The 144,179-nt window shown below is 41.5% G+C and overlaps 4 protein-coding genes and 2 pseudogenes across 9 annotated transcripts; 3 read left to right on the top strand and 3 right to left on the bottom strand.

Moving 5' to 3' along the window:
* Positions 1-5,296: 5,296 nt before the first annotated feature.
* On the top strand, positions 5,297-11,335 carry LOC148107872 (glycine N-acyltransferase-like; annotated as a pseudogene).
* Positions 11,336-27,637: 16,302 nt separating this feature from the next.
* CNTF (ciliary neurotrophic factor) lies at positions 27,638-33,308 on the bottom strand. The gene is made up of 2 exons (XM_045786737.2): positions 33,180-33,308; positions 27,638-31,923 (listed from the first exon to the last, which is right to left on the bottom strand). Exons 1-2 carry the CDS (start codon positions 33,291-33,293, stop codon positions 31,435-31,437), a joined length of 603 nt encoding a protein of 200 aa, XP_045642693.2. The 5' UTR covers positions 33,294-33,308; the 3' UTR covers positions 27,638-31,434.
* ZFP91 (ZFP91 zinc finger protein, atypical E3 ubiquitin ligase) lies at positions 33,282-81,377 on the bottom strand. 3 transcript variants are annotated; one of them, XM_087854890.1, is made up of 12 exons: positions 80,871-81,377; positions 75,798-75,826; positions 46,492-46,704; positions 46,308-46,344; positions 45,350-45,454; positions 44,710-44,844; positions 43,891-43,941; positions 43,389-43,467; positions 42,228-42,342; positions 39,299-39,398; positions 38,488-38,860; positions 33,282-33,347 (listed from the first exon to the last, which is right to left on the bottom strand). In XM_087854890.1, the coding sequence occupies exons 1-12, from the start codon at positions 81,221-81,223 to the stop codon at positions 33,297-33,299; spliced, it is 1,641 nt and encodes a 546-aa protein (XP_087711016.1). In that variant the 5' UTR covers positions 81,224-81,377; the 3' UTR covers positions 33,282-33,296. The 3 variants fall into 3 exon arrangements, with proteins under 3 accessions (XP_087711016.1, XP_045642689.2, XP_045642687.2); XM_045786733.2 differs by lacking the exon at positions 33,282-33,347 and having other exon boundaries at positions 35,030-38,860; positions 45,350-45,451; XM_045786731.2 differs by lacking the exon at positions 33,282-33,347 and having other exon boundaries at positions 35,030-38,860; positions 80,871-81,376.
* Positions 80,558-117,882, top strand: LPXN (leupaxin). Of its 4 annotated transcripts, XM_045786734.2 has the most exons (10): positions 84,560-84,763; positions 89,434-89,591; positions 91,477-91,578; positions 94,287-94,333; positions 102,657-102,756; positions 105,624-105,791; positions 106,653-106,826; positions 106,918-106,999; positions 116,175-116,323; positions 116,622-117,882. In XM_045786734.2, exons 1-10 carry the CDS (start codon positions 84,751-84,753, stop codon positions 116,889-116,891), a joined length of 1,263 nt encoding a protein of 420 aa, XP_045642690.2. In that variant the 5' UTR covers positions 84,560-84,750; the 3' UTR covers positions 116,892-117,882. The 4 variants fall into 4 exon arrangements, with proteins under 4 accessions (XP_087711017.1, XP_045642690.2, XP_045642691.2 ...); XM_087854891.1 differs by lacking the exons at positions 84,560-84,763; positions 91,477-91,578 and adding an exon at positions 80,558-80,621; XM_045786735.2 differs by lacking the exon at positions 91,477-91,578 and having other exon boundaries at positions 84,570-84,763.
* Positions 117,883-124,791: 6,909 nt separating this feature from the next.
* On the bottom strand, positions 124,792-125,462 carry LOC123784982 (mitochondrial calcium uniporter regulator 1 pseudogene; annotated as a pseudogene).
* Positions 125,463-137,030: 11,568 nt separating this feature from the next.
* On the top strand, positions 137,031-137,984 carry OR5B21 (olfactory receptor family 5 subfamily B member 21). The gene has a single exon (XM_045786516.2). The coding sequence runs from the start codon at positions 137,034-137,036 to the stop codon at positions 137,982-137,984; it is 951 nt and encodes a 316-aa protein (XP_045642472.2). The 5' UTR covers positions 137,031-137,033.
* The last annotated feature ends 6,195 nt before the right edge of the window (positions 137,985-144,179 follow it).

The raw sequence follows: 144,179 nt of genomic DNA, 5'->3' as shown, positions 1-144,179 counted from the left end.
GCCTTTTCTGGTTCCACACAAATTTAAGGGCTGTTTGTTCCAGTTCTATGAAAAATGTCATTGGTATTTTGATTGGGATGGCATTGAAAGTGTAGATTGCTCTGGGTAGCATAGACATTTTAACTATGTTTATTCTTCCAATCCATGAGCATGGAATATTTTTCCATCTTTTTGTGTCTTCTTCAATGTCTTTCAAGAGTGATTTGTAGTTTCTAGAATATAGATCCTTTACGTCTCTAAGTTTATTCCGAGATAACGTATGATTTTTGGTGCTATTGTAAATGGAATGGATTCCCTAATTTCTCTTTCTTCAGTCTCATTGTTCGTGTATAGAAATACGACTGATTTCTGAGCACTGACTTTGTATCCCGCCACATTACTGAATTGCTCTATGACTTCTAGTAGTTTGGGGGTGGAGTCTTTTGGGTTTTCCATATAGAGTATCATGTCATCTGCGAAGAGAGACAGTTTGACTTCTTCTTTGCCGATTTGGATACCTTTTATCCCTTTTTGTTGTCTGATTGCTATTGCAAGGACTTCTAGTACTATGTTGAATAATAATGGTGATAGTGGACATCCTTGTCATGTTCCTGGTCTTAAGGGAAAGGCTTCCAGCTTTTCCCCATTAAGAATGATATTTGATGTAGGCTTTTCATAGATGGTTTTTATGAAATTGAGGAATGTACCCTCTATCCCTACACTCTGAAGGGTTTTAATCAGGAAAGGACGCTGTATTTTGTCAAATGCTTTTTCTGCATTAATTGAAGGGATCACATGGTTCTTGACTCTTTTCTTGTTGATATGATGTACCGAATTGCAAATGTTGAACCACCCTTGCATCCCAGGGATGAATCCCACTTAGTTGTGATGGATAATCCTTTTAATGTACTGTTGAATCCTATTAGCTAGGATCTTTTTGGGAATTTTGTTGTCCATATTCATCAGGGATATTGGTCTGTAATTCTCCTTTTTGATGGGGTCTTCGCCTGGTTTGGGGATCAAGGTAATACTGGCCTCATAGAATGAGTTTGGTAGTTTTCCTTCTGTTCTATTTTTTTTATTATATTATGTTAGTCACCATACAGTTTCTAATTTTGAAAGAGCTTCAGGAGAATAGGTATTATTTCTTCTTTGAATGTTTGGTAGAATTCCCTGGGGAATCCGTCAGGCCCTGGACTCTTGTTTTTGGGGAGGTTTCTGATCACTGCTTCAATCTCTTCATAATTAATCGGTCTGTTTAAATAATCAATTTCTTCCTGTTTCAGTCTTAGTAGTTATAGGTTTCCAGGAAGGCATCCATTTCTTCCAGGTTGTTTAATTTATTGGCATACAGCTGTTGATGAAAGTTTCTAATGATCCTTCCTATCCAACAAGTGGATATGACAATTATAAATATCTATGCCCCCAACAAGGGAGCAGCTAGGTACACAAGCCAACTCTTAACCAGAATAAAGAGACATTTAGATAATAATACGTTAATAGTAGGGGATCTCAACACTCCACTCTCAGCATTAGACAGATTACCTAAGCAGAAAATCAACAAAAAAACAAGAGCTTTGAATGACATACTGGACCAGATGGACCTCATAGATATAAACAGAACACTACACCCCAGAACAACAGAATACTCATTCTTTTTGAATGCACTTGGAACTTTCTCCAGAATAGACCATATACTGGGTCACAAAACAGGTCTCAACCTATACCAAAAGACTGAGATTATTCCCTGCATATTCTCAGACCACAGTGCTTTGAAACTGGAACTCAATCACAAGGAAAAATTTGGAAGAAACTCAAACACTTGGAAACTAAGAACCATCCTGCTCAGGAATGATTGGGTAAACCAGGTAATTAAGAAGGAGATCAAACAATTTTTGGAGACCAACGAAAATGAAAACACATCGGTCCAAATCTATGGGACACTGCAAAGGCAGTCCTAAGGGGAAAATACATAGCCATCCAAGCCTCAATCAAAAGAATAGAAAAATCTAAAATGCAGTTTTTATATTCTCCCTTCAAGAAGCTGAAGCTGGAACAGAAGAACAGGCCTAACCCACGCACGAGAAGGCAGGTGATCAAGATTAGAGCAGAGATCAATGAATTAGAAGCCAGGAGCACAGTAGAGCAGATCAACAGAACCAGAAGCTGGTTCTTTGAAAGAATAAATCAGATTGATAAACCACGGGCCAGACTTATTCAAAAGAACAGAGAAAGGACCCAAATTAATAAAATTATGAATGAAAGGGGAGAGCTCACAACCAACACCAATGAAAGGGAAACTCTCTTATATTGTTGGTGGGAATGCAAACTAGTGCAGCCACTCTGGAAAACAGTACGGAGGTTCCTCAGGAAGTTAAAAATAGAACTACCCTACAATTCAGCAATTGCACTATTAGGTGTTTACCCAAAGAATACAAAAATAGTAATTCAAAGGGATACATGCAGCCCAATGTTTATAACAGTAATATCTACAATAGCCAAATTATGGAAACTGCCCAAGTGTCTACCAACTGATGAATGGATAAAGAAGTGGTATATGGGGGCGCCTGGGTGGCGCAGTGGTTAGGCGTCTGCCTTCGGCTCAGGGCGTGATCCCAGTGTTATGGGATCGAGCCCCACATCAGGCTCCTCCACTATGAGCCTGCTTCTTCCTCTCCCACTCCCCCTGCTTGTGTTCCCTCTCTCGCTGGCTGTCTCTCTCTCTGTCGAATAAATAAATAAAATCTTAAAAAAAAAAAAAAAAAGAAGTGGTATATGTATACTATGGAATATTACTCAGGTATAAAAAAAATGAAATCTTGCCATTTGCAATGATGTGTATGGAGCTAGACAGCATGATGCTAAGTGAAATAATTCAGTCAGAGAAAGACAAATACCATATAATTTCACTCATATGTGGAATTTAAGAAACAAAGCAAATGAGTGTTCTATCTTCTTGATGAATTGACCCTTTTATCATTATATAATGCCCTCTTTGTCTCTTGTAATCATTTTGGGCTAAAGTCTATTTTGTCTAAATATAACTACCCTTGCTCTCTTCCGATTTCCATTTGCATTTCCCTTTGCACATCTTTTTCATCCCTTCACTTTGAGTATATGTGTTTCCTTAAGCCTGAGGTGAGTCTCTTGTAGGCAATATATAATTGGTCTTGGTTTTTTATCCATCCAGCCACTCTATGTCTTTTAATTGGAGAATCAATCCATTTACATTTGGAATAATTATCAGCAGATAGGAATTTACTAATGCCATCTCACTCTGTTCTGCTCTTTGTAATTCCCTTGTTCCTTTCATCCTCTCTTGCTGCCTTCCTCTGTAAATTGATGATTTTCTGTAGTGGCAAGCTTTGATTCCCTTCTCTTACTTTTGTAAATCTACTGTAGGTTTCTGCTTTTTGTTGCCATGGGGCTTACGTAAAACATAGATATAATGGTCTGTTTTACTCTGATAACAATTTAACTTTGATCACCTACAAAAACTCCTTTTAGCTCCTTTTCTGTTTTTGTTGTCACAATTTACATTTTTATATCAGGTATCCATTAACAAATTATTGTACTTATACATATTTGTAATATTTCTGTCCTTTAACCTTTATATTTAGAGTCAAGTGCTTAATCACTACCATATTATAGTATTAGAATGTTCTGAATCTGACTACATATACGATTACCTTTACCAATGTGTTGTATTTTTTCATGTTTTCATGTTACTAATTAGCATCTTTTCATCTCAGTTTAAAGATCTTTCGGTGTTTTTTTTTAATATTTTATTTTTAAGTAATCTCTACACCCAACGTGGGGCTTAAACTCACAACCCCGAGATCAAGAGTCCCATGCTCTACTGACTGACCAGGTGCCCTGCCTTTCAGCATTTCTTTTTAAGGCAGGTCTAGGGGTGATGAACTCCCTCAGCTTTTGTTTGTTGGGAAAGTCTTTATTTTGCCATCATTTTTAAAAAACAACTTTCTGGGTGTAAAGTATTTTTGGTTGGCAGTTTCTTTCAGCATTTTGAATATATCATTCCATTCTCTCTGGTCTGCAAGTTCTCTGTTGAGAAATCTGCTGGTAGCCTTACAGAGGCTCCCTTATAGGTTACAAACTGGTTTTCTCTTGTTTCTTTTAAAATTCTCTCTTTGCCTTTTGACAGTTTTATTATAATGTTCCTTAGAGCAGTTCTCTTTAAGTTCATTTTGTTAGGCGACCTATGAACTTCATAAACTTGGGTATCCAAATTTCTCCTCAGATTTGGGGAATTCTTGCCATTATTTCTTTAAATTGCTTTTTGCACTTTTCCCTCTCTTCTACTCTAGAACTCCAAAAATTCACAAATTCGTTCTTTTAGTAGTATCCCATAGATGGTGCAGGCTTCCTTCACTCTTTTTTCATTCTTTTGAATTTGTGTTCTTTTGATTAGTTTCAACTGACCTGACTTTGAGCTCACTTACTCTTCTACCTGATTTAGTCCGCCACAGAAGGTCCCTATCAAATCCTTCAAGGCAGCCATTGTATTCTTCAGATCCGATTTCTGTTTAGTTCTTTTATATGTTTTCTGTCTTTGTTGAACTTCTTATTTTGTTCTTGTACTGTCCTGATATTGTTAAATTGTTTATCTGTGTTCTCTTTTGGTTCTCTGAGCATCTTTTGATAAATTATTTTGAATTGTCAGGAAGTCCCTGGATCTCCATTTCTTTGGAGCCAGTTACTAGAGGTTTACTGTGTTCTTTCAGTGGTACCATGTTTCCCTGATTTTTTATGATCCCTGTAGCCTTGTGTGTCTTCACATATGAAGAAGCAGTCACCTCTTCCATGATTTTGGTAAGAAAGACTTTCACCTGTGAGTGGGGCATGCTGAGTATGCCAGGACCCCAGGTCTAGTGGTGCAGGGCACCAAGTACAGGAGCATGTGGTGGTATCAGGTCCATGGAGGGGGATGTCTCTTTGACTCAGGCCACTGGGGTCCAAAACATCCTTGGTGAAAACGGGGGTGGGGGGCAGGAATGGGCCACAGTGGCTGCAAGGCTGCTGAGGTCCTCTGTGGTATCTTCAGGCCCAGGTTCAGGCCCATAGTTGCTGGACCCAGTGCTGTGTACACACACAGCTGTGGGGGCTAACTGCAGGTGCCTATGTTGTGGCTGGGAACAGTTACAAATACATACGTAGTGGTGGGGGTCAGGGCAGGTCAAATGCAGGTGCGCTGGCAGCAGTGGCGGCCCTGGCTGTTGGCATGCACTACCATGGCTGCTGAGTCTTGCCACAGGTGCACAGCAGTGGAGGTTGGTGAGGGGGTCAGACTGGGGGCATGCAGGTGCACAGCTGGAGGAGCCAGCTGCAGGTGAGTGCAGTAGTGCAGGCCAGTGACAGAAAACAACCTGATCTAGGCACACAAGCACCGATAGGGAACCTGATTATTGGTGTGCTCTCTCAAGGCTTCAGTCTCTGTCTCAGCATTCAAATGGCAGTGGAAGCCAGCGACAATTGTGCAAGTGCTGGGTGATGGGTGTCAGCTGCAGTGGTCTAGGCTGATGTGTTACACTCATGCAGCCACAGAGCCCTGGGATGACTAATGGTAAAGTTCCCTGGCTCCAGCAGTGGCCAGTGGAGGAGGGAGTGAGGAGGAGTTCAGGTGGCTGGCATCAGAGAATATGAATACCTACGGAGCGAAAGATGGTGAAATCTGCAGAAGGTCCACAGTGGCTGTGGTGGTCACTGGTTTCTTTAGTGGAAAAGCTGCTGGTCTGTCTGCAGAGCAGATCATGTTGAACCATGGATCACTCCCACTACGTGGCTGCTACTAGTAGCCCCTGCATTTCTTTCCTGTTCCTAGCCATCTCTAAATATCTTGGTTTTGCCAGTATGGGTGGGATGAAACAGAAGCGGGATTTTCATATAGTGCTCCAAAAGTCTGGGGAAGCTGGTCACTCATCCTGTTGTTTCTTTTCTGATCAGGGGGAGAGAAAGCTAGGGAGTTCCTTCTTGGCATTGAGCGATGCCAGCCTGGGGGATGGGATAATGCAGCCAAAATGAAGCTATCTTCCTCCTCTTTTTGTGCAATTAGTCTTGAGGTTTTTTTCCACTGTGTTGCTGAAGTTCCCCAAGTGGACTCCAGAGCTCTCCCAGAGCTATTTTTGTTCATGGGTAGATGTCTAATTGTTGATCCTTGTGGTGGGACAGAGGCTGGGGTCTCCTACACTGCCACTTTGGTGACATCACTTTTAAAAATAAAGTTTCAGTATCCTTGCTGAATAGGAAATGTATTTTTGTTTTATTCTTTCCAGATATCATAGGGGAAAATAGCTTTCTGATTTTGTACTGCTTGAAGTAATTTTTTCCTCTATTCCTCAAATAATACCTTATCAGTTTTGATATATTTGAATGAGTATGTAAGTTTCATGAAATTATAGTATGTTTAACAATGGTATGATTTTTTTAAAGAAGAAAGCATATCTAGTTCATCGTCTTTTTCTGGTTAGATCATTTAGAGATGGACATTGTAATCCTATTATCTGTGTCAGTTTTAATAAAGACATGTTTTTAAGGCTACATGTTTTTAAAATCTTTGCACTAAAGCAAGATTTGTTCTTTCGGCCAAAGATTGTGCTTGTCAATTATCATTTTCCATGAGCTGGCTGGATTGGGTTGGTGACAACCCCAAGTCTGGCTGCTGATGCTAGCTTTGTTTGGGCTGGCTCTTTGTTAACTGCTGATGGAAGTAGATTGAGCAATGTAGAAGTCACAGGGTTCTCAAGAGTAGAAAGAAAAGGCAATGCATGGTCACTTCTCAAGCTTCTCACTAAGGTTTAGGGAGACATAGAAATATAATTCCAAATGGGTCATTTCTGTTTAGTTTGAAATTTTAAAACAATAGCTGAGTTAGGAATAGTTTTGTTCAAACATTTTTCATTATTAATTAAATAAGGGAGTCCTTGACCCTACGATGTAAATAATTCCTAAATAAATTCAATATACCAACAGAAAATACTAGTAGTTTAATATTTAAAAATATCATAGTATAATGAAATCCTGAAAAGTAGTATGGCAATCACTAAGTACAAAATTTTGGTTGATTTTACTTTTCCCAACCCAAACAGGAGATGACAGATAACCTTGATCCCTACACCAAAACTTATCCAAGCCACTCCAAGAAATGCCAGGAATTCCTAGGCTCACAGAAGTCATCAACTGGAAACATTTGTAGATTTGAAGTACAGGGACTGGATGTGTGCTGGCTGTTGGGATCTCCTGTGTCTACAACCACAGGGTCACTTTTCATTTTCAACAGCACCCCTATATCCCATATATCTTTACTCCAAGACTGTTTGTCCAATCTTTATCTCAGCTGCCACTACTTCCACTGAACCAAAACTTGAAAACTGCCATGTTGGGGTTTTCACAGGAAATCATGAGCAATATAATTTCTTAATAGCTAAGACTCGTGATTTATTCTCCAGGATCTAACAGAGAGCTAAGTAGGAGAGTAGAGCTTCCCCTCTGTCTCATTTCTGTTTTATCATTCTGTCACATTTATAAAGGAGGAATTGAATGGTTTAGAATATGCTCTCTGGAGTCAAACTACCTAAGATTGTGACTCTGCTGGGACTGTTACTAGCTGTGTGATCTAGGGCAAGAAATAATCTCTCTACAGATCAGGCTTTTTTAAAAGATGTATAAAAATGAGGATGATAGTAGTACCCCAAATATAGAACTACTTAAAGATTAAATGAGATCTTGAATGAGAAGTGCTTAGCACTATGCCTGGTTTTATCAGTTAGGTTTTCAAACCATGCCCCCATAGTACCTTAAAACAACATTAATTTTTAGCTCTCAATTTTGTGGGTCAGCAGTTTGTACTGGGCTCGGCTGGGTAATTCTTCCGCTGGTCTCTTCTAGATTCACCCACGTGGCTGCAGCCAACTTGGGGTATCTCTGAGCTGGGAGGACCGGGTTAGTCCTAATCGCACGTCTGGCCGGTGATGCTAGCTTGATTTGGGCTGGCTGGTGACTGTGCTGAAGAAAGTAGATGGGCAGCATATCGAAGTCACAGAGCTCTCAAGAGCAGAAAGAGAAAGCAAGACTTCGTGCAGTCATTTTTAAAGCTTCTCACTGAGAAATGTTCAGTATTGTTTCACTGGCCAAAGCAAGTTTTGTGGTCAAGCTCAGACTCAGTTCAAGAGGGAAAATCAGGATAGTAAGGAACAAAGAGTCCACTGTAGAATTGTTCGATAAAGTTTGATTATTATGTTTATATCTTGTGCCCTTTGATAGTCACAACTATACTGTGATATGTTCATGAATTGTAATGTCATCCCAACTTTAAATTTTAAAAATGTGGGAGTGATTAAGCCATTTACCCTATAGAGGCCACGTCATGACCAAACACATGGTTTGATGTTAAACCCACAAGCTTTCCAGCTCCTGGGCAGCTTTTCTCTGACACTGAAATAAACAGTTTCATCTCCTATGGTTTCTCATTTTCCCTAAGTAGGTTCACAGTCCCACCTGGATGAGGTGATAGAAGTTGCAGCTGTTAAATGAGGCAAGGGCAAGCAACCACAATGCATTCTCTGTATGATCTCTGAGATAGGAAAGAAGCTGGTTCCTTCCCTGCTGGCTGCAAAGAACTTAGCGCCAGTGGTGGCAAACCCAAGTGCATGTAAGTTGGACAGCAGCTGCTCTGCACTACCCTATCTCTCACTACGATGTAGCCTGCATATTAGTTCTCTAGGACTGCCACCAAAAAATCGATACAAACTAGAGTGACTTAAAACAACAGAGATTTATTCTTTCACAATTCTGGAGGCCAGAAGTCTGAAGTCAAAGGATCAGCAATGCCATGTTCCCTTCAAAGCCTCTAGGAGACAATCTGTCATTGCTTCTTCCAGCTTCTGGTGGCTCTAGGCATAACCTCAGCTTGTGGCTTCATTGCTCTGGTCTCTGACTCTGCCCTTCTCCTTGTGTGTCTTCTGTCTGTCATTGGACACTTGTCACTGGATTTAAGACCCACTAGAAAATCCAGGATGATTTCATGCATTTTCAGGTTCCAGGTGGGCATATCTTTTGAGTGGACACACCTTTCCGTCCACTAGACCTCCCAAATCCTCTTCCAGCTTTCACCCTGGCCTCCCTCCAACCCATTTTCTGCAAAGCAGCCAGAGAAATCGTCTTTTTAAAAATGAAAATTAAGCCATGTCCCTCCCCTGCTTAAAAGACTCTGGTACTTCCCCCTCACCTTACAATAATGCTAAACTCCTTAACAGCCCCGTAAGAGCCAGCATCCACCTACCTTTTCAGACCTCACCTCATCTCTCGCTTGCTGCCCCCAACAGCACCAGCCCTCCTCCTGCTACCTGACCATCACAAGCTCAGGCCCTTGGGATCAGCTCTCGCCTCTGCCTGGAGTACCTTTACCCCCGACCCCACCTAATCTCTGCACGCGTGACTTCCTTTGTCGATCAGGACTGCTCACATCCCACCTCATCAGAGAGTCCTGGCTAAACCACCCCACCTAAAGTCACCTCCCAGTTATTGTCCACATAGGGCCGTTTAATTTTCTTCATATGACTTATAATTATTTGAAATTAGCTACTGTACTTACTTATTTGATGTTTGAATCCACCCCCCCCGGCCCCAAGAGTATTACAAACCCCACAAGAGCAGATACGTTCTCTGTCTTACTCACTGATAAATCCTCAGCAGCTGGAATGGCGCCTGGTACACAGAAAGTGGTAATAAACGTGTGTTTAATGAATTCACTTCACAGAACAAAAGATTTCCAATAAAGAGAATCTAAACAAATTATATGTTTCCCCCATTGATGTCCAGTCCACCGCTGAACAGAATTAAGAACTGATGTCAAGATTTGATCTGGAGACGCCCAGTCCCCTGGCCCTCTGTGTGTTAATACGCATGGAAGAGCTTGATCCACATTGTAGCCCACTACCACCTAGAAAGCACCTCTACTCCTAGAATCCCACTGGATCCATTTGTCTATACTGAGAGACAGACAGGATAGGAGACATTATCCCCATTTTCCTGATGGAAGACAGGTCCAGCTGATGAAACAGCTTGTTCGGGTCACCTGATGGTTGTGGATGGTTAAGGGCACAACTGGGGCTCATGTCTACATCTCCTGCTTCCCCATTGTGGGCTCTTCCCAGGACACCTCCTGAAGCCCTTGTACACCCCTGCAGCAGCCTTCAGACTTCAGCGTTCTGTAAGACGGGGGCTGCCCGCACTCCACACCACGGTCTCTCCCTGGACTTCAGCTCTCCCACAGTGGCCAAGGAGCCTCTGACACCAACATACAGAGCTCTGGCTTGATGGCTTGCAGGCATGTGCTTGACGGCTTGCTGGCACGTGCTTGACAGCTTTGCAGGCACGTGCTTGATGGCTTTTGCTGGCACGTGCTTGACGGCTTGCAGGCATGTGCTTGACGGCTTGCTGGCATGTGCTTGATGGCTTGATGGCACATGCTTGACGGCTTGCTGGCACATGCTTGATGGCTTGATGGCACATGCTTGACGGCTTTGCAGGCACGTGCTTCACGGCTTGCTGGCATGTGCTTTGGGGCACTTATTTAATTGTTTCTGGAATTTTTTCCTTCTGTGTGAAATGAGGGCAAGAACCCCTGTCCTATCTAGCTTGGAGGCTTGCTGCAGCTCATTTCTGTGGGATGCTTACTAACTTCTAAGCACCTATATCCATCGGCTCATTTCCGCTTCCCAATGGTTCCATAAAAGAGGTATGACTGTCTCTAAGATGAGGAAGCAGAGGAGAAGAGAGATGGAGTCATCTGCTCAACACGGCACAAGTAGTCAGATTATGAGCCCAGGCAGTCTGGCTGCAGAGCGTAGACCCTGAATACATGTCCCTAGTTGCCTCTGAGGACAATCTGGGGGGAAGCAAATATAATACTTCACAGGACGGGTGATATTATGGGCTGTTTTTTCCTCTTGTTCCCAATACAAACCAAGAGATGTTTCAACTCCCCTCCCTGGATGTGACCCGCACTGCCTTGGTGAATAAATTCTGGCATTTTGGTGGCAATGAGAGGAGCCAGAGACTCATCGAGTATTGATTATGGACCCTCTCCACCTTCTGCCTGCTGGGGCCCAAGGGGACCCCTGTGTTCTGGAGCCTGGTGGACCAGACAGGTGAACTGTGGATGGTGGGTACTAGGCCTGAGTACCGGGCCCAGAGTCTTGCCTCCTAATGTCACCTTTGCCCACTTCCAGACTCTAGAACTGGATGGGGCCAACCACATCACACGAAGGCTGAGCTGCACCCTGCAGAATGTCCCCATGCCTGTGACAGGGAACAGTGGTACTGTGAGCCTCTCTGAAGCAGCCCTAAGCACAAGACGGTATAGGGTGGACTGAAAATGTGGCTGGAGGACAGATGGCTGGATAGAGAAAAAGAATAAATTGTAGTCAGCGGTAACAGAGGAGACTCTCAGCGGAGGCTGAGGAGGGGGTCATGGGATCCTCTGACTTAGAGCCAATCTGTCAGAAGTACAGGTGCCCCCGACTTATGACCGACATCTGACTGTCCTGTGGAACTGAGCCCCTAACCTGTGGGTCTGTGCTCACCACCAGTAGCGCCAGAATTGAACTGAATTGTTGGGCATCCAGCTGGCATTGGAGGGTTAGAGAAGTGATGATGGAAAAGATACCACGTAGCTGGTATCGGGAGGAAAAGGAAAACACTCTCAGTTGATGTCAAAAGTAATGTGAGGGGTGCCTGGGTGGCTCAGCCATTGGGCGTCTGCCTTCGGTTCAGGTCATGATCCCAGCATTCTGGGATCGAGCTCCGCATAGGGCTCCCTGCTCAGGGGGAAGCCTGCTTCTCCCTCTCCCACTCCCCCTGCTTGTGTTCCCTCTCTCGCAGCCACTCTCTGTTAAATAAATAAATAAAATCTTTTTAAAAAAAAGTAATGTGAATAAAAACAGCTGAAGCTTTTTATCCAATTTTGAGTGTAGGTTTTAGAATCAGACGCCCTGGGTTGGAAACCCGTCTTCGCCACTCACTAGCTTAGCTGAACCCGAAACAGACCTGATCCATCCGGCCTCCAGGTCATTATCCTTCCAGTAGGAATAACTGCTTGTCGTCTCTCAGAGTTCTTGTGAGGGGTGTGTGAGGCCCCGTGAAGAGCTCAGACAGTACCTCACGTATAACTACTGAGACATTTGGGGCTACTTATTGCCATGAATCAACAGTATTTTCTTGATTTCCCTTTTTTCAATCTTATTATTGATGAATTTGATTTAAATTTTGCCCTCATGGGGCACCTGGCTGGTACAGTCGGTTAATCAGCTGACTCTTGGGTTCTGCTCAGGTCGTGATCTCAGGGCCATGAGATCCAGCCCTGCACTGGGCTCCACACTCAGCACAGAATCTGCTTGGGACTCTCTCTCTCGCCCTCTGCCCCTCCTGCTGGGCTTTCACTCTCTCACTCGTTCTCTCTCTCTCTCTGAAACAAATAAGTAAATGTCTTTAAAAAAATTTTGCTCTCATGAAAAATTTTCTCTCTTCCTATTTTTGGATGCTTACAACTTTTGTTTTAATATCATCGATTTAATTTATTTTTCTCTACTTTACAATTACTAGTTTTATGCCTGCCCTAACTTGGCATACTCTCTTGTGTTCTCTTGGTTGTTCCTTTTTAGCTCTGTTTGCGGTTGTTCTCTAGAATGGTTGGCAGAATATGAGTATAAGGAAGTGTAAACAGAGAGCCATTCACATTATAAAAAATGGTTTCAAACAAGGGAGAAAGGTGGGGGGGGAGGGAGAGGCTCCTCCTTGCACCCCTGCTGTGTCTGAAAACAGGCATCTTACACCAAAGTTCCCAGCCTACTTCAAGATGTGTTATCAAAGAACCCCCCTTCCGGAAGCTCACACTCCCCTACCCCCTGCCCGTAGCACATACGATCAGTTGGGAAGGAGATGCTTGCAACTCTTTCGCTAACAACTCAGGCTGCCCAGCGCTTGTCCAGTGGCCGGATTTCAGGCCCAGGCTGACAGACTACAACGCCACTGACTAGGAGGGGGACTCAGGGGGGAGTGACATGCTCCCAGCCTGCCTGCGATAGGGAACCTCATGGAATCGGCTTTCTATCTCAGCCCCAAAGCACGTCTGTCTCTGAGCATGTACTGGGGCCAACATACCAGAAGCCGCACTCCCAAGGCAGTTTGATAGCCTCGCCCACCTGGAAAGGGTCTCCAGTGGTGAACATGCTGGGCACAGACTCCAACCCTGGCAGGCTGTGTATGAATTTATTTCAAGATTTATTCACAGGCATGGGATGCTCCCCATGTCTGACTCCCTATTATTTGGGCTGCTGCAAGTTTATGGTACAAGCTTCCGTGTAAACCAGAGGGACTCGTGTGAGCTTCAGGTGCTGGTGGACAGGTGGCCTAGGTAAAACAGTCATCCTCTGCCCACCAGAGCAGGTAGGAGTGACTGTTCTTTTATTGGAACCTGGGCTCATTTCTCTATGATATTTATGCCAGAGCTAAAAAGAACACATCTTGTGTTTGCATAGATTCCCCCAGTGTTCCAAAGTCCATTCTATTTCTGTTTCTTTTTCTAACCCATCTGGGAGATGACACATGACCTTGATCACTACACCGACACTTAGCAAGTCTATTTTAAACATCCAGGGGATTGGGGCACCCGGGTGGCTCAGTCCATTGAGTGTCTGACTCTTGATTTTGGCTTGGGTCATGATCCCGGGGTCGTGGGATCCAGCCTCATGTCAGACTCTGCGCTCAGGGAGTCTGTTTGAGATTCCCCCTCTGCCTCCACCGCTGCTCCCTCTCTCTCAAATAAATCTTTAAACATCCAGGGGCTTTTTAAGAGCTCCCTCGCTGGCCACGCATCATTAAGTAGAAGCAGCATTTGCAGATTCAAGCTGAGGGCATGTCTGGGGCCATTTGTGGGAACAAGATGGGTCCAGTGGGAGCACAGATCTTGGCAACCAAGGTGGAGGGGTGAAATTCTGTGATTAGGCTGGCCTACAAATAACTTTTCCGCTAAACACTCTTCTATCCATTCTTTGTCTGAGTAAGTTCTATTGTCCTTCAGGGTTTAGCTTAAAGCCCACTTGCTAAGAGATGTCTCTTCCCATCCCCTAGAAGAGTGTACACTTGGCCCAAATGTGGAGCAGACGCCAAATTGGTAGCAGCTGGAGGCTTCACAGCAGACTCCCTCTTGCAGGGAGCTGTGCCCTGTGCACCCCCACTGATGACACTCTAAATGTACTGAATGTGAATGTGTCTTTCTTTGAATCATTTTTTTCAAATGGATCCCCAAACATGGAAACCCCGAGCTGAAGGGGAGTATGCACAATGTCTTGTCTTATACACACAACCAAGAAGCCCTTTGCAGGGACAGCCCACTGAGTGAATGTACTGGTGTCCTGCTCCTTCCCCCTCCTCCAGTCAACCCCATACATGGAGCACCAGGCTTCCCCCTCCTTCCGCCAACCCCACACACGGAGCACCAGGCTCTCCAGTGAAAACGTGTACATGGCTGGCACAAGGACTTGAAGGGGGACACGGACGCCCCCGCTTCCAGATACATGACATACCAGGAAGGGTTCAAATCAAGGAAGAGGACATTTGTGGCATCTGCATATTGTGCAAAAGGCAAAAACAAACCATTCCAAAGAGGAAGGAAAGCCCGACACGCCACACAGCACAGGTGAACCTTGACGATATTATCCTAAGTGAAATGACCCGGTCAAATAAAGACAAGCACTGGGTGATTCCACTTATCCGAGGTACCTAGAGCAGTCAGATTCCCAGAAACAGGAAGCTGTGTGGTGGTCTGCCAGGAGAGGAGAGAATGGGGAGTGGTGGTTTGAGGGGTGTGCAGCCTCTGTTCTATAAGGTGAAAAGGTTCTGGAAGTGGTTTCCACAACAATGTGAATAGACTTAACACTAATGAACTATACAATTAGAAATGGTTACAATGTAAATTTTTTGTTATGTGGGTGTTTTGTTTTTGTTTTACCACAACTGGGATAAAAAATTTGAAGACGTCGCTCCATCGCATGACCACCTGCCGTGATGGCGTTGTCTGCACTGCCCTCTGCTGGTCAGTAAAGCTGATGCGGTGAGGAGCGTGCCTGGCTTCCAGAGTAAATTCCCCGTCCCACGAGCCTTGTATTTTATGGTCACTCATGGCTTTTAAAGCAGGCAGAAACTATGCTCATGAGGGTAATAACTCAGTCAAGAGCCTGCCCCATAAACCAAGGAGGCTGAAAGCCACCCCATCCTTCACGTTTTCCCCTTATACCTGCCCCTGTGACTATACCACCAGATCCTCTCAACAGTTATCCAAGCCTCTACCAGATAAACCATATGACTTTAAAGAATGACACTTATTTACAGGTGTAATCCAGAATCCCCATCAGCTTGAACTCAGGATGAGAAAGGCCTTAAGACCCCCATTTGGAATTTAGGCTCCCTGGACCAGCCCTGACTTGAAGTACATAAAAGCCCACCAGACTAAAAGTCTCCCAGACCCCTCAGTCTTAACTGGTATAATCTTGGTTCAATTCCTCTTTGTTCCTCTCCTCCCCCTTCACGTTCACAGACATTTACAGAAAGGAAGTTCAAGGAGATTAAGTCTGTTGTCCAAGGTTACAGAGCCACTGAGTGCAAAGCTGCATCCCAAATCCAGGTCAGCCAAACTCTTCCTATTTATTTCATTTTTCATTGTTGCCTCTTCCCCTCTCTCAAGCAGAACAATTTCCCTCACCTTTATTTTTTAAATTTTATTTTATTTCAATTCAATTAATTAACATATAGCATATTATTAGTTTCAGGAGTAGAGTTCAGTGATTCATCAGTTGCATATAACACCCAGTGCCCATCACATCATGTGCCCTCCTTAATGCCCATCACCTAGTTACCCCATCCCACCACCACCGCCCCTCCAGCAACCTTCAGTTTATTTCCTACAGTTAAGAGTCTCTTATGGTTTGTCTCTCTCTCTGATTTCGTCTTATTTTTTTTCCCCTCCCTTCCCCTATGACCCTCTGTTTTGTTTCTTAAATTCCACATATGAGTGAAACCATATGACAGTTGTGTTTCTCTGAGTTATTTCATTTAGCATAATACCCTCTAGTTCCATCCCTGTCGCTGCAAATGGTAAGATTTCATTTTTTGATGGCTGAGTAATATTCCATTGTATATAAATATACCACATCTTCTTTATCCATTCATCTGTCCGTGGACATCCGGGCTCTTTCCATGTTTTGGCTATTGTGAACATTGCTGATATAAACATTGGGGCGCAGGTGTCCCTTCTTTTCACTACATTTGTATCTTTGGGGTAAATACCTAGTAGTGCAATTGCTGGGTCACAGGGTAGCTCTATTTGTAACTTTTTGAGGAACCTCCATACTGTTTTCCAGAGTGGCTGCACCAGCTTGCATTCCCAAGAAGAGTGTAAGAGGGTTCCCCTTTCTCTGCATCCTTGCCAACATTTGTTGTTTCCTGTCTTGTTAATTTTAGCCATTCTGACTGGTGTGAGGTGCTATCTCATTGTGGTTTTGATTTATATTTCCCTGATGTCGAGTGACGTGGAACATTTTTTCACATGTCTTTTGGACATTTGTATGTCTTCTTTGCAGAAATGTCTGTTCATGTTTTCTGCCCATTTCTTGACTGGGTTATTTGTTTTTGGGGTGACTGGGGTGATAAGTTCTTTATAGATTTTGGATACTAGCCCATTATCAGATATGTCATTTGTGAATATCTTCTCCCATTCTGTGGGTTGTCTTTGGTTTTATCGACTGTCTCCTCTGCTGTGCAAAAGTTTGTTTTTTTTTAAAAGATTTTATTTATTTATTTGAGAGAGAGAGAGAGTGAGACAGAGCATGAGAGCAGGGTGAGGGGCAGAGGGAGAAGCAGACTTCCCGTTGAGCAGGGAGTCCAATGTGGGACTTGATCCTGGCACTCTGGGTACCTGACCTGAGTCGAAGGCAGATGCTTAACTGACTGAGCTAACCAGGCATCCCAAAAGTTTTTTATCTTGATGAAGTCTCAATAGTTCATTTTTGCTTTTGTTTCCCTTGTCTCTGTCCTTATTTTAAAAAATGGTAGATAATGCTATAGTTAATAATGTTGTGATTCTGATGAAAGCATTTTCTTTCTTTCTCTGTCGTTTTATTTAAGACCATTTTGGATCGTCCTTCCTTGCGCCCTTCCTCTCTCCCGCCTTCCCTGTATTCCCCTCCCAACTATGCATTGAGAGACAGGTAAGGTATGAAATGAGACCCCCCCACACACACACACGCGCAGGGCCAATATTTAGCCAGTAACCTCAAGGCCGTTTCCAGCCAGTGCGGATTCTGATTGGCTGGGACTACAACATCCGCGGTATTAAATATTTGGACTACTTCCTCTGCTTATCCGCAAGAGTAATTGTATGTGTGTCTGCTGGAGAGCTCAACTGGAATAAGGATGACCCGGAGGCCGTGAGGCAGGCTGGGGCGTGGACTGAGCCTGGGACATGGAGTGAGGAGGCAGGGACTCAGATCCAGTTCTGCTACGATCTCTTTTGTGTGACCTTGTGCACATCACTTTCTCTGGGAATCAATTTCTCTGTGGGTAAAATGAAAGTGTGTATGGCCTTGTACCATTTTTGTAAAAGAAAACAGTGTGTGTATATGTGCCTTTCACACGTGTGAACAGAGATACACCCATCTGTTCACGCGGCAATCTCTGGAGAGAGGAACGGGCTGAAGGAGGTCTTTTTCACATTATTTAACCTCTTTACTCTTTTAATTTTCCAAAGCAAGCATTTGTTGTAATTTTTTTCAAACTAATAGTGAAGAAAGTCCTATTTGTTCCTCTTTTGCAGGAAGTCACACTTATCTGAGGTCACAGAGCCTCGGCACCTAATTCAAGGCTGTCCTGCCTGTAGGTTCCTTATGCTGCCTCTGAACAATCAGGGAATGTGAGTGCTGGGCACCACCTGACCCCCTGGTCCCCAGGCCTCAGCAATGCTACCCAGGGCTGGTAACCAAACATCTTCAGAATGTTCCTTGCCCTCCTCCTGCTTACATCTGATACACACCAGCAAATGCTTAGCCAGTGCTCAGCCAAAGCACATTTATCTTCTCCCGTGTCCACTGCTATAAAATGCCCAAACCTGCCCCGGGTCCCGGGAAAGAGCTGTCACCAAACACGATGAATTTCCAGACTCCTTTGGATTTACAGTGACATGAGGTGTTTGTTCTTAAGCCACAAGCCCAAGGGACTGAGCAGGATGTAGGGAAGCAGCATGATTACTGTCCTTGTCATAGGAAGATGCACCAGCAGGGGAAAAAGGTTTTACTGTCTCCACAGAGAACAGCCTTCTCTCTAGCAAATAATCCACCCCAAATTACCTTATGAGAAACCAATTACATTTTTTAATAAACGAATGCAAAAAGAAAGATTGGAAGGAACCACATGTAGCTTTGGATTCAGACCAACCTGGGTGCAAATCCAAACCCTGAACAAGTTACTTAACCCACTTTACTAAATGGACAACTTATTTTGTGCCAGGCACTCTGCTGGGCATTTTACACGAACAGCTCAAGCCTGAAGAGGTTTGTATTGTTCTCAATGTATAACAGATGAGAGAAGTGGGACTCTGGGAAGAAAGCCACAATGTGGGAGGGCTCAGCTGATGAAATTGCTAAGGCCCAGATTCCAACTCATATCAGGACATCAAGGCCAGCACCTATTCCTCTGGATGGTGCCCCCTCTCCCACACATGGTGGGGAGAAGACCTGCTCCAAGCACGCTTCAGAAACCAGGTCTACCTGGGAATGATCCCACTGGGTTAAGTGATCCCAAATCCAGACGCTGACACTGCTTAGGAAGGACAGGCACAAATCAGTGGATGGAAATTGTGCTTTGGCACTCAGCGAACCTAGATTCAAATGTTGGCTCCACCCTGTACCTAACTGTGACCCTGGTACTTCACCTCACTTCTCTGGGCCTCAGATTCCTAAAATGTAAAAGACAACTGGTGAGAGATTCAAAATATGATTATACAGCATCTTGCCCAGAGTTACATTTAGAGGAGCTGCTGATCTCACGAACAGGGTACCCCTGGAGAGCTCCAAGCCAGGAAAGGAGGATGACAGTTCTTGGACCCTGGACTAGTTATGGGTGTGCTAAGCCCCCTTCAGAAGCTCAGCCCATGCACTCGGGCTCTGGCGCATTGACACAGACACCTTAGAGCTACTTTGAGCCTGCCCCAGCCAGCAAGAGGCTCCTTTCTGGAATATCCACCGAAGGCCTATAAGGAAATCAGCCTGCAGTAAATGTGACCTCCCAGCCACAGTACCTCACACACAAGCTGCCTGGTCAAGAGGGGAAAGACCCAGTTTTCCAGGCTGTGCCGCTGGGCCACTTCCTCATTCAGGGCAACAGCAATAGCAGGGCCCTACCTGCTTCCTGTGGCCAGAAGCCAGTGAGAGACTAAAATACTAGGTGCTCAATAGAGGAGATGTGATTTTCTTCACAGAGATTCAACAGAGAGGGCCCTCGGGCAGCCTGCTCTTCAGCAGCCCAGTTCCTGGCCCCCCGCGCAGCGCAATCACTCCCCTCGGTGCTGCCCCGACGTCGACATACACAGCCTGGAGTCCCAGCCGGCCAGCGTGCAGGGCCGCCACAGCACCGACTCGGGGAAGGCCCCGGGCCCTGCACCCCAGACGTGCAGCCCGCCTTTCGGCAGCATCCGCGCACCCTGCGAGCGCAGGAGACCAGGCCGGCCGCGAGGCCGAGCCCCGGCAGAGACGCCGAGCCCCGGCAGAGACGCCGTGCCGAGGTTGCGCGCGCGTACTCACCCGCGAGGACCCGGCGAGGCGAGGGCCGCGAGCAGCCGGCGGGAAGAGCGACGTCACGTGCGCCGCCTCCGCTGCGCTTCCCCACGCGGTCCCGGCAGGCGTCACCCGCAGAAGCTGACCGGCCGCACCCGCGCTGCTCCGGCCCAGGCGCGGCCCGAGCTCCCGGCGCCCGCCGCGCCACACGTGGGCGGCCTCCACGCGCCGCGCCATCCGCCACCGCTGCGCCGTCCCCGCGCTCCCGGGCAGCCCGAGGCGCGCGGCGCCCGCCTTCAACCCCCAGGCCGCCGGAAACGCGGCTCGCGCGTGGGCGGTCGCAGCACCCACGGACGCCTGGAGGGCGACGTCCACGAGGGCGAGGCGGCGTGCGGGAAGGACGCACCCCCGCCCCCGCTCTCCCGCAACGCCTCCTGCCCCGCCAGCCCCCGCCCGAGAGCCCAAGACAGGCCCGCACGGCCCTGCTCTCCCCCAGCCCCGCGGCGAGCGGCCCAGCCCGGTGTGGGGTGCGCCTCACAGGCCTCCCTGGCTGCCGCTTCCGGCGTCCTCTTCGCAGGCCCCTACAGTCCACAACCCAAGCCCGCTCAGGGGGCCCAGGTCCCCTCCTCCTTCCACCCACGGGCGCACCGTAAGGTGTGTGTCAGCCGTGACTCAGAGCTGGGTGCAGCCGAGGCCATCCCCTTTGAGGGTGTCTTCAGCTGCCAGGTGGAACACCCTGTGGTGGGCCTTGCGAAGGACCAGAGAGCCCTGGGCCCCTGAGGGAGATGTTCTATCAGGACAGCCCCACAGACCACCCCACGAAGTGCCCCGCAGGGTTCGGCTAACACCAGGGCTGGGCCAGTCTCGGACCAGCCGCAGACAGCTGACTGGATGCCCCCATTTCTTAACCAGGCCCCCCTTGCTTCACAGCAGCCGCGCCCACAGGCTCTCTGTCCTCGTCGAGTCCAGTGGTCAGCAATCGGTGAGGCTGCAGGACTGGTAACAGGCCAGCATCCATGACCCGTCGCTGCCGGCCCAGCTCTTGAGCCAGGCTGGCTGGGGGCCCAGAAGGTGGGCCATTGCTGGCACCTGCATGGGCACCATTGTGGCTGTGGTGGCTCTTGCTCTGGGCATAAGCTCTGGCTGCAGTTGCTGCAGGAAAGGGGGGCGACAGGAGGCATCCTGACAGAGGAGCAGAGGGTCTACCAGGCCACCCAAGTGACTGCAGAGCCCAGCTCAGTCTGCAAGCATAGATAGTGACAAGAATTCTGTCCAAACTTAAAAATAACCAAACAGGACTGCAGCATCATTACTCATGAAGGCTTTAGCCTATTCTCTTCCTTCTACCACCTCGTTAAAAAGTCAGATACCCAAACATAGAATTGGCTGCCCTTTGGGAAGCCACCATTGTAGAACTAAACATGTTTGCTCAGACCCTCCTCCAAATCACAGAACACGCAAGTCCTGTGGGTCGTGTGCCCTGACACCCTCTTGCTGAGAAGCCCCACCCTCTCCACTGCGGGTTCCAGGTTGCTCTGACTCCCTTTTCGTAAGGAGCCAATAAGCCCAACTTTGTTCAAATAGAGGTGTATTTCTGACGGTCTTTGTAGGAAGGAATCAACAGGGCCACTGTTTTGGATGGACATTCCATGAAGCTAAGCTTTGGAAAACTTACATGTGTACTCGGAATCTGCCTCACTCCCAAACACCTCTATCAGAGAGCCTTCCCTTTGGAGGTGCTGTTTAGCTCGGGTATGCCAGACTGAATTGCCATTCCCTAACCCAAGATGGCAATCTCTTGGGGAGCCAGTTCAGTTTTGTAATGTTCTGGAAACACAGGCTTCATCACAATTTAACCCCAGAGTGGGTCTCTGGTTGTTACAAGAGCAAATTGAGGATGTCCCATTAAACCCTAAACCTTAGAACCACAGGGCATGCAGAACCTGGTTCAAATGACCCCTTGGGGTGTGAATTGTTAGAGCCAATTCTGAAGGCACACGGAGAGACTCCAGGTTCTGGAAGTCACGAAGCATGACCTCAGGGTTGACGAGACCCCACTTTCCTAACTTGGGTTTTACTTCTGGGTATTTCAACTGCTCAAGCTACAGATGGGAAGATATCTGGATACTGATGAGACGGTGTTGGTACAAACTTCAAATCCCGAGAGGAAGAGGCATTTGAAATCCAAGAAACACTGGCGCTCTCCTGCTGGTCGATGTATGCACATTGGAGCTGACAGTCAGCAAAGGACTGACTTACTCTTGCCTCTCATGTGCCTTCTCTGGACTTGTGATCATTACCATTTATAGAGACTTTCTCTATGTGAGAAGTACCTTTCTAAAAGCATCTCACTATATCTTCACAAACCCTAAGTAATTCTCATATGAGGAGACTGGGGTTCAGAGAGCTTAAGTGACTTGCCCAAAGTCACATGCATCCAGTACTACCAATACTGATGCCTGGTACCTACTGAGTTTTAGACTTTGTCCTTTGCAAACGTTGGTTTATTGATTGATCAATTGATTGATTGACTGATTGATTGATTTGTAAGCTCCATGCCCAGAGTGGAGCCCAGAGTGGGGCTCAAACTCATAACCCTTAGACCAAGACCTGAGCTGAGATCAAGAGTCAGACACCTAACCGAATGAGCCACCAAGCGTCCCAACATCGTTTCATTTAATTCTTTGAAAAATGGTTTTTGTTAGGCATTGGGAATATCCCTATTTTACCAGAGAGGAAGCTGAGGCTCAGAGAAGCAAGAAACTGCAGCCGAGCATAGCAGTAAATCTATGGCTTTGGTCCGAGTCAAATACCAGCCTCAGATAATTCCTTGCGCCTCAGTTTGGTCCTCCATAAAATGGAGGTAGCATGTTAAATTCCTTCATCACTTGAGAAGACTAAATGAGCTAATAGACACAAAGCATTTGGAACAGCCCAGATTTTTAAAATTTAACTAATTTTCTAAATTTAAATTTAAATCTATGAGATCTGATTTGCCACCGCTTTAAGAGTGGGATCCCAGAACCAAATCAGACAGACCTGAGCTCACGCCCTAGTCCCAGCACACCTGCTTGTCTACAGGGGCAAATCGTCTCACCTCTCTGAGAACTAATCTCATCTACAAGATGGAGATAATCATGAGACTGATGTCATAAATTGTTACAAGGATTAAACAAGATTATGCAAGGAAATCCCTTAGTACAGTGCCTGGCATGTCACCCTCAGCTCTCACAATGAGCAGACAATTCAGTTTTTGTTTTTGTTTTTTTAAGATTTTATTTATTTGAGAGACAGCATGAGGGGGTGGAAGGGGAGGAGTAGAGGGAGAAGCAGACTCCCCACTGAGCAGCAAGCCCAACGTGGAGCTCGATCCCAGGACCCCAGGATCATGACCTGAGCTGAAGGCAGATGCTTAACCAACTGAGCCATCCAGGCACCCCACAATGTGCAGATAATTCTGTTGGTAGATGTGCGGAGGTGAGCAGCGGTGCACTGGATACACAGAGATGTATCATCGAGACTCACAGTTGAGTGGGTCAGACACCCACAACATAGAAATTACTCATTGTGGAAATGTCATAGTGCTTCCAACAAAACATGATGAGAAAGTGAATGAGGGGCACACATGGTAAGTGGGAAGGGTCTGGCAAGGCTCCGGCAAGCACATTTTCAAATGTATTCAGTTCTGCTGGCCTGGGAGGATTCTTTCAACAGATTCTCGATTTTCCCCTGACAATACATTTCTGCTTGCCTCTTCTCCCCCTACCTCACACACTCCTTCAATCTCCCAGGAAGAATTCTCTCTAACCCCTCTCAACCTCTTTAGCAGCGTGTCACTGTGAGCTTGTCACTTGGCATGAGTTCTTGACCCAAATTGCCTATGAGCTCTTTGGATGGGGGGAGGGATAGTGTGCTCACTGTAGTTTCTTCCAGAGCTCAGCATCAGGGAGAACACCTAGTGAGTACTCTACAAGTTTGCTGAATGAAAGAAAACCAGAAGTGCTCTTGTTGGGGTCCCAGGTAATCCGAGCCATCTATCAAATCCTTTTAGGTTACCTGCTCCTCTTAAATTATTAAATGTATTATTTCATTAATAAACCAGTTTGAAGCCCCATTTTGCCCATTATAAGTGCTTGAATAAATACAAACACAAAATTGAAGTTTTCACTGTCTCAAAATATTCTAAGCAAGTAGACAAAAATAAATAAAGGAATGGGTGAAGGGGAGGTGGCAGCATGGTGCAACCATCCAGCATCCAAGTCCCTTTTAGGACTCTGGGAAACCGTAGAGAGGCTGCTACAGTCCTATCCCAGCCACTGACAGAATGGAGACCACTGGCTACTGTCCGGGAGTCGTTCCTTGGACAGCACACGACGTCGTCTCCTGGACAACTGAGTTGTTGCTATCTGATGGACACCGCAGGTCACATAAAATAAAGAGGTCTGTGTCCTTATTTTGACTTCTGGAAAGCTTAGAACCAAATTTTGGCCCTTTCTGTATATTTTTGTTGCTAAATCCAACCTGACTATAATGAAAACGTTCCTGGGAGATGCAAATTTGCCCAATTCGGGAGGTGGAGGGTAGGGCGATTTCCTGAGATGCCTTAGGACAACTAAAGCTCTGGTGACCGTCAGAATCACAGTGGGGTCCATATTTGAATTTGGACAAGGGGACCCTTGCAGTTCCCTCTAAAACTAAGGCAGAAGAACTGACCTGACCCCTGGTGATTTTTCCTTATCTTCCCTTTCTTCTGGTCTTGGTGTTGTTTACGCTGACTTTAATAAGAAGTTCACTAATATAAAACCTTGAATGCTTCCTCATCTCCTGTGGAATGAATCTAAATTCCTTAGCCTGATGTTCAAGGCCCCTGTCCTTCCTATCCAGCTTCATTCCTCGGTACTCATCTCCCCACTCCTTCTTCCATGATTGCTATGCTCCACATTCGACTCAACATATTTAAAAACCAGACCTGTGCTCTCCTATGCTACCCGCCGTATCTTCCTAGCTTGCAACGCGGCTGCAATCGAGCTGCACACGTCGGAGCAACACTGCACATCGGGGCTGCATGTTTTCTCGCTCATGAGCAGCAAGAGTATGTGTGGAAAGGGGTCTGGATTTTGTTTTAACTGCTGAACACAGACAACAAGTGTACAACCAACTCTGACAGCAACCAATGTGTGGTATTTCCACGTAGAAAACAAAGAGCATCTCTTAGATAAAAATGTAGAATTGTCCCTGCTTTCTGACAGCACCCAATTCAGAGCAAAACTATACTTCACTGAATCCTTCCCCAAACTAACCCAAGTCCAGAGCCTATAATGAATCCCCGCTAGCCTTTCCTTATTGAGGTGCCCCAAAGTTCCCCATGATATGCTGCTCTCTCCCTCACTGCAACAAGCCAATAACCCCAACTTTGCAGGTGTGTTGTCCTGGGAGTCTGGCTAAAGAGTACTGACACTGAGAAGAGAAATCATTGGAAATTTTCATGCAGGAAAGTGATGTGATAAGACAGTTTTTAAATGAGCACTCAAGCCCCTGTGGGTTTATGGGGGCAAGAGCAGAAGCCCCAAATCCAGGTGATGGAGAACCTGAACTAAAAGTGAGAGGGGATGGAGAAAAGGGGACAGCTCTGATAATCACGGCAGAGGAGTTAGCATGGGAAGCTGGGGAGGACACGGAGCTTTAGGAAGAGGGAAGAAACAAAGAGTACCTGTCCCAATTACGAGGAGAGTGAACAAATCAGGCAGGAAACATGGAAGGGGGAACAGATATGGCGGGTAGCATAGGAGAGCACAGGTCTGGTTTTTAAATATGTTGAGTTGAATGTGGAGCATAGCAATCATGGAAGGAGTGGGGAGTACCTACCTCACAGAGTTTTTGTGAGGAATAAAGAAGTTAATGCATGTAAAGCAGTTAGAACGATGACTGGCACAGAGGAAAATGAACACTGAATGTTTGCTACTATCATTAACGTTCTTATCTGTATCCTTACTAACTGGTCCAAAGCAGGCAACAACATGTACTGCTGTTGAATTTGGCTGGAGCAGGGCAGGAAACTGCTCAAAGCCTGAGCTTCGGAGCTTAGAACCAAGTTGGTCATTTTTTTTAGCGGCCTACTAAGTTCTCTGTGTAACCTCCAGCACTCCCTCCATCCCAAGCTTTGGGGATAAGAGCCAGGGATAATTGAGAGAAGAGAAGGCAGTCCTAAACGTTTATCTAGAGGTGTGGCATACGGCTGGTCTGAGCGAAAGATGGACACCTGCCTCAGAAATGTATTTTTAAAAAGTTTCCCTGGGTCCCTTGTTCAAATAACATTTATCCCGAAGGAATAGCATATTTAACCAGTACTTCAGACTGGGTGCCACTTTTCCATCAGGGGAGAGACGGCGTTATAGGACCACCAGATGGTAGTAGAGGTGGCGGCTGGGGTGGCCAGAGGAGTCTGGGTGATGCGTTGCTGTTCCCAGAGTTTCTGAAGGCTTATTAGAGGAAGGGTTGCCAGAAGGTGCTGGATGCGAGGGAGTGAAAAGGATGCAGAAACACCAGATGTCTGCTAGGATGAGGTTGGTCTAATGGGGAAGCAGGAAGCCTAAGTTGCAGTTCTAATTCTTCTTTCTAGCTGGGACACCCGGGGCAGATTAGCGAACCTCTCTAGCCCTGGAGGGTGCAGGAATATGGCAGGGGACTCTGAGTCTAAATGCGTGCTTTAACGCGCCCGTGTCTGCCAGGCCGCTCCTTGTCCGGCCCCGCCTACTGTGAAGGGCGCCTTCTGGGTCTAGAGAACAGCCGGTCTCAGCTCTCAGGGAGGTGCGGGTTTCCAGGCAGCTGCCTGTGACACTGGGTTGGCCTCTAGCGGCCGAAAGCGCACAGGCGCAACAGGGTGACGTCTAGGCTGTGACCAGAGGGGATCCTGGGGAGCAACTGGTATTTCTCTGAGATACTTTACAGAGCTCTCTCGTCAGCTGAGGGCGGGACACGAATCCAAGCTGAGCCGCTGTGTACTTGCATACTTGATGTTTGTGTGTCGTTCACAAGTACTTTCAGATGCTCGTCTAAACCAGCGATCAACCTGTGAAGTTGTCATTTCCATTTCATAAATGAGGAAGCTCAGAAAAGGTGACTTGTCTCAAAGTTTGGAAACTTACCAGGTTTGTCACAGAGCAGGATTTGGCACATGTTTATATGGGCTTTATCCAAGGAAAGGGAATTGCAGAGATGGAGAACGGATTTCAACACAAAATGACCTCAATTGCTAGGTGGCCCATGGCAGTGAGGTGTCGTGAGTCTTGGAGCCAGAACTAAAACTCCAAACTGTCAGGTACTAGGGGAGGGACTTGGGCAAGTCAACGCCCATTCTCACTTCCCTCATTTGTGGGATGGTTTCTCAGAGGATAAATGACACTACCTGACATAAGAAAATGCAGTATTCATACTACCTTGAACGTACGGATAAAAATATAGCATCTCTTGGCAATTTTTATCTTTCCCAACTTAGTTTCTACCTTCAAACTAGACTACAAATGGGCTAACTGGGGTTCTTCTCTGTCCTTCAAGTTTGCCTGGGGTTCAAATACTTGCAAATATGAAAGGAAATCTGCCTCGTCTGCAGGCTAGCTGAGAGGTATGGGGCAATCTACCTTTCCTGGGCTGACTGGCCTTGGGAGTTTTTCCCAGTGGCCTGGCATCACAGTGATTTACCCAGCACGCTTGACTGAGCATGGCCCTGGCTGGGAGGATTGCATTTCATCCAATGTTGAAATCACTTGAAATTCCTCTTGCTCATCCAAAGATACAGAAATAAAAGAAGCAACTCATGGTCCTGCTGAGGCGAGATCTTTATTGTTAGCCGTTCTTGCATCTTTTTTTTCCTATCTGTCAAAAACAGATGGATCCAGTAATGTAAGAATCACATGCACATGGATGATACCTCACACCCCACACACATTTCACCAAAAGATCAAGTTATATTTTTACTGTCTTTATCTGTAGGCTTTAGAGCTTCTATAGAAGCTTTTGAGTGGAAAGACAAAATTTTTATCACTTTCACTTTTTCAGTGTACCAACACTCAGAGGGTTCATTCATTCTTGGGTGGGATGAGGCAGGAGGCCAAACCATTCTTTTTAAATGCCCTGGCCTAAATGTTGTCTAGAGACTAACCCACATGCATGCATTGTGAATCAATCGAAGTGATGTCCAAACTCCCTTTTTCCCCCTTCCCCAATCACTTTCTCACCGTGGTGCAAGCCCCTTCGCTTCCTGCGTGTCTATTTTACTCCTTAGTATTAATATAGAGAAGGTGCTCAGCTACTTGAGGAGCTGAGGATTCACAGTCTTTCTAAACCACTCCTGAGATAGGTCTCCCTGCAATATTTACTTGTCCTCTGCCTGTTTGACCAGTGGTCACCAGAATGAGTCATCCATTGGGCTTTAATCCACAGCAGGCTGGAATGACAGCAATACCAAGGCTATGACTTTATTAAAGCTCTCACTTCCCTCAAACCTGATTATATCAAAGCTAATTTTATTCAATGCTTGACCTGTGAGCTTGTGCCAATTTGCAAGTTTTTTTCCAAATCACCTTGTTAAATCAACTAAAAAGAGTTTATCTTCTTTCATATATGCAGTTTCTTAACAGATTCAGGGAAACAGAATCTCTCTCCCACAGAGGACTTTTCTACATGCTGTGGTATAAAAGGAATACTCTTTACAAAATTGGAGTTAGGGGTTAGGAACTACATCCACGCCTTTTAGTTATACACACACACACACACACACACACACACACAATATACACACATACATCACTATATAGTTACATGTTATACATTACATATGAATTTTATAGTTACGTATTATATAATATATATAGTTTACACGTATATAAAAATATGATTCCCCAGAGATCTGATCCACATATAGATCTAAGGAACAAGGAAAGTAAAATCTCAAGACCAAAAATCTCTTTTGGGTTCTGGATCCTTAAAGAAACCGTACTTCCACAGTGTTGCCATTATTCCTATCTGTATTTAAGACACACACCTAGAACACGGACCTATTGTTGGTCCCTTCTTCAGTGTCTTGTCCATTTCAGATAAGCATGATGCAGTCTGCACATTCAGATCCATTCACGTTTATGACTTCGTTTTTAAAGCTGAGTGCTCACCTCTCCCTTATTTTATCTACACTTTTCTAAGGATTTTCTCCATACTTCTTTTGAGGAAGAAACTGGTACAGAACTCTTACCACAATGTGGGAGTACACTCTGGAGACTTGTTGCTTGTGACCTAATTGAGACTCCTATAGCTTCCTATCTCCTCCCACTCAATAGTTAGTACTTGTACCTTTTCTGGACCCTCTGCCACTTCAAATGTGCCTCTTATATATAAATATTCCTTCACACGTAACTCAGAGCTTAAGCCATGTTCCATTGACTTTTGAAACTTCTGCCGACACCTGGTCTGCCACATCTGCTCAATATTAAGACAAACCCTCGGAGAGGAGTCACTCCTTTCAGATTCTGCAAGTTAGTAATCAGTTATTCCCCACTAAGAATTTGTAGTCACATCTTTATCCACTAAAGACTCTAAAATATTTCACAGATAAATCCAGGAGCTTCAAATAAGCAGGTACTTTATCAATGAGAAATACTGCCCTTGAAGCAGAAGAACCAGTTTTAGAAAAAGCTTGAATGAAATAAGCCTCTATGCATTTACTAAGTATCGACCTATACACCAAAATTACGAATGAAATAAGCCAAACGATAGACCTCTAGTGGCAGCAGGACCTGAATGTTTATTAATTGCTTCACTTTCTTCTAACCAGGCAACTCTTTCCTCGATCTCATTTCTCTTCATCTGGTACTCAGCCAACCTCTGAGACACAACTGAACTGCCCCCTCCTCCAGAAAGGGATTTCAGGCCCTCACTGAGTTCCCTCCTTTAAATCCTTAACACTTAAACATTTGCCTCACAATTCCAACCAGTATTGATGTCTTCTATGCACATAAGCTCATTTCCACAAATGCAGACTACAGAGCAGGGCCTTATGTCCCCTGTATTACCACAGTGCCCAACGCAGAGTCCTCGTAACACTGATCTCATGGAGTTTTGGACACGAACCCTTGTGGGAAAAAGACACGAGCTAGGTCACCCCATCCCATCTCATGCAACCTATGGGTGCTAGCCCTCTCTGACTCATGGTTCACTTAAGAGCACAGGAGGTTCAAACAAGTAAACTAAATTGATTTGGGTTCTGCATCAAGATGGCGAGTGTAATTGGTAGTGTGAAATAACGTGACACCTGAGAACTTTTGGATTTACATCACACCACTAGTTCACAGGCCTGACCACAAATGACCTTTCCATTAACGCCCACATTTACCAGTTGGTGTCTTTCACACTGTGTTTCTCTCAAGAACATTAAACACAGAACCCTACTGCCCCATTGTTGTGAAGCATGGAGGCTGTGCTATATATTGTTTCAGAATCGCTGGCATTCCCAGTGGGAACAGAGTGGGCCTCACCCTCTCCTCAGGACTGAGTCTAGAGAATGTGTGCTGAAGGAGTTTTGTGACATTTTAACCTGAGTACTGTTCCAACCATTGTCCATGAGTGCTTCCTACAGGCCTATAGTGCTACACTGCTGATCACAATAAATACGAGGTAAGCTGCTATGAGCTGTGCCCGACCCAAAACACTTGTGGACACTTTACAAAGCAGGCTGTATTACTGCACATCCTCAGTTTCCTAATTTCAGAAGTCTGGTGGGCCTACTCTTTTCCCCAAACAGACTCTTAACATCTCCATTGCTCTCATCTTTGCCAAGCGTGGGCAACAAATATTGCCTTTCACACTAAAATCGTGTCATTGACCTATCAGGACATATAGTGGGGACTGTTTTCCAGTGCTGGGAGTAGACTACATGGATGTATTTTCCAACCTTCTGTGGCAAACAGGTGCAGTGATAGAAGGTCATAATCAGGCCTCTAAAGTGAAGGGCACATAGGCTTTGGAATGAGAAATATCTGGGTTCAAACGTAAGTGTGCCATTTGCTAGCTGGGTAACCTTGACTGAGTTATAAGTTCTGTTTTCTCATCTGCCAGATGGGAATAACACTACCTCCCTCAACAGGGTTGTTGTGAAAACTGTAATATACACAGAGCCCCTGGCATATCGCTACAATACAATAGATACTCAATAAATATTAGTTATTATTTTTATTATCCAAGAGTTTGAATTGGCTAGAGTCCAGGATTTTTTAATTCACTGTTTCAATCTTCCCAGAAAAGTCATCTAGGACTAAAGTTAAACATGTATTTATCCTGCAAGGCTGTTAAATCCTTGTAAAGTTAACTTAGTGGGTAGAAAAGGTTAGAGCACTAAGGTGGAAGGATGTTGCCCTTGCCCCCACTCCCTTATGGCCCCAACATACACACACACCCAATTAAACCTGTATGCCCAACTATCCATGTCTCCAACCCTACTTAAAATGCCAATGGTCTCAAAGGTTAGAAAACTTCCAACCTTTTAAAACTTAAGAATGGGAAAGTGAGGCCTCAGAGCTGTGTATATTCCATTAGAAAAGGAAGGAGGGAGAGAGAGGAGGGATAACTGCTATATTTTCTTGTCATTAGCAATATAATGGCTTCCATGTGCTGGAATCCCAGTCTGATGAGAAGAAATGACTCGAAGGTCATGGATGGACCTCACTGTCCACTGTGAAAGTTCTCGCAACACCTTTAGGCCCCACAGCTTCTTCTCGAAGAGACCACCATCTCCACCAATGATGGGCATCCCATCAGCCTCGTTGGGGGGGATCTTGTGTTCCAGAAGCATCATTAATTCCTCCAGCTGGTAAGCAAAGGCAGCAACCTGGAGTAGAAGGGTATGTATTGCTTGATGGAAATCCCCTTCAGCTGGAGTAAAATGCACCTGTTGGTCTTCTAAAAGCCTGGCCAACATAACATGGAAGGCACGATAAGCTTGGAGGTTCTCTTGGAGTCGCTCTGCCTCAGTCAGCTCACTCCACCGATCCGTGCTTGCCACTGGCACACCATCCACAGAGTCCAGGTTTATGTTCTCGTTCAGGCCCTGATGCTTCATCTGGCCAAGGATACATAAAAACATCACATCTTCTGTAATTATCCCAAAATTCTCATTTAATCCCTAAATCTCATGTAGTCTTATTCACCTTCTTGGTCAAGGATCCAAATTGTAAAAAAAATAAAAATTCTAGAAAAGGAACTCTTCATTTGGGATCCAATGACTGGACTTAGGAAGACCTTATTCTCCCTGAAATGATACATACTGCCTTGATTCACTTTTTGTGGGAGAATCTGCAGCTTTCATTAGATTCCTAAGGTTGAAAACTACTGGTCTACAATTTCTCCTTCCCACTTCGAACTCCCTCCTGGAAACCGAAGTACTTGAATCATACTGGAGTTTTAAGTATTTAAACATACTTGAAGACACTGGCCAGACCTATTACGAAGCCCTAGAATTAACCCATTGCAGAATTTTTCTAACCCCCCTCTCCCTCATTATCCACTCTCAATGGTGAGGACAATCCTTTAGAGAATTCAGTGGGAATCAGTTGAAAAAATAAAAATTAAAAAATAAAAAAAGGCACTTCAAAGAGTCTGATTTCTAACTGGTGAGGCTGTGCAAAGACAAACCAATTGTCAGAGAACTTAAATTTAGAACTCTCCTTCAGTGTTTCTATAATAGTAGGCCTGAGGCGGAGACTGATGAGAATCTCCCTCTATCAGAAAACCAATCTGGAACTCCATGGTTAGCTCCTTGACTGGATACTTCCCTAAGTGCCCAATGAATCTTCTAGGGGATCCTTTTGATAGTGTAGGTGACCATTCTATTCAGACACACAGACACTTGATCTATGTAATGAAAAAGTGGGTGGCTAATACTGTATAGGAGAAATTCTTTGGGCTTATGCTGCTCTTCTCCCAAGCCTATAAACCTCACTTTCATTTACATAGCTCAAAAATTCAGAACAATGTGTACGAAGAACCCACACTCAGAGGGCCCATGGTTAATCTATTCTGGTAGAATTCAGACTGTAGGCAAATTAGGACTAGCCTCCACACGTAGCCAATCCCACCCAGAAGCCTATGTCTATTTTCTTACTCAAAGAACAGGTCTCCTAAACAGCCTAGCCAAGAAAATAAGGTCATAGGAGTTTCCTTAAGAAAAGAAACCATGTCAAACGATAGGTGCCCAGTCTATGAATGACTATATGATTAGGGCCTTTATGATTGGTAATGGGAGCTGGAACATGATGGTAAGGGGCTGCATCAGAAGAGATGAAGTGAAAACAGACAACAGCAAATTAGGCAACTTACATAAGATTCCAAAAGAGCAGTCAGGTCTGAACGAATCTTCCTCGCTAGCCAGATAGAGCGGCTACAGAGGTCCCGGCGGTGAGGGGTCAGCGTTGAGTGCTCTGCAAAAGCCATCCCCTAACTCAACTGTCCCAGGAAACAAGTGAGCTGGGTTCGCTTCTGTCTACACTGGTCCAAATAAGAAATGTGACTCTCAGACTAAATCCACTGGGCATTCTCTACTAATGGGATTGTGCACCCCACCCCCACCCCCCTGCCTGACTCAGAGGTGGCAGCAAATTCCTGGCTGTGGATTTTTGTGCCTGTGGAATCAAAGGCCCCTTTCTAATCAGCTTTTTTTCCTGCAGTGTCTGCCTCCATCTCTCTCCTCCACTCAGTGCTGAGCCTACTTGTTTTTATGTCATTGTTTTGCTTTTGCACTTAGCAACAAGGTCACTATCACACTAATCCTCATGACACCCCTGCCTAATGTGATCTACTTTATACACACATAATCAGTTCATTTTGTTATCACCCTCCCTTGCACTCCCCATGTCATCTTCTTTCTTTCCTTTTTTGGCCTGATAAAGTATTCAATAATATTAAGTTATTATTATCAGTATAGCCGTCATTGATTAAGCGGCTACTCTGGTCCAGACACTGTGCTAAAGGCTTTAAAGCCTTTATTTGATCTTTAGAACAATTCTATGAGATACATATTATTTTCCCCATTTTACATTAAGAAACTGAGGCTTAAAGAAACTAAATAATGTGCACAAAATCCAGGAAGCAGGCACAAAATTTAAATATGTCTCTGATTCTCCTGTTGACTTTGCAATTTCGTTCTCTAGGTTTTTCACATTTTGTTCAAGAAACACAATTTATGTCAAATAGGTTTTTAAAAAAATACAGCATCTTTTCACTTCTATCGTTTTGTTACATATTTAAAGTTAGTTTCGTTTACACTCAATTAGAAATCAGCAAAGTCAGACCTCTCTAACCTCGATCATGGTGCCTTCCTCGCAGCTATAGGATGAGGAAGGTACTGTTTAGGCCTGTTCTCTTCCGAAGGACAGGAAACACCCAACCCTGACTGGGAAACATTTCTAAGGCAGTCTCAAGTGACAACATGCTTTTCTTTTTCTTCCTTATCCCAGTCATACCACATTGCTTCTTAACAAAATACGAGGATGAGCTGAGCTTTGAAATGAGGGCAAAAGAGTTTAATAGCACGTGCAGAGTTCTCTTCTATTGCATCTAACTTAACTCTGTAGGTTAGAAGATGATGCTCCCTGAGCAAGAGCTGCAAGTGTCATCCCCAAATTAATTAGCTTTCATGATTTCATACCACAGACATTGCTTCTGAATCGAAACACATGCCTTCTCAGGTGCAAACTTCCATAGGGAAACAATAAGCAAGGGGTGGAGGGGAGAAAAGTGGGACTGGCAGCTCACAGTAGGCCTTTTAAGAAGGTAGGAGGATTCTATTTTTTTCTTTAAGTTAGTACTTGCTGTGGACACTGAGTTTTGTGAAAAAGCACTGGTATTAAATGCTATCAAGGTCTTGTCATTATCAGACTAACATAAACCTCATAGCATCCTTAACGTTCTATTAGATTAATAAGGCCACTTTTTCTAGAAGTCTGTCAAAACAGAGGACGGGTTTCCAAGTTGGCCAGATGATCAAAGAATCCTATGGCATTAGAGATCAAGAACGAAAGAGTCTGAAGTGAACTGACTCTGCCCGAGAGAAGCAACAGTACCTGCCACATAAACCCTGCACTGGGGACACTGGGTTCTCAGTTAACGGCATCAACTGTTTTCACCCTTAGGATAACTGTAACTCAGTACAATCAAGGAAGACAAGTTGCTTCCATGAAGACAACTTTTATTTTTCTTCTTTACATATTTATTTTGGATATGCCTTACCTAGATTAAGAGAAAACAAGGATTTGAAAAGCAAAGTATCCCTTTTATTATAATTTCTTTTTACATAACCTTTTCAACCTAGATTCAGGTAACTACCTGTCTCTCCCATCAAAGGAGAAGGGTCCTGCACATTACAACAGGCAAAAAAGGCTTTTAGGAAATAAAAATATTTTAAATTGATCCATTACAATTTTTCAATTTTCTTGAGTACATTGGAAAGTGGGAAAAGGGAGGAGGGAAAATGGTACTTCAAACAACCAGACCGTAATAACCTTAGCTGGGTTTAGTACACTCTTTGTATTTTTTCCAACAGGTACAAAGGAGGTTCAAGTGCTCTATGTAGATGCTTTTCCATACCTGAAGTCTTTTTTAACTCCCAGTAATCCTGGCCAGTGTTCATCCGAACTCTCTGGAGCATAGTAAGTCTCAATTATGCAGAATAACCCTGGGCAACCAGAGATTAGGGAAAAGCGCATCTCCCAGAAATAATACTCGTATCTCAATTACATTTTTAGAATTTTGAACTGCCAATTCAAATTGGAGAATATGCAGTGGGAAGAGTTATTAAAAAGGTAACTCAATTTGACTAAGAGTAGAAAATGCAGAATTTTAAGACTAAAAGGGCTCCTTGGAAGGACACAGAAGTACAGAGCATGAGAAGCAGACAGGGAAAGGGAAGAGGGCCTAGTATAAGATGGCTTACTTACACCACTCTTTATTGTGCTAGCATCCCTTTCTCAAAAGGAAAAAAGATAAAGTCCATACAGAATATTTTAAGATTGATGGCAAACTGCTATAATAATTTATTGAAGCAAACTGTAAGCAAATGGTATCTATAAAGAGGTCAAAAAACAAAAGGAGGAAGAACAGAAAGTTTCTAATTATGAGAACTAACTTGTTGCTTTGGTGGGAAGGAGTGTGATCTAGGGAAGAACATGTTTTCCCTCAATCTCATCAAGTTTTTTTATGTAGTTTGCTTTTGTGTAGGTTGTTAAAATATCTGATGACTAACCACTGCAAATACAACTTACAGAGACAAAGGAGAAGATAAATGTGACAAAGACAAAGGCAAGTGTGGGGCACAGATGTGAGCTAGTGAAACAGTACAAAATGGATTTATAATGGGAGTGGAACAACTTTGTTGTAAACCCACCCAATCAACCTGATAGTATTTTCAAATGTACTCAACATACCAAGTCAATTCCAAATCCTTACTGTGGGCAGGAAAGCATATTCTACATCCCTTCTATCCTTATTCCATTTTCTACCCCCACACTGGAGGGATGGCAAATCTGCAACACTCTGAAAAGAAACAATAGTGCATTTAAGTCTATTCACTGTAGGTGTCTGAGTCCCTATCCCCTGGTATCCCAACCACTGATACTAGTGGGTGTAAAGTAAGCCTCTTTCAGAGATGACATTTTGTTACCCTTCTTTTTGGGAAAAAATAAATCAAAGAGAAAATTGATAAACTTTGTAGTTTTAGTGTTTGTGAAAAACAAGCTGTTCCTTATTTTGCTCTCAGCAAAACTTCACTCTTTCCAACAGCCATCACACATTTCTGACAATGAATAGGGCAAGCCTTTAATTCCAGCTTGTGAGGTACACAGAAGGATGGAAACTGCCCTTCTAATTCTCTAAAAATGAGCCAAAATAGGTTTTTAGTCTTCTGGGAGTTAGAAACTTGTACAAAAACACCACCTGCCTCTCCCATAGCCAGTAATAAGCAATTCACCCCAAGAAAATCCCTATCTCAATGGAAGTGGTAATTCCCAGAATTTTAGGTGAAAGCCAAAGCCATACGGATTATTAACTTTGTCTATGGAAGCCTTTCCTCTTCTTAAGTGTTATTTTCGTAAAAGGGAAACAGAACAGAATAATTTTCTTTGACTTCAAACTGTACGAGTCATAGACTATCTCTTCACTAATGGCAGTGTCCTTCACTAATTGGGAGCTGGAATGAAACAATGATAAAGCAAAACCAAAAACAAAGCAAGGGGCCAGAACTGGGCCAATAGGAAGGTGTATAGAAAGAAATGATGGGGACAAAAAAAATAAATTCACAAGAGAAAATCTTTTATCTGTAATTCAGACCCTGAACAACCCTTCTCATTCCCTCAAAATTCCTAAATCGCAATGCTCTAAAAACTCAAAGAGCACTAATTACCAAAAACCTAACATCCTTCCCTAAAAAGGCTTCTGAAAAAGCACTAGGCTACTGTAGTGATTTTGTTAGTGCTGAGGACCAGCTTTCTTTAAAGGCCACTGGAGAGCTATGATTTTAGAGGCTGGCTGTGCTTCTTCAACCCTATATCTTGCCTTCAAAAGTACCTTTTATGGAAAGGACCCCATGTCAGAATAACCTAATCTCTCCCAGCCCCACAAAATATAGCAACGAGGACCCCACCCCCCCAAAAAAAATCAGACTTTCCGTTAATAAATAAGGAATCTCAGGTTCCACAACACAAAACACACATGTTCAAAGTGCAAATTTCTGCCATTAGTCTGGGACTTTTCTCACTGATACAGAGCCCTGTCTTACAGTCAGAGAAACCACGTGGAGGGCAGCCCCCTCCCTGTTGGGAGCCTGCTTCCAAGCTAGTGAGCACCACTGAGAACCAGATGGAGGTGTTGGAAGGGGACTGAAGTGCTGGGGTCACAGAGGAGGGAGGTGGTCCCCGTGAATCCTTCCTTTCTGAAACCCAGCGGGGAATGGAGAAAATGGGGTTGAGTGAGACAGGTGTGCTGTTTTAACAGCTCACCCTGCTAAGGGGCCTAAAGTGCCAAGTCAAGCTGCCAGCCTCGAGAGATTAGAACTGTATGATACTTTGGGGATAAGTGTGCTGCAGTGGGTAGAAGCCAGAACCATAGGGCAGCAGTGAAGGAGAAGGGGTTTAGAGGACAGTAATATACTATCAAGAGTTAAAAGCTGATCCAGAGCACATCAGAGTTACAGGTTTAAGAAAGGATCTGCCGGCGAGCAGGAAGTCTGCCTGGCTGGAACTGAGTAGGAGGTTAACCCTCACTTTAAGAGCTTCTTCTTTTTTGCCTACCTTTTTGGTAAAGGCAACATCAATTTTATGAAGGGGACAATAGAGGGAGAAGAAGGTGGGTGTAGGTGTGTGTGCTGTGATCCACAATGGAAAGAGCAGGCCCTTCAGTTATTTTACTAGATTTTAAATGCTTTAAATTTTTTTTTTGTCCTTTTTATCTTTTAAATACAAAGTCTGAGCTGTCCCAGTGCCCAAAGTCTTCCCTTCCACTAAGGTCCAGTAGAGTCTGAATCTTCAATCAGAACCTCTGTGGTAGCACCGAGTATATCCGAGTTCATGACCAGCCCTTCAGTGCCCCCACTGCTGCCACTTCCCACAAAGATCTTCCCATCAGCCATCAGGCTCACCCGTTCTGTCCCACTACAGTATGACTTTGACATCCCTTCAGCTTCCAGCAGGAGGCACTCTCCAGAGGTGGAGTTTCCCAATGGCTCAGGAAGAAGAGGAAGACCCTGCCCATCTGCAGGTTGTGTCAGGGACTCTGGGTTAGTGCCCAAGATATCTGTGCTGGTGATGAGGGCGCCTGCATTGGCAGCCAGAGCTTCAGCAATCAGCACCTCAGGGTGGCTTTTTGCTTTGTGTGCCACTACGCTGTCCTTCTTCTCAAATTTTTTGCCACAGATATTGCAAGAGAACTGGTAGAAGGAATCTGCATCATGCTTCTTCATGTGCCAATTAAGGGATGCCTTCTGCCGACACGTAAATCCACAGATCTCGCATCTAGGAAGGGTGGAAGAGGACATGGCTGATCAAACAGAGAAAGGAAGGATGAGAGTTCTTCTTTAGGGTCAGGGCAAGAATTTAGAGGTCACATATATAGGCTACTGCCTATATACCCCAATCTCAATCCCAATATTCCAGATCTTGGCTAAATTGCTTAGTAAGTAAAGAACATTTTCCCTGGATTTCATTCTTTAAAAGTTTTTTCAGTAACACACTTCTTGGGAAAAATTAGGAAAAGCAAACTAGATGGAAAATTAATGTTTCGTTTGTTTAAAAAACCAAGGAAAGAAGTAGTTCACTAAGTAGCATCCCTAATACTCTAATCTGGTAAAAGTCAAGAGCAGTGGCGACTGAAATGTTTGCACAGGGGCTAACCAGCAAGAAGGGCAGATACGCGCTCCTCACCCACATGTCCACCAGTAAACAAACACTCACTGTAATGGCTTCTCGCCAGTATGAATCATCCGGTGCACTGCCAGATTGTGAGAACTCTTGAAGGCCCTAGCACAATATTCACAGATATAATCCCTTTGATCTAAAAAGAAAAATAATGTGGTCAGTATTCCATTTAGAATCCCTCTAAGTATTTAACTTTCCCAGGTCACAATAAGTAAGCAGATGATTAGTCAGGTCAGTTACAGTAAGAGCAATACTGTTTTCAATGTATGAAACACCTGGGATAAGCAAAATTTTTATTTAAAGGAATATACCATTTTCAATTTTTCTTTAAAAGTCCATACATTCAGTAGCATAAAAAAAAATTGTTTAAAAAAAAAAACACAACTAAACAAAGCAAAACAAAAACAACCTAATGGAAATATGAGAATTAGAACCCCAATCTCAATCCCAGTAATCCAGATCTTGGAAAAATTGCTTAGTAAGTAAAGAAGAACATTTTCCCTGGATTTTATTCTATAAAAGTTTTTTCAGATTGTGAAAGCTGAAAGCTTACATATAAAAAATTTGGCACTCAAACCACCACCACAACAGAATTTGGCATTCCCTAGAAGAAAAGTGATCCACGATTAAAGTGGTAATCATATCTTCTGTTCCAGGTTTTAAAACTGTTACCCAAAATAAACAATTTAAACTTCTCTTAAAAGGTTCAAGTTGCTGCCATCAAACATACGCAAACAGTACTTGTATTCTTTACCTTATTCTTCTACCCCACATCTTCTGCACCATTCAACTACCTACCCCCCGTCATTTCACAATCCCCCCAAATTTCACAGGATTTTTGATGAATTTGGCAACATGGTGTCCAATCTATGGGCCAAAGGAGCACTGCACTTAATTATTTCTTTATCACTTGGTTTGGGAGAGAAGCAGATAAGGAGATGCTCTGTATCTCTTGAATAAATGACCACTATTGTTTTCTATGCCTTTCACTTAAAATTGCTACAAAAAGTCACAGTGAAAACATGAGGATAAATTAAAAGGCAAACAGTAACCAATTTAATTCTATATTCCATCCCAAACAGTTCTAAAGCCGAGGGTAGAAGAAGAGCCAAGTTTGTATCAAGCTTGAATACACTCAGGAATCAGGAATCACTGGGGGATCCTAGTAAATGCAGATGCTAGCTGAACAGGTCTGAGGCAGAGTCTGAGATGCTGTATCTTTCTAACGCGGCTCAAATGACGCCAATGTCTTTGGGCTATCTTCTACATGCTAAGCAGGCAAGGTCCAAAAATGCACTTTTAACCCAGGGACAACTCTTAGTGTCTCCCAGGTCTTGTCCACCTTTCCAGCTTCACAGTCGCATTGCAAATCTGGGTGGGGCATCCACTTGCTTAAATAAAACACATCTTCAAAGGGAGTCTGTCTGCACTAATTCGGAAAAAGAGAACTACAATAACATCATAAAACGGTACTAACCAGATGAAAATATTTGGAATGGACTGAATTTCTTTTTTTTTTTTTTTTTTAAGATTTTATTTATTTATGTGACAGAGAGACAGCAAGCGAGAGAGGGTACACAGCAGGGGAGTGGGAGAGGAAGAAGCAGGCTCCCAGCGGAGGAGCCCGATGTGGGACTCGATCCCGGAATACCAGGATCACGCTCTGAGCCGAAGGCAGACGCTTAACGACTGCGCTACCCAGGCGCCCCTGGAATGGACTGAATTTCTAAAGCAGTTTGTCGTAGTAGGCCTATAATATTTACCTAAAGTAGTCTCAACTGGTTGTCAAAAAACTACTTTTGTAGAGAATAAAACAGAATTAACAGGGAGAAGGAGTGGAGAAAAGGCAGCAGGTAGCAAGGAACAGAGTGGAGACAGCCCTCTCCTTGAAGCAGCAGGGTACGATGCGCAGACCTTAGACTCTGCAGTGATTCAGGCCTGAGCTCAAGTCCTGGTGCTCTGAAACGTCTACTGTGCGCCAGGCCCCGTGCAGTAACCAGCACTTTATATGTGATCTCATTTCATCCTTACACTAACTCCACAATATCGGTGACATTATTATCCCTTTTTTTCAGATGAAGGAAAGTGAGAAGTAACTTGTCTAAGTCACACATAAAATAAAAGATGGGAAGGGTACATGTGTCAGTATAACCCTGGGTAGGAGACAACTAGAATTCCTACTCTTACCCTCTACGACTGTTGAGAAGATGACATGTAATAATCCAGTGTCTGGGACCTACTGAATTTGCTCTAATACCCAGCTTCATTTGTTCCCATTAGCTGAACTTCATGGAGACTGTCAGTGGCTAAAAATGAATGAAATCTGAAATCATTCTGCATTATGTATAATGAAGACATTCGGTTTCTCTTTTTGAGTCAATACCTCCTACATGACATGTGATGTAGATGACATGTGAATTCAGTAGCTAGCCTTCATGATTGCAGCAGAAGTGCCAGGAGCTACTTAGTAGTTACCATAAACCAAGAGGCAAGCCTCTTTACCATCGAGGCTCTCTCTTCATACTCCTCACTTCTAGTCGGTAAGAGCTACTGAACTATCGACCTGAAATGGAATTAAAAAACACTGATTCTGCTAAAAACTAGCAGTGTGACCAAAGGCAGGTTACTTAATGTGCAAAGCCTCTGGCTTCTTAGCTGTAAAACAAGGAAACTCCGTGATGTTGAACAGATGGATAAGCAATAACAGTTGATACAGGATATGTGCTCAATAAACAATTATCCTGGTCATAAAAGTTCTTTAAAAAGTCAAAGGATAAAAGTAAAAAGTCCCAGTTTGTTCATCCTTTGTAAAATTTGTTTTATTACATTTTATTTTCATACCTTTCTCTCACACTTGACTGTAGACTCTTAAGATTTACATTAGAAAAAAATATCATTACCAATCTACACATTTAAAAGTAGAATGCAATTAACACTTGATAAAACATATTATTTCAAAAAGTACCTGTATGATGTTTGGCATGTCGTAGAAGTTGCTTCTGGAGCCTGAAGAGTCGCCCACAGGAGGGATGAGGACATACGTATTTCTTCTTCAGCAAATGCTGATACTTAATGTGGTGCTAAAACAGAGAAAATAAAGAGGGGTAAAAATGAAGGCTTCCCGAAAGCTTGTTCCTTTGCGAAGTCAAAAGTGCTAAAGAGGGGCACCTAGGTGGCTAAGTCAGTTAAGTGTCCAACTCCTGATTTTGGCTCAGGCAAGCCATGATATCAGGGTCCTGAGATGGAGCCCCCTCCCACCCCCCACCTACCCGGGTCAGGTTCCATGCTGGGTGGAGTCGGCTTGACCCTCTCTCTCTCCCTCTGCCCCCATCCTCCCCCCAAAAAAGTGCTAAAGGAAAACCAAATAATCTGAATATGGAAGGGGGGTGCAGTATAATAAAATAGTTAAGAACACAGGCTATGGAAATAGACAGACCTGGATTACAATCTGGCTCTATCATTCATGAGCAGTGTGACCTCAAGAAATGTGCTTAAATACTGTGAGCTACAGTTCTCATTTGTAAAATGGAGATAACTGTTAAGTGTCTCACAGTGTTACTGCGAGGATATAGGAATCACGTGTTGTATGGTGCTTAGTGCAGCACATGGCATACAGTGGAAGAACAGAAGCAATCACTATTATCACAGAGACAGAATCAGAGAGTAGGGCCTTAGTCTCGCATTATCCTTGCTGCTAAACTAAAAATCAAACAGGCATTTCTTAAGCTTTAGTGATAAACATTTCACTTTCATGTTTTCTGCCAGACCTAAATATAAGCAGTATTTTTAATTCATTAAAAAAATCTAAAAACAAAACAAAACAGAAAAAACAAAAACCCTAAAAATTTACGTAAACATTAGTCAAGAAATCACAGGTCAGAGAAGCTAATTTTATTTTTTAAAAATACACATTAAAATAAAGTCTCTTCATCTGTGTCTTTGATGTGTTGGTACAATCACCTCTTATATCGGAAGTATTTACACCACAATGGGCAACAGTGGACTACTCCAAGGAAATCCTTTATTTGACCTCATGTTCTTAGACATTTTTCTTTTAACACAATAACTAAAGTAATTTTATGCCTTTTTAAACCTGAAAGGCTGCCTTACATAACAATTTACTGACCTGCAAATAGCGAGGGTGAGCAAGAACAGTTCCACATCCTTCCATCTCACAACGGACATATTGGATTGGAGGCTTTTTTCTATTATCAATATGTGAGAAAAGTTAGCAAACGGAAGAGGCACTCTGCACAGTGGCTTAACTCAATGCACTAAAGGGAACAGCAATTTTACAGCATGAAGAATTAAAATCTCTTTACTAGCATATAGCTTGCACAGAATTTATGTTAGAAATAACCAGAAACGACCAAATGTTTGATAAGAGTTTTAAAAAATAGCATAAAATAAACTAGTAACCCTCCAAATAGTAAAAAGGTGTTAACATTTTTAGGAACTTTAAGACCCTACAATGGAAATAAAAAACACAGGAACTCTGCATCAAGGACATTAACAAAGTTGCATTTGAGAAATTTTTAAACAGCCATTCCTGCAGGGTAATTATGAGTAATTATGTGAGCAAAGTGCTTACCACCAGGAATAAGGAACATAGTAAAAGTATAAATTACCTCCTTTTGGGTAATCGTGGACTTTTGTCATCTTTTCGCCTTCTTCCTCTCCTATAATTAAAGAACAGAGTAACTGTCCACATCTTCCAGATTGAAGCTTACAGACTGAAGGATGACTAAAGACATATACTCAAAACCAAAGAGCAGTGGCAGAAACAAAGGATAATGCAGGATACAGACAGCCAAAAACATATCTGACGAGCCAAACAAAGATGTCATTCTGAAGTAATTTCACTTAGATAAATCTGCACTACAAATACATACCTATCATAAACTATACATTACAATGGAAGATTTCGATAAACCTCAAAGTTACTACTTGAAGAGTCGTTCTAGTAAAAAGTCTATCACTTAAATTTAATCAATTTAAAAAGAATAAAAGAGTCTATTATCTAAAAACCCTAAGAATATAAATTATACTCTCCTTTTAATAGAACCCAAAAGCCTAAACACTTAAAACAAATCTTATTTCTGCAACAGGCAATGATTGCTGGACAGGAAGTCAAGATTCTTCCATCACTAGCCGTCATCTGCCCTTTTTTTGAGGATTCACATTTGCCATACTTTTTCTCGCTATCTCACCCCCTCTACATCCCATTAGCTACTGTCTTGCCCACTCATTTAGACGTCTTTAAGTATTGCTTTGGATTAAATTTAAACTTTTCAAGCTTCTGAGAGAGCCTCTGCAATGAAACTGTCAGCTGCTTGAGGCAGCAATATGCACCTGTCAATAGCCCTCCTCACACTCCCACTCTTTTTCCCCACCAGTGGCTTCAAAATCTGTTAGTGTTCCATTTTTAGTAGTAATTGCCTACTCACTTCCTAGGAGGTTCCTCATCCTCCCTAATTTCATTCTCTTCTTCTTTCACCTCTACCTCTACTTCCACTTTAATTTCTTTCTTCTCCTTCTCTTCTTTCACCTTCCCAGATTTTCTCCGTGGTTTGGGGGTTTCCCTGAAAACACAAACACATTTCAACATTGGTATCCAGCAAAGGATCTTTGCAAGGGGAACTGTGACAAAGGGTAAAACCCACAGTTATCATCGATTTATTTGTAAAATTATGATCCTTAGCTCATGAAATGTGATTTCCAGTCAATTGTTCCTCACATGCACAGTAAAAGCTAACAATACCTGGGAATCAGAACACACTACAGTTGTAAAGAGAAAGACTAAAGTAAAACATTCTAAGTATTCAGGCAATTGATGATACCCTGTATCAAGATAAAACATACAGAAATCCAATAATGTGGATATGATCAAAATAAAGTTCTATAACTAGAAGAGAGGGCTGTGTGAAGGAGTTATAAGATGTTAAGTTGGCAAAACAAGTGCATAATTACTCATTTAAAATTAAGTCTATACCCATTAGTTTAGTAACAAGGTGAAATAAAAGCACACAACAGTGCTTTCCTAACTTATTTTTCATTGACATGTCTGCAGTAAAATCTGAGACGTGCCTATCTAAGTGGGGTTTGTAGGTCTCGTCTCTTGGGTCGTCTTTGAATGGTATTTCCTCTTCACTGATTAACATCTCTTCTTCCTCTTCCTCCTCCTCCTCACTGCTAAAAAGAAGCAAATTTCTAGATTAGAAATTCTAGTTGTAAGGATTATATCTCACCGGATTTTATTTGCTAATTAATTTAGAGGTTGCCAAAGATTCACAGTAAGTTATCTATAATTTTCATCCTTATGGTCTAATTAGATGGCAATCTAAGCTTTTTTAATGATAACTGTAACCAAAAAATACAAAAATCCTAGAACTACTATTACTTCATTAAATAAAGGTAAGGTGATGACTGCTCAATGGTACTAAGAGCTAAAACCACACCAAACCAAAACAAAAAAAAACCCCACACCAACGGACTTTATGCGGTGCCTGAGTGGTTCAGTTGGTTAAGCATTCGACCCTTGATTTTGGCTCAGGTCATGATTTCAGGGTCGTGAGATGGAGCCGCACATCAAGATTCTCTCTCCTTCTCCCCAACCCCCCCTCCCAACCTCCTTCTCCCTGTCTTAAAAGACAACAAACAAAAACAAAGACTTTATAATCCTGTGTCTAGTAATCCGATGATCTGTTTTACTTTTCAAAAAGATCAAAAAGCCAAAAAAAAAAAAATTTCACATGACTTACCATGGAATACAAATTTCAAAAATCCTGGTCAAAACATCCACACTTCCCATTAGTGGCTAGCATGGACTAAGCCAGAATACAAAAGTACTCAAGACTTGCTTTCTGAACTAAGGTAACTGAAGATGACATGGTTAAATCTCCAAATCAAGAACAAAATGACATCTAAACTAAATACCAAAACCGATTTTTTTTGGTAAAGGCTCAACGTTCTTTCAAGCAGGAAACAACTTTTGTATGTGCTTTATGTCCCCAAAGGTTTAAATATGAAATATGAAGTTTCTTACCTAATGCCACCTGGTGACTGATGTTCTTCTGCCCCATCTGGAAAAAGAAAGCAGAACAAAACCTTATCTTTATAAAAGAACCCTGTATTACCACACCTGCCCCTGAAAGGTAAGCTGTTCAACATTGCATTTAAAATCAGCAGGCAACCGGTTATTAAATAACCATACTCCACTCATACTGTACCATAATCAAGCTGATCTGTATTTGGTTCTGACTTGCAGATGAGCTGCAATGAACCAGTCTTTGACCTAGAACTTCGAGTGTTCTCTGTGTCATGATGCCGAGAAACAGACGTCCTGCTACTGCTGCGCCAGCCCCGGCTAGGCCTAGTTGCAGCAATGGAAACTTCCTGAGGGAGGGTAGAATCATCTTCTTCCTCTTTCTCTTCCTTAGGATCTAGATGAAAACATATACCATTGGCTTACAGTTAACCAATAACCATCTCAGTATACCTACTATTGCAAATAAAAAGTTAATAAAAAAGAAGGTATATTAATTTTTTTTCAGAAGAAAAGCCTCTCAGGTTTTTATACTGAGGTAACAGAAACAAGATGAGAGAAAATTTACCCTTATTGTCATCACTCTAAAAACTTCCATGTTGTCAAGCAGTAGTTTTATATCATCTTATCTACTAAAAAATGGACTGCTAAGAGAAGTGCGCAAAATACACCTACTTCAATTCATGAGATTATAACCTTTATATCCGAGACAAAAGAAACTAAATTAAGTGAGTGGTCCCAGAAAGATGGCCAGAACTTCTTATAAAAGCACAAGAAAGAAAGAATTCCAGGTTGGGATGTTTTAACAACCGAACAACGCTGAAAGAAACTGCTAAAGAGGAGTCCCACACTAAAAATGCCTTCCCTTGACTCTATTCAATAGTTCTTAGAACCACACCATGAATTTGAATCAATCTGTAGGGCAATCATGACAAGCTCTGCTTCAGTCATCCTAAGAGATGCTGTGCAAAGGTACACAATCTATCCCTGTTATCCTATATTTTCTTCATGCTTTGAAGGGTGAATGAAGCGAGGTAGGGCCATTCACTCCTGAGCAAGAAATAAATAATAAAAAGTTTAATATAACTTTCATCCCTAGAGTAACTTATTATATATATATGTTAGTATATTAAAAGTATATTTTGACTAATGACAATTCTTTTAATAATCTCAGGATGGAAAAGGCCTTCTAAGAATAACACAAAATTTTAGGTCTTAATACTGATATCTTTAACTATATAAACATAAAAACAATTTTCTGCACAGCAAATTCCACTGTAAGTGAAGTCTAACAGCCCAACAGAAAAAGAGCAGTTCAGCAAAAACATGTGGCTTTCACACAAACAAAAAGGTCAATCCTCTCATAACAGGAGAAACTCACATGAAAACGGTTAGTGTGATCCCACTGTTCCCTTATCATACTGGCAATGATCCGTATGTTTGACAAGTGTGTATTGGGAAGGCCAGAGGAAAGAGACAGTAACACAGATGATAGCACGTGCACTGGCAAAACCTCTGTGAAGGACAACTTGGCAGTATCTATCAAAATTATAAATGCACATCTTTCCACATTAATTTCAACTGCTAGGAATTTATCCTACAGAATTACAATCACGCTTATGAAATGACTTATGTATAGAGGTAGTCATTATAGCACTGTTTCTAGTAGTGAAAGAGCAGAAAACTGAAGATCAGGAGGGGCCTGGTTACATGAATTATGATACATCTAGTCAGTAGACGACTGCATGGAAATAACTCCATGACACTTTATTGTGCAAAAAAACCCCCACAGCCATATAATATCCAAATATAATATCGGTATACATTTGTTTTATATATATAGATTTAAATGTTATATATGTAAGACATTTATCTTTTATATGATAATAATACCTCTGGAAGGATATATAATAAATTGATAAATACTGGTCACTTTCAGAGAAGGTCCAAAAATATGCCCAGTAATTCCTCAGTATCTACCCTAGGAAAATAAACTGGCACATGGAGGTTCATGTTTATAACAGCTAAAGAATGGAAATGACCTATCTCTCCCTTCAACAAGAAAATGTTCAAATAAACCATGGCATATTACAGAAATGGAATATTATATAGAGGTATCTGTAAAGAATGACATGGAATTGCTGCCAAAAATATTGTTAAACAGAAATTAAGCAAAAAATAAGACACAAAACTATATATAACTTTTTTTTTAAGATCTGAAAAATATAGTTTCCTCTACTGTGGAACAAGGTGGTGAATGGGGGGCTACTCCAGCTTTAACTATACTCTTTGAAAGTTTTATGAGAATATACTGAAGTAATGAAATAAAACTAGTTTGAAATGCAGAGAACAGCAGTGGGAACTCCTAATAACCTGACATAATTATTAAATCAGATACGCATTTCCCTTCGGTTTTCCTTCCCACTCATTAGTGCCTTTCTCACTCTTCTCATATCTGAGCTATTTTAAGTATCAAAATAATGTAATAGTAGTAGTACTAGTAGTAGTAGTAGTAATAATAATAAAAAGGTTAGAATTGAAAATATCTTCAACTATACACAATCCAACGAGTTTTACCCATAAACTAACTGGAAGGCCACAGACAACTTGTTCAAGATCACAAAGCTAGCTAAGCAGACCTAGATATAAAAATCATATCTTGAGACTAGTAATCAAGGACTTTTCCACCTAGGTCATGGCCGTTTTTAAGGTAATTTCTTCAGAGGGAGCAATTCAACATCCTCTATAAAGAAGAATAAATAATGCAGAGAAAGTCTTCTTTTTTACTCAACCCAACTACACTAATTTGGACTTTAAACCCACTCCAGAACTTCCTGTAAAGGTTTTTTTCTTTATGACGAAAAGGATTATATGGCCACACCTTTTCACGCTGTTGATCAAATGGTGGCAATTTGATGAGAATTGCTTTTTCCTATAAACAAAGCGTTAACAGCCTATTTTATGAATATCACCCCACTCCCCCAAAACTCTGGTCTTAAAAAGAAAGCAGCATCATCAGAGACTGATGTCAGTAAAAATGTCCCTCAAGAGAAACACACATGCATTTGTATGCACAAGCATGGCGTGCGCGCGCACACACACACACCCCAGAATCAACTCTGTAAAAAAATACTCAGAGGTTTATAGCAACCAAGCGAGCACTAAAAAAGTAAAAAATAAGACAAGTTAAACGAGACATTTAAGAAAATCTTGATCAAATCCCTTACAAGCTAAAGGAAACAAAGCCTTTAGAGATGACACAAGACAAAGAATATGGTTTTTAAAAATACGTTCAAAAAAGCTAAAGGGTTTAAAATACTGACAAATAACTAACAGCAATCATGAGAATGTCTCAACAAATAGAGAATGTCAATAAAGAGGTGGTAATTATAAAGAACAAATTCTGGAGCTGAAAAGTGTAACAAATGAAATGAAAAATTCACTAGAGGATTTCATTTAACAAATCTAGGAAAATAGATGAATTGGCAAACATTAAGACAGGTTAAATAAGAGTATCCAGTCCATAGAACAGAAAGAAACCAAGAGCCTAAGACACCCATGGGACCATTAAACGTACTGACATATACACGAGAGTCCCAGAAGAGGGCAGTGAATGAAGCAGAAAGACTATTTGAAAAAATAAAGGCCAAATGTTTCTCAACATTACTAAGACATGAATCTACACAAACAAGAAGCTCCACAAGCTCCACGAACTCCATCCGGTAGGGCAAATTCTGTGAAACTGAATAAAGGAAACATTTTTACAGTGGAGTTGCCATGCCACTTGTTGCAATCCTTTGCAGACCCAAGAGAAAGAAGCCCCATCTACTATCCCAGCAGGAGGAAGGAAGATTTTTTTCCTTACCTGGCAACAGCCCAGCCAATGAGACACAGTCACAATTCAGCCAATGAAAATCTGTTATATTTCAAACTCCTAGTTTATTCCAGTGGACTCTGTGTTTACAACAGCCCCCTTACTACCCACCCCCGCCCAAAAGTTCCTCTTCTTTGTTCATGGTACTTGTCTATGGCTTTTGTTACTGCTTGCTTATCCAGAATTCTAATTCCTCTGCTATTCCTGAATAAACCCATTTGCTGGTAAAATAACTGGCTGTTTTACTTTTAGGGTCAACGACTTAAGAGCTCCACACCAAGACACATTACAATCAAAATGTCAAAAGCCAAAGACAATCTTGAGAACAGTGTAAGAGAAGTGACTCACTCATCAGGTATAAGAAATGCTCAATATGATTAATAGCCTATTGCTCATCAGAAACTACAGAGACCAGAAGGTAGAGGGATTCCATATATAAAGTGGTAATGTCAAGCAAGAATTCTGTATCTGGCAAAATATCCTTTCAAAATGGAGACATTCTCAGATAAAGAAAAGCAGAATTTTTTGCTAGTAGACATGCCCTACAAGAAATGCTATAGGGAGTTCTCCAGGCTGAGAGGACACTAGGATGTAACTCAAAGCCATGAGGAAATAAAAACACTGTAATTACATAAGTAAATATAAAACAGTATTGTATTTTTGGTTTGTAACTCCTCATTTTTCCCCTACATGACCTAAAAGTCAGGTGTATAAAACAATAATTAAAAACCTATGTTAATGGGCACACAATATAGAAAGATTCCAAGTACTGTTCTCTTTTTGCTTAACAATTCATTCCTTAATTTATCTAATTCCTCTCATTTTTAGTATGGAGTGGTAAGAACAAACCAGACTGCACTTTCCACACTTTGCTTGGAAATCTTCTCAGCTAAATATACAAGTTCCTCACTTATAGAAATTCTACCTCCCACCAAGAGAACATAATTCAGCTAAACTATCTGCCACTTGATAGCAGGATCACCTTGCCTCCGCTGTCCATCAACACGTTCATCATTTCCTTCTAAGGCCTCCCCAGATTACCTTTAACATCTGTATTTCTGCCAACCTTTTTTAAGGCAATCCAGGCTGCTTTCTGATTAACTGCCTCAGAATTCCCCCAGGTACTAGCCATTAACCAAAACCATTTCTACATTTTCAGGTATTTTGTTGCAGCAACACACCACTTCCAGTACCAAACTCTGTATTTGTTTCCTAGGGCTTCCATAATAACTTACCACAAAGACCTATTATCTGCAAAGAGCCTATTTCCAAATACATTACATTTACAGGTATTCAGCATCTTTTTCTGGGGAAACAATTCAACCCACAGCAAGTGGCCCTACTAATAGAAGACAAACTAGACTTCAAGTCAAAAACTGTTGAGACAAAAAAGGACACTGTATATTGATAAAAGGGTCAATTGAGAAGATATAAGGATTATAAACATATACACACATAATGTATGTAGCAATGAACGACAGAATTAAAGGGAGAAATAGCCAGTACTAAAATAAGAGAGAGACTTCCCTACCTTACTTTCAGTAATGCACAGAGTAACTATAGTCAGAAGCCAGTTAGGAAACAGAGGGCTTGAGCAATCCTATGAAAAAATTAGACCTAACAGATATATAAAAAATACTTCACAGAAAACCAGAATACACAGTCTTCTCAAGTGCACACAGAAGAGTCTCCAGGGAAGACCATATGCTAGGCCACAAAACAAGTCTCAAGAAATTTAAAAAGACAGATCATATAAAGAATGTTATCTGATCACAATGGAATGAAACTAGAAATACATGAAATTAAACAACCCACTCTTCAAACAAACAGGTTACAGAAAACACTTAAAGGATGAGTGAAAAGGGTGAAACCGTATGATAATTGTCTTTCTCTGAAATATTGATGGTCTTTCACACAAAAGCACACAACCAACGAAGGTGGGACTTGAACCCATTTAGAGAAAGACAATTATCATATGGTTTCACTCATTTATGGAACATAAGAAGTAGGAAGATCGGTAGGAGAAGGAAGGGAAGAAGAAAGGGGGTTAAACAGAAGGGGGAATGAACCATGAGAGACCATGGACTCTGGGAAACAACCTGAGGGCTTCAGAGGGGAGGGGATGGGGGAACGGGATAGGCTGGTGATGGGTATTAAAGAGGGCACGTATTGCATGGTGCACTGGGTGTTATACACAAGTAATGAATCATAGAACATTACATCAAAAACTAGGGATGTACTATATGGTGACTAACATAATATAATAAAAAATTATTATTAAAAGGATGAGTGAAAAGGAAAACGCAAGATAGCATAACTTACAGGTTGCAGCAAAAGCAGTGGTTGGGGAGAAATTGACAGCTATGCTTTCATTAAAATAGAAAAAACAACCCCACACGTCTAATCAATAATCTACACCTTAAAGAAAAAAAAGGGAAAAAAGGAAGCCAAAGGTAGAAGAAGGAAGGAAATAAAGATTAGAGCAGAGATAAATAAAATAGAAACCAAGAGAAAAATCCATAAAACTAAAAGTTGGTTTTCTGGAAAGGTCTGCAAAATTGAAACCTTTAGCTAAACTTGAAAAAAAAAAAGAAAGAAAGAAAGAAAGAAAGAAAAAGAAAGAAAGAAAGAAAGAAAGAAAAAGACTCAAATTACTAAAACTGGAAATTAAAGTGAAGACATTATTACTGACCTTACAGAAATAAAAAGGGTTGAGAACACAACTGTATGCAAACAAATTAGGTAACCTGCATGAAATAAACAAACACCCAGACACATACTAAAACTAACTCAAGAAGAAACAGAAACCTGAACACACAAGTGAAGACAAAGAATCAGTAATCAAAAACCTCCCAAAGAACATTATCAATCATAGCCAAACCATGGAAAGAGCCTAAATGTCCATTAACTGATGAATGGACAAAGAAGATATGGTATGTACATATCTGCACGTGTACACACACACACACACACACACACACACACACACACACACAATGGAGTTACTCATCCATCAAAAAGAATGAAATCTTGCCATTTGCAATGACATGGATGGAGCTAGAGTGTATTATGTTAAGTGAAATAAGTTAGAGAAGGACAAATACCACATGATTTCACTCATGTGGAATTTAAGAAACAAAACAGATGAACATATGGGAAGAGGTAAAAAAAAAAAAAAGAGAGAGAGGGAAGCAAACCATAAGAGACTCAACTATAGAGAACAAACTGGCGGTCGATGGAAAGAGGTGGGTGAGGGATGGGCTAAATGGGTGATGGGTTTTAAGGAGGGCACTTGATGTAATGAGCACTGAGTGGTGTATGTAAATGATGAATCACTGAATTCTACATCTGAACCAACATTACAGTATATGTCAACTAGCTAGAATCAAATAAAAATTTGAAACAAACAAAAAAATAAAATGATGATTTCCAAAAACAAATGCCTCCCAATGGGGAAAAAAAAACCCCATGAGGAGATGGTTTAACTAGTGAATTCTACTTATCATTCAAAGAATTAACACTAACCTTTCTCAAATTCTTCCAAAAAAATAAAAGAGGGAACACTTCTCGATTCATTCTGTAAGGCCATCATTACTCTGATACCAAAGACAAAGACACCACAAGAAAACTACTGACCAACTTCCCTTGCAAACCAAAGTCAGCACCACATTAAGACTGCAGCATTTGAACACAAAGATCAAATGGGATGTATCCTAGGATTGAGGGTGGTTCAATATAAAAAAAATCAATTGTTATAATGTACCACAATAGAATAAAGGAAAAAACCCCACGCAATCATCCCAAATGATGTAGAAAAAGCATTTCACAAAATTCAGCACACTTTCATGGTAAGAACACACAGCACTCTAGGAACAGAATGAAACTTCCTCAACCCAATAGAGGGTACTTATCAAAACCCTAGAACTAACATACTCAATGGTAATGGCAAAAGACTGAAAGCTCTCTTCCCTAGGATCAGGAACAGGACAAGGATGCCCTCTTTTTCCATTTCTTTTCAAACCTGTATAGGAAGTTCTAGCCAGAGCAATTACCCAAGGGGGTGGGGGGAAGCCACCCAAATTAGAAAGAAAGGTAAATCTACCTCTACTTGCAGATGAAATGACCCTATTTCTAAAGAAAATTCTGAAGAGTCTGCAAAATTATTAAAGGTAACAGACAAATTTAGCAAAGTTGCAGAATACAAGAGCAATACGCAAAAATATTTTGTTTAAATATACCAGCAATGAGTGATCCAAAAAGGGAAATAAGAAAACAATTCCATTTACAATTCAGTTAAAAACAATACTTAAATATAGGTAAGATGTCAATAGTCCCCAAATTGATCTACAGATTAAATATAATCCCTATCAAAATCCCAACTTCCTTTTTTGCAGAAATTGACAATGTGATCCTAAAATTCATAGAAAAATGTAAGGGACCTAGATTATCCAAAACAATCTTGAAAAAGACTCACTTTATTCTTCCCAGTCTCAAAATTTACAACTCACAACAAAGCGGCAGTAAACAGGGTGTCTGGGTGGCTCAGTCTGTTCGTTAAGTGGCTGCCTTCAGCTCAGGTCATGATCTCAGGGTCCTGGGATCTAGCCCCTGCTCAGCGGGGAGCCTGCTTCTCCCTCTTCCTCTGTGGCTCCCCCTACTTGTGCTCTTTCTCTTTCTAATGAATAAAATCTTAAAACACCAACCCCCCCCATGCACAAACAAAAAACAAAAAAACCAAAGCTGCAGTAATCAATTAGTACCACAGTGTGGTACTGACGTAAGGAGAGACAGAATAACCAAAGGAATTAAATTCAGAGTCTCAATATAAACCCATACATCTATGGTCAACTGATTTTCAACAGGTTTGCTGAGACCATTGATGGGGAAAGAAGTCTCCTCAAAGAGTGCTAGGACAACTACATATCCACATGCAAAGAATGAAGCCGAAGCCTTACTTTATGCCATATATAAAAATTAACTAAAAATGAATCAAAGACTTACGAGCTAATGCTAAAAAACTCTTAGAAGAAAAACCTACAGAATGGGAGAAAATCATTTACAGGCATTATCTCTAATAAGAGTCTAATATTCAGAACATATAAATAATTCTCAGTTCAACAAAAAGACAAATACCAACTAAAAAATGAGAAAAGAACTTTAAGACATTTCTCCAAAGAAGATACACAAATGGAAACTACTATCTGAGCTACATAACATGTAGGCACAGAGACTACAGCCACATTTTTTGAAAGAGGAAGAAGGGACAAAGAAAGAATGGTTGATACTATAATTGAGACAAAAAGATACTGGCACTAATGGCAGGAAAATTACTAATTCTTTTAGGTAACAAAAGATGAAACATAACAGTAATTTACTCAATCCTATAGCAACAGATAATTCTTTCAAAACAACCTAATCAAATTCCAAAAGATGAGAGCCACTTCATGATAAAACACTTCAAGACAGAAAGGCTATCCTAGTATGATCTGGTTCTCCTTCAGGTTGCCCTACTTTTCTAACTGAAGCTTAGAGAAATTAAATGACTTGTTCAAGATTACAAAGCTAACATTGATTGTGGGGTGAAACGGAATGGTTCGTTGGTAAGCTGGGAAGAAACCACAGTAATGGTTTTCTCATTTCTATTTAAATATTTATATTTTTTTCCTGGAAAACTAAAAAACACTTGACAAAGTATTAAGTGCCTGACAGTATGATGATATTTTTTTTTTTCAGATTTAGTCATTACTTTGTCAAGTAATTTTTATTCTTGTTTGTATAGATAAGGAAAGCAAGTAACTAACTTTCCCACCCTTACAAATTAAGCGATTTGGGATTTGAACCTAGGTATATCTAAGTCCAACATCTGTATTCTTCCTATTATACCACTCCTAACCATATAGAAGAGAAATGGGAAAAGCACCAGTAAAGGGCTTAATTCAGATCTGGCTCATTTCCACTCAGCTGAAGGCTCAAGGTGCCAAGAGAGGGTCTCATTTATGCAATATGCTGAGTTAGAGACCACAAGAATTATTCCATGGAAGTGAATTTTTAATCTAAAACTGCACATGATATTTGATTCAAAACAGAAAAATGGAAAGAATATTTTATGATTAAAAACCACAACAAAGCTGAGATTTTCAAACTTCAATTAAGAAATTAAATGATTAGTACATTTCAATATGGTTTACTCAGTTTTAAATCAACAAGACTGTTTGTGTGTACATATGTGCTAATACTTAGGATTTTTCTTTCTTGTTCCAGTCATTTTCTTCACAACTCACTGTATCTATGCTTTTATTTTCTTTCTTACCTATTCCAGGGCAGCTATCAGCCACTGAACACTTGAGAGAAAGAAAATAAAGGATAAAACAATATACTTATGAGCGTTTATAAAATTTCCATGGATCTTAAAATTTTAGGTCAAAAAATGAGAATCATAAACTAAGCTATTAATTTTCAAAGTACAGGCATTAGGTGAATTAGTTCTGTCTCTTAAAAACATTAAGAGACTTTGCTTAGACACAGGTTTGAGAAAGTGAGAAGATGTGTTCTTGACATTGTTGCTTTGAAAACTAGTGTTCATTAACTGAACAGTCTTTATAGCTCAAAACTTAACATTTAAATTTGAATAGATATGGTTGGACTCTTAAGGATGACTAAGTGCTAGCGAGGTGATAGACGGGAAGTAGGAAAGAAGAGCGTGTGCAAATGTCATGAGATGTGGAAAGTAAAAAGACTAATATGACTGGAGCAGAGAAAACAGGACAGAAACTGCCATCATTTATACTATTACTGAAAAGGCAGGAAAATGTCTAATAAAGAAGGTCCTTGGGGAGCCTGGGTGACTCACAGTCGGTTAAGCGCCCAACTCTTGATTATGGCTCAAGTCGTGATCTCAGGGTCGTGAGATGGAGCCCCACATCGAACCGTGCATGGGGCTCTGGGCTCAATTCTCTCTCCCTCTGCTCTCCCACCTCCCCCCCCCCCCGCCCCGCTCAAGTGCTCTAAAATAAATCTTAAAAAAAATAAAAATAAAAAAAAGATCAAAGATCCTTGAAGGATTTTAGATTTTATCCTAATAGCCACAGAAAGGCAGAGGAAGAATTTAAGTCGGAATGTGGCATGGTGACATTTGCAGTTTTAATGTTCACTCTGGTTGCAGGCTAGAGAATGACCTATGTGGGGCAAGAATGGATTCAAAGAGACCTAGCTAAAAGTCTACTGCAAAAGACCAGGCAAAAATAATTGTTCGAAAAAGAGTAATAGCATTAAGAGGTGAAAAGAACTGGAGATTTGCAAAATACTTAGGAGGCAGACCAGAGAGGACTAAATGACTTCATAAAAGGATAGAGGGGGAGAGAAAGAGATCATGGATTTAGTGTTTAGATTTATGACCTGGATAACTGGATAGATGGTGAAGTAGTCACAGAAAAATATTAGGTGTCTTTTGTTGTTTTGAAGAAACATTAGGGAAAATATGTATTCCACTGTGGACAAGTTCAATTTGAGAGGTCTGCTGAGTAAAACATCAGTGGATCTGAAGTTCAGAGGAAGGGGTCTGGGTTACCTACCTACAACTGGGAATTGGCATTACCATGTTCGATTATAGTGCTATCATCTAGATTCAGCATCATATACATAAAATGATCACTTTCAACTTTCATGAAATATGTTTTTAGCTATTCCCAACATTTGCTTATTCACTGGTTCCTCCGTTCCAGAAGTAGTTTTGTATTATAAAATCTACTTTAAAAAATTAACCATAGTACAGTTTTGCTTTGTTCAGGTCTTTCAATCCATTATCTCCTAAGTACTCTATCCTATTTTGATGGTAAAATGTAGGTTAGCAGAGTACCTGGGCATGTAAAGATAGTTGTACTGAAGTATGGGTGTGACACTGACAAGGAGGATAAATTTAGGAAAAGGAAAGAGCACAACAGTGCTGCAAAAACAGAAAAGCTCAGAGATAACGGGGTCTACGAAATACTATAGGGAGAAATTTGGGAGTCCATCTAAGGAGAATTGTGAGCAATAAGGCTGAGGAAATATAATTCATCTACACTGTAGAGGCTCTGGATCCAAGCCTAAGAAATCTGAAGTTAGATAGGTACTAGAGAATCTCTGAAGGTTATAGGGTAAGAGTTATAGGACTTGAATGGAGATCAATCTGGCACACGGTGAATTCATAATAAAGGAGCTGTAGTTTGAGAGCTGCAATTAAGAAAATCAATTGGGATGCAAATATAGTATATCTAATCTTACTAAGGACCTTACTTAAAAATTCTAATGGATAAAAGGCTGACAGACTTGAGGTCAGGTTTGGGGGGAGGGGCGTACACAAAACGAGAAGATCCTGACCATAGTGAGACATAGAGGTAAGGAAGAAAGAGGCGTCATGGCTATGTGGCCTCTGCCCCTGCTACTCCACCAGAACAGCTGCTGTCAGGTTCCCAATGTCTTCCACGCAGTTAAATCTAATTGACATTTTTCAGCTCCCATCTTACTTATCTGTTGACAGCTGGCGTTCACGGTATCACACTTTCTTGGTCTTTTTCCTACTTCCCTGGTTTCCCCTTTTCAGTCTTCCTTGGTAGCTTCTCCTCCTCCTCTGTCCTTTAGATTTAAATGCCACAGCTCAGTCCTAGAGTCTCCTCTTTTCTGTATCATTCTCTCTGTAATCTACTTTTGCCTGTCAAATAGTATCCATCACAAAAGCCACCCTCCTAGGGGTTTCAATATGTACTCAGTATAGTGGGTGAGAGACAATGGCGGTGCTTTAATAGGAAGGCACGTGCCACACACTATAAAGAATTGCCTTTTAATAATTCAAGTACAAATCAATATATTATGAAAATATAGCACATATGCAAAATCACCTAAAAACGGATCTAGCACGTGAGCTAATTAGTTAATGACCAATAATAAGGAATATTATCATGTGACTGTCACTGTTCTAAGTAGTTCATGTGAATCATCTTACATTGAATTCTCAAAATACTCCCAATAAGCACTTATTACATACTTTCCTAATTTTACAGACAGGCAAACTGAGACATGGAAAGTTAAGGAAACATCCCAAGGTCATGTGGTAAATTTAGGGCAAAGCAGATTCAAATCCAGGTTGTCTGATTTTGAAGACTCTTTAACAGGTATACTCTCCAGTAAAGAAACCCTGAACTCACTTCTGTCCTCTGCAGGTACTTTCTCTATCTCAGGATTATGCATCATCATCTCTAGATCTTGCACTTTGGTTGATACTACAGTTCCTTTAAAACTGCTTCTGTCAAGGTCAACCAGTGTTGAGCAGGAGCTCTTACCTTTGTGTGTCATGGACTCCTCTGGGGGATGCTGTAAAGCTTATATACTCCTTCTCAGGATTATTACTTTTAAGTGTACAAAATAAAATAGGATTTGAAAAGAAGACTTACAAAGAAAACTATAATGGAATATGGTTAATCCACAGATCCCTCGACTAAAGCTAACAGATACTTTTTTGTTCTTAATCATGCATAATCTTTTGGTAGCATTTGCCACTACTGTCCCAGCTACCCCCTCCGAAAAATTAAAATGCTTTGCCTTTCCTTCAATCTACCATTTGTTCTTCTTGGACCTTTTATCCTTCTCGGTCTCATTTGGGCTCTCCACCCCTACTTGAAATGTTGGTGTTTACAGGCCTGCTTCTCTTCTTACCAAAAACACCTGCACGATCTCAATAACTCCAAGCTCAAGTATTATGTAAAAGCCCAAACTTTTATAACCAACTATCTACTTGTCATCTCCTCTTTAATTTCAAGACTTGTAAGACCCGAAGTGGAGGACATAGCTAACTAAGCTGGGTCCAGATTCCCGACCCAGAGGAACTAAGAGATGATAAACGGGTGTTGTTTTCAATTTGTGGTAATTTGTTACACAGCAAAAGAAAACTAATCCAGTGGTCAAACATCGTGGTTCTGGCAACACCTTGAAAAAAAGGCTGTATGAGTTACCAAGTAACTTGATGCTAGGATATGCTGGAATCACATAATTCTCCTTCTCCTGCATCTTTTTTTCTAACATCATGTCCACCAAGCAACCTTCTAATCCTTTGGTTTTACGGCAAAGCCCAAGATTTTTAGTTATACAGAAAGGTCCAAAACAACGGAATATAAACAGTTCCAGTGATGGAATATAAGATGCAAACATGACATAAGCAGAGGTTTGAGAGGCACTTTTGCAATTGAGGATTGCCCTTTTGGAAAGCTGCCCAGAGACTGCCATGTTATTAAGAAGCTGGACTAGCCTAGTGGACGATGAGAGACCATGAGGAGGAAAACCATGTGCTGGCCCACAGCCAGCACCAACTGCCACACATGCCAGCACAGCCATCTTGCCCCATCAAGCCCTTTCAGCTGTTATGTGACTGCAGCTGCCCAATAAGCTCAGGAGAACAGGAGAACCATCCAGCCAACCAAAGAACAATGAGAAATAATAAACTGTATTAAGACGTTAATTTAGGATGATGTGTTCTAAAGCAAAAGATATAACTGATAGTCTCAATTTTCTCATCTATAAAATGAAGAATTAGAGATGATCTCTGAGATCATCTCCAGTGTAAACATTATGATTCACTCTTTCACTCTTCACATTCTCAGATGTAAGAAACAAAACAACAAAAATAGATTTGGTAGGATGTTACATAGATAAGATGGAATAAAAGGAATATTAGAATTAATTAAGGTTTTAAGTTTTAAACAGTGTGCAGGGGGACTTCTATTAAACAGGAGCAGACTGAAATATACCTTTTTTGTCTGTTTCCTTCTAAAAGGTCACCAAAATGACAGAAAAGAACTAAAAATGACTAAGAAACAGAAAGTCAAAGGAACTCAAAAGGAGACAACAGTCCTATGATTTCATTTCAATGAAATTTTAGAGGACCAAAAACAGGATAGTAATAAAGACTTTATACATCAAAGAGAGTTTAAACTTACACTAGAAGGTGGGGAAATAATCAAGTAGCAAGCAAGCACACACACACTTTTAGCCACTCCAGAAAGGAAGAGGAATGAGAGTCATAAGGTGCCTCTTCTGAAAAGAGAAAAGAGCAGGTGGAAGGTTTCAAAAGTAGTTTGAACACCCAGACCCATTCATCCCATGCTGCCAGCAACTATCCCTCCTTCTGAGCAGAGGTTTACTATTTAGGAAAGGCTGAACTGGACAGGCTCTGGCATCAACAGTTTTAGGTAAGGGCAGAGGTGAAGTATTACCAGAGAATAGGGGTAATTAAATGGAAGCAAAAATAATAAATGCTGAGGACCCTCCTCACTGATTTCCCACCCACTTCATGTAACCAGAGATACCAGAATTTCTCTCTGAAGAAACAGACATGGCCTATAGAAAGACTAGGCCCACATCATCCCTTTACAGCGGACAGAAGTCTAATCTGTGCACACAGATCTCCCAATCAGCATTTTAGTACTTTACTCTACAAATCAGAAGAAAGTTAGGGAACACCCAAAACTCGATGAAAATTTCTGAGAGGCTAAAGAAACAAATGGGAAAAACAACTCAAAAGAAATGGGCAATACAGGAACATTAAAAAACATATATACATATAAATATATCCTAGGATGGGAGGCAACTATATTGTTTAAGGTGGCTCAAACATCTGACTCTTGATTATGGTGGATTGGGTGGTGATCTTAGGATCATGAGATCAAGCCCTGCACCGGGCTCTGTGCTCGGCAGGGAGTCTTAAGATTCTGTCTCTCTCCCCACCTCCCTCTACCTCTCCCCCAACTCACACTTGCTCTCTAAAATAAATACATCTTAAAAAAAAATAGTAATTCACTCAAAAAAGCCTCTTGGAAATTAAAAATATGATAGCAAGAATTAAAACCTTGAAGAAAAGGTGTTAAGCTGAGCAAATAGAACAAAAGTAGAAAAAGGTTAGGCAATGGGATAAAAGATCAAATTAAACAGAGAAAGCAAAAGTGACAGTTAATAAATAAGAACATAAAATCTGCTATAAATTGAAGACATGAATTTTAATTTAATGTCATTTATGTGTTAATTTTATGTGTCAACTTGGCTAGTGTGATGCTGTAATCCATAAAAATATATATACATATATTAGGTCTTCATCCACAAGTTCTAACTTGGAGCTTCCCAAACCCTTGGAATTTCCTGTTAAGAGTGACAAAGGTGTTTCCTGTCATGTTAATAACACGACTTTTGGACTCCACCTAAAGAAGGGAGTTGGTTGCCAAAAGGTTAAACTTTTATCTCCCCCACCCCCCACTTCCAGAGAGACAAGACAAGGGCCTGGAGAATGAATGGAACACCAACAGCCAATGACTTAATCAATCATGGCCACGATGAAGCCTCTATAAAAACCCAAGACAGGGTTCAAAGAGCTTCCAGGTTGGTAAACACATGGAGGTTTGGGGCGAATGGCACGCGCTGATGGGGAAGGGAAGGGAAAGGATACCAGCTAGACCTGCTTGTACTCACGGACCTTTGTCTCACATTTTTTCCTTAAGCTCTTCTTTCTAGTTTATCTCTTAACGCAGGCAAATCGAGACCGTAACCACCCCTTAGGCAACAGTGACTGTCCAGACAAGACCTCTAGCCAGCCCAGGCCACCCAAATCAGTTTGAGTGTAACCCCTGATTTGCGCCTGCCCAGATGAACCATGGAGTAACCCCTAGCATGACCAACTACTGTTACCTCATTATAATACTAAAATCTCTGCCCAAGCAGGAGCACAAGCCTCATTTACATAACATATAATGTATGTACAGGCGTGTTTCCTTAAGGCACACACAGAGCCTTATACCAGCCTCTACATACAAGGTTTTTCTATCTAAATATTCATACTAATCCTAAATAAAAGGAACCCATTCACCCTTACTAGGAGAGTCACAGCTCTGGAAGTTATTCTCCGAGATCACCTTATTTGCTGCAAATATAAGTTTCCTTTGTGCGACAACTTAACCTGGTATAGTTTCTGTGACTCACCAAGCAGCGAACTCATGTTGGTTCCGTGAAGAAGCTTCTCGCCCTTTACCTTGCCCTATACATCTCTTTCACTTGGCTGTTCCTGAGTTAGTTATATCCTTTTATAATAAACCAGTATCTGGTAAGTTAAATGTTTCTGAGTTCTGTAAGCAGCTCTAGCAAATTAACTGAACACAAGAGGGGGTCATGGGAACTTGTGATTTACAGCCAGTTGTTCAGAACAGGTAACAACCTGGACCTGCTACTGGCATCTGAATGAGGGTTGGGGGAGCAGTCTTGTAGGACTGAGCACTTAACCTATGGAATCTGATGCTATTTCCTTTTAACAGTGACACTGAGTTGCATTCTTGGACATCCTGCTGGTGTCTGAGAATTGCTTGGCTGCTGTGTGAGAAACCCTCTCCTCTCCAACCCCACTAGGGTGCCTAGCTGTTTGGTCAAACACCAGCCTAAAAATTGATGTGATAATTAACATTTAAATCAGCAGACTTTGAGAGAACTACCCTCTATAAAGTGGGTGGGCCTTATCCAATCAGTTGAAGGCCTAAGAGCAAAGACAGATTTCATGGAGTTTAGCTTCAAGACGGCAAGACCACCTCTTATCTGAATTTCCAGTTGGCTGAATTGCCCTGGTGGATTTGGATAGCTGCCACAATGACATAAGCTAATTCCTTAAAATAAACCTCTCTCTGTATATATCCTACTGGTTCTGCTTCACTCAAGGACCCCCCAACTAACACAGACTCTGGTACTGAAAGTGGTTCTAGAGGAAGAGAATTCTTTTTTTAAATTTCATAAACATTTTTAAATTTTTGAATCCAGTATAATTAACATACAGTGTGATATTAGTCTCAGGTATGCAATATAGCAATTCTATACATTACTCAGTGCTCACTCATAGTAAGTATATCTTAATCCCCCCTTCACCTAGTTTACCCATCCCCCCAGACCCACCTCACTTCTGGTAACCATCAGTTTTTTTCTATTTAAGAATCTGGGTTTTTTTCTTTTTTCTTTGTTCGTTTATTTCTTAAATTCCACGTGAGTGAAATCATAGGATAGCTGTCTTTCTCTCATTTATTTCACTTAGCATTACACCCTCTAGATCCATGTTGTTAAAAATGGCAAAATTTCACTCTTTTTTTATGGCTGAGTAATATCCCATTATACATGTGTATATACAGCCACTTCTTCTTTACCCATTCATCTGTCGATAGACACTTGAGTTGCTTCCATAATTCGGCTATTATAAATATTGCTGCAATAAAGACAGGGATGCATGCATCTTTTCAAATTAGTGTTTTCATATTCTTTGGGTAAATACCCACTAGTGGAATTACTGTATCATACAGTAGTTCTGTTTTCAATTTTTCAAGGAACCTCCATACTGTCTTCCACAGTGCTGCACCAGTTTGCATTCCTGCCTACAGTGCAAGAGGTTTTTTCCTCCACATCCTCACCAACACTTTTTTCTTATGTTTTTGATTTTAGCCACTCCGACAGGTGTGAGGTGGTATCTCTTGCTTTTTTTTTTCCCCATTGTGGTTTGACTTGCATTTTCCCGATGATGAGTGATGCTGAGCATCTTTTCATGAGTCTGTTAGCCATGTGGAAGTCTTCTCTGGAGAAAGGTCTATTCATGTCTTCTGCCTGTTTTTTTTAAATTGGATGTTTTTTTGGTGTTGAGTTTTTTATATATTTTGGATACTAAAACTTTACTGGGTATGTCATTTGCAAATATCTTTTCCCATTCAGATTGTTTTGTTGATTGTTTCTTTGCTTCACAGAAGCATTTATTTTGATATAGTTCCAAAAGTTTATTTTTGCTTTTGTTTCCCCTGCCTCAGGAGACAGAAAAAAGCTGCTATGGCCAATATCAGAAAAATTACTGCCTATGCTCTCTTTTAGGATCTTTATGGTTTCAGGTCTCACATTTAGGTCTTTAATTCATTTCAAGTTTATTTTTGTATATGGTACAATAAAGTGGTCCAGTTTCATTCTTTTGTGTTTAGCTATCCAGTTTTCCCAACATCATTTATTAAAGAGACTGTCTTTTTCCCATTGTATATTCTTGCCTCCTTTATCAAAGACAAATTGGCCAGAAAATTATGGGTTTATTTCTGAGCTCTCGATTCTGTTCCATTGATATATGTGTTTATTTTTGTGCCAGTACCATACTGTTTTATTACAGCTTTGTAATAGCTTGAAATCAGGGATTTTATATACCTCCAGCTTTGCTCTTCTTCAAGATTGTTTTGGCTACTCAGGGTCTTTTGTGGTTCCCTATAAATTTTAGGATTATTTTTTCTAGTTTCGTAAAAAATGCTGTCGGTATTCTGATAGGAACTGCATTAAATTTGAAGATTGCTTTGGGTCGTAGGAAACATTTTAACAATATTTTCTCTCCCAAACCATGAGCATGAAATATCTTTCCATCTGTGTCATTTCAATTTATTTCATCAATGTGTTACAGTTTTCAGAGTACAGGTCCTTCACTTCCTTGGTTAAGTTTACTCCTGGTATTTTATTATTTTTGGTGCAACTGTAAACGGGACTGTTAATTTCTTTCTACTACTTTATTATTAGTGTATAGAAATGCAATGGATTTCTCTATATTGATTTTATATCATGGGACCTTACTGAATTCATTTATCAGTTCTAGCAGCTTTTTGGTAGAGTCTTTAGGCTTTCTGTAACTGCAAATAGTAAAAGTTTTACTTCTTCCTTACTGATTTGGATGCCTTTTCTTTTTCTTGTCTGAGTGCTCTGCTGTGGTTAAGATTTCCAGTACTACGTTGAATAAAAGTGCTAAGGGTAGACATGCTTGTCTTGTTCCTGATCTTAGCAGAAAAGTGCTCAGTTTATCATAAATGAGTATGATGTTAGCTGTGGGTTTTTCATATATGGTCTTTATTCTGTTGAGGTTTGTTCCCTCTAAACTTTCTTTGTTGAGGATTTTTCTCATGAATAGATATTGTACTTTGTCACATGCTTTTCCTGCATCTATTGAAATAGTCCTGTTTTTATCCTTTATCTTACTAATGTGATGTATCATGCTGATTGCTTTGCAAATACTGAGCCACCCTTATGTCCAGGAAAAAAAATCCCACTTGATTGTGGTCAATGATTTTTTAAATATATCGATGGATTCAGTGTGTTGATATTTTGTTGAGGAATCCTGTATCTATGTTCACCAGACATACTGGCCTGTAGTTCTTTTTTTGTACTGTCTTTATCTGGTATTGGTATCAAGGTAATGCTGGCCTCATAGAATGAATTTGGAAGCTTTCCCTCCTCTCTCCTAGTTTTTGGAATGGTTTGAGAGGAGTAGGTATTAACTCTTCTTTTAAATGTTTGGTAGAATTCACCTGGAGGCCTTCTGGTCCTGGACTTTAGCTTGTTGGGAGTTTGATTATGGATTCAATTTCATTGCTAGTAATCAGTCTGTTCAAATGTTCTATTTCTTCTTGATTCACTTTTGGGAGGTTATATGTTTCTGTGAATTTATCCATTTCTTATACGTTGTCCAATTTTTTTCACATTTTTCATAATATTCTCTTATTAATCTTTTTAAGTAGGCTCTATGCCCAGCGTGGAGCCCAACGTGGGGCCTGAACCCACAACCCTGAAATCAAGACCTGAGCTAAGACTGAGTCAGATGCTTAACTGACTGAGCCACCCAGGTGGTTTTTTGTTATTTCTGTTGTGTCAGCTTTTATTTCTCCTCTTTCATTCTGATTTTGAGTCCTCTCTCTCTCTTTTTTTAAATGAGTCCGGCTAAAGGTTTACCAATTTTGTTGATTTGTTTTTATTTATTTATTTAGAGACAACGTGCATGTACACATGCGTGAGCAGGGGAAGGGCAGAAGGAGAAAGAGAGAATCTCAAGCAGACATCCCACTGAGTGCAGAGCCTGAAGCGCAATGCGGGGCTCGATCTCATGACCCTAAGATCATGACCTGAGCCGAAATCATGAGTCATACACTTAGCCAAATGAGCCACACAGACGCCCCTAATTCTGTTGATTTTTCAAAGAACCAGCTTCTGGTTTCATTGATATGTTGTATTTTTTTTCAGTTTCTGTTTTGTCTATTTCTACTCTACTCTTTATTATCTCCTTCCTACTGCTGGGTTTGGGTTTTGCTTGTTCTTTTTCTAACTCCTTTAGGTGTAAGGTTACGTTGTTGATTTGAAATTTTTCTTGCTTCTTGAAGCAGGCCTGTATTGCTATAAACTTCCTAGAAGAGAATCTTAAGGATGAGTTTTCTGAATTGGTTCTGGGATCTCTGGAATTGTTTCTGTGATTAGATTTAAAGGCACTAATGACTATTTTCAGTAGTAAGGAGAACACTGAAAGTCTATGGCATGACACGACAACAGAAATAGGTAAAAAAAATCACCAATGCATACTTCTGATCAAATACTTATTAAATAAGAGACAAGGTTCTGGTTATCCTGTATTCGACACCTTCGAATATTTCAAGCTAATGAACATGAAATTGGCTAGATGCTTCTAACTGCACTGGATGAAGTTAAGAAACATAGGGATGTGCTTAGGGATTCAAATTCCTAGCTCAAGCATCACATAAATGACCTGAAAGTTTCTATGACTGCCCTGAAAGAAATCCCCACTTCCTACAGCTGCAGACCTGGGACTGCTAGAAACCAAACCAGAGTCTCACCAAGGCCAACCTGGGTATAGGCACTGCTAAGTGCCATCTGCAAGCAGCAGAGACCAGCAGTAAGTCCCTGATACAGTACCATTCCCCAGGATCATCAGCCAGCTACCTAATGACAGGTTCATTAAAATGGACCACTTCCATTATGGAAGTGGCAATGTTTTGGTCTTAGTTGAATCAACACTCTGAATATGGATTTGCCTTCCCTGCATACAGTGCTTCTGTTAAAAAAAATACCGCTTATGGACATATAGAATGCCTTATCCCAGTTATAGTTTTCCACACAGTAATTTCTTCTGAACAAGGAACTCACTTCTCAGCAAATGAAATGCAGCAATGGATCCATGCTCATGGAATTCACTGGTCTTACCAGGTGCCCCATGATCCCGAAGTAGCTGGCTTGACAGAATAGTGGAATGACAATAACAAACATTGGTGAGGTTGTGGAGAAACAGAAATCCTCACCTATCACTAGGGAACATAAATGTCACAGCCACCGTGGAAAACTCTTTGCCAGACTCTTTAACATATATTTACCATATACAATCTAGAAATTTCACTCATAGACACCTACCCAAAAGAAATAAAAACATCCATCCACACAAAAGCTTGCCCATGAATATTCACACTATCATTATTCATGACAGCTAAAAAGCAGATTAACTGATAAATGGAAAAATCAAATGGATATTTCCATACAAAGAAATACCACACAAAGGAATGAAAATATTGATACGTGCCACAACATGAATTAACCTCAAAATTATGCAAAGTGAAAGAAGCCAAACATAAAAACAAAAAACACATATTCTATGTACAAATTCATTGATAAAATGCCCAGAGAAGGAAAACCTATATGGATAGAATTATACACTTGAAATGAGTGTATTTTATAACATGTAAATTATGTCCCAATAAAATCATATTAATAATATATGCATCACAGCACTGGTCACAAAAGCCAATAACTAAAAGCTACCAAATACCAACAGTAAAATGAGTAAATCATACTTCCACAATGGAATACTATACAACAATGAAAATAAACAATCTCTAACAAACACAGCCTAGAGAAACCTCACATAATGGTGAGCAAGGAAGTCCTACCCAAGAGTATACATTCTTATTCCATTTATATAGAATCCAAAAAATGGGAAAACAGATTTGTGCTGCTCAAAGTCAGAATGGTGGTAATACTTGGGGGTGGTCGATCAGGTTCTATTTCTTGAGCTGGGTGATGACTACATGACTGAGCTTGCCTTGTGAAAATTCACAAAGCTGTACGTTTATGATAAGTGCACTTCTGCATAGATACCATATATCTAAACAGACTTTCAAAAAGATGACCTGTAATGCTAGAAAAAAACCTGAGAATTATCAAGTGTCTTTTACTCAGGTTAAATTATAGAATATACATGTGTAGTAAGCAGAGTTGGATATCCACCTTCCTCTTTCCTTAAAAAATCAATTTCACTCTTAGAAACATGGTGGGGTTCCTGATCAGTGCGAGCTTAAGGCTTTCAAAGTAGAGTTTGTGAACTCCCAAAGGTTACCAAGACCCTTTGAGAAGTTTGCCAGGGCAAAATTCTCCAAAAACCAACCAACCAACCAACCAACCAAACCTGTACTGGAATTCTGATTTGGATTAGATTTCATCAGTACATCAAAATGGGGAGAAATGACATCTTAACAATATCAAGCCTTCAAACCCACGAACGTGGGACATCATTTGTTCCATTTACTTAAGTCTTTAATTTCATTCAACAGTGTTTTGTACTTCAGGTCTTGTAAGATTTATCCTTAAGTAGTTCATATTTTTTGATGCTACTGTAAATGGTGTAATTTTTTCATTTTTAATTTCAGTGTTTTTGTTGCTAATATACAGAAATACAATTGATTTTTGTATGTTGATCTTGCATCATGTGAGGTGGCATTAAGACACCTTGTGGCTTTTGCCTTCAACCTTTTTGGAAAACTGCTTTGAAACCACCATGACACGAAAATGTCTAGAATGAAAGACCAACGAGAGAGGGAACAGCTCAACGGAGAAATAACAAATTTTTGTACATTAAACCACTGAGTTTTTGGATGGTTTGTTATAAAGCAACAGATACCTGACAGAAGAGTTTAGGAAGAGTCACAGTAAAGAAAATAGGATTTAGAAATTCTCAAACAGGCAAAGTCACAAACAGAAATCAGCCAATAGGAAGCTAAGAGACAAGCTGGGAGCTTAACTAGGACCAAAGCAGAATGAGGTGTATAGGCAGAAGACACAACCACAGTTACCTCTAAGACAATTACTTGCACTGAAGTTAAAGGGGTCTTTGCCTTTGCCTTGATGTAGTTAGATCAATCTGGCTAGTTTTAATTCAGAGGAGCTTGATCCTTCTTGGATTTAAAGGGTCAAGGGGCATGATACCAGAGCTAATTCCTTTTCGTCTGAGCTTCTTGTCCACTCCTGCTTCAGTCTTCTTCCCCCAGGGCATTCTGCTGCACCTCTCAAGTGGTTATGGCAAGAATTGGATCTCAATATAAAATAATTACTATAAAGTACAAAATAAACTTACAACTGTTGTCTGAGATGGTTTCTATATAAGTTGAATCAAAATAGGCAAATTTTACAAAGTTATTTCTTTCTATGTAAGGGAAAGACTCGTTTATCTGAATGACAAAACATCCCATAACTAAAGTGAGCTGATAAACCCACGCGCTCTCTAAGCCAATGTCACAATCCACATATATGTGAGGCATGCCTCTGCTTCTTAGAAAACTAGAACAGAGAGGAAGAATGACAGGAGGTCTACATACTTGAACTAAGAACGGTTTAAAGGACATGGGACATTCCCAACAAGGAACCAGATGTCTGAGTAGATCCTTCTCATACTGAGAGAAATAATATAGTTCGGGCTACCTTAAGATAAAGGCCTAGAAAGAAAGGAGGATAGATAAAATGCTATGTACTGTCAGCCATTTGGATACAAACATTATCCTAACAGTCAGAAACTCCAGTTTCTGAAACCTGATCAGGTGTATTTCTATAATTAGCTCTGCTTTGTTTCCCATAAATAATTAGTAAAGTCCATTTCGAAATATTCCAACATTAGCAGTATTAAGTCAAGGAAAGTGAGGCTCTCTTTTTTAACTTCTATTTAAGCCAACTTCAGAAGCGTCTCATTTAATTTGTGAAGAATGCTTCAGTTAAAAGTGAATTGAGAGTTAAGACTGAAACTAAGTATATGCCTTTTTTAACCTAGTGAATCTCCTTCCAGAACACTTCTATTCAAAACCAGTAGGATTTTATTTTAACTAGGGAAACCAGGTTATCGGCAAGGAGACTCAAAATCTTTCAAGAAAGAGTTGTGAAGATGAAGCCCTGAGTAACTTCTCCCATCATCCTTTTATACAAAAACTAAATGGTAAAAATTAAAGTTAGATTTTTCTCAATGGAGTGGGAAAAACAGGTGGAAATGACTGTTCTATATATTTAAGAATAACACAAATATTGTTTAAGGGTACTGGAAATGACAGAATAAGAAATAATCCAAGGTATTCCAACAAAGGAAAAATGAAATATTCTGATGAAATCAAAACTATAAAAACTGTTAAAAGTAAATAAATGCTATTTTTTTTAAGAAAGAGGGGCGCCTGGGTGGCTCGGTCAGTTGGGTGTCCGCCTTCGGCTGAGGTCATGATCTCCGGGTCTTGGGATTGAGCCCCATGGCAGGCTCCCTGCTCAGCAAACGGTATGCTTCTCCCTCTCCTTCTGCCCCTCCCCCACTCATGCTGTCTCTCTCTTTCAAATTAATAAATAAATAAAATCTTAAAAAAAAAAAAAGGAACACAGAGCTATTATCTATAAATTAGATCAATGAAAACAAAAACTGAGGATTTGATCCAGGAAAGAAATATCAAAACAAGCTAATATTTCAGGAATTATGTTGATTACAAACTAAGTCAGTCAAATAGTCAAAGCTCTGAACAATGTAAGTAAATTCCCAGATCTGTTATGAACTTATTTGATGACTCTGTCTAGGCTTATTTGATGACTCTGTTTAAGCAAACTTTTCTAAATATTACTATCCCATCCATAACAAGAATAACTAAAAACAGTAAAATTATTTTGAATAAAAGGTGAGACTCCGAGTAAAATACAAATTTTCAAGCACCCCGTGATTCAAAATGTTTTCCACAAATTCTAATTTTATGAACTATCCGTTAAAAAGTGGGGGGGGGGGGCGCGCCTGGGTGGCGCAGTCGTTAAGCGTCTGCGTTAAGCGTCTGCCTTCGGCTCAGGGCGTGATCCCAGTAAGAGCCCCACATCAGGCTCCTCTGCTAGGAGCCTGCTTCTTCCTCTCTCACTCCCCCTGCTTGTGTTCCCTCTCTCGCTGGCTGTCTGTCTCTGTCAAATTAATAAATAAAATCTTAAAAAAAAGTGGGGAGGCTATCTTACAGTCAATTAAGTTAGGTAGTTACTGCATATTTTGGTACTTATATTGGTTGTTTTTTTTTTAAGATTTTATTTATTTGTCAGAGACAGAGCAAGTGTGCACAAGCAGGGGGAGTGGCAGGCAGAGGCAGAGGGAGAAGCAGGCTTCCCACTGAGCAAGGAGCCCAATGTGGGACTTGATCCCAGGACCCTGGGATCATGACCTGAGCTGAAGGTAGACGTTTAACCAACTGAGCCACCCAGGCGTCCTGGTATTTATAGTGCTTATTTCTCAAAATTGAAACCTCTTGAGAGGTCCTGCAATAAATAAACTAGCACACTGATGACTCAAGCACCTACCACATTTGACTCTAATACTCATTATTCCATGAAACACATGAAACTCACTTTAGTAAACATTAAGATATTATAGTCTCCTTTTTTTAATAAGGCTTTATCTTGCAGTTTTAGTTGGAGATTTGAAAGTGAAAGAAAATTAGTGGATAAAGTAACACTAGAATTACTAATAAAATACACTGAGGCAAACTATCACTATACTTCATTACCATAAGACTAATACTGGTTGAAAACAGAAAACAGAATGAAAAGATAAAGCCAAGTTAAAAAGGACCGTGCGAGGCTCCATCCCTCAAAATTTCTGCTAACACTTTTGGAAGCTCTACTGTGATGATGATAGTCCTCTGGCAGTGGTAAACTAAGCTTTCATGTTTCAAGTTTTCCCCTTTTTGCTTTTTCTGTGTGGGATGCTCTTCATCTGGCTATCTATTTGCATATTCAGGTCTCAGCTCAAAGGTCACTTTCTCAAAAGACATCTTCCCTTGACTTGTAACTTCATCAAACACTATATCACATTATTTTAATCAAGTAAGTGTTTAATGGCACTGATTTGATTATCAGCACAATCTATTATCTAGAATGGTGCTGGACACATAATGGGATGCTCAACAATTACTTGTTCAATGAATTAATAAACACTATTTTTGCAAATTTCCATTTGTTTTTGTATATACCCATCAGGATTAAATATAGCAAGGACAGGGACCACTATTACTTCAGTGTGAAGAACGAACATGGCACTTGGCAACTTAATAATTTTAAAACAACACCAAGTTGTTTTTTGTGTGTGAGCAAAATTATTTGTTCAAACATGTCAAAGGTTCTTATTTTTGACTGAAGGAAAGTATATGATTTCAAGTCGTTTGGATTAAGTAAGAAAAAAAACCCTGAAAACATCTTGTCCATATTCATGAAATAGAGAGCTAGTCACTATCTCTAGAAAATATCAAAATCTGTTCAAAGTTTTGAAAAAACCAACCTCTGAAAAAAGTACAAGTTACTTCATTTAAAATTCAGTAGACTGAACATGAAAACTCTTCCTGAGTAACAGAACAACTTTCTGAGAAGTGACAAGAAAAAGGGAAAGAATTGAGGTGAATTCTAAGACAGCACAAGAAAAAGTGACCACCACAGCTTCCATTTCTTTATTCCCTGATCTAGTTGTTTAAATGTATCTAAGAATCAATCAGTTCTTATGTACCTATATACTAGTCAAAGTTGAACAGCTACCATAATAGATAAACCAAAAGAGATGAAGATGAGAGTTGGAGAGTATTTTTTCAACAGTTTACAGCTACCTTTTACTGCGTGTTCATTGGATTCCAGGTATTGAATTATTTGCAATAAAAGGCAGAACTTGAATTCAAACCCTGAGCTCTAACCCTAGATCCAGAGCATTTAACGAGTGAATCAGAGCAGGACTGATTTTGAGATTGAAGTTACCCAGAATGCAGTTTTAATCTTGCCACAGCTGCACAACTACGTAACAAGCCAACTTTTCTGGTTTAAGGCATCTACACAAAGAGCAATTAATTTACCTCCAACGGGGATTCAAAATTTCCAACACATCCTCCCAGTTCTCCTCAAGGCAACCCAAATAATTTCTTTATACATACTCTTTAGACACATGAAGTAATATTAGCTTGATAAAGGCAGGTTGGGGGTTTTGTCTTGTTTTAATAAAGCTCTGGTACTTGATTGCCACCTGTCTCTACATTTTCATCACATCATAACATTTCAAAATGATCTCTGAATAAGGAGCACAAGACCTTCCATTCTTGGCAGACATACCCTATTTTTCAAGTAACAGCAGCAACAAAACTGAAAATTTGTTAGACAAATTAGTCATGCAAAGTTTTCTACACAAAAAATTTGCCTAGAATACTTCTGCCTAGTAAACTATGAAATACTAGCCTCAGATTCTAAAATTCAGAGAAAAAGAAAAAACCTGATCACCGATAGCTAATTATTTACAAAGCAGCCACCAATTCAAGTTACTGGTTCCCAACCACAGTACCATTTTTCTAAGTAGCATAAAATCCACGGTTCTTTTTTTTTTTTTTTTAAAGATTTTATTTATTTGACAGAGAGAGTGAGAGAGAGAGACAGCCAGCGAGAGAGGGAACACAAGCAGGGGGAGTGGGAGAGGAAGAAGCAGGCTCCCAGCGCAAGAGCCTGACGTGGGGCTCAATCCCAGAACTCCGGGATCACGCCCTGAGCTGAAGGCAGACGCTTAACGACTTGAGCCACCCAGGCGCCCCTAAAATCCAGGTTTTAAACTTGCCTTATACATGTTATATATGTTACATATTCTCAAAGCATTCTTTGTGAAGGGAAAAAAAATCTTAATTTTTTATATATAAACACATTCACATGTATAATAAATTGGCCAACCCCCAGTTATTAAGTAGATTTCTGTTAGACATAATAAATGAAATATGCTTAGGAGTATATCTGTTCAAGTTTTAAGAAGGATGCTGCATATCTGAATTTAGCATCAAGAAATGCAGCCAATAACTAGAAAAAATATAGCATTTTTAAATACAAATATATTTTATATGAATAATGAATGAGCAACCGGCCCAGCATATTAGGGGCAATTTTAATAACCCAATCTGCAAAGCCAGAATGTAATCTTTTTAAAGAAGTGTTTACAAAGAAAAAGGTAGACATTAGCTTTCCTTTGTAATCCAGATAAACAGAAGACTATATTTAATACATACAAATGATCCCATTTAATTGTTCACCAAGCTGCAATCTTAGAACACTTTTTTCTGCATTCTTCAAACTGCATTTATAATTGGAGTGTCTACCAGTACCAAGATTCTGTCTACGCTCTACTCTCCGTGTTGTGTATCATTCCTCTCATTACTTAACTAAAAACGCAAATAGCTAAAAACAAATTGTAATAAACTGACATTAAATAATCTGATTTCCCATTATTAGGTTTCCAAATAATGCCAAAATGTTTCACCAGCCCAAACCTATTAGCTAAACAGGTTCTAACTACTCCAATTATTATTTTTTTTAACTAAACGAAGGTCACTTTTAAATGGAAATGATCTGAATTATCAGGCTGAAGCTCACTCTATTTCCTATCAGATCATAAAATAATCAGTGTTAATATACATGATAGATTAAGAATGACCAAGTCTTACCTTTGTCAGTTGTAACTTTGTCTACACATCTGAAAGAAATGAGAACCAAATATTAAATGAACAATCTTGCATACTTTCCTAAAACACAGGTATTTATCTCTTTCAGGTTTGTCTTCAGAGTGATGCAGAAAGCATCTAGAGTGGTGTGGTCAACAGAACTTTCTGCAGTGATGAAAATATTCTATGTCTGCACTGTCCAATATGACAGTCACATGTGGCTACTAGTGCTTGAAACAGCCTGTTTGTAACTGAGGAAGTGAATTTTTCATTTTAATTAATGTAAATTTAAATAGTTATCATATCTGACAGCATACAGCTACAGTATCATTCAAAAAGTTTCTAAGTGTAAAAAAATAGAAAGAAAACATTGCTGATTTTGTTATATTAAGTGGTTATATAAGAAAATGTCCTTGGTTTACCAAACGCAGTAGCTAGGGGTGAAATAAAGTTTGAGATTTCCTCTAAAATACTTCAGCAAAAAAAAAAAGGGGGGGGGGAACAGGGAGATAAAGGTAATAAGCATGGCAAAATCTTGATAACTGCTAAATCTAGGGTAAATACTGGGCATTTCATTGTACTATTTTTTCTACTTTGTGTATACTTGACAATTTTCAGAATAAAAATTTAATGAACCTAACAGAAAACCCCAAATTATTCATTGTTATACCCAAGTCAAAATCTATTTCTACAAAGGCAATAGACTGGACCTCAGAATTTAATGTAACTTGTACTTCACAAATAAGCAACAGTAAAGAGTCTAACGTGTTATAAACTGTTAAAAAATGTTCTTCTCATGTTTTTAATTTGGTAACACTTCATTCATAACTGTTGAGCACAGCATAATGAACCTCTACCCTAGAGCCATTACCCAAATTCAGAAGTCCACAGGTCTTGGATCTTTATTATAAAGATGTCACATGCTACCTCTGAGCTGGTACAAAGTTTTGGGTTGTTGTTGTTATTTTGTTTTTTTGAAAGTAAACCTCATGTAAACGAGGACTGTTATGTTACAGAATACCCAAACAAATAGAGAACCAACGCCAATACAAATTCTGTTCTCTTTAGAAAGAACAGCTGTCATTTTCTCATCCCACTTTTTTAAAAGCTGGGTATTACTTTATTTTAAATTATATCATTAATGTCCCAATTAATAATTAACACAAAACAACCAATCATCTTAACTCTAAAGAGAAGTACATATATAATACCTAAATTTTGAAACATTACACAATAAACTTCCCTCCAAAAACCTTTTGGAATGGGAAGATGTTTCTATTACCACACTGACTGCCCTGGGAGGAAAACTCAGAATTTTAAACTTATACAACTGGAATTTTCTCCAAAGAGCCACAAAGGCTGTTTCAATTCAGAGTATTACTTCCTTTTCATTCTCACTATCCATGACATTCACCTTTTCCTTACAAAAGGATATAGCAAGGAATTGTCACCCGAAGGTTTACTTCCATTTTACCTTAAGCAAGAAAATAAGCAAAAACGGAATTCCATATCCCAGAAAATAGAGCAATATTTGTTTCCTTCATTTGGAACCCACCTGAACCTGTAGGAGTACCTCTAAGAATACAGTTTTAGCCAATAAGGTTACTCAATAGCTAAATTAGAAGTTTAAAAAAGTATTTATTGAAGTTTTATATGAAATGCATTGGATATGAAATGCAGAGGATTATCATGGTAGAATGAAAAGAAGCCTTTTTGCAATTTAACCTAGTCTTAGTTTAACAATTAGTTTCCATATTAGTAGAAAGCATGGGTATTTTAACTTCATGAATCAGAAAAAATTGGTACCATACACATTTAAAATTAGACATGTATATAAACATCTGCATTTAAAATATAAGAATCTGAACTCTGGAGTTTATCAAAATACAGCAAATGATGAGCCTAATTCTTTAGCAGTACTGACATACATAACCTTTCTTCAAATTTGGTTTGTATTTCCTCATAATTGGCTTTAAGTTTAATTTAAAAATGATTTTAGCATTTAACTTTATGCCTTTCTCTTGAGCAAATGCACTAAAAAATTATTTCCTTTCACAAGGATTTCCTGCTCTTTTCATTAACTTTTGAATGTTTCAATGCAAATGAAAACATTGTTATAAACATAAGTGTGTATACAAACTTTATTATCATTTACACACATTTATGTTTGTAACAAATCAAATTACCAGTTATAGATGAAGCCACAGATTTAAAGAGCTGAAGTCCGTATTGCATGGAGCACTGGGTGTTACACACAAACAATGGATCACGGAACACTACATCAAAAACTAATGATGTACTGTATGGTGACTAACATAATTAATTAATAAATGTAAATAAATAAATAAATAAATAAATAGCTGAAGTGACTTGCCCGAGGTCACTTACTGAGTAGAAGGCTGAGACCAGAAACTTTCTGACTATATAGTCCAATGCTTTTTCCACTGCACTACTTTGCCTTCTAGCAGAAAAAGAAGTTTCAATCAATCCAACCAAACCTCTGTATTTACTGACCTTTTAAACTACTGTACATTTTGCTGTCTCTTCAATCGAGAGAAACAAATGTAGCTGAAACAGCTATTACTGAGAATTTATAGGAGGAAATGGTGGGATATGGTAAAAGAACCTTAACAGAACAAGTAATTAAGATAGAGCTAAATCTCTTACTTCCTTTTTAAAAAGGGTCACATGTTGTTAGGAAAATAGAGAAGGTCAGAAGGTACTTGACCAGGATTCAGTAAACTGATACTCAAAATCTCATGTAATGTCTTAAAGGATTAAACTAAATGTCTTTTAGTTTTAAAGTTTACTTTATCACTTTGAAAATCTGTAAACCACGCGTACACGTTTGACAAACCTCCACTAATCTAATGCATCTTCCCTTCATACTACAAGGTCCTTGAAGATAAGGGCAATGTCTCATTTACCTTTATAAAGCCCATCAACCACAGTACCAGGCCCAGTTACTGCTCAATCATAATTTACCTAGCTGAAATGCTTTAGAACTCTTTTGATTTCCAGGGCATGCACTAAACCGAAAACATGTAAAAAATAAATTATCACTATGAAAATTTATTTTAACAATCTGTCAAAACTGTGTAACTTAAAATACATAATCAAGAGACAGTTCTAAGGCTAAGAGAAGGTAAAAGAACACTACTATCTTTTATATTGGATGTGAGAGGGAGAGGGACACTAAGAATTAAGACTATCTCTCTCTCCCCACAGGGTATAACGTGGAGAAAAAAACTGAAGGGATTTAATTGAGTCATCTTCATCCAAGTTCAACTGCTTTAACATTTATAACGTAGAAATAAAAAGACTCCTGAGTACTTTTTTTCCCAAGAGTTACAAACAAACAAACAATGAAATGGAAAAAAACTACTGCACTAGGTGTCATTATCCTAAGGTATCATTTCTATAGGTAAAACTGGTAGAACAGTGGGAGGGAAATGTGGCAAGGAAATCCAGGCATATTTTACTCTCAAATAGGTAAGTGAGGATGGAAGGGCATTTAAAAAAATGTATTAAGTTATTAACCTTCCCAGGTATGGCAACAGAAATCAATAAAGAAAAATTCCAATGCTGCAGCGTTTACGTGAAAATCACTACACACCACTTATATCTCTATCATTCTACCACCACTCAAAACAGTAATTTTTAACAAATATTGTATATATTATGTTCCAGGCTTTGTGTTAAGTGCTTCCCATGCTATACTTAATTCTCACCAATTCATCTCATAAGGATTAACATTATTTCCTACAGATAATTAAAGTAAGGCACATGCAGTTTAACGAATTTGTTCAAGGAATTTAATCCAAGTAAGGATAATGACAGCTCCTTTCAAATTGGTGAGATGAAATATATAGAATCTTAAAATTTTTGTGACTGTGAAATTCATCTATAGCAATTAGAATCCTAACTGCAGCCAAGTGATTTGTAAGTACAGATCTTTCTTGTCCACAGAACTGTACTTTACAAAATAAATTCTCTAAATTATGTTAACTTAAATAACACTCAAAAATTTGAAGCACAACTAATACCTCAATATGATACCTTTGAATTTTCTGAGAAGCTTCTAAGGCAAGCAAGTCACAGACTTAATTCTTACTTTTGGAACAGGTATGTTTCAAGTTTTAAATTTGATATAAGCCAAATCTTGCCATAATCTCTATGATAGGGGCACTTAAAACTCAAGACACAAATGATGTTTTCAGTAACGAATGCAATGTCCTAATATGATTAATTTCTACAATTTACAAAAACATGCACTTCAGTATTTTCAACGTAGGAACATTTTAATACTAACTATTTAAAATATGTATGTTCCTGGTCCCTCCATTATCTCTAGGTAATAGAGTAACTCCTTTCAGAGTAGTCTAATTTTTAAGGACGAAGTTCCTACATTAAAACATAAGCACAAGCAGACAAGCAAAAACTACAAAAGCAAAAAAACACTAAAAAAAAATACCCAGTTAGTTCTGTTGTATGAAAGACGACACTTAAAATTGGCAGAGCCACGTTTTAACCTACTAAGTACCAGATTTCTAAAACAAGTGAAACGTAATGTGAAAATTTAGCAGAGCGGAAAAAGCTACATGAAACTACTAGTACAACTGGCTCTTGAGCTAATTAATTGGGGGGGGGCACACACACTTTTGAAGGCTAAGACTGTACTGTTGATTTCCTAATGAGGATGTGATGTAATACTGGAGAGCCGCTGTACGAGGGGAAGGGACAGGCTGACAAAAGGAGTGCAGATGCCAGAGTGCGGGCGAAGCCTACGGCGGCAGGGAAGGGGAGGGTCACTAAGGAGCAGAAGAGGTGTATCTCACAAAGGACAACTTCAGGGAGAGGGGAAGTGGCCCCACAGACAGAGGACACGGGGGGGGGGGGAGGGCCAAAGAGCAGCGATAAGACAGCTAGCAGGGGAGCGGTAGGACATCTGGCGTGCGAGCCGGCAGGGGGCAGAGCAGGCAGGATGTCACGTGGAGTGGGCGCTACGGGAGCCGAGAGGCTTGCGTGCGGACAGAGGGGGGTCTTTCCCACCGCCTGAAAGACTGCGTTACTCACAGGAGTCGCGGACTCTTCTTGCCCTGAGCTGGAGAGGGGGGCTTCGCGGCCTGGGACTGCTGCCCTGGGGCGTCGGGAGGCCTGGCGCTGGGGCTGCTCCTCCGCCGACGGGGATACTCGGCCTTCCTCCGGCGAGACACAGCGGCGGCGGCGGCGGCCGCAGCGGCCCGGCCCCGGTCCCGACCTCCCCTCAGCACGCGGCTGCTAGTGGTCCCCGCAGGCGCCGCCGCCGCCGCCGCCGCCTCAGGGGGCTGTTGTTGGGGCTCCTCTGGAGCCGCCTTGGCCGCCGCCGCCTCTCCCCCTTCCTGGTCCTGCTGCTCCGGGGGTCTCGGCTCTTCCGTCTCCCCCGGCATCGGGGCTCTTCCGTCCCCCACCCCCTCGTCCCAGGCGGCGGAGGCGGAGGCGGCGGCGGCCGCGGCGCTGCTCCCCCCGCCCCCTTCGCCTCCCGGAGCGTCCGGCTCAATCTCACTCTGCGCTCCTCTTTCCCCCCTCCCCTCCGCCCGGCTCCGAGGGCGCCCCCCCCCCCCGCTCCCTGCCACTCAAGGCCCTCTACCGCTGGCGGCGCGCGCGCGCCCGCCACAGACGTTCAGCGGACCAATCGGAGAGGAGGGAAGGCTTCTTCGCCCTGCCCCTCGTGGTCTCTCACGCAGCGACGTCCCGGGTTCCCTCCCCCACCCCTTCCTTCAACCAATCAGGAAACGGCTCTAAGGGAGCGCGCGAGGTTTCCTTCCCCGCGCACCCGTTCTCACCGTTAAACGGCTGCGTCTCGCGACAATCCTAAAGTGACCTTCCTCCACCCCCACCCCCCGCGCCACGAGCTCAACGCGCGCTAGGGGTAGTGGGAGGAGTAGGTCCCGCGAGGAGATTGGTGGAGGAAAACGCACCTTTTTCCCCGCCTCGCGCGCACCCTAGACTGGCTGCGCGCGCACCTGCCTCCCTAAGGAGCCGCTAATGCCACAGGGCTCTTTCTATCCTTCTTCCTTAAGCCGCGGAAGTAGCTTTGGCGTTCTTCTGCCTCCACCCCGATCCCACTTTCCTGTCTGGCCTTTCTGTCCCCAGCGCCGCCAGGTCTTGCGGGAAGAAGGGGGAAATTTTTTGAGTTGTCGCTTCTCCTTTAAGAAAAAAAACCCCGTCGACTGCCGGATGAAAGTCTCTGAAAAAATGGCGGCGGTAGAACAGAGGCGGGGTCGTGAGGGCAAGGAGGGCCCGCCTCTTGGCGCATGCGCAGAGTTAACTTGTCAAAAGGCATCTTGGGAAATGAAGTCCTAAATATCCTAAGCTTTAGGGGAAAAAAACATGAGGAACCGGAGGCGGAGAGGATGCTGGGAAGTTTTTGACTGATGCACGATGGGAAAGGTAGTTTACTCTTTCTGTAGTCAGCGTTTGCTGTTTCAGGGAGGTAGTGTTTCCGGGTTAGGCCGCGACTCCCTCACAGATCCGAGCAGAAATGGCGAGCCAGTTGCTGGTCGGGATAGCTCGGGCTAGTTTCCCCGACTTTTTAAGTTGGTGTTGGCGAAACATTTTTTGGGTGGCCACGTTAGTAGCCTTAGTTTGGATTGGTTACTTCGCACCTCCTAGCGTTCATGCCTGCAGTATTCGCTTCGTCATCCTGTGTATGACTCACTAACCTGTGAGCTTCTGGAGGTCAGGGACTGAATCTGGATCCGTCGGGTGCTCGGGGCGTAGCACAGTTCCCACCACTCATTTGGTTCTTAATAAAAGTCTGGAAAGAATTGTCGAGTTGCTATTCTACTAGATGTTTTGGTGCCAAGGAGCTGGCGTCGGCTGCTTAACTTGGCTGTGGGCCCTGGGCTGCAGGGAAGGGGGAAGGGTTGTTAGCGTGATTCTGTGACCTACTCACAGAAACCGAAGGCCGCCTTCCTACTCCCTGCCTCAAAACCACTTGGCTTCTGTGGTTTTGAATGTTTCTGCTGCACAGGAAGCACAGACTAGCAGCTTTGTCAGAAATTACTTTTCTGTCCACTAGCGCGTGCAACTGAATTATCCTAATGCGTCAAATGGGAGTTTCCATTTGTTTTCCAAGTTGCGTTCAGTGACAGCGGTGGGCCTCCAGCATTTCTTCTTTTTTTCCTTTCATGCACTGTAATAAAGGAGAGATTTGAAAGAACCGTTTTTACCCCTGGAAAATAAAGCATCTGGGGTTACCTCCCCCCCCCAACAGAAAGCGGATGGAAACAAGATCTAGGGATCCAATTTTAAATTTCACATTAATCATTCATTTAAACTGCAGATAGAGTCTAATATTTGCAAGCCAAGTGCTGAAGTGCATATTTCCTTTCAAAGTTTTGGCTCAGTTACCACCACAGATTAGGCAAATGTTTTATATTTGCCATTGAGTGTTCTGCACTTTCATAGGACTAGTGGCATTTCAGTTGTAAAAACGGTGGATTAGTGTGGATGGGAATCTTTTCAAACCCATTTGGACTTTTGGAACAGACTTTTGGAACAGCACTGACATCCAATGGTTGCTCAAAGTAATGCAGAGTGGGAATCTCCTTTTTATTAAAAAAAATAATAAAATCTTAATATCACAATGGAATGGGAGAATGAATGATTCCTTTACTTCACCCTGAAAAAAGACCAGGTATTGCAGAGGAAAGATCAAAGGGACTGAAACTAACTCTGGATTATAGTAAATAATAAAGCTACCTATAATTCTGTTATCTTTAGTTACTACTATTCCTTGAATCTATTTTGCCACTAGTGAAAATGGAGATATTAGGGGCACCTGGGTGGCTCAGTTGTTAAGCGTCTGCCTTTGGCTCAGGGCGTGATCCCAGCGTTCTGGGATCGAGCCCCACATCAGGCTCCTCCGCTATGAGCCTGCTTCTTCCTCTCCCACTCCCCCTGCTTGTGTTCCCTCTCTCGCTGGCTGTCTCTATCTCTGTCAAATAAATAAATAAAATCTTTAAAAAAAAAGAAAAGAAAATGGAGATATTATGTTTCACAGAGCCATAATTACAGTTTTTTACATACTTATAGTAGGTCTTTTGTAAATGTTTTATTTCATTAAAGGTGAATGAAATGGTAAGCAGTAAAAAAGGTGAAAGTTAATCTCAGAGTCCCTTTTCAGAGGAACTGCTATTAGGCAATATAACTAGGCAGAAATTTGCTTCCCTGAGACATCTGCAGCTTATCACCTTGTGTCTTGTCTTCCAGTTTCATCTTTCATGATCGTTATAGTTGCGTTTTGGACCACAGAAGTAACCAAGCCCTGAAAATCCAAATATGACTGCTACTCTGCCCTCCTTTTAATGGATTTACAGTCTATTCAGGAAAGCAGGTAAGCATAATTTCTGGATCATTAAGTAAGTAAAGACAGCAAAATGAATTGGGTGCTGGTTAACTCTGATGGAAATTTTATGAAGGAAACCACTTCCATGGTCATCAGCTTTACACACACACACACACTCATTCATACACATACAGCAGGTTTTCTGATCACAGTCACAGTGGGATACCCACACTGGGGAAAAACACAAGTGTAAGCCTGTCATCCCATGAATTCAAGATGAATCCTGGCACATAGTAGGTGCCCAATTTTTTCAAAGTTAATTTTGAATCTTTCTCACCCTCACCAATGCACTAACAGAACTCAAATCCTACTACCCACCTTTCTATGTCCTATTTTCAACTCTAACTTATCAGAAAGAAAGAAAGAAGGAAAGAAAGAGAGAGAGAGAAAAAAGAAACTCACCAAATCAAAAGAGAGGAAGTGCTAAGCAAATACAGGAACCAAAAAGGGTTATAGAGGCTGCTTCACGCTGTCTCATTCAGTTCCTTTGCGGTCCTCTTCTTCAGCACATGCCAAAGCAGTTCCTCACAACCTGTGGGACCAGAGCATCTTGGGTGTGTGACAATGGAAGAGTTGGGTGAGTGAGGACCTTCTTGGGGGAGAAACTCTGAGGGAATGAAGACTTGGCTGCCATCTCTGTGGTGGGGTGTACTTCTAGCCAGAGGGAGGGTGGTGCTGGAAGATTTTGTTTCCACTTCTCTCATGACCTCAGCCCAACCAAGAGTGAAGCATGAGGAACTATGATTGTTTTGGGGAACCATAGGTTCACTCTTTTCAGTGGCACAAATAGGCTGAGAGTTTGGTGTTTACCAGGGTAAACTATGCACAAATACCTTTGGACTGAATTGTGATTGAGATTGCCATTTTATTATGAGTATTTGCCCCTTGGGGGCTGTTGAAGGTCATAGGGCGGTCACACAGTTGGCACCTGCAGATCTGAGATTTAGGAAGAAAAAGAAAGAAAAGGGAGAGGGATATAGGGGGTGTTATAAGGAGAAGAAATGGAATAGAGGAAGAAGAATGAGGCATCGGAAAACGTTGGAGAAAGGCCAGGGTGGTTTCATTTGTTCCTTGGTTTAGTATTAAATCAAGGAGAATTAGTGCTAAAACTCCAGTGATTGTGTTGCTAAGCTTTTTATTCAGAGGCATTCTGAAGGAACAGATTACTGTGGACTGCAAATATGATACTCTTTCCATTTGAAACAATTAAAACCAGCAGTGAAACAATTGGCCACATTGCTCAAAGAGATCCCAGATTTCCAATTTTTGGAGTAATGGAAGGTTTGTCATTCTTGGGATTCATTCCTTATCCTTTGCTGACATTTGTTGCTGGCATCCTCACTAACACTGAGTCACTAACCTTTTACTCAATTTCCAAGCTGTATTAATTCCCCAGTGTTCTGGGTTTTTGTATGTTTCCGGTATGTCAAAAGTGTGAACAACAACGAAAAAAACGTATCTTGCATATTGTCTTTGTGTTGTTAATTGTTTGGAGTGTAATTTGAGAGCTAGAGGAGTAGAGAAAGGGAGATAGGCAAATTACAGGAGGGAAGAGATGTTAATGAAGAGGGAAAGGTGGTATTTAATAAATATTGAACTGTTTTGGAGGTAAAGTCTGTTTCGATGCTTGGAGTACAACGTGTTTAGGAGTTGGAATAGAATCCAGATTCTTTTGTGTGTGTGTGTGTGTGTGTGTGTGTGTGTGTGTGTGTGTGTGTTTTAAAGATTTTATTCATTTATTTGACAGAGAGAGAGACAGCCAGCGAAAGAGGGAACACAAGCAGGGGGAGTGGGAGAGGAAGAAGCAGGCTCCCAGCAGAGGAGCCTGATGTGGGACTCCATCCCAGGACCCTGGGATCATGCCCTGAGCTGAAGGCAGACACTTAATGACTGAGCCACCCAGGCGCCCCTAGAATCCAGATTCTTACTCTGTGTGAGAGTCGGGGAAGTTCACATTTCTGCTTGAGTTCAAAGTCCAGCTCACTAGCATCTAGCCTTTTTTTTTTTTTTTTTAAAGATTTTATTTATTTATTCGACAGAGATAGAGACAGCCAGCGAGAGAGGGAACACAAGCAGGGGGAGTGGGAGAGGAAGAAGCAGGCTCATAGCGGAGGAGCCTGATGTGGGGCTCGATCCCACAATGCCGGGATCACGCCCTGAGCCGAAGGCAGACGCTTAACCGCTGTGCCACCCAGGCGCCCCAGCATCTAGCCTTTTTTTCTTATTTTAGGAATACCTAATGGCTTTCATGCAGGTAATTCAAAAGGGAAGTAAAACATATTTAGTGACTTAAACTAAAACTTGACATTTTTACATATTATTAATCATGTTAGTGTCTGAAACAACTCTCTAAAATAAGTATTATCCCCCTCCTTTTGTTTTTCCCAAGGAGAAAACTAAGAAAGACAATAAATGTGTTTAACATCTCTCTCAGGAGCCCCTGACACCAAAACTGATTAAAGCTACAAGACAATCTCCTATTTTAGCAGGGCGTTGGCTCAGGTGTTCCAACCAATAGAACAACAATTAAAGAATTAAAAATTAGATTTGCACAGTTTTGCAAATTTACTTGAGCAGGATGAACGGTAGAGAAATCTGGTCCAGAAATGTAAGAAGTGCCAAGCCGCCCAGGAGGTAACATTCATGTAATCTATCTGGGTATCTAAACCTCAGCTGTTTCTTCATGTTGTCAGCAGCTCAGTAACTACCCAAAAGACTTAGGGTGGGTCTTTCTTCTCTGCTGCAGAGAAAGAGGGTGCAAGACAAGTCAGCAAAGGCAGGCGGATATTTCCTCTTTGCAGTACTTCCTCCAACGTTGATGGTTTGTTTCCACCCAGCAGATTTTACCTAAACCTTCATTACTCGGGAATGCTAGGTAAAGGAGAACCAGGAGCAGACTCTGGCTCTGAATGAAATCATTCCAATCCAGTGAGATCCCCCAAGCAACCTCGCTTTATTGCTTTCATCCTACTGTTGACATTATTGGATTTCTGCAGATAAAGGGCTACAGGGAAGGACTACAGAGTTTTCCATCTCATACCGCCCCACACCCCTCATAATCCCACATTTGTCATACTGAAATTAGTCATCTGCAAATTACGGAATCTGGCAGAGGCAAGATAATCTTGGGTGTTGGTGTTATGTACACTCCTAGGAAACAGGAAGAGAAAGAAGGCCTGTTAACTCATGACCCAGAGGGGAGAATTTCACTAACTTTGGTTCACTGGTGCTTCTAAGGGTAGCCTTCTCCTCTTAGAGATATGGTTTGCTTCTCTTACAGGGGGTCACCCCTCTCCCCTAATCTCTGCTGTAGATGTCTTTTTATTTTGAATCCAAGAAGATCCATGACTTCTGGTTGAAGCAAAGCTTAGAAAATAGAAAATGTCTATATCTTAATAGAGGGGTACAGAACAAAAATTTGGAACCTGGAAGACTGGCATTGAATCTGGCTAGTAAAGTTATGAGAAAACAAGTTTTTCTTTCTCTTTCTACGTTAGTTTTCTCTTTTCTTTTTTCTTTCTTTTAAAAAACCTTTTATTATGAGGAATTTTAAAATATACAAAAGTAAAGAAAATAGTTTAATGAAATCTAATATACCCATCAACCAGCTTAAACAGTCATCAACTCATGGCCAATCTTATTTCATTAATACACCCACCCGTTCCTTTCACTCCTGGATTATGTCATATTCATTGGTAAATATTTCCCCATAGCCTTTCATCTGCAGAAATCAAATAATGTCAAATAATATAATCCACTGCTTTGCAAACTTCTAAAAACCATGACCTGTGGTAAAAAAAATCCACTAGAGATCTCTAATGGGTCTCAACCCACAATTTGAAAAAATTTGTAGTAGAATTGCTTCATTATGTAGATGAGGAAACGGCTTCAGAGAAGAGCATGTCATGCCAAGATGACCCTGAAAATCCACATGAGTATGGGGACCGGAATTTTTGACACGAAGTTAGTGCAGGGGCTGGGATCAGATAGCCCAGGATCAGACAGGACCGGCGTCAGTGGCAGTGTGACACTAGTTTTTTTCTTTCTTTTTTCCTTTTCTTTTTTGTTAGAGGGAGAGAGTGGGTAGGGGCAGAGGAAGAAGGAGAGAGAGAATCTTAAGCAGGCTCCACGGGGCTCAATCTCACAACCCTGAAATCACGATCTGAGCTGAAATCAAGAGTTGGATGCTTAGCTGACTGAAACACCCAGGCGCCCCAGTCTCTTTCTTTCTTTTTTTTTTTTTTTAAGATTTTATTTATTTATTCGACAGAGATAGAGACAGCCAGTGAGAGAGGGAACACAAGCAGGGGGAGTGGGAGAGGAAGAAGCAGGCTCATAGCGGAGGAGCCTGATGTGGGGCTCGATCCCAGAACGCCAGGATCACGCCCTGAGCCGAAGGCAGATGCTTAACCGCTGTGCCACCCAGGCACCCCCCCAGTCTCTTTCTTGATCTACAAGATAAGGACAATAATATCGCCTGCCTTAAAGCATTAGGATGACTAAATGAAATATATAAATTCCTGAGCATAGTGCCTGTAATGTGTGAATTTTTATTAATTATTATTAATTTCATCATAACAGAAAAGTGGTAGTGTGATACTTGTCAAGTGCATTGGTTTTTTTCCAAGAAAACTACAGGAGAAACAAATCTCAAGATTTGGATTGCAACATCATCTTGCTTGATTTTGCAATATCTCTTTTCTCCTTGACCCCCCCCTTTTTTTTTACCCTATATATCCTAAAAGACAGAATACTTCTACTTTGTTTTGAAAATTTTGTTACGTGCTTGGGATATAAGAAAAAAAACAATCAGGGTTGAGAATAAGCATTATTGTCTTGGTACATTTACAAAAATTGTAGTGTAATTACTTGTACTTTTCTGATAGGAAAAATGTATAGGATTTACTTTTTTCTTAATTGGGGGTCTTTGTGGGCAACCCACCCTAAATGAATGATAAAATTAATACCTTGCAATATAAGAAGTCAAATGCTTGAGTGATATTGTGAAATTGGATGCAACCATAGGAAATAGGTCACAGTATGTGGAGGCATCAAACATCCTCTGGGAGAACAGACCATATTCTTGAAGTAAAATAAGGAGTAAGGGAAGATATTTGAAGGTAGCCTTAACCCAAGAGAAGAAGGAGGTGAATGGAGGCACAGGGGTGATATTTAAGGGGGAAATCTTCCCAAAAGAGAAATCATCCCATGTTCTGTATTGTGATTCTCTCATATCTTATGATATAGATGCCTTATTGGAGGAACTGGAGCGCTCCACCCTCCAGGACAGTGATGAATCCTCCAGCTCAGCTCCTCTTCCCCTGGATCAGCACTCCAGAAAGGAGAGTAACCTTGCTGAGACTTCAGAGACCCTTTCTCTTCAGAATGATACAAGTCCCTTGCCGGTAACTTTTCATTTATTGGAGTACCTTGAATATATATAGTTGGAGTCCTTTCTGAAAATTGATTATATCTTACATAAAATGACGTGAAAGGAGAATCATGTATCCAGGAAAGAGAAAGAAAAATCCTTCTATGATAACTTCAAGGTGGTTGTGTTTGGAAAGGATGAGAATTGAGAAAGTCATCATAGAAGAATAAGCCTTTGAGACCTGATTTTTTTCTGATGAGGGCACGGTAACACGGTGTTCCCTAGTTTACTCGGAATATTCTGGTATGCCTGGGCATCAGAGCTGCATGTCACAGTTTGACGGGAATGGCACTCACCAAGACCAGGGGTCACCTGGGCTAGGCCAAGTGGCAACTCAGACAAGTCTTTTCAAGGTGACTTTTCTAAGGTCACAGCTTTCCAGGTCTTATTTTCTGTTGAATGTATTAGGAAACTCAATTAGTTTACCTACAGATGATGGTGTTCTAGGGAACCAACACAAACAAGCTAAACTCATAAGAGATGGTATAAAAGAAAAACCCAGAAATCCAATTTATTAATTTCTGGCTAGAGTCAAAACCAAGTAGAACAGAGAATAGTATTTGCTGATACAAATATTCCCTTCCTGTCTACCTGAATCTATTTTATAATTAGGAAGTTGCTTGATGAGAGTGGAATTAGTTTAAGAGGAATTAAGTTAGATACTCTTCATATGCGGTGTTAACTACAATATTCTGATTTATCCTCGTACACTTGGTATGAAATCATGGGTTTCATGGACATGAAATTTGATTCTGTGTCTTGTTCCCCCTTTAACTGTTCTTCCGTCCAACTACGTATATACAGTTTTAAGGATGCACATTTATTTGTCTCCTAGGAAGCTATTGTCTTTTCTCCTCAATGCAAGATCATAGCCACAGGCTCTTAGCTGGTTTGCTACACTTGCCCCCTGCATTTTATTTTCAGAATAGCAGCCAGAGTGATCCCGTAAAGCTTAAATTAGATCATGTCATTCCTCTACTCAGAACCCCACTGTGAATTTCCATCTCCATTTGAAGTAAAAGCCACGGTGGTCTTTACGCTGACCTTAGTGGGGTATGTCTTTGCTCACTTTGAGAGCCCTGGGGTTTTGCTTGTTTTCTCAACATCTATTATTGGCTTTGCCATTTACCTTAGATTTCTCATATTTTATTTATATTTATGTATTTATATTACATTTCCATAAGTCATCTCTTCTTTCCCTGACTCTGTTCAGATGAATCCTAACGGGTAAGCACCCTTCCAGGGATGATACGCAGGGTGACGGTTGTTAAAGCTAAGAGCTTAAGTGCAGTCAGTCAGGAACGGCCGGCTCCGCTGGTGTTAGGTGGTGGCAGGAAAACTTCTGAGGCTTTTTCCCAGCTGGCCACTCGGTATACCACCACTCATGCTCATGAGGTACATGGAGGCTCCTCAGGGCCAGGAAAAAAATATGGGAAACTGTGGCTTAATGTCATAAAAATTATGTTTAGGAAATAGAGGCTAATAAGCATTCTTGCCGTTGAGTGTAGCATAATCTAAGTGTTCTCGAGTAAGCAGTTTTGGCTTTAATTGTATATGTAAAGCTATAGCTATTTATTTTTATTATTTGGCAAAGCTTTTATTTTTGTGGTAGATGCTTTTCGCAGCCTTTGGCTCAAACCAAAACCAAGTCCAAAATTACATGTTTCATTTTCTCAAGAAACTGATGAGGAATGTGTAATTTGCCCAAAATATTTGCCAACATTTCCTGGCCACCCTGGAGGCAAGTAGAGATGTTACTGCCCCCTTGGAAGACAGGAAGACTCAGCTATGGGCAAGAAGCATCAGCCCCTACTTTAGAAGTTAACAGTTTAAGAAGAGCGTGCCCAATGATTTAACAGGTACAGCTGCAGGACGTGTGTCTACATGTCGTGGGGAAGCACACCTTTCCATTTGGATCAAGTGACGCCTCTACATTGGTTGTGCTCATTGTCAGTTTCAAGGTACCTTGTGCTTGTAACTAAAGTAAATGTGATGATTGAGTTGACTCCCAAATAATGTCAGCTTTATATCAGTGCCGCCTCAGTCAGAACACTTGTTAATTCCAAAAGCTTTCATTTTTTCATCTAATCCGAAGGGTCGAAATAAAGTACTTGGAAATTCATTCTTCTGTCAAAAAGAATTGAAACATCTGACATTGTCAATGCCATTGTAAATTTAGTTGAGAAGTTCAACATTGAAGACAAAGTGGGTGTATTTTTTTGTTTTTTTGTTTTTTGGTGGTAATATGAATACAAATTTTGGTAGAGCACAGAATTATGATAAAAAAAATGTTCTTTACAGATTTAAAAGCCTATGAAGCAGAGACGTGCTTGGAATTGGTTGTGATGTACTTAAAGTTCATGACTGCATCCAAAGAAGCTGCAGGCTTCCACCAATCAGAATCGAAACTGCAAACGTCAAAATTTACAAATATATGCTTACGCAATCACAGTACATATCTCTGACTCATCTACACGGCTCTCGTGACAGAAGCTGATGTTGAATACAGAAACATTTCAGCACTGGCTGCATAAGCTTTTTCTGTGTTGCCTGTCATCCATCAGATTTTAGAAATGCCTGAGCCTTTGAAAAAACGCTTTGTAAAGCAACTTAAATATAGGTTGCATTATGTGCAAAATCAGTCAGAAATATTTAATCAAATTATTCAGTGAATGTAGCATGAAAATTCAGCTTTTGAAGCTTTTAGCAAGTTGCAATTATGTAAAACAAAGCTTGCAAAAAAGAAGGAGCTCAAATGTCTCTTGACAAAAGCTGGGGAGGAATTGAACAAGTTAAAAGATGAGAGCTCAAATGGTTTAATTACCTAATTTGAAAATTGTGCTTTGGAAAAATCTTGCCTTTGATGGAGTTTCTAATTTTAATTGGATAAATTTATATTCTCCACCAGAATGGGATGGAATTGTGAAGGCCTATGATTTCCAGTATCTACATTTGGCAAAATGTTAAAAAGAATCATGAATAGAGACAACTTAAGAGCTCATCTTGTAAAAACATTATTGAAGAAAGGTGCTCTGGATGGTGGCAGAAATACAGCACCTGTGAAAATATTGGGGCAGAAATATTTCTACGTTTTAATAGGAGAAACAATTGAGGATATCCTCCATTTAGCAGAATATGCCCTGAACTTAGAGAATTAGCAGCAGCTGAGTGGGAGTATTTTCTCAAAAAAATTATGGTTTACAGAGAAGCATGAATTAAGTGTCAACAACTTCAAAATATATTAACCATAAAATGCAGCTCTGCAGAAGTTTGCAATTTTTTAAAAAATATGAAAATAATAAGATCATATTAAAAAAGACATCTTTCAGAAAAATTTCCACATCACAATGTTAGAGACAACAATGGCTAGGTAACCAATTAAGGTATATGAATCTATATTGAGAATAATTATTTACTGTGCTGTTTAAAAATATTCAAATAATTAATATAAAAGATTTTTTTAAAATTAATGTTTGGGGTGACTGGCATTCAGTGGGGAGTCTGTTTGAGATTCTCTCTCCTTCTCCCTCTGCCCCCCCCGTGTGTACACGCTCTCTCTCTCAAATAAATAAATAAATCTTAAAAGAAATTAATGTTTATAGCTATGTGTCATTTAAAAATATTCTAGAAATTTTTATTTGGAAACTAAGTTTTCAACAGAATTATTTTGTAGGTCCATCAATGCAATAAAACCAAATTTTTGGTCAATGAATATATATTTAAAAAATTCTGGAGTATTAATTATTTTTGGTACCTTCCCCTTGTTCACTTTCAGAAACATCCCAGTTTGAACGATAAATTATATGGTCACCCTACCTGCTTGATCTGGCCCCTTTTACTCCCATCCGTGTCTCACCAGTTCACTGTGCAGACTACCCTGGCCTCCTTTCTGTTCCACAGATGCTCCAGGGTGCTGGCCCCATGGACCACGTTCCCCCGATATCTGCTTATTTCCCTCACCTTCTATGAATCCTCACTCACGTGTCCCCTTCTCAGTGAGTCCTTCCCTGATCAATATATTTTTAATTGCCATCTCCCCCATTTCTCATCTCCCACCTCCTGATGAGTTTTACATACTAATGGATTTATTCTTTTTCTTATTACCTTTTTTTATTACCTGTTTCTCACCACCATAATGTAAGGTTGGGGTAGACAATTTTTGTTTGTTCATTTAGTTTTGTTTTTCTACTGCTGCATCCCTGGCCCTGGCACATTACAGGCACTCAATCAATATTTGTTCAATAAATGAGTGAGTTGCTGGTCAACTACCCTTTAGAGACACACATTATTTATTTTTTTTGTATGTTAAATTTAGTCGTGCTATAGTCTTCCCCTAGACACCATCCTATCTGGTTAAAGGGCTTCATTCTGATTCATTTTGTTTGTTTTGTGGTTCCTATGTGAGTACGATCAACTTCTCTATTTCAGTGCTTTCAGTGCCGGGAGAGGGACACTATTATTTGTTCCCATCGTTGATTACTCTGCTTAGAATGTGGCCTTTTGCTGTGGGATGGCTGGTATTCCTCTGCCTTGTGAAAGATCTCAGAGGTATACTAATCAGTCCCGTTTAGAAGCTAAAACCATCCTCTAATTCTGGGTGTAGATGAGTGCCAACACTCTCCTAACAGACACTCATTCTCTGCTCCTCTCTGTCACTCATATGTCTCAGGCGCAGCTCGTGTATACTACCCAGATCCAGGAGCACAATGTCTACAGGTATGTTTTTTATTAAATACTTTAAAAACTTAACGTTATTAGGTAATTGTTATCAATCCATGTGTGGACACTTTTGCGTGTGTTCATTATTAGAGAACTCCTGCAAAGTCCCTCTTCCTCTTCCACAGTGTCTGAGCAGAGGTGGAAATCTGCCAAGCTCACTTGGCAGTTTCTCAGGGTACGTGGCTTCTAGATGGGCTGTCCAGGCTGGTGGGCTCTGCTATTTCCTTCATCACCTGAAAAAAGTGTCAGTAGTGCGAGTCACCACACATGTTTTGGCCGGCTACTCTAAACAGCATGTTCCAGATCGTGGAAGAGGAAACACCTAATGAAATTTCAGCAACATGCCAACAAAACCAGAGCTAGGGTCAGGGCCAAACCGAGACAAGAGGGTCTCTGCAGCAGACTAACGAATATGTACTTCTAATGAATCTATACTTCTTCTTTCTATATTTGCTCAAGATTTATTTAGCCAGGGGAGGGGATTTCCTTTTAAAAACATTACATATTGAAACAGATCCACTTACTAAATCATTTCTGCTGGCCAAGGCTGCTTTTCTTGTTCTCTCTTCAGGTAGTGGTTATAATTTAAAAAAATCAGACAGCTTTCCGGGAAACAAATGGAAGGACTTAACAAATTAAAAGGAAAACAAGATAGCAAAGGCTCATGCTTGGTGAAGAGTGCCACACCACACCTTATTTGGTTCTAGAATTGCAGCCAGTGGTGCACACACATGATGCCAAATAAGAGAAGGACCTGTGTTATCATGAAGTCTTTTTATAACTTCCCACCTGAGGACACTGTCTACTCCGATGGGGGTAAGGCCAGTTTACTAATATAATTGCCAGTTTATTCCAGTTCCAGGAGACTGCCTGGTGGGATGTCACCTAGACCACCCTGTCCACTCTTGTAAAAAAAAAAAAAAATCAAAACAAGCAAAACAACAGCAAGACAGTGTCTGGCGCACATACGCTTTCAGTAAATATTAATTTTTTAAAACTAGGAAACCAAACCTTCAATAGAAATATCAGTGAACACAGGCACCCAGCGCATAAAAACCAGCACGCCCTTCAGCGATTTTCCTGTATATCTGGCATTGCGATCAATTGATGGCATGCCAACATGGAAGTCTTTGATCTTTTTCCCATCGGACCCATTTCTTTCTCTTTTCTTGCTCTGCTCTGTATTCCAGGGGAGCTGACCCCTGTCGGTTGGGTTTTCCAGGTTCCAGGATCAGTCGGCTTTCGCTGGCTTCGACCAATGGGAGGCACTGTGCAGACAGCTGGAGGGCGAAAGGCAGGGCAAGTCAGGACATTTCCTCCCCCAGTCTCTCCATAGGTCGTCATCCGGGTCAGCAGCTCCACCTTCTTTATGGCTTTAGCTGGAGCAAGATAGATCTGCTGTGGTTCCAGCTTGTGCCTATCCACCTTGGCCCTTGGCTTTTAGTAACTTTGCCTTTCCTTTTTTTTTTTTTTTTTTGGCCCTTTGGCCTAATGGCTACCTGCTGTGGCTAATCTCTGAGTTCCCTCAATATCTTCTGTTTGCTGTTTTAGTTCTGCCATCACCTGTGTAATCAAATTTCTGGATTAAATTCCTTCTGCTTACTCCCAGTATGTTTGCATTTTCCTGAGTGGGCCTTGACTGATAAACCTCCCCAAGTACAGAGTGATACTTGCCCTGAAGATCTGTGGGAGAGATTGATAGGAAATCCAGGTGGCCTCGTCAGTACGTAATAGACTGATACAAATCCCTGGGCTGGCGAAGCTCAGGGACGATGAGGCTTGCAGTGTAGATAGAGCTTGAGACCCAGAAGTGAGATTCCCTCATTTCGGTTCCACCCTTTCCTCTGGCTTGCTTAAATGAACTGAATGTTGCTCTCAACCTTGAAACTGTGTTCAATGCTCGTTGCGAGTATAGTGATGTGATAATATTTCTAATGTAGTTGTGTATCAGTAGCAATATGAACAATAATTTAGAAATGTACACATGAACAAAAATAATTGGGGTAAGAATAAGGAGAAAAAATTCATGAAAACATTGCAGAGGAGTGAATAAGGGGAAACTCCAGCACGGTGACGCCCCTGACGTGAGGCATCTGTGTTGTTTTAAACACATCTGTTGCATTTGGATATTATTAAAATCTCTGACTCGTGAATTACACTGTTGTTCATGACACAGCAAAGCACTTCTACCATCTTCAAGACGTGAGGGGACAAATCAAAGGAGCTCTGATTTTGAGATTCCTCTCTTTTTAGGAACACTTCCTGTAGTGATGTAATCACCAATTCTTAAAGGCCTTTCCATTCTTATTTAGAATATTATATTGTTGGCTGAGTTACTATTTGGGTATCACAAAAGTGATCTATTTCTCTTTCCATATTGCTCTAGGAGTCTTGCTAAAAACCAGTAAGAATTTTTTTTGAATAAGCACAAGGATGCCCCAGCTGTGAGATGAACAGGTTTTTAGGATAATACAGACCCATCCATATAAGAAGCTACATTTATTCTATACTGGGAAACAGAGCAGAGAATGTGCTGACAGTCCTGCTTCCTTTTGTACTTTCAAGACACACGCCTGTGGCAGCAACGACTAAGGTATTATGATCCAAAAGTGTTGTGAGGAGCTCCCCTGCACTTTCTTGGAAGCCTCCAAGGACTAAATCAAGCACTTGCATACCTGACCATTTTTGTTCCTAGATCAAACAAACAAACAAAATATGCTTGGCAGGAGGCCATGTTGTACCTTAAAGACAAAATCTTTTATCTTCAGAGGGGAAAATATCCACTTCCTCCTACTTTTTTCTTATAGTTAAATATTTAAACATAAGTAAGTCAGTAGTGAGACATGTGGTACCCAAAAGACAGTCTTTTTTCCTTAGGAGAGGAAGATATTTTCCTTCTGCCTTTTTGCTGGTTGGTAAATACACAAAAATAAGTAAAGTAGTACACCTATGTTTTCATTTTTGAGAATATATTTAGTAGAAGACTTACAATATTTGGTTTTATTTATGGCTCCGTGTGTGTGTGTGTGTGTGAGTGAGAGAGAGAGAGCATGTCAGAGTCAGTTTGATGGGTTGTTAGCTAAGCTTAGTTTATGTTGATTACAACATTACTCCAGAGTCAGTTACCTATATGATTCAGTGATTCCACTTCTCAAAATTTACTGTATAGAAATAATCAAATGTGGGTGCAAATATTTACTTACTGTATTATAACAGTGAAAATCAGAAACAATCTAAGTGTCTAATGATAAATGATTGGTTTAATAAGTTATGGTACATTCTGCATTTGAAAGCTGGATAGACTTTAAACCTCGTTTTGGAGGATAGTTTAGTGTGGTGCTGGAGAACGTAAGTTTTGCAGTCTGTGGTCCCAAACTGTTATTTACCAGCTGTATTATATAGAGCAAAGCTTTTTGCTTCTCTACGCCCCAGTTTTTTCTTCTGGGGGTGAGAATACCTAGCTCTTAAGGTTGTTAATAAGGATTTAAGGAGAGTATGTGTAAAACCCTTTATGGAGGGCCTGGCATAGGGTGGACAGTAAGTGCTAGCTATGAACATAAAGTTGGATAAGAAAATGCATAAAGATAAGGAAAAATGTTCACTTTAAAACATGAAAAAAAGGTCATTCTAATTTTCCAAAATTAGGCACAATCATAGAAGGGCATAATGGTGTAAGCCAACATGTCCAGAGTAATTAATTGCCTCTCAAAAGGAGGGTTATGTGTGCTTTTAATTTTTCTTTATATTTCTCTGAAGTTTTAAAATTTTGTATACCTACATTAACTTTATATTTAACTTTTTAATAGTAAAAATAACTTCAATAATTCAAAAATATACAGAGTAAAAAGTTAGACCACCTCCCTTCGAACATATCCTCCTACCTCCTAATTGCTATCCCTATAGGTAACTGCTGTCAGATATGTCCCCTTGCAGACCTTTGCGTATACAAAGTCACACTTATGTATATGTGCTTAAAAATTTACGTGAATGGAAGGATAGATTTCATATTGTTGTGGGCTTTGCTTTTTTAAGTGAACAGTGTGTCTTAGAAGTCTTCCTTAGTTTGGGCAGCTAGGTGGCTCAGTTGGATAAGTGTCTGCCTTCGGCTCAGGTGATGATCCCAGGGTCCTGGGATCGAGTTCCACATTGGGCTCCTTGCTCAGTGAGGAGCCTGCTTCTCCCTCTTCCTCTGCCTGCCGCTACCTCTACTTGTGCTCTCTCTCTTTCTCTGTGTTATAAATAAATAAAATCTTAAAAAAAGAAAAGTCTTCCTTAGTTCAAAGAAATCTGTGCCTGCATTCTTTTTAGCAGCTGCATGGTATTCCGTAGCATGTATCTAAAATTTATTTAACCATATATCCATTTATTTTTTTAATTTATTCATAAAGATTGTACTTTTTATGTTTTAAGGAACATACTTATACATATGCCTTTGTATATCTCCATTTTTTTTTTTTTGGATGGAATCTTGGAAGTGAAATTGCTGAATCCAGGGATATATGCATATGAAATGTTGATAGATACTGTGTTGCAAAGCATTTAATAAATTTACCTTGCTACCTAGGATGTATGTAAATGTATATGTGTAAAATAATCCTGACTTTTGCCAACACTGCATGTTATCAGTCTTTCAGATTTTTGACTAATGGGTAAAAATTGGTGTCTCACTGTTTAATTTGCATATTAAAGATTGAGATTGAGCATATTTTTATATAGTAATAAACATTCAAATTTTTTTTCTGAAACTTGCTTTTTTTCTTTTAATCCTTAGCCCATGTTTCGATTAGCTTGCCTTTTTGATTTGTAGACTTTTTATTATTTGGCTATTACTTATGTTTTAAATATTTATGTATGTTTTAATGTTTTTGAGATTAGCCCTATTGATATTTTTTGTTTTTCGCCTTCACTTCAGAGTTTTATGCCTTTCTTAAGAAAGTCTTCATCACCCCAAATTATAAAAAATGTTCTTCATTTTCTTTTAGTACTTTTATATTTAAGCGTATTTAAGTCTTTAATTCATTTAAAACTTACCCATTTGTAGAGTTTGTTAAAGATCTAAATTTATTATGTTTCAAATAGGTTGTCATGCATTTTGTGTCTAATAATCTTTCTGATGACTTGAAATGCCACATTTAGCATATGCAAAATTCTCATGGTTCAGGAGTCTATTTCTGGGCTCTCTCTCTGTTCCATTCCTTTGATCTATTTGTCTGTTTCTTAACCAACATCACACAAATTTTATTGCCACTTTATAGGAGAGCACATCTATTGGATAGGTCTTCCCTTTTCATCTCTTTATTCCCCCAAGATTATCTTGAGTGTTCCAGCCCATGAATTTTAGCGTCAGCTTATTAATAAACTTGAATAATTCTATTAGGATTTCTGTATGAATTACATTGAATTTATAGTTTAATGAGAGAAACTGACATCATGTTACGTATCATCATTTATATGTGTCTTGTATGTCAGCCAGCGGGTTTTTCTTCATTGAAGTCTTACGCATTTCTTGTTAGAGTGATTCTTTAATGATCTATAATTTTTTTTGTTGGTATTGTGAACATGTTCTTTTTTCCCAGTGGATTTTCAAATTGGCTACTACTGATCTATAGGAAAGATACTAAATTATTTCATTTTATTCTTTTTTTATTTTTAATTTTATTTTTAAATTTTTTTTATATTAAGTAGGCTCCATGCCCAGTGTGGAACTTGAACTCACAACCCCAGGATCAAGAGTCACATGCCCTGGGGCGCCTATGTGGCTCAGTCGAGTAAGCGTCTGGCTCTTGATTTTGCTCAGGTTATGATGTCAGGGTCAATGCCGCAGGGCTGCAGGCTGAGTGTGGAGTCTGCTTAAGATTCTCTCTGTCCCTCTGCCCCTCCCTGCTCTCCCCAACCCCCCAGCTCAAGTTCCCACACACGTGCTCTTTCTTTAAAAAAAAAAAAAAGAGTCACGTGCTCTACCCACTGAGCCAGCCAGGTGCCTCCTCATTTTATTCTTGTATCTAGTAACCATCCTGGTATTTTCTCTACATTCTAATAATTATCCAGTCATTTATCTTATATTTTCCAGGTAAGTGATCATACCATCTATTTAAAAGAGAAAAGAGAAATGAGAATTACTTTGCCTTTTTCTTTCCAATATATCAATCTCTTATTTGTATTCTTAAATGCATCCGGCAATGCAGTTTGCAATAAAATTGCACACCAGCAATGATAGTAGGATCCTTGTCCTTCTCTTCTCTCTCTCTTTAAGTTTTATTTATTTGTTTTATTTTAGAGAGGTGGGGAGGAGCAGAGGAAGAGGGAGAGAATCCTAAGCAGACTCCCTGCTGAGCACCAAGCTCGTAATTAGAAATGTGACCATTAAATATGAGGTTCATTATAGATTTTATATTTTATCAGGTTATGAAACTTCTTTTCCTCGGTCTTCCAACAGTAGGAATGGTGGTGGAATTTGTTTTCTAGTGCTTTTCAACACCTATCAATACGTTTATAAAGCTTTTCTCTGTTCTTGAATATAAGGAATTCTAGTTTTTTTCTAATGTTGAACCACGCTTGAAAGACTGTCATAACACTATCTAGCCAGGATGTTTTTAAAACTCATTTCTGCTGTTTTTATTAAACTTCCCTTCCCTCCCCCCTACCTCCCCCCACCACACGCGCGCACACACACACGTACACACATACACTGTGCTCTTTTTGTCTGGTTTTAGTATTGAGTTTCTGTGATATTTATAGAACTTATTTGGTGATTTTCCATATTTTTCTGTGTACTTGAAATTTACACAATGCTCCCCAAAACCTCAGTTTCTGTTTGTTTTCTGTTTCAATAATTTATGCTTTTAGTCTTCTGTTTAATTATTTTAGGGTTTTGTGTTTTTTTGAGATGCTTGAGTTGAATGTTTTGTTTATTTGCTTCTAGTCTCTTATTTTTCAATATTGCACCGGAGTCCACTTGTATTTTTTCCTGTTAATAACATATTAGTGGGACGCCTGGGTGGCTCAGTTGGTTAAGCATCTGCCTTCAGCTCAGGTCATGATCCCAGGGTCCTGGGATGGAGGCTTGCATTTGGCTCCTTGCTCAGTGAGAAGTCTGCTTCTCCCTCTCTCTCTGACCCTCCCCTGGCTCATGCGTGCACACATGCATGCACTCACTCTCTGAAAAATAAATAAAATCTTAAAAAAATATATTGGTTCGACTTGAAGGGTATGTGTGTATGTGCTTTCATTGCTATTTCTAAATAGGTTAAAACTTCAGTTTATTTTTTCTTCATCACAAGAATTATTTGGAAGTGCTTTATTTTTTCTTAAGTGGGTAGGTTTCTTATGATTAATTTGTATTAAAGCAATAGGAGAATATGTTCTGTATGATTTACTTTTTAGAATTAATTGAGCTTTTAATCTGTGCTCTCGTACACAGTTAATTTGCTAACAATTGGCTGGGGTGCCTGGGTGGCTCAGTGAGTTAATAAGCATCTGCCTTCGGCTCAGGTCATGATTCCTGGGTCGTGGGATCGAGCCTCGAATCTGGCTCCCCGTTCAGTGGGGAGTCTGCTTCTCCCTCTGCCTGCCGCTCCCCCTGCTTGTGTGCTCTCTCTCTCTCTCTCTCTTTCTTTCTCTCTCTGACAAATAAAATCTTTAAAAAAGATTTGAATAGACTCTGTATTCTGTTTCTTGGGTCCAGATTTTAATCATCAATTTATTCACAATTATATGGATGTGAAACCAACATTATGTACATTGTCTAAACTATATCAGTGGTCTTTTTCTGTTAAAGGGCAGACAGTAAATATTTAGACCTTGGACCACAAGGGCTCTGTTGGAACCATCCAACTCTGTAAGAAAGCAGCAGTATGTAAATGAGTGGGCATGGCCACATTTGGCCCATGGACCTTAGTTTGCTGATGCTTGCTCTTTTTTCTTACTTAGTTTTTATCTTTCGCCTGACAGTGAGAGAAAGTGTAATACTTTATAATTTCAAAAAGAACGCTTTGAAACTAAAAAATGTATATCAGGCCATTGTCTCCTTAAAGGTCCTTTTAGAGGCTGTTTTGCACCTGGCCATTGGGGGAAAATGGCCTGCCAGCTACCCCTCCAGTGCTTTTCTTCATGTACTGGAGAACAATGGTTTGTGAGATGACCAGAACGGAGATATGGAGACAAAAGGCAGGGAGACCTTGTCCAGATTTTTAGTCCACTACCTGTTTTTAAATACTTACATCGAAGGGGTTAATAGTTAAAACTTCATTTTCTGGTATTTTATGTGTGGCTTAACATTTATCTGAGTTTTGAGGTGTTAGGATTTTTTTCTCTCCTGTAGTGAGATCCAAGAGCCAAAGGGAGCACCACATCCTCCGAAAACGTCCGCGGCTGCTCAGCTGGATGAGCTCATGGCCCACCTGTGTGACATGCAGACCCAGGTGAGCGCATTTGCCAGGCGTGTCTCCGCGGAGCTCGGAACACTTGGTTGTCATTAGTTTTCCCAGACTAAATTTAATTCAGCGGATGAACTCAACTTTGTGTTATGTGTTATCTGGACACAAAAGATAATATGATGCAGGCTCTGATCTCAAGGAGTGTGGAATGTGCTTGGTAAAATGAAGCAGAAGCCCACGTAACACTTGTAGACTAAAACACAGATGGTTTATCAAAATATGTGCAGCCAACATTAGGAATGTGGACACTTTATCAGAGGCGGTGGCGGGATGTGGGATGGACTCTGAAGAGTGGAAAGGGTTTGGACACAGAGATGAGAGAAGAGGCCCTTCCAGTTGGCATGAGCCCGAGGGCACAGGCATTCAAGGCTGGATGCAATGTGGCAGGACCGTGAGAGACCTGCCTGAGTGGGACAGAGGAGGGCAAACCGAGGCAGAGCCAGGGAGATCAGACAGTGGCTCTGAAAGTAGGGAGGATGAGGAGTCCTGAGCCCCGTACTGAGATAAAATCCGCCTCCTCGTTCTAGCCTCTAGAGCATGAGTGGCGAGCTCACGTGGCCTGGCAGGGGATGGAAATCAGAAAAGTGGGCTTAATGATTTATTAAGGGAAATCATCTAGAATTCTTAAGGTGGAGAATTCAACCGCTCTAAATTGGAGGATTCGATATGCACACACGAGTGGCTATGAAATAATTGCAAGGTGCAGTATATATAAAGGTGCATGACTGGGGAGGTCAGGAACCTGATCTTTGTGACTCACCTTTGGACTCCCAATGCCTGCACGATTCCTGACATATTAGAGGAACAAATGAATGAACATCAGAAGAATTTTCTTCAGTGCCTACAATAGAGCTGGGTACATTTCCTCATTGTATTGTATATCTGAAAATACTGGGAAAAAATCTACATTAGGAGTTTTAATTGTGTTTCCTAATTGATTTAGCGTGTGTCATGGTTTATTTACATTTTTAAAATATCCATTTATTTTTTGAATGAGCCATACATTCATGGTGTACAAAAATCAAAAGTATAAAAATTGGCAGTGAGCTGTTTCCCTATCAGCCCTGTCCCCAGCCATCCAGTTCTGCCCGTTTCTTACATATTCGTTCAGAAGTATTCTGAAATATGTAAGCAAGCAGATGGAGATATGGATAGATATAAGTGTGTGTATATGTATATATATGTGTAAAATTGTGTTTTACACAATCGATGACCCTTTTGGGCTTTCCAGACGGTAACCTTTGGAACACTAATCTCTTCAACATTAAGTAACATTATATAATAGAGGAGGAAGGAAATCTGTCAGTTGATAAGTTTCTTGAAGGGAAATGAGCATTTTGGATTAGTGAGATAATGGGAGGTTATTCCTGGCAGTAAAAATAGGATACGTAGAGGCCTGAGGGCAGACAGTAACAAATCACATTCAGGAGACTGCAGGGAGCCTGGCTGGCCTCAAACAATGGAGGCTTTTAGTGAGTAATGAAAGATGAGATTGGAAAGGTAAAGTGAGGGCAGCAGATGGGAGACTCTGAAGTCTGTCTAGTGTGTGCAAATCTGATGCTGTGGAGGCCGCAGAGTGCACCTGTTTCCTGATCAGGAAGTATTAGGTCGGTGGCAGTGGTAGCCCAGTCGGAAAGGAGTTGAGAGAGAGAATCAAGACATCAAGTGATGAAGGACAAGCTGGGCATAGCATTTTTTTTGTAATTCGAGGCTTTTCCTTTGAATGGATTATAATAACTATTTTGGGGGACCTGCTTAAATCAACCCAGTCCATCAGTTAGTCTTATCTGACAGCTTCTCATCACCTTCTCCCCTAACACTGGACCAAGTCATTATTTCTGGTTTGAACCGTTAACAATAATCTCCTTCCAGACTAGTGTCTCTGATTCCGCTCTTGCTTGCCTACACTGATTCCTCACTCAGCTACCACAGGGATCTCATGGATCCGATTCATTTGCTGTCATGCTTGAACTCCCCCAGAGGCTCCATCACCCTTGGAATAAAACCTGAGTTTACCATGAGGGCCCCACATGATCTTTGCCTCTCTCTCTCCATTGTCTTCTCCTGCCACACTTTAACTCTTTCTGCTCCAGCACCCCTCCGCCCTGACCTTTCTGACTCTTCTCCTAACGTACCAAACTGTTCCCTTCCTCTGGGCCTTCCTCTCCTCTGGAATGTTTTCCCACCAATATCAGTATTTCTGGGCCCCTGAATACATCATGGGATATCTGTGCAAATGCCACCTCCTTAGAGGGCCTTCTCTGAGCACCCTCTTCTAAATCAGTTCTCTCTCACTGTCCTACCCTCTGGGACTTCTGTCTTCATTTATAACTTAAGTCTTATCTCTACCTGACATTGCATCATACATTTATTTAATCGTTTATTGTCTGTCACCCAGAGAAAGTAAACTCCATGAGGGCACACCCTCCGTCTCCATGTACATTGCACTATACCAATAGCCTGGAGCTGTGACCAGCACAAAATAGGTACTCAATAAACATTGCAGAATAAATGGGTAAAAAGAAGATCTGATTAATTGTTGACCTGTGGTCATTGTAGGAGTGAGGAAGGGTATCATCTTCATACACTCAATTTCCCATGGTCAGAAAAGATTTACAAGTGGAGAAGATTACTTCTATTTCATCTGGCCTGAGGAATTTAGGATAAAAGGGAGGTGGTAGCATTTTTATCGGTGTTACAATGTTGGACTCTGCCACTGCCTTGGACGGAGGGTAGGTACAGAAGAAAGCATCAGTCAGTAGAGGTGAGCTTATGGGGTCATGTAGGGGATGCCCACAAGGGGAAGTATACACGAGACTGATTTTTTTTCATGGTTCTTTCCCTCGTGCCAGGTTGCAGTGAAAGCAGATGCCAGCAAGAAACCCACAGCAAATAAGCAGGATCCCAAGGCCTCCCTGGACTCAATGCTGGGGGGGTTGGAGCAGGATCTGCAGGACCTTGGAGTTGCCACAGTGCCCAAGGGCCACTGTGCTTCCTGTCAGAAACCGATTGCTGGGAAGGTGCGATGGGCCAGGATGTTGGTCCTGTAGCCAGCTGTCTGCGTGTATGTCTATCTCTGTCCCACCAAGGATTGCTCTATTGCCTTCTATCCTAAGACATTTTCATAATAGTTAATAATCACTCATCCCTTACAGTGCTCCAGGCACTGAGCTAAGCACTTCGCAAGTACTCTCATTTAATGGTCACATCAGCCCTTCAAGGGAGACTCTATTATTGTTCCTTCCTGAAGAGGAGGGAACCAAAGGCTCTGGGATGTTAACTGACACGTCCAATCTAGAAAGAGGTAGAGGGAAGATTTGAGCTGGGAGAGCCTGATTCCCGAGTGTGACTCTTAACTGCTTTTCTGTACTTCCGGTGCTGGTCACTTTCAGCAGACTCAGCTCCACATCATGGCCACAGACTCGGGCTCTGCATCATCCGTCACCAAAACCACCATAAAGGGCTGAGACCTGACTCAGCGTGGGGCAGGAGATGAGGTGTTCGGACCAGAGGAAGAAAGACTTTCATTTGGCCCCTTCCTCTTCCAGGGATCCCTTCCAGGCCAGACTGTAGTTATCCCTGTCTATTGCTACTGTGCTTGGTTTGGATTCCCCCACCCTCCAGAGCGTGTCGTGGTAACGAACATTTACAGACTTTTATCAGCACGATCAGTCAGGAAACTGGGCACCCTTTTACTCTCCATAAAGCATGGACAACAGACCACAGAGGTGGAACCTGGGTCTAGGCCTCCGTGTTGGTGTAACCCCAGGGGGCGCCGTTTGTGTGGAATACCGTGTGAAAAGTGCTGTCCAGAATTGTGCGACCTGTAGGTGCTCCAGCCTCCAGCTGCCGTCGCCTGCCATGCTTCATTTCCTCCCCAGGTGATCCATGCTCTCGGGCAAGCGTGGCATCCGGAGCACTTTGTGTGCACTCACTGCAAAGAGGAGATCGGCTCCAGTCCCTTCTTTGAGCGGAGTGGCCTGGCCTACTGCCCCAAGGACTACCACCACCTCTTTTCCCCACGCTGTGCTTACTGCGCGGCTCCCATCCTGGACGTAAGTCAGCCCCTTTCTCCTGCTTCCGCACCGCGGTCCTGGTTTATAGCTCTGAGGCTTTCTAATATCGCTCCATGTGTTCCTTTTCCAGAAAGTGCTGACGGCAATGAACCAAACCTGGCACCCAGAGCACTTCTTCTGCTTTCACTGTGGAGAGGTGTTTGGTGCAGAAGGTACGCCCGGATAGTTACGAGAAGACCAGCCCGAGCTTTTCCGTGGTCTGCCGCGGTAGTCCTGGTTCCTGCCGCTAGTGTCCAAGGGCCCATTTGAGTACTAGATGCCAACCCTCCTTACCTTTTCCCAATATTTACAAATTTTGTTTAACTTGGTTTCTTAAAGAAATGCGAATGCATAGTTTAAAAGCTCAAATATTATGTTAACGGTAATAGTGAAAAGGATCAGTCCCTGGCTTTTCCTTTCTCTACCCCCAAATCCAGTTATCCTCTCCAAATTTTTTCAGCTTTTTCTTCTGTTATTTACTTGTATATTTTAAGGAGTATACTTCTATTACTATAGGTTGATTTTTTTTCCTTCTAATTTTAACCGTTATGTATTAACTTTCTACCAGGGAAGATGAGGATTTCCTACCCCACCTTACCCCAACATACTTCCTCTCCCCCCATTCTCTCAATGTATATAATCAGGTCATAATTGTAGATCAGACCAGTATTCAATGTGCACAGATTGACAACCATGAAAAGACTGTTCACTGTTGAGCCTTGTAGCAAACCACGGTTACAACAGAACACAGATTTTAGTTTAGACTACATGGTTCCAATCTGTGCTGCGGTATTTATTAGCTGTATGATATCATTCAAGTCATTTAATGCCTCCATACCTTGCTTTCCTCATTGGTGAAATGGGCCTCGTTGTAATTCCTACCCCGTAATCTTACCTTACAGGGTAACTATGGGCATTTTAAGAGATGGTGGCAGGATAGTGTTTAGAACAGTGACCAGCACATGGAGACAGAAAAAATCGGTATGACTATCATGGCATCCTTTTCATATAAACTTTTTCCTGAAGTTAGTATTTAGGTTTCTTTTTTCACAAGCTTAATTTTCATTGTACCTAGCTGTAATTTATGTGACAGAACTGGGAAAGCATTCTCAGAATGGTCGGCCGCATCTGGTAGTAGGTCAGTTCCATGTGTTTTGTCTTGGAGACGTCCGTCCAGGAGACTTCCATTCTCCCGCCCCCGCCTGACACGGTTTCTCCTCAGGCCTTGCCGTGAAGCAGTTATTCCGGCCATTCTCTTGGGAATTCCTTTTACTGCTTGACTGCTTTTTTCTTTGGATCCTCTGTTTCCTGGATTCCCTTTTAATACATGTTACTACCTTTATTTCGGTGGAGCAGCTCCTAGGAAAGAATGAATAGGAGGTAAAACTTTTGAGACCTTGAAATATCTGAAAATACTGTAATTCTCTTGTCTACCTTACATTGCCTGGGCGTAGAATTCTAGGCGAAACTGTTTTCCTCTGTAATTCTGAAGACATTGTCTCACTGTCTTCCAGCTTCTATGGGTGAGAAGTTAAGATTTTGTTCTTTCTTTTATTTTATTTTTTTAGATTTTATTTATTTATTTGACAGAGAGAGAGAGAGAGGGAGGGAGAGAGCACAAGCACAAGCAAGGGGAACGGCAGGCAGAGGGAGAAGCAGGCTCCCGGCTGACCAAGGAGCCTGATGTGGGGCTTGATGTGGGGCTTGATCCCAGGACCCTGGGATCATGACCTGAACCGAAGGTGGACGCGTAATCGACCGAGCCACCCAGGCGCCCCTAAGATTTCGTTCTTATTCCTGATCCTTTCTGTGTGATCGGTTTTTGTCTCTTTGCAAGTTTCTTTTTCCTTCTTTCTTTTGAATTACCTTGATTTTTTTTTTCTGACTTCTTTTTGTGTTTGTTTGGAACAAGTATGACTCATGCTTGGAATCAGAAAGCTTCTTTATTTTGTTTGTTTTTTTTCCTGTCCTTTTTGAATTAACTCAGTGGGGAAACTATTCACCTCTTTTCTAAATAAAAACTTGGGCAGTCCCACGTCTTTTCTAAAGACTCTTAATAAAACAGTTCTAAATAGAAAATCAGTTTCAGACACAAAACACAAAACTAAGTCCTTGGGTAATTCCATCTGTGTAATAGCTAAAGGATCCAACTTACTTAAAGTCACCGCCACTAAATAAATAAATAAATAAATAAATAAATAAATAAATAAATAAATAAATAATAAAGTGACCGCTACTTTCCCCTGGTCGGGCCTTTAAGCTGCTGGAGGCCAGGGAAGGGTGTTATGGCCCTTCATCTGTCCTTTGAGGCCTTTACCATCCACCACCCTCACCCCTGTTGCTAATCTTGATATCTGACCCCTTCAGGGTTGAAACGGGGGTGGGGAGGAAGATGAGCCTGGAAGGCAGGAAAGTCCTAACTTGCCTAGCACCGTCATAAATTTGCTTCATGCTCTCTGGACCTGGCAGATATTTAACTAACTTTTATTTTTTATTTTATTTTATTTTTATATATTTTTTATATTTTATATTTTTTATTTTATTTTTTTTTCTCAGATGCTTTTGTGGATTTCATACAGGTCCAACTTCAAACTCTTGCTTACCCTTCACTTGTCTTAGCTGGCTGTTTTCTGCTTGGCCCATTTAAGGACCCATTCCACACAGATTAGTTTTGCAGGGTTTTCATTGTTCCCTCCTGATGATCTCTTAGAAATGATTACCGTGGTCCCAGATATCTCTTTCACACATAAACTCACAGTTTATGAGAAAACTGGCACCTTTTTCTTATGCTCAGTGGGATTGTAGTCAGTTAACAACCGGGTCTTCCTATTCAGTCAGACTCACTCGTGGACTTTTTCCAGGAGTGAGTCAAATACCATCAGCTGTATCCCACTGATGGCTCAGGACATGTATGCAGCTCTCTGAGTGGCCCTTTCGAAGTCCCTCTCTGGACTTGAGGTTAGCTGGAACCGTTCCATGCCTCGTCCCTCTTGGTTGTGCGATGGTGGTAGAGTACCCATGGGTTTCTTCAAAGAACCCCCCTCTCGATTTCCCTTCCTCCTCCCCATTTTATATCCTCACAGTGAGTGAGGAGTTCAAGAATCACGTAAACAGTCCTTGGCTACCTACCTTGAGGGATGTCTTAAAGCTCAATTTGAAATTCGACGTCTGTTACATCTTGTGCCTTACACCTTGTTACGCTGGTCTCGGCCAAATGCTGCTGATCTTTGGTTGCCCGTTTCCTATGTAAGAATGGGACACTAAAATGTGAATTGGAAGCTCTGTGGGTATAAGAACTTGTCGACTGGTAGACTCAACTGTGTGGTATTCAGGTAGCATGTTCTGGCCATTTCGCTGGGAGACGCCTGACTATTAATTTGTTAGGTCTTTTAGGGCCTGAGACTCTCTGGTTTGATATTTCCAGAATTAATCACTGCTCTTCAGACTTTCAGCCAATCTGTTTCCAGCCTTGAAGACTATGTTGTACATTCCCTCTCTGAGCCCCTCTGATGCTATGGAAAACCCCAACTTGAATTGTCTTGGCCCCTCCCCGCTAGAGAAATGCAGGCTTCAGTTTTCTTGTTTGCCAAACTAGTTGCCACTCTTATACCTACTTAAAATTTCAGAAAATTTTATTGATATCTCATCTGTGGCATCTCCTCCTTTTCTCTTATTCCTCCTGGGTGTTTCTATTTTAAATAATTCTTTAACGATCGTGTTGGTGGTATTTCAAGAGGGAGTGAAAATAATCCCATGTATCGTGTCCTTCATCAGCGCAGAGACTCACCTAAATGTCAGGCACGTTATTATGTATATTCCTAACGATTATTCATTTAATCCCCACCACAGTCTTGTGAGGGTATTTTTGTCCCACATTTTACCTAGTTATAGATGGAAACACTGAGCCTCAGGGAGATAACATATTTTTCTTAAAGTTATACAGCCAGAAAGTCAAAGAGTTAGAACTGAAACTCAGGTCCCCTTTCTGCAAGTTCCGTGTTGTTTCTGCATCATCACAACTGCTCCCTGACAGAGACTCAGTTCTTCTTCTGCTGTTGGATCCTTTTACTTTCTTGGCACCACCACGGTCCACTTTATTTGACAATAGACCCAGACACAGTAGCACTGACATAATCCTCTAGCAAAGTGCTTTGTAGTAATTTGCTTGTTCACTGAAACTTGTTCAATGCTTTTCACAAATCATTAGGTATTTCATTTCTAGATTGTGCTTTAGTTAAGCAGGATTTTTTTTATTGAGATTTAATCTAAATCATATTGAAGGGTGTCATGGTAAATTTATATTATACTGGTCGCCATAGAAGTGTGAGAGTTAGTTGAGTCGAACAGTCAGCAGGTGAATACTGCCCACAGACGACTGTGATGAGGAAGTTGTGGGAGAGCAGAGCAATAGAATACGGGCATATTTCAAGAAGAGACATAAGTTAGGTACAAAAGAAAAGTATCCTATCCATAAGATGACCAGGAAGTACCATGAAGGTAGCTAATACATTGTTCTTGACTTCGGCCCCCTCTAAGCAGACAAGTCTTTTATGACTTTACGTCCTCATCAGGCCACACTTAAAACATTTATTGAGACACCTGACGAAAGAAGGCCATTTATTTATCAGAAAGCTCCTCCTAGATTATTTTTTTGTTTTTGTCCTTTGCTGTCTGTAAATGGGTCTCCTGCCATATGGTTGGTCCGTTAATTGGGTGGCATCTGGCCTCACCCCAAGTCACATAGTCACACACAGAGTTTCTATAATGACAGCTTAACCACTGAGCCTTCTGGGAAATTAAATTCATCTGCATTTTTGTTTCAGTTCAGAGAATTCCTCTTTAAGGCTCAAGTTTCTAAGCATTTCAGGCCTTAGCATCCTCCCAAAGGGACCAGGTCCTCGGTGCCTGTGTCTTTCTTTTGCAGTTGTTCATTATCCAGGCCGTGCAGGTGCTCCCTAATTTCCCCGGTGGCTAGGAGCCTCACCAGAGTATAAACACCCCCCTCTCTCCGTGGCACTTTTAATTGTTAGTGTTTCTCATCCGTTCTCCAGAGGTAATTGGCCCCAGAGAGAGCCTCCAGGAAAGTAACTGCTGAAACTTTCTCAGTTTATTGGATCACTAAGTGCAGGGTCATCACAGCAAGTTTGACTGATTGCTTTTGATTCCTCTCCTGAGACTCACCCTAGCTGAAACAGAGGCTGTTCCTTCCCTGCTGTGTCATTCTGGAGGCCAGCTACCCTGAAAATGCCTAGATGAGGGTCATTCCTAGGTCAGTGGGCATGTCTTACAATTTTCTCAAGTAACACCTACTTATGGGCAAGTTCAGTTTTATGTCACTTGCTTTATGGAGCATACATGTAAAGTCTTGGGCCCCACCCCAGACCTACTGAATCAGAAACTCTGGGGGTAGGGCCAAGCAATCTGCATATTGACAGGCTCTCCAGGATGAGAGTTCAGTTTGGATGCATGTTCAGTTTGAGAAATACCGTGCCACACAAAAGCAAGGAGGATGGTTGTGGGTGCTGGTTTGTTTTTCTTAAATGGTAGGCCTTCCTGCATTCTTTTGTACTCGATCAGACTCTAGACATTGTTTGATAAAGTAAAAAAAGTAAAGAGTTCTTCTGTGTCTAGGGGCTTTAGAAGAACACAGGACAGCTTATAAAATTAGTTTAGATTCTTGGATCTGTAGGCCTCAGAAGTCTATTCGGTTGTCTGGTCTTCAAAGACAGCATAGTTGAGCAAAGCAAGGGATTATAAAAAAAAAATGCCCAGCGAGAACAGAAAACCTGTAGTTGTATGATTTGGGTCCCAACCCTGGCTGCTTCTATTGCCTTTTTGGATCTGGCTGCTACTGTCAAAATGGGTTCCTAGAAGTAACGATTCGTAGGTGGGCTGCTTTTCAATCCACTGTGCACCCTTTGCTTACGTGCTCCTCTAGTGGGGGTACGGATAGAGCTCTCATATTTACAAAGCTTTTGGGCTATGATATTGGGCTCAGCTGATGCTATCAGTCCCCACAGAGAGGTCACTACCAGGATGCATTTAAATTAGAGACATGACATTGACGGTAGGCTTTGAGGTTAGGCCTAGAGTTGAACATCAGGTCCCTTGCTGACTAGTTCGTTATTTGTAATTTTTGTGAGCCTCCCTTTCCTCATTTGTAAGATGGGAACGTTGGCGTGCAGAATTCAATTTCAATTTAGTACCGCAGGTAGAGCCCTCAGTTGGAACCGGTTAAAGCCAGTGCTGCATAAATGGGATTACTAATAGTAATCTTCATGCTAGACAGGCACTCCTGATAAATGCTAGGGAGAGTTCCTTACAGAAGAGTTCACCTGTTTACATATATTCTAGTTAGTTCTGGAGATACTCTAAACTACAGTGTACTTCTGGAGCCGATGGTCTCAATCGTGCAACTGTAGTATTGTTCACATGTCTGCTCATTCAGTAAATGTTTATTGAGCAACTACTATCTAATGTGCCAGGTACCGTTCTAGGTTCTAGGGATACAGTGACAAAAAATAAAGTTCCCGCCCTCATGGTGCATATGTTCTAGTGAGAGAGACAGATAAAATCAAAACTAGCTAACTCATTAACTAACTTACTCTATGCTTATAACTCACTTACAAGTTACTCTACATGTTAGGAGATGGGGTGATGGATAAGGTGCTATTTGAGATAGGGTGGTTCGGTCTGTTCTCTTAAGCAGGCCCCTCAGTGATGTGAAGGACCAGACTGTCTGGGAATCTTGGAGAAGTGATTTTCAGAGCAGAGGGCACATATTACTTAAATAGGTGCTTAAAGATGAATTGATTTATTATATGTTTCTTTTTTAAAATGTAAAGATGATAAAAAAAAAACCTAGCAGAAATTTTCACTTATAACCTGTTACCGTTGTTAACCTAATGGAACATAAAAAAATTTCCCTAATAATATTTTTCTACATTTGTTAATATTTACACATACCTTAGTTAAGCGTACCTAAAATTCCTTTTTATCACTTAAGCATTTCCTCATGTGGCTTCATAATTTTATAATAATAATTTTAATAATGCCCATTATTCCATTAGGGCTTTTTGTAAACAAATTATAAAAAAATATGTGCTCAAAGATGTTCATTGAAGCTTTATTTACAGTTCCAAATATTGTAAGCAACTGTGTTTGTAACAGTATATTTAGATTACTTCTTGTGTGTTTGTAGCTCTGCAGTGAATATCTTTAAACATAACATTTTCTTTCAATTGTTTGTATGGATTAATTCCCAGGAGAAAGATATCTACATCTTTTTTTTTTTTTTAAATTCTTGATACACATTACCAAATGATTTTCCAAAAGAATAGTAACATTTAACTTTATCACCGGGAATATATAAATAAGTAATATAAAATCCAGTAATATGTAGACTGATTTAACGCTGTTTTTACTACTTAGATAAAATTAGAAATTAAACCTTCTAATTAGCAAAAATTAGAACTTTACTTTTTTCTTTTGAGTTTCATGATTTACTCATGTTGAACATATTATGACTAAAAGTATTTCATCTTGTGTTATTTGTCTCTTTGTGAGGACGACTTATTTATTTATTTATTTATTTATTTATTTATTTATTTATTTATTTTTAAAGATTTTATTTATTTATTTGAGAGAGAGAGTGAGCAAGAGAGAGCACTAGCGGGGGGAGAGGCAGAGGGAGAAGCAGACTCCCCGCTGAGCAGAGAGCCCCACGCAGGGCTCCATCCCAGGACCCTGGAATCATGACCTGATCCAGGAAGGCAGACTCTTAACCAACTGAGCCACCCAGGTGCCCCAGGACGACTTATTTTAGAGGGTTTAAAAAAGTAATCACCTTGGGTTTCTCATCCTTCTTAACCGGGTAGAGGATGTGTAAGACTCAAGCCAGGGGCTTTTCTAACATTAGTCCAACTGTTAAAATATCCAGTATTACAGTATTTAAGAGAAAGCCCTTACACAGTAACAAATGGATTAATTTTTTTTATTATGGAAATTGCTTCCTGCCTGGCTTCACCAAGTATCTGTGTTTTACCAAACTAATTTCCTCTAACTTCCACCCACTTTTCTGCCCCCTTTTCTTGCTGGAATATTTAAAAGCAAATCATACAACTCTTAGGTCACAATTAAATACTTCAACATGGATCATCTTTAACTGATTAATCAGGACTTTTTTTTTTAACATAACTACCTTCACACCTAATAAAGTTATTAATTCCTCATTATCATATAAAACCCACATCTAAACTTCTCAGATATCTAAAACACGTCATTTGCTTGGTTTGTCTGAATCAGTTGGATCCAGGCAAAGTGTATGCCTTGCATTTGACCGTTTTACCTCTCAAAATTTAAAAATCCTGTAACAATTCTCTCTTTCCAATTTTTTAACATCATTAATTTGTTAAGAAACTGGAACCTATGTCCTGTAAAATGGTCCCTATTCTTGATTTGACTGGCTCCTTCCTTACGATGTTGAACTTATTTGCTTTGTCAGCCCACCCCCTATTTTTCTGAGATAAAAGTGGCAAATATTTTCTTCGGTTTGTCCCTTGTCTTGGCTTTGCTTACGGTGCTTTCGGTCATGCAGAAGTCATTCATCTATATTTTTAATGGAGCTGAATTTATTGATTTTTAGCTTGATTTTGAAATTTGAGCCATGTTTACCACGGTTTTCTCATACCCAGGTTAAAGAGGAACCCATTCATTTTTGATTCAAGTCTCTGTATGGTTTGAATTGTTACATTTAGAGTCTTGTATCCATTTGGAAATTATTTCATAGCCCTTTCTTTTTAAAGATTAAGCCCTCTTCTCCAGGTGCTGTTTTAGGTACTAGAGTACAACGTGACAAGACCAACAATATCTAGTTTCAAGGCTGTTGCTCCTGTGTGGGAAGACAGACCACAAAGATGGTTTCAGATCGTAGTAAATGCTAGAAAGATGATTTAAAAAAAGACGAGGTGATAGATACGGGCTCTAAGAGGCGCCTCTGATAAGGTGATATTTGAACCACTTTCTGAATCATAAGGTAGGATTAGCCACGCCGAAGCCTGGGGCAAAGCTGTGCGGGCCAGGCGGTACTTAGCACAGAGGTGTCGAACAGGACTAGACCCTGATACTAAGTGCTGGGTACGAGCCGGGCCCGGCACTAACACACCTGCCCCACATTAACTCCTGTATTTGTTTGTTTGTTTCTCATGTATTTCCTATGATGAGCTGCTGAGGTCCGTCCTGAATATGAAGACACTGAGTTTGGGAGAGTTGAAATCATTGGCCTCTTCTCAGCCTAACGTGCTGGAAGGTGTCACCCCTCACCGTGAACTGTTGCTTTTACCTCTGCAGGCTTTCACGAGAAGGACAAGAAGCCATACTGCCGGAAGGATTTCTTAGCCATGTTCTCGCCCAAGTGTGGCGGCTGCAACCGCCCAGTGTTGGAAAACTACCTTTCAGCTATGGACACCGTCTGGCACCCGGAATGCTTTGTGTGTGGGGTCTGTACACTCGCTTCTCTTTTGGACGTAGGGAAAGTCCAGGGTCTTCCTTTCTGAGGGGCAGCACAGCAGCTGGGAAGAGGGTTCACAGCTTGGGGTGAGGGATTGATGTGGGCCCAATAAAAGGAGGCCCAAAACACAGCACCCAGTATGGGCATTTGCTCATCTCTTTTGCAAGCGGGTGATATTCTCGCCTCCACTGGTCAGGTAACTGGCCGGAATTTCAAGGCTGCAAGTTTTACTTTGCTGATGTTCTAATTCTTGACATCCTTTCCTTTCCCTTTGCTCTATCCCCCAGGACTGCTTCAGCAGTTTTTCCTCCGGCTCCTTCTTTGAACTGGACGGACGTCCGTACTGTGAGCTCCATTACCACCAGCGCCGGGGAACACTGTGTCACGGGTGCGAGCAGCCCATCACCGGCCGCTGCATCAGTGCCATGGGCCACAAGTTCCATCCCGAGCACTTCGTCTGCGCTTTCTGCCTGACACAGCTGTCAAAGGGCATCTTCAGGGAGCAGGATGACAAGACCTATTGTCAACCCTGCTTCGTGAAACTCTTCCCGCTGTAATCTCAGCTGAACCCACAGTGTCCGCAGATGCCCCTACAGAACTTAATCCAGGAGGGGAAGGAGTATTTTGTCGTTACTGCTCTTCAGCTCAGTGGGCGTATAGAGAAAGCAACTTCTAGTTGCTGCATGGCTAGGCTCGTAGTCTGAGGTTTTAGATTTCTAGTCTTACTGTCTTTCTTGATCAGGTTCTTGGATTTAGGTCTGGGTCCTGCCACTCGTGCCTCTGCAGATTCGTCTACCACATGCACATTCATTCCACCACCGGTTTTCTCAGATTTCTCCCGTTTTCACTCCTGCGACGGCCCTCGTCCCTGGGCCTTTTCACGCCTCCCTCGTTTCCTTGTGACTCACTTTCCCATGACCAATGCATTATCCTCACTGTCGGGAATCCTGAGGCCCTCCGAAGCTCTCTGCATCTCTCTTTGGTGTACTTCTCTTTTTCAAGAGGAAGTAGATTTTAACTGGAATACTTTGAGTACTGACACCACTGATAAATAAAACGGCTTTCAGTTTTAATGTCTTACTGTCGTGTTTGGAGAGAAACTGCTTCCTATGTTATATACTAGGCACTGCGGTTAAATCCATATCATATCTCTTGTTTACTTCCCTACAATAGGCACTTTTTCTTAATCAAAAGAAATTGAAAGGAGGGACTCCTGTGCACTAACTTTTCTCTTAGTTCGGGCCCATAACATTCATCTTATTTTATTTTTTGCAGTGAGATGATTGAATCATCTTAAAAGGTGGCAAAGCCTCTTAAAATTGTTTTCATCACTTTGTTTACCCAAAGTGAAAAACCAGATCTCGGGGCGCCTGGGTGGCTGAGTCGTTAGGCATCTGCCTTCGGGCATGATCCCAGCATTCTGGGATCAAGCCCCACATCAGGCTCCTGCTTTTTCCTCTCCCACTCCCCCTGCTTGTGTTCCCTCTCTTGCTGGCTGTCTCTTTGTCTGTCAAATAAATAAATAAAATCTTAAAAAAAAAAAAAGAATCATCCGTGGTACTTTTACAAAAAAAAAAAAAAAAAGAAAAAGAAAAACCAGATCTCCACCACACACTTGAAAATTCATACTTGTATGCATTTCTACAAACTCATAAAATTGTGCATATTAAATAAGTCCAGTTTTTTAAATAATATTTTTATTATATTATGTTAGTCACCATACAGTACATCCTTAGTTTTTGATGTAAAGTTCCATGATTCATTATTTGCGTATAACACCCAGTGCACCATGCAATACGTGCCCTCCTTAATACCCATCACCAGCCTATCCCGTTCCCCCACCCCCTCCCCTCTGAAGCCCTGTTTGTTTCCCAGAGTCCATAGTCTCTCATGCTTCATTCCCCCTTCTGTTTACCCCCCCTTTCTTCTTCCCTTTCTTCTCCTACCGATCTTCCTACTTCTGTTCCATAAATGAGTGAAACCATAAGATAATTGTCTTTCTCTGCTTGACTTATTTCATTTTTTTTGTATACGAATTATGTCTCAGTAAAGCTGTTTTTAAAAAATGAAACACACATCTTCCTCAACTTCACAGTTATCTCAAAAAGACAAACAAAACGGTGGTTTTATCTCTCAAGAAAGTTGCTATAAAGGATCGTTTGATAATTTCCAGTTCAGATTAGGAAATCTAAGCCCCAAGAAAATCTCCATTTAATTATTTGTTCCTCTGCAAACCACCATAAGTATATTTGTAGAAAAGCTTGTCAGCTATTAATGAATCTTTCTCATGTCCTATCTCAAGTAAGCTTCGGAAGGAGTCCTGCTTCCTCAAAAGAGATATTGATAAAATCTGTACTATGCCTTTCTTACCATGGTCTTAAAATAATTGTGATTATTAAAAAACAAAAACAAAAAACCCAGAGTTTAAAGTGCTGAGAAAAATTCCTTTACCAGAGGTATTTTTAAAACTAGGACCAGTTTAATGTCTTTAGACTGGTATGGGAACAGGCTTCTTAGAGAATGATTCTCGTTAAACTGGATCACATCTGTCTCCTTCATGGGAATGGATCGCAAGGGGGTTTTGAGAATTACGAGGAAGCAGTAACAGTTAACAGGATCCTCAACGTAGCCAAGCTGCATGGGAGTTTCACACAGGGAGCCATTGGGCCTCCTGCCCTGTTTGGTTGAGACCGGACTAAGCAGAGTACTCTGTCCTCTTCCAAACACCCGCCTTACAGTAGCTGCACTCTGTGATGTCACGTGCAGGTGCCAGCCCGACAGCGCTCGTGGCTGCCTCGGCACTCCGACTAAGTCCACTTGAGGTTTTAGCCCTTAAGAATGTTCGGGTGCTTTTTTTTTTTTTTTGAGGATTGGCTATTTTGAGATATCGATAGAATCTATATATTTAAAAAGTCAGAGAAAAGGCAGTGTTGACCAGGTGCAACTAAGAAGTGAAGACTTTTTCTCCTTACAACGAATGTAAGTGGTAATATTTACTCAAGAAGGGGAGGCTGCATTCAGGGCGTTTTAGCAGCAAGGAAACCATTCAAAAGAAGTTTCCTTAAAACACACACACACACACACACACACACACACACACACACACACGAGAAATACTGTTGCTCAAACTGATCGTCTACTTGTTTACTCTTGGTTCCGAGTAACTTCTAGCTTTGAAAAAATAAAATCCACCTTGAAGGAATGGGGCTTTCCCACCAGTGAGCATTATACCTATATCTCAATCTCTATATCTATTTCTCAAAGAGAAACTTCTCAATTCATTTGGCCGGTTATTCTTTGGAATAAGTATAGAGTCCTCCAAGGTGGAGGACAACAATGACTTTTCCATACAAGTTCCAGCAGGTACTTCTGCGGTGGAAGGATGGCTACCAGCCACATGCTGTCTCTTTCATGACCAGTAGAGGGAGGAAGAGCCCTTTTCCCCAGCTTTGCAAGTGAAAGTCCTGAGATTCATCCTCACTTGGAGCAGCTTAGGTCATTACTCACCAGTAATTTTTACTGGGAGAATGGATTATGCAGCTTGGCTTAAGACAAACCAGACCATTCCTAGAGTTAGGGGCAGGGCTAAGTTCCTGAAAGCACAAGGGCTGTACGGAGGAGATGTGCCTACTTTAAAAATCTGGGTACTGGTAAGGAGGGGGTCATGAATCTCAAATTTGTAGGACTGTATATTCGAAAACAAAAATATTAAAGCATTTCTGAGTTTCAAGGTAATACAGAAGGTAAGCAAGCAGATATCTCTAGTGCCGCAAAGGAACATGTCTGAGAACTTAACAGAAGTCCGAAGCAGAAGAGAGCCAGGAATGATGGTGTCATGAAGACCAGGGCCAGAGATACTGGCCTACAGATACAGCATTAAGAAGCATCAAAAGCAGCTTCAGTCTAGGAATCTGAAGAGGGAGCTCTTCCAGCTGAAATAAAGACTAGGAGTGACAACTTTCTTTAGGGGCAAGTGTCTTGGGCATGAGCAGGTGCCTACGAAGGGCAGTGGTGGCAGCCACTCACACATGGGGCTGAAAAAGTGACCACCTACCCCCTAAATACTGTGGAGGCTGTGTTACCAGGTGGAACTCACTATTAGGGCAGCACCTAGGTGCTGAGAACCCAGAGCTCAAAGGAGAGATGGAAATATGCTGGGATCCACTGGATGAGAAAGAAAGAAATCTCAGATAGCTGGGGCTTAGTTGTGCTTGTTGCAAATTTATAACTTTGCCAGGAGGCAGCAATGTCTCAAATTTATTCTGTAAGTAATGAGACAGTTTATGTAAGAGCTTTCTCCTTCCTGGATATGGCAAACGCATGGTAGCTAAATTAATTTTCTGTGGGAAGATATGTCCTAACTGCATTTAGGTTCATGGATCGTGGATTCTGGACAGTTGAACAGACCTGCTGGCATCCTGCTGAGCGACTCTTCTTCCCTCCTATTTTTGAATGTCACCACATCTCAACAAAGACTGTATTCTAGCAGGAACCCTTTGGCCCGGGATAACTTCTCCAGTTCCACTGAGAAGATGTCTCAGGTCACAGGTGCTGGTGGAAGAACTCCTATAGCTCAGCATGAGCAGACCAAGAGCTCAAAGAGGACTTTACTTCCTTTGAACTTGACTTAAAGTATGTCAACTTAATTAAACCTAAGTTATGTCCTATGACTGGACGTAATTGGGGATGTGAAATTGAATGGGAGAACCACATTGCTCCCATCTTTGGCCCGGGTGGTTAGGTGGGGCTGTCCATCCCTTAGCTCCCGGGACGGACACACATCTCAGGCCTGACCGGTGTGTGTTTTGTTCTTCTGCAAGGTGATTGGATCAAGAATAGTCACCTGACCCAAGCAAAGCCAACTAGATTTCCCCCAGGACCTTTGCTGGGTTTATTGGGAAAGAGGTATTCGCATGTGGTTGAGATTCTAGCTGTGACCATAATAAAAACCCATTGCTGCAGAGATATATCTTTATGGTCACTTATGGGGAGTCTACCTGAGAGAGAGAAGCCAGCATAGAGGAAAGAATTGCTGAGTCATGAAGAGGCCATGTCTTGGAGCACCTGAATAGCTCAGCTGGTTGAGCGTCGGACTCTGGATTTGGGCTCAGGTCATGATCTCAGGGTTGTAAAATCGAGCCCCGAGTCAGGCTCCACGCTCAGTCAGGGAGTCTGCTTGGGATTCTCTCTCCCTCTCCCCGCCCCATTCTTTCTCTTAAATAAATAAGTAAATTCTAAAAATAAATAAATAAATAAGCCATGCCTTCTTTTCTGGAGCCACTCAATCCTACCATATCGACCCCTTAACCCCAGACTGGGAAGTTATATGATCAAATAAATCCTCTTTTTTGCTAAACTGAGTTGAGTTGGAATACTGTCGCCAAAGAATTGTGTAAGCAGAACAGACATATTCTCTCCTTTATAGACCGAAGTCTTGTGAAAGAATGGATAAATGGACAAACCCAACAGTGGCACTGTATGTACAATGCACGTCACATGCAAAACTTCCAGACAAATATCTGATCTCCCCAATGCTTCTTACGTGAGAGCACAAGGAAACACTTTGTATTTTAGGTCTGAGGCATCCCGTGGATAGCTGTATACTTAACATACAAACTTCTTATTCCTGTCCAAGTTGTTAGTAAAGCTGAGTAATGTGTATCAGTATCTCTAAGAGGAAGAAGGGAGGAGAAGGTGCTGTCATTCTCTATGCAAAAACATGTTGGAAATCATGTTTAATGTGCTGCTTTATCTAGTGCTCACCCAGAGAAAACGATTACAGCTTTAATGTTACTGTAATGCTGTGTATTCATAAGGAAAATAGTTTTAGAAAAATCTTGTTTTACTTGCAAACAAAAAAAAGGAAGAAAATTTAGAAAAGTTTTAGAGAATTGGATTTCCCTTTATCCTGAAAGTTTGGTACTTGACAAAAATTGGGTTTACAAGAGGTCGAGGAAGAGAAAGAAGACATTTATAGTGGTTCTGAGAGAGGATCTTAGGACACTTTTCAGTGCTTTGGAGGTTGACGGTGGTGATTTTCATTATGTTCAATGACACTTGGAAAATATGACTTTCTCTCTCCAGGTGCTCTTGCATTTTCAGACGTGAGTTAAGAAATATTAGAGGCTCAAAAGTAAAGTGAGGAGCATGGAAGGAGAGACATTTTCCTAAAATAATCTGAAAAATTTGAAAGGCAGGGAAAGTGGGAGGGGAGAAAATTATAGGATATGTATGTAAGGAAACTTGTGAGTTAGGCAAGGTGAAATTTCCAGAGCTTCCAGCAAGGGAAGAAACATGGGTAAGAAGAAGGTGACCTACAACACGCTCTCTGTGAGGTAAAGAAAGGCAGTGGGGATGGGGGGAGTGGGTTGTCTGTCACTCACTTAATCCCCTATACAAACTGCGAGGGGTAGCTATTACTTATTTTGGAGTGTCTCTGAGTTTGGGTTTTCCTAGAAGTGGACCCCAAGGCTGGGACTTGTGTGCAATAATCTGTTGAGGAGGGGATCTCTGGGTATATAGGTAGGAGAGAAGGGAAAATGAGACAGTAAAGGGAAGCAGGCCAGTTCAGTGTGCACTGATGAACAGGTGAGAGCTATGAGCGGGAAGGTGGAGCTCAGTGTTCTCGAGATCTCTGGAATCTATTGTGGGACCCATGGGATGTCAACCAATGCCACTACCCCACCTCTGCGTCCTCTAGGCTGCCCCACTTTGCAAGCTGGACTTGTTTCTGTGGCCAAAGAAAGCCCTTCATCTAAGTCCCAGGTGCTTGAAAGCTTTCAAAGACCACCAGTGTGCACCTAGCAGCCAATGCCAACAGATATGGGCGGGGAACTCACAGCGTCTGTTGAGGAAGTTACGAAGGGGTCAGCATGTAAGCTCATTAGAAAGTTCTTCCATTCACTCATCATCATAATTCTTTGAAAGAACACCTTTGTTTGCAGAGCTCTAAAATATTGCTAGGTCTGGGAAGCTTAATGAATTTCATCTAGTGTAATAAGTGGTAGAGGGGATTGAGGAGGAGAGGGGGCAAGGATTATTATTTCCAGTTTACCTATGGAAAAAAATGATCAATTACATGAAAGAGGTCACTCCATTTTTATGGTAACACTAGAACCAGACCAAAGTTTGCCTCGTCTTTGCTTGGGACACTGGCTCTTAGACTGAGGCTCTACATCAACGATGGAAAGCCCATCTCAGAAATATGGCAGGGCCGGTACATTTTCAGGAGACAAGTGAGGGCACCAGGGCAGGAAAGTGATCCACTGCCGTAGCCTGGGCCGTTTTTGGTTGTAGTATCAAGAACGGTAGCTTTGGCACCAGACAAATCAAAGTTCAAATGTTGATTCTTCCACTTAGCAAACTATGTAAACCTTGGTTAAGCCACTTATCTTCTCCAAACCTGTTTCATAATAGGCTAAATGTAGGGAATAATACCTCCCACACGGGTCTGCCGTGAGGATTAAGCAAGATAATAAGTGGAAAAAGGGCTTTGTAAACCACCCAAAACCATACATAAAAGGCTTTGACAAAAGAGTCCAAGAACGACGTGAAGTCAACATCACTTCCTTCTCTGGTATTGCCATGGAGACTGTGAAACCATCGCAGGCTTTTCGTTGTTTCTGTGTGATTTTAGAAATCTTTTTTAAGGCTCAGGAGGAAAGCTGATGGAATTGAAAATGCTGGGAGATTAGAAGAGCTTGAATTTGAGCCCATAATCTTCCTCTGCAGCAACATATTGACAAAGCAATGCTCGCAAGTGAGTGATTTCCACGGCACAGGGAATCCATCCAGTTAGCTGCTCGCCACAGATAGAAAACAGCGAACCTGGGTTAAGGAAGCAGAGCCACAGGGAGGAAGTTCAGGAACCGTCCAGTGTTATGATTTTCACTGCCTGTCCGTGGCCTAATCATAATTCAAGGGAAATACCCAGGAAAATCCTTATCATCAGTACTTTGATCAGTCTGCTGGGGCTACCATGACAAAACATCAGACGAGGTGACTTCAACAATAGAAATATGTTTTCTCACAGTTCTGGATGCGGGAAGTCCAAGCTCAAGGGGTCACTAGTTTTGGTTTCTCCTGAGGCCTCTCTCTCTGGCTTTCAGATGGTCACCTTCTCACTGTGTCCCCACATGGCCCTTTGGCCACGTGCCTCCCTGGTATCTCTTCCTCTTCTTGTGAGGACACCAGTCCTATTGCATTGGGTCCCCACGCTCTGACTTCATTTAACCTTAATTACCTCTTTAAAGGCTCCTTCTCCAAACACAGACACATTGGAGATTAGGGCTTTGACATAGGAATTTTATGGGGGCATAAATCAGTCCAAAGCATTACTTCAAAGAATACAGTGGCAAAGATACAATTCTACATGCTTTCTGGTGATGCCACTCTGTTAGCTAATCCCAAACTCACCAATGGGCAACTTTTGATCTTTTTAAAAAAATAGACACCTTATTATATCCACAGGCGATAAAATCCCAGAGCCACCAATAGGCAGGTAAATACAGACCCGCTAAATATTTAATATTATCAAGCTTGTGTGACTGGAGTGTGGTTTTGAGGCTGGCAACCACAGGGTCTATCTTCCTGTCTGTCTGGATGAGGGTGGGATCTTGCTTGGCATGAAATACCACCATGTCTGTCTTCACTTCCAGAAGCTTCCTTTCATTCAATGAACACAATTCTTTTACTCTGCTTCTTTCTAAGTTGAAGTCAAACTTACTCTCTGTTCAGATTTTAATTACTTCATCCACTAATTCTTTTAACAGATGCCGTTCCCATTTTATTTTCTCACTTTCCGCTCTGAAGATGAAAGTTCATTCTTCCCCAAAACAACTACTCCCTTTTCCACATTAGCACCCCGAGACATTATTTGCTGAAGAGTGATCTCGGCTTCATCTTGGTAACCAACCTTTGAAGTGATATTCCTGTTGGCCTCCATGGTCTTGACGAATGTATATATAGTATATAATGATTTCCGCTTGTTGTGTGGAAATCCCAATTTCTTTGAGGTAACGCAAGAAGTCATGGTTCACTTGGGACAACTTTGGGATGGGGGGCTTGCCTTCGGGTGTGGGTTTCCATCCAACTCTGCTGGTCGCTCGTTCTGTTACCTTGTGCACCATCCCTTGAATTTTGATCATTTATTCATTCATTCCATGAACACGAACATCTCTTTTGAGATGTTTTGTGGAAAGGAAAGGTGAGTGAGAGAGGTTGCTTTAAGAGTAAGCTGAGTGGAGAAGTATTTTCTGGATGTTTGTGTGCTGAGAGGACGAGGGTCACAGCAATGAGGATGCTGGAGGTTGAGGTGAAGATTAAGATGAATATGAAGATTTAAGATGAAAATTTGATTAAACCACGTTCTGCAGGAGACAGATGAGGTGGGGGCAAGAGCCCAGATGAGAGTGTTAGCCTTAGGAATGAGGAATGTTCATCTTCTATGTGTTTATATATGGAAACGCGCTGCGATAGGACGGATGTTGGTTTCCTTTTCAAGGGTGGGAGATGTATTTCAAGGCACCAGTTTAAACAGTTCCTTTTTATTTTTCACCAACAAATAAACCTTCAAGGTTTACCAACTTACAAAGAGGTAATTTGCCATTTTTATTTCCCTGCCCCCTTTTTAAGTAGGCTCCATGCCTAACGTGGGCTCGAACTTGTGACTGAGATCAAGAGTCAAGTACTCTCTACCTACGGAGCCAGCCAGGTGCCCATTTCCATTTTTATTCTTAACGAGAATCACACAGTGCTTTTTTAAAACTACCACGTCTGGTGAGTTAAGGACAAATACATTTTTCATACGTGAGCTCCTCAGGTGACATTTCTGTGCCTAGATCTCTGTGCCTCATCCAATGTACTAAATAGAGAATCCAGTGGCATTTATATAATTCAGTAGGCCCCCACCGTCTACAGGCACTGTTCCAGGTTCCAGGAAGTAGCCTAAGAGGCGTAAGACACAGTCTCTCTCCTCAAGGGGCTTACAGTCTAGGAATGGTCACACGTTCAGTCCTAATATGAACTTGTCCACGCAGGATAATTTCTTCCCTGAAAACACAGTCTTGAAAGACATAGGGATGTGGGGTGGCAGAAGAGAGAGTAGAAATCTTTCTTGACTTCCAATGGGGCTACGTCTGGATAAACTCAACTGAAGTGGGAAATATTGTAAATGTAAGTCGTACATCTAGCCTACCGACGATCCCTGCTTAGCCCAGCCTACCTTGCCTGCGCTCAGACAATGACATTAGCCCCCAGCTGGGCAAAAGCATCTCACGCAAGGCCTGCATTATAACCAAGTGTTGCCTGTCTCATGCAATTTATTAAATTCTGTACTGAGAGTGACCAGATAGTTGTGTGGGTAGAGAATGGTTGTGGGCGTATCAGTGGTTGACACTTGTGATGGCGGGGCTAACGGGGGCTGCGGCTCGCTGCCCCAGCCCTGCATCCCGAGAGAGGATTGTACCACATATCACTAGCCCGGGAAAAAAAATGACCATTGAAAATTCGAAGTATGCTTTCAGCTGAATGCATATCGCTTTCACCTGAACGCGTATCACTTTCACACCATCATAAAGTCGAAAAGTCATGAATTGAGCCATCCTAAGTTGGGGGCTACCTGCATTAACTTCTGAGAAAGGAAACAAAAGGAGACAGAAAATATTCAGAACCAAATATTATAAGGCACTTTGGGAAAGTGTTGTACATAGAAGGCCACACAGGTTTTCCATAACCCCAGAGAAAAACTTGACGGTGGAGACGGCTTTCATTTGAACCTGTAAGTGAAAGAGATAAAACTGAGCATTCCAACCAGAGGGGAAAGCATGAAATAAGGCGAAGGGGGAAGTGTGCATGGTGTGGCAGGTGGAGAAAGGAGCTTGTCTGTGGATCTCCTTTGGGCCACACGCTTGTGGTAGCCATTTTGGGGCTTGTGAGGATAAAAGGTAGAATGCACCGTGGTTATGAAGAGAAGTCAAGCTGAAAAGGTTGGTGGGGACTAGTTTGCTTTGAACATCAGATGGCTGAGGCTGCATATTATCCTGTTGGCAGCAAGCGCCATCATGGTTTTGAACATGGTGGACTGAAGAGAGTGGGAGGCAGTGGGGGAGGGCCATGCCTGAGTGGAGGTTCCAAGCTCAGCTCCATCGTCCCACTGGATTTTAGTTACAAAGCACAGAATCGAAGATAAGATTATTAATAATTTGACGATGTGAACTGCAGAGCATTAAACCCCTAGAATGGGGCCTTCTTAACACAGGGCCCTGCATGACTACACTGGATGTGTGTCTGTGAAGCCGGCTCTGGAGTGACCTATAAGAATATTGTTTCTGTGGAAGCAGAGGGGTAGTTGAAGCTACAATGGAAGGAGGATAGAATGGCAGATGAGGGAAACCACCCTTCATAAATTTTGATGGTAGAGGCCCTGGGGTAGCACAAGGGTCTGTTAGGGTGGGAGAAAGCCTTTTGAGAGTTTTGGGGGAAGGGATGGCTGGCTTAGCCATGTTTGTGGACAAATGGGGTAGGAGTGAGGAAGCGAGGGCATAGAGAATGGGCAGTAATTGTTGTAGTGAGATCTCATAAAAGTAAGTTGAGGCAGGATCAACAGTATGTGAATGGAGGGGACCACCCCAGAAAAGAGGAAAGACGCTCTAAGATAGGAAGGTGGAAGGAGGCAGGATGGATTCAAGACGTGGCTGAGGCGAAGCTAACGTCAGATGGCCTCCTCTCAACAAAGGAGGGGAGAGATATCACCCTCAGAGAATGCAGGTACCTGAGTGGGGCTCCGGAGTCGACAGAAGCTCAGGAAATTCTGGGGAGTCAGTGGATAGACATAAGCCAGGAGTTTTAGAGCCCTGGGTTTCCATTACGCTGCTGATCAGCGGCCTGGCTTTAGGCAGATCACGTCACCTCTATGAGTCTGTTTACTCCTGGAGAAAATTAGATATTTACAAAATAACACACATTTATACGGTGCTTAGTATTCCGAGTACTTTGCATCCATTAACTTAATTAATTCTCACAACAACCCTGTAATGAGAAATCCAGGAATGGAGAGGCTAACGGACTTTATGAGCCTTCCAGGCATTAGTGGGGAGAGCTGGGATTTGAACCCACGCAGGTGCCTGGGGGGGCTGTGCTTGTCCCCTCTGGGCTTTGGTGTTTTGTGTGCCATACACCCAGTGATCTCTTAGTTCATAAAATGTGCTGACATGCACTGTGTCCATGAAATTAACTTTTTAGACAGACTAGCAGCTTCCTGACTCTAACTTAATGAAGACCAGCCCTCCTTCCCAGCCAGCACCCCTGGAAACGGCTCATCACACGGAAGAAATGAAATGGCCGCAAGGTGGCGGCATTAACTCAGAGATGGATGGGAGACGAGGCTGGCTGGGCTTGAACTAGCTAGCCCCCAAGTCAGATTGGCCCCTTTCTTGCCCTTCATTTTTCTGAAATCCCAAGGTATAACTATTTGGATGTGAAGCCACTATTTAATCTTGTGAGGGGAATAACTGCTGAAGGAGGCAGAGAAGTCAAAGCAGACATATTCCCTGGGGGACTCAAGGGTGTTTCAGAGGGAAAATGAAGAAGACACAGTCAGTGCCGTGAGAAACTGATGAGGCTCAAAGTGACCATGTATCTGAGGTATCCATTCGGTAAGCAGGGCTCTCACTCACCACTACCCAGGACCATTCCACTCCATCATGATAATAGTCTTCCTTTTCAGCTGTGTAATTTTTAAAATATTAAACACTGATAAAGGAGAGTATTAAAATATTTTATAGAGCCAGGTGTTTTGGCTAGATTATCTCAGTTGTTAATATTGGTCCAGAAGTGAAGTTTTCTCTGCTTTCCTCCTCCGCCCTTCTGTCTTCTCTCCCCTTCTCTTCCTTTTCTTCTTCTCCTTCCTTTCCTCTCCCTCTTTCTCTTCTTCCTCCTCTTCTTCTTCTCCTCCTCCTCCCTTTCCCCTTCCTTCCCCTCCTTCTTCTTTTCCTTCTCCTCTTTCCTCTTCTTCCTCTCCTTCCCCCTCTTCCCCTTCTTCCCCCTCTTTCCCCTCTTCCTCCTCTTCCTCCCTTTCTCCCCCTTCTCCCCCCTCTCACCCTCCTTCTCCTCCTCTTCCTCCTTCTTGCTCTTCTTCTCTCTTCACTTTCTTCATCTCTCCCTCTTTCTCTCTCTATTTTCCCCTTGGTTGCTGTATTGATCAAATAAAATAATAGGGAGGAATCGAGTCTTCAGAGTTGGATGTGTGGGTCAGGGGATTAGAGGCTACAAAATTCCAAGAGCGGCACAAAAACTCCTTGGTCTCATTTGACCTAACTTGTCACCTATTTGGCCATTTCTTATTTCTTTTTTTTTTTTTATAAAAAAAAAATTTTTTTTTCAATTTGTTCTAACAGGAAATTTTTCCATGAACATTTTTTCATGAAGAAAAAAGTAAATAAGTTTCGCTGGTGTAGCCAACTTGACGGGAACAGGCATTTGTGCGACCCTATGAGAAATAGGACGCTTTTCTGGATTCTGAGAGCATCCCCGCTCTTCCACAGTGACTCCCACAGGAGCTGTACAGCAAAAAGTGTAAAAGTACATGGACTCTGAGTCAGACAGCCTTGAGCTTGTCCTCGCTGGAACCACAAGGGGCCCCGGGTTTGTCTGGTATATTCTGGTTCTAAAACCAGTCATTTCTCCAAGGAGCCCTTGTTCCTTCTCTTGGAAAACATTATTCGAAAACAAGACCTGGGCCGCAGGTATATACTGAAGTTTTCATACCTGTGAAATTGGAAAGGAAATGCATTTCTTGTAGAGTTGTGCGAACTTTAAGTGGACTACCACATGTAGGTAACGAGGGCCGGACCCAGAGGAAGCACCTACTATCTGACAATTCAGGAGGGGCTGAAATAGAATCCGCTTCCTGTCAGCTCCACGTTAGCGCCCATTGAAAACCAGATTGGTTGGGGAAGAAAAACTTCCTGCAACTGTTTTGATCCACAGAGCTCCTCGGAACTTGGAGCTCTTCAGTCCGAGCCGAGCTGAGGTAACGTGGAGATTCTGAAGTTTATCATCTACATTTGGCATTGAAAAAGTTCTCCCCATTTAGGCGCCTGGGTGGCACAGCGGTTAGGGCGTCTGCCTTCGGCTCAGGGCGTGATCCCGGCGTTATGGGATCGAGCCCCACATCAGGCTCCTCCACTGGGAGCCTGCTTCTTCCTCTCCCACTCCCCCTGCTTGTGTTCCCTCTCTCGCTGGCTGTCTCTATCTCTGTCAAATAAATAAATAAAATCTTAAAAAAAAAAAGTTCTCCCCATTTAGTCTCAGAGAAAGAGCCAAATCCCAGTACCCACAAGAAATCTGTGGGCTGAGGAAGGACAGTTGGACTGTCCAGCTCCTTTGAAGATATTTTTGATGGAACTTGAGATCAATAATTTTCGCCTGTGCTTGAAGAACTAGGGCCCCCCTGGGGCCTGAAGGCTCTTCCGCATCACGCCACTGTTTCATTCCCTCAGGAAAGTGGCGTTTTGATGGCTTGTTTGCCTGAGCCCTGGGTTGGGGTTGGGACCTTGGGGGAACGTCTCTCCAGAGGATCCCACATCTGCCTGGCGGCCAGCTCCTGGTTGGCCCCGGCCCCCTCACAGTTTGCTATATTCGCTTGGGCTCTGAAATAAACTGTAAACCCAGCCCAACTGCCTTTACATTTTTAGCACATAGCCTGAGGAAATCTTCTACTATTTGAAATCTGAGGTTCTCAGAGACTAAACAGCTTTGCTTTCCTTTTTCAGATTCAAAAAGTCTGGTGCTTGAAGGCGGTTAGTTCTGAACTGAGATCTCATAATTCCCCAGGAACCAGGTATGTTTTCCCTGACCTTTTCTAAAGCAGCATTCTTCACAGGTGGGTGAAAATAACGGGTTTGTCTAGGAGAAGGGGGTTCAGAAGTAGGTATTAAAAATGACTCAATTCTATTTTCTTCATTCTCCTCTGCCACAGCTCATAAAACATGGAGACGGAGTGAGCCTCCCATAGGTAATTTTGGCTCACCTTGTCTTTTTTTTTTTTATAATAATTTTTTATTATGTTATGTTAGTCACCATACAGTATATCCTTAGTTTTTGATGTAATGTTCCATGATTCATTATTGGCGTATAACACCCAGTGCACCATGCAATACGTGCCCTCATTCATACCCATCACAGGCCTATCCCGTTCACCACCCCCCTCAACTTTGAAGCCCTCAGTTTGTTTCCCAGAGTCCACAGTCTCTCATGGTTCATTCTCCCTTCTGTTTACCCCCCCTTCATTCTTCCCTTCCTTCTCCTACCGATCTCCCTGCTATTTCTTATGTTCCATAAATGAGTGAAACCATACGATAATTGTCTTTCTCTGCTTGACTTATTTCACTTAGCATTATCTCCTCCAGTCCCGTCCGTGTTGCTGCAAATGTTGGGTAATCGTTCTTTCTGATGGCTGAGTAATATTCCGTTGTATATATGGACCACATCTTCTTAATCCAGTCTTCTGTTTAAGGGCATCTCGACTCCTTCCACAATTTAGCTATTTGGCACACCTTGTCTTTTTTTTTTTTTTTAAAGATTTTATTTATTTATCTGACAGAGATAGAGACAGCCAGCAAGAGAGGGAACACAAGCAGGGGAAGTGGGAGAGGAAGAAGCAGGCTCATAATGGAGGAGCCTGATGTGGGGCTCGATCCCATAACGCCAGGATCACACCCTGAGCTGAAGGCAGACGCTTAACTGCTGTGCCACCCAGGCGCCCCATGGCACACCTTGTCTTAAACAGAAACGGACATAGTCATGGCCAGATAGAATACTGATACCAGTACCAGTCGGTGTTAATAAAACCCAGAAGCCATGTTTGTCGATTGATCAACAGTTAACAGAAAAAGAAAGAAATTTGTTTGTACTGAACACCTACCAAAGACCACAGAGTGGCTGGATTTTTCCATATTTTATCTTACTGAATCCTCTATTGGTAGAGGGAAATTGACTTGCCTACAGTTGCCCAGCTAGTAAATGTTAAAACTATTATTCTAACTCAACTGTTGAGCTTCTAGTCCATTCACTCATCCATTCATTCAACAAATATAGAAGAGCGTAGCGTGTGCCTGGTGCCAGTGTAGACGGTGAATAACGATGTGCAAAACAGTGACAGACCTTGTCTCTTTCTTCGTGAAATTCAGTCCAGTCCTTTTCCATTGAGAACCTTCTTTGGAACTCCCCAAAATGGATGTGATGCCCAGGGCTGAGTCTTCAAACCCCTTTAGAAACAACTGGATGAAACTTTTATTTCCAGACTCTCTATCTTGGTGGTTTAAGCTTCTAAAATTCCTCAAGTTTTAATGTTTTTCAGGTTTCAACACACTCTTTTATTTCTTATTTCTTAAAGAAAGTCGTCTATCCCATATTATCTTCAAATATTTAAAAACGTCTTTATTCTTTCAAGGTTCCTTCCGACATTTCTTTTAGGCCTTTTGAGGACTTGGGTAAGAGAAATACCATGGCAGGAGCACCATGCGGTTTGGGTTCTGGCCTTGAAACCCTTCAGGGATGGCGCTGGGGAAAAGAAGCCTCCAGATTTTTCTTTGCTGCTCTGGGTCCAGACACATTAATCAACAGTGACTGCAATGCATAATGGAAAGGGTTGTCCATCATGAGAACATAGAAAATGCCTTGCATATTAATTGCTAACATATGAAGATGTCTGTCTGGGGCAGTTCAGTAGAGGGAGTATGTGATAACTACAGCTTAGGTGAATATAATCGAGTGGTCAGTTCTGACCAAGGAAATTGATCAAGCACATGTTTTGAGAAGGTGCTTTGGAATAGAATTCAGAATCCATGCTGTCAGCGGCCTTTCATTCTTGGAGTTTTTCCAGGTTGTTTATCCTCTCTTGGGTTGTGGAAGAGGTTGGTTTGTGAGCTAGGAGGGTGAAGTTCTTGTTAGTCAAAGGATCACAGTGCGTAATAAGTGGTTTTCCCTTCCTGGTCTCCCTCCACCAATGAGCGGTGATATTTGGCTGGAGCTCCAAACCTTGACCTAGCCGCTTTATCTCATTAAGTCTTAGTTTCTTCATGTATGTATTTGTACATGAATATAGGTGTTTTTATGTGTGTGTGCGTGTGCTGTAAGATGTATAGTATATGTGACTCATGGAATTGTGATTAAATGTAGAACAACTGAACACAAATAGAGTTTTATAAACTCTAGAAGTGTGGTTCTCAACTGGGGACAATGCCCCCGCCCCCGGGAACATTTGAAGCATTTGGGACTGTCTGGAGGCATTGTTGGTTGTCACAACTGGTGGGCGGAGGCCAGAGATATTGCTCAACATCCTACACTTCATAGGACAGCCCCCCACCCCTACCCCCTTCTTTCACCTGCAACCAAAGACCTGTTCAGCCCATAAGGTCAGTAACAGGCAGGTTGAGAAATCCTGCCTTGGGGCCTTGCATAGGTATTGCAACTTAGTAATTATGTGATCTCAAGGGGTACCACATACCTCAGGGTTTAATATGTAAGATCAAGAAATTGCCTATCCCAGATGATAAGATATTGTAATGGCGAAATTATAGAGAACAAGCACATGCCAAAAGTCAAAAGGAAAAAAAAATCAAAGGACTGGATCAACGTAATGGAAAGCGCTACAGTTTGGAAAGTTAGTTGGGACATTATGGGATGGGAATCTATCAATAAGCAAGAGCGGATCAAAAATATACAATCGTAGGATTTATCCTAAGGAAAAAGAAAAGAAGGAGGAGTCATGTGCAGGGGTATTCACTGGAACATTGTAAAGGGGAAACACTGGAAAACAAGGAGTGGGGTGGTGATGCTGGTTCCTGTCCAGTAGCGTTTCACAGGCTGGCTGAGCCCGTCCTTGTGACCCGCGCACAGCACTGGGGTGTGTAGCCCTCACCCAGACAGGACAGGTTTGGCAATCTCCTTGTTTGGTGCTGTAAGAAAGGCTCCTAGTGGTGAGCATAGCGTATTGTATAGAATTGTTGAATCGCTATGGCGTTTACCTGAAACTAACGTTACGTGGTGTATTAACTATACTAAAAAAAAAAAAAAAAAAGGCTCCTTAATCTGGAGATCGCAGCTGCTTTCCAAGGTAAGCCAAGGTCAAGCAAAGCTGAGGCATTTTCCCCTTCTTATCCCTGTTTGTCCCTTCCTGTCCTTCCTCCACACTTTCTCAGTGTCCCTTGTCTGAGCCCTCCCCGTGCTCTGCTTCCAGGGACAGGAAAAGCCCGGAATTGCCTCAGGCCGAGGGAAAACAACAGCAAGAGAGACCAAGCACTCGAATGGGGACACAAGCCCTTCCCCAGGTCTGCTGGCTCCATTCACACTGTTGTTTCTGAATATTTTTCATACCACAAATCTAAGCTAATATTTTGGCAGGAGGCATGGGTGAGCTAGACGAGAGAACAATAAGCCATTTGTTGTGGAGTTAGGTAGCATGAAAAATGTTTAAACACATTGCTGTTGATGTTCTGTTCCATTCATCAAGTATTTATCTATGTGTGCCAAGGGGCCACAGTAGGCTGGGTGGGCCAGAGCCGGTGAAGACAAAGGTCCCAAGAGGCTCAGAGCTAGTTATGGAGCTGGGTGGTTGCCCAGCTAATTGTGTGGTAATCAAGCTGGACTAAAGTGCTTTGAGAGAGCAGAGAAGGGAGGACTGAACAGTAACCGGCATCAATCACAAAGATAGTTAACACATAGTGTCGTACGTGTCAGGAGTAGAATCTAGTGATTCGTCACTTACATACAACACCCCGTGCTCATCGCAAGTGCCCTGCTTAGTGCCCATCACCCATTTAGCCCATCCCCCACCCACCTCCTCTCCAGCAACCCTGTTTGTTCCCTAGAGTTAAGAGTCCCTAATGCTTTGCCTCCCTCTCTGTTTTTATCTTATTTTATTTTTCCTTCTCGTCCCCTATGTTCACCTGTTTTGTTTCTTTCCACATATGAATGAAATCATACGATATTAGTCTTTCTCTGACTTATTTTACTTTAACATATTACCCTCTAGTTCCATCCACATCATTGCAAATGGCAATATTTCATTCCTTTTGATGGTTGCATAATATTCCATTGTATATATACACCACATCTTTATCCATTCATCTGTCAGTGGACATCGAGACTCTTTCCATAGTTTGGCTCTTGTGGACATTGCTGCTGTAAACATTGGGGTGGGGTGTGTGTGTCCCTTTGAATCATTATTTTTGTATCTTTTGGATAAATACCTAGTAGTGCAATTGCTGGGTCAGAGGGTAGCTCTATTTTTAACTTTTTGAGGAACCTCTGTACTGTTTTCCAGAGTGACTCTACCAGTTTGCATTCCCACTAGTAGTGTAAGAGGGTTCCCCTTTCTCCACATCCTCACTAACATCTGTTGTTTCCTGAGTTAATAATAAAGATTTCTGATTTCTGATAGGAGGTGAGGACATCTATATCTGCACATAAATACATAAAAGTCGATTGAATTGCTGTTGAAGAATAAACTCACAAAGACATTAAGGGTTGTGATTAATACCTCAGACAGACCAAGGTTTTCATTCCACTTCCAGGACTTCTTAGTTATGTGACTTTGGACAATAGTTACTATCATTATTATTATTATCGTTATCATTATTATTATTATAGCTTTCCAGTCCCACCTAAAAGCTACTAGATATCAAGAGCAGATAGTAGCCAGAAAAAGGAGAGCAAGCATAAAATATACTGTCAACTGGAAATAATCTAAGGAAGAGAGCAAAATGCTCTATCATGGAGCACTGCCCATAAAGGTGAAAAACTGGAATTGAGGGAGTGGGGTATCATTATGCAGTTTCTCCTTGTGTGAAGGGAGGAAAATAACAGGATCAAACCCAAAGAGTTAAATGAGTTAACTATGAGTAAAGCCTAGCATATAGTGAGCTGTTGTTATGACTTCTGTGATTACTACCATTTAGTTATATGTGCATGGAAAATGTTAGGAAATCTCCTTGGAGGCTATATTCTTGGAAATGGAATAAGAAGACAAGAAATAAGGGAATTCTACTTTTTACTTCTTACTATTCTCTTTTTGATTTTTTAAAAAAAGATTTTTATTTATTTATTTTAGAGAGAGAGTGTGTGTGCAGGAGGGGGTAGGGGCAGAGGGAGAGGAAGAGGGAAGGCAGACTCCCCTCTGAGCTGGGGAGCCCAACCACAGGATTTGACTCAATCCCAGAACCCTGAGATCATGACCTGGGCCAAAACCAAGAGTCAGATGCTTATCTGACTGAGTCACTGAGGCACCCCTCTCTTTTTGATTTTTAAAAATGGAATAAATAAAATTTTAAAAACTATGCTACTAGAATTTTCATAATTTATTTTATACGATGTAAACAGGCAGGATAATTCAAACTCTGAATGTATGGGACTTTGGATTCAGGAATATAAAAGTGTAACCTTTGATTCCGACCCCCACTGACTAGGTAATTTTAGTCAATATTAAGCTCCTCGAGCCTAAACTTTCTCATCTGTAAAATGGGTATAGTAGCACCTCCCTCGTAGGATTCAGTGCTCTGATATAATGGAAGGGTCTTGCATGTGCCTAACACACTGTCGACACATACTGGTTTGCTATTTTCATACCATCCCGTAATCCCTCCTACACTTTCTTTCACTGACTCTTCTTTAATCACCAGACGAAATTCAAGTTGACCTCAATGAAGAATAGCACGGAAGCCACAGAGTTTATCCTCCTGGGATTAACAGATGACCCCAATCTTCAGGTCCTCCTCCTCCTGGTATTTTTGTTCATCTACCTCATCACTCTGGTTGGGAATGGGGGGATGATGGTGATCATCTGCTCAGACCCCCATCTCCACACTCCAATGTATTTCTTCCTCGGTAACCTCTCCTTCGTAGACCTGGGTTACTCATCAGCGGTAGCCCCTAAGACAGTGGCCACCCTGCACTCAGGGAACAAAGTCATCTCCTACAACGGCTGTGCTGCCCAGTTCTTCTTCTTTGTGGGTTTTGCCACTGTCGAGTGCTACCTCCTGGCCTCCATGGCCTATGACCGCCATGCAGCCATATGCCGGCCTCTTCATTACACCACCACCATGACAGCAGGTGTGTGTGCCCTCCTGACTGTTGGCTCCTACGTCTGTGGCTTCCTCAATGCTTCCATTCACACTGCGAACACCTTTAGACTCTCGTTCTGCGCTTCTCATGAGATTAATCATTTTTTCTGCGACAGTCCTCCACTCTTGGCTCTCTCATGTTCCGACACACGCATCAGCAACTTGGCTGTCTTCTATGTCGTGGGCTTCAATGTCTTCTTCACCCTCCTGGTCGTCCTCATCTCTTACCTCTCCATATGCATCGCCATTCAAAGGATGCGTTCTGCTGAAGGACGGAAGAAAGCCTTCTCCACCTGTGCCTCCCACCTCACTGCTGTAACCATCTTCTATGGGACTATCATCTTCATGTACCTACAGCCCAGCTCCAGCCAGTCCATGGACACCGACAAAATTGCTTCTGTGTTTTACTCGGTGGTGATTCCCATGCTGAACCCCTTGATCTATAGCCTCAGAAACAAAGAAGTAAAAAATGCTCTCTGGAAAGTCCTCAACAAACTTTATCCCCAATCTGGAAGTGTGCGTCGGAAGTAGGCGGGTAACTGAGGGATAAACCTCCCCCCAGATCTCGATGCCATCGCGACTTCCGAGGTTTGGCAAATTTCAGAGCTTTCTTCTCCAAGAACAGTGGTTACTTCTGCTACTTGGAGAAATTATGAAAGAAGCACTTGGAAATGTCTCGCTCAGGGAGATAATCTTATATTTAGTGAACAACAACATTGGACCTTTAAACCCTTCTTGCACTAGTTTCTTGATATGATTCAAAGCAGAAGATCAAAGCATAAACTGAATCCACTGAATTTCCCCTCCCTATTTTTAATTTTAAGAAATTTCCACTCACTATTAAAATTTGTGTAAGGATCACATCGTCATTGTATAATACTTATCAGTTGAAATGCACAACACAGCATTATGCTTCCCATCTTTAGTCCATGTGTTTGAAAGTTAAAATTTCTAATGCAGACAAAAGATGTTTTAATATTTTTAATAATGCCTCTAGAAGGTTTTACCTCAAAGGACAGGACACTGGACCCAGAGTCAGATGAGCCAGCCTTCAATCCTTCCAAACCCCCACCCACATTCCTGCTCACCCATTGGTTGAATACCTTTGTATTTTCCAGCTCCTTCTGTTAATGTGTTGGGACAACTTGGGTAGAAAACAATAAGCCACCTTTGTATGGAACAGTTTCAGTGGATAAACTGTTTAAACTTTAACCCAAATAAACATATCTTTCTTTAGAGAGCTTGCACTCTGTTCCACGCTTTTGGCCTTTGTCTAACATAATTACCAAAGCTTGCGGAAGGTTTGGGGGGAAAAGCATTTTTTCCATGGGCTATGAAAGGGGATATTTGTCTTCTGAATTAAATGCTTGCATTTCTTAGCACCCTTGAGTTTGGTGAATCTATTATGAGTACACATAATAGCTTTCTGTGCCCTCTTGGCTTCTGTTTTTTCAATAATTCAGTTCACCTCTGGATCCCTGTTGCATTGCGATGTTCTGTAATTAGATGCTGCAAGAATAAGAAAGTCTATAAAAATTGACTTCCTGAACAGGAACGGCACAATGACGCACAGCCCACGTCCACCTTCCAGTCTTGTTTCGTGTGCTGGATGGTATCTGCGAATGTGTGTGTGTGTGTGTGTGTGTGTGTGTGTGTGTGTGTGTGGCGGGGCGGGTGGTGGTGATTAATTTTACTTCTCACACCTCAACGGGTTGGTGGTGTTTGTAGCCACAATTAGTCTAAGTCACTACATATTTCATGATATCAAGCTCAAAGACAACAAAACAAGAATTTATATTTTAAATGCGAAAACCAAACTCATTAGGCACAGGGCAGCCTCTGTCTGGGGAGTGGATCATGGGGCTTGGGGAGAGAAGAGCAAAGAGGGAGTTTGGGAAGGGAGGCTGACCTACGGGAGAAGCTTCCTCTGGTACATGGCCACTGCCACCTAGCGAGACGGGGAGCTTCTCCTGGATCCGAGGCCTTGACTACCTGGACCTCCTGCCACCACCCCTAGTAGCCTGGCCTCCTGAGTCACACACACAGAAGAATAGTCGTTAGAGGCTGGCATCCACTTCACATGGGAGCCCTTCAGGGACTTACAGAAGTCACAGAGCTCGTGGGTGCCCAGACTTGGAAGCGAGTCTGGGAGCAGCTATCCCAGCAGGGAGGACATTTTGGTCTGAGCTCAGCTTCTTTTCCTACTCAATCCATGTAATTGACTTCTTTCTTTTCTGTTCCTCCTCTTCCACTTCCCCCTTTCCCTTCTCCTCTTCTTCCCCTTTCTTTTCTTCTCAATTCCTTTCTATCCTCAGCCCAAGCGAGAACTTTCCTCACCTTACCTAAGCCATTAGGTCCCTATGAAAAATCAGATTTTACAGTTTGTGTGTCATAGCTGTTACTGTACTTAGTACGGTGTATTTCTGGGTGTGTCTCTTTGTGCCTCCACACCCCAGCCCGGCAGAAACATGTGCGGCTCTTCTAAGAGTTAAAGGCCTGATGCCTTTATATTTCCCCTTCCTGTTGAAGCCCTCCCCAACTAGTGTGACAATTGACTGCCAATGGGTATAAGAGAGTATTAGTTCTGGTGTCAAGAGCGGGATGAAAATCCTTTCTCTTCTTATCAGGTGTATGACCTCAAGAAAGCCATTTAATCTCTTTGACCTCAACATCAAGGTTGAACTGTGAAAACGACAAAATAAAGTATTTGAATGCGCCCGGCATAACGAATGTGTATCCAATACAGCAAAGACGCTTGTGCTGGCTCTCACTTGGCTGTCCTTGTGCTCCCCACTTTTGGCTTCTGAACGCCCTCCCTCTCTCCACCCCATCCCCGTCCAAATTCTTATTTCTATCCATTGCTTAACTTCCTTTCTTCCAAGCTCCCGGTTCTGCATCAGACACATTTCAAGCTGATATTACATGAGTATTCATTTACAGAAGCTGTTCAGAAGGAGACGGCTGGTCGCCAGCAAGACATTAATTTTCAGAATCCACATTCCTGTGGGGAGCTTTTCACTTCTACATGGGGAATATGTCAAATGCCCATTTGGTTATTAACAATACCCACCCTCTCCCTGCGGGGATGGCCTGATGAATGGGAGGCAGTGAGTAAGGCTCGTGGCTCGGGAGAGTGACGGCACGGGAAGACTTCCTTCCTGGAATGGCCAAAAAGAGAATGAAAACACATCCATCAGGACAATTATTTATATCAGGATAGATTACCCCTTTGAAAAAAGGATTCATGATTGAATTATTCTAAATACGAGGCTCCCTTTGTGCATTAGATGATTTGTTTAGCTTTATGCATGAGGAAAGGAAAACGAAAATATTAGGAGTCTTTGACAATTGAAGCTAACATTACAGAGTCCTAACTCTTTAGCCTTCAAAGAGCCTTTAAAAATAATCTCGACCAACCCTCTCATTTTACAGTCGACAACCCTGATCCCCACAGTGTAACTTGCTTCAACACACAGAGAACCAAGTCTTGTTAGAATCTTAGTCATCCTTTACATTGTCTAAAGCTCTCGATGTGTTAAAAGACATTTTGACGTGTTTACTTTCATTGTTCACCACAAGGAAGATTTTTGTGCTTCAGTTTTGCAAGCAAGGAAACCAGAGCTTTGAGACGTCAGCTTACCTGCCTACTATTAACAAGAGGAGCCGAGATTTGAACATTAGTCTTGCCTCCCCGGCCCAATTCTCTGAGAAAGAACAAGTAGCCTTATATTTTAGTAAGTTTCAACAGAGGACTTATTTCTTGTATAAATCATTTACAGACAGTCTTTCATGGTAAGTCCCTGCAGTGTGGAAAGGCACTGTGGAGAATACAAATATAAGACTATAAGATATAATTCCTCCTCCGACAGAGCAAATCCTCCCGCATATATGGTGACTGATGCAATGCAACTTTGAGATTAATGACTCAGTATTCAATGACTTTGTCAGCAGGACTTCTTCCTGGATGCTATGGAACATGAATGGATCAGAGCCCGTTTGTGTTCAGCCTTGAGAGTGGGAGTTGGGTCTGCAGCCCACAGAGAGAGCAAACCTCAGCCAATGTTTACTGGGCACTGAGCACAAGCTGCAAGGACGGCATGGCGTGAGGTCTGTGAAGGAGCCAGGCCATAGTCAATGCCATTCTTGCTTCAGAAACAGCTTGCAAACACGGCAGTAAAACAAGGCACACGCTTCCAGATGGATGGCAATTTGAGGCATTTGTAGTCATGGTCAAGTGAGCAGTATGGAAAATAATAATTAGAACTCTTCAGAGATGAGACAGAATCCTGTGGGCAGGGAAACCTCCTTGGAAGAAGTGGAGACTGAGCCAAGCTCTGAAGGGATGCTGTAGAAAGAGCCCAGACTTCCAACAGAGGAGACTTAGCTTCTAGTCAAAACCCTACCACTTACTCACTGTGAGACTGGCAGAAGTCACTTATCTCTGAGCCAACTTCCTCCTCATCACCTTCCTCAAGGATGCTGTAGGGTCAAAGGAGATAATGGACAGGAAAACACTTTTAAAGTTGCTACCCTCTCGCTGGTGATAGTATTGCTACTGACAATGAAATTATTAGCAGAGCTGAATGGGGAGTGTCTGACCAACAGGGACCCACCTGCACCCAGGAATGAAGATGGGATTGCACCTGGCAGGAGCTTCTGTTGGCAGAGGCTTGTAGGAAAAGTAAACCACTCAGACATCAAGTCAATGGACCACCTACTCCTCAGTCCATTCCTTCTGCAGGCAGTTGGGACTTGTTCCCATCCAGCTGGATGAAGGGCCTGGGCCTATGAGAGCAACTGTGTCCCTGTAGACAAATCACTTTCCTTGCAAAACTTCCATAGGATCCCACCACTCAACTACTCAGATCCAAGTCCAAGAACTTCACCTCCTATTTATCACATGAGATTCCTCTGTCGTTGGTCTGTGATTATTTCATAAGGTATGTGTGTGTGTGTGTGGTGGGGGATGGTGTGGGGAGAGGGGAGTTAGTTTTGTAGTATATTTAAAGAGCAAAAAGTGTCTACACATGTGTGTGTATGTATGTGTGTATATATATTAAATATTAAATATATATACAGATTTATATATATTATATGTTAAACTTCCTACAAATCAGTGGGAAAAAGACAATCCAATAGAAAAACACAAAATTGAGTCACTCAGTCTATTGTTCATGTCGATTTTACTTATCTCCAGTTTGGGGTAATGATGAACAATGCTGATGTGGACTTTTTGTCTTGTGTCCCGGTGCACAGAGGCATTCCGTTCTCTAGGGTATATGCATCTGATTGTGGAACTGCTGAACCACAGATAAATAACGTGGCACTAGTTTGTAAAGTAGTTGTACCAATTTATACTCCCACCAACACTGTGTGAGGTCCCACTGCCAACACCTGGTATCAGTGGGCTTTTAAATTATGCCAATCTGAAGAGAGGTTGATATTTTTCATTGTTGTTTTAATTGTATTTCTTGACTACTGATGAAGTCAAACACACTTTTGTGTTTTTTTTTTTCCAATCCTTTCAGCCATTTTTCTATTGCTATGGAAAAATAAAGCAAATCACAAACAGATCCAAACAGAATTATGGAATGAATACTTCTGCTTTATTCCTGACTTGGATGGTGTCTATATGGATGTTTGCTTTATAACTATTATTAAACTCCACCTAGATGTTTTATGTGCTTGAGTATATATATATATATATATATATATATATATATATATATACACATCTATACGTATAGACACATAGGTATGTAATCATCGTAAAAATGTTAAAAAAGGAAAATGAAACATAGTTCCTATATTCATCCCTATATTTCATCACAGAACTTTATGTACTTTTCCATTATGTGTCCTGTTATGTTACTATTCTGTATAAGATGTATTTCATAATGCAAATGTTAAAAAAGATACATCCAACAGAACTCCTATATTTAAGAACTTTATAGCATGAACTAAAGTGGGGACAGCACCTACATACGAATGACTTTAACTCTATGTAGCAAATTATGAAAACCAATAAGAGATAGAGATAAACTGTTATGGTAGATTGCGGAAAGAAGAGACCCCTGGTCAGGGGGCAGGTGGAAGGGCACTAAAGTTGAGGACATTTGTCCTGGACAAGACACTTGCAGTGAAATGAGAATGAAGCTGTGCAGATGTATGCAGCCAAGTGTTCTGCTTGTCTGGAATGTAATATTCATGAAGAGAAGTAATGGAAAATAAGTTTGGAATGCTGTAGGCTGGAGCCCAACTGTGGAGAACATTCTCTTTCAAGTTAAGATTTCCCAATGTAAACTAGATTCAAACTCAACTATGGAAAGTCTAGCTATCGTGCAAATATCAGAAGTAGAGGTGGAGTCCCAGCTAGTGGAGACCAGTCTTCCTCATGCACCTATGTCAAGACAAAGCATTTGTCAAATTGTTCAACATTTTATGTGCAAGGACACATCCACCTAAAACGTTATTTTAGCTCTTGTTGTAGCAGACATTGGTCATTTTTTAAATACCCAGAACACATTTTCCTTCTTTGTAAAAAAGATTTATTTATTTATTTTTAGAGAGACAGAGAGATTGCGCAGGGGAGGAACAGAGGGAGAGAGAGAGGGAGAGAAAATCTGTTAGCAGACTCCCTGCCTTGAGCCGAAGTCCGATGTTTAACCGACTGAGCCATTCAGGTGCCCCCATTTTCCTTCTTAAAATCATTCTGACTTTCTTTTT

This window comes from Ursus americanus, chromosome 24 (genome assembly GCF_024610735.1).
Source record: "Ursus americanus isolate L20-20 chromosome 24, mUrsAme1.1.p, whole genome shotgun sequence".
Classification (NCBI taxonomy): Eukaryota; Metazoa; Chordata; class Mammalia; order Carnivora; family Ursidae; genus Ursus; species Ursus americanus.
Note: the sequence above shows the minus strand (reverse complement) of the source record. Positions and strands in the feature narration are given on the sequence as shown.

Bases quoted from the DNA above. Each gene is read 5' to 3' on its own strand.
- ZFP91 (XM_045786731.2), bottom strand. From the start codon at position 81,223: ATGCCGGGGGAGACGGAAGAGCCGAGACCCCCGGAGCAGCAGGACCAG. The intron at 46,705-75,797 runs GTAAGACTTGGT...GTTTTCATCTAG, and splicing joins CAAAGTTACAACTGACAAAG to ATCCTAAGGAAGAGAAAGAG. The intron at 45,455-46,307 runs GTAAGAAACTTC...GCTTCTTTTTAG, and splicing joins CAGTCACCAGGTGGCATTAG to CAGTGAGGAGGAGGAGGAAG.
- CNTF (XM_045786737.2), bottom strand. From the start codon at position 33,293: ATGGCTTTTGCAGAGCACTCAACGCTGACCCCTCACCGCCGGGACCTC. The intron at 31,924-33,179 runs GTAAGTTGCCTA...ATCCTTGGCCAG, and splicing joins CTGCTCTTTTGGAATCTTAT to ATGAAGCATCAGGGCCTGAA.
- OR5B21 (XM_045786516.2), top strand. From the start codon at position 137,034: ATGAAGAATAGCACGGAAGCCACAGAGTTTATCCTCCTGGGATTAACA.
- LPXN (XM_045786734.2), top strand. The intron at 89,592-91,476 runs GTAACTTTTCAT...ATGATTTAACAG, and splicing joins ATGATACAAGTCCCTTGCCG to GTACAGCTGCAGGACGTGTG. The intron at 91,579-94,286 runs GTACCTTGTGCT...CATATGTCTCAG, and splicing joins TGCTCATTGTCAGTTTCAAG to GCGCAGCTCGTGTATACTAC.